The 122324-nt window shown below is 61.5% G+C and overlaps 15 protein-coding genes across 16 annotated transcripts; 6 read left to right on the plus strand and 9 right to left on the minus strand.

Moving 5' to 3' along the window:
- Positions 1-1817: 1817 nt before the first annotated feature.
- CTDNEP1 (CTD nuclear envelope phosphatase 1) lies at positions 1818-4697 on the minus strand. The gene is made up of 8 exons (XM_086481281.1): positions 4586-4697; positions 3936-4002; positions 3537-3655; positions 3207-3283; positions 2998-3109; positions 2529-2640; positions 2367-2451; positions 1818-1919 (listed from the first exon to the last, which is right to left on the minus strand). Exons 1-8 carry the CDS (start codon positions 4685-4687, stop codon positions 1859-1861), a joined length of 735 nt encoding a protein of 244 aa, XP_086337407.1. The 5' UTR covers positions 4688-4697; the 3' UTR covers positions 1818-1858.
- An 801-nt stretch (positions 4698-5498) lies between these two features.
- On the minus strand, positions 5499-6586 carry LOC147412533 (elongator complex protein 5-like). Its single transcript, XM_086481288.1, has 4 exons — positions 6574-6586; positions 6097-6278; positions 5754-5992; positions 5499-5642 (listed from the first exon to the last, which is right to left on the minus strand). Exons 1-4 carry the CDS (start codon positions 6584-6586, stop codon positions 5531-5533), a joined length of 546 nt encoding a protein of 181 aa, XP_086337414.1. The 3' UTR covers positions 5499-5530.
- A 242-nt stretch (positions 6587-6828) lies between these two features.
- Positions 6829-8085, minus strand: LOC147412534 (elongator complex protein 5-like). The gene is made up of 4 exons (XM_086481273.1): positions 8034-8085; positions 7654-7714; positions 7492-7572; positions 6829-7057 (listed from the first exon to the last, which is right to left on the minus strand). Exons 1-4 carry the CDS (start codon positions 8083-8085, stop codon positions 6829-6831), a joined length of 423 nt encoding a protein of 140 aa, XP_086337399.1.
- A 424-nt stretch (positions 8086-8509) lies between these two features.
- LOC147412535 (claudin-7-like) lies at positions 8510-10845 on the minus strand. Its single transcript, XM_086481274.1, has 4 exons — positions 10623-10845; positions 9196-9360; positions 8901-8985; positions 8510-8678 (listed from the first exon to the last, which is right to left on the minus strand). Exons 1-4 carry the CDS (start codon positions 10843-10845, stop codon positions 8510-8512), a joined length of 642 nt encoding a protein of 213 aa, XP_086337400.1.
- A 3296-nt stretch (positions 10846-14141) lies between these two features.
- On the minus strand, positions 14142-15062 carry MED11 (mediator complex subunit 11). The gene is made up of 3 exons (XM_086481285.1): positions 14978-15062; positions 14369-14499; positions 14142-14279 (listed from the first exon to the last, which is right to left on the minus strand). Exons 1-3 carry the CDS (start codon positions 15060-15062, stop codon positions 14142-14144), a joined length of 354 nt encoding a protein of 117 aa, XP_086337411.1.
- A 564-nt stretch (positions 15063-15626) lies between these two features.
- ARRB2 (arrestin beta 2) lies at positions 15627-20470 on the minus strand. The gene is given in 16 exon segments (XM_086481286.1): positions 15627-15726; positions 15930-16157; positions 16247-16330; positions 16752-16889; positions 17104-17117; positions 17119-17177; positions 17435-17519; positions 17612-17747; positions 17842-17909; positions 18266-18325; positions 18489-18593; positions 18595-18686; positions 18825-18869; positions 19134-19194; positions 19459-19489; positions 20391-20470. Coding segments are annotated over 16 exon segments (1326 nt in total). The 5' UTR covers positions 20414-20470; the 3' UTR covers positions 15627-15629.
- A 299-nt stretch (positions 20471-20769) lies between these two features.
- PELP1 (proline, glutamate and leucine rich protein 1) lies at positions 20770-29784 on the plus strand. Its single transcript, XM_086481275.1, is given in 22 exon segments — positions 20770-20895; positions 21207-21271; positions 22061-22166; positions 22540-22689; positions 23089-23160; positions 23256-23315; positions 23751-23901; positions 24367-24496; positions 24564-24651; positions 24954-24968; positions 24970-25043; positions 25412-25528; positions 25961-26111; positions 26347-26409; positions 26411-26477; positions 26710-26765; positions 27062-27202; positions 27204-27281; positions 27845-28879; positions 29012-29149; positions 29240-29277; positions 29481-29784. Coding segments are annotated over 22 exon segments (3225 nt in total).
- SNAPC2 (small nuclear RNA activating complex polypeptide 2) lies at positions 29781-31657 on the plus strand. The gene is made up of 5 exons (XM_086481276.1): positions 29781-29996; positions 30203-30322; positions 30421-30489; positions 30908-31127; positions 31413-31657. Exons 1-5 carry the CDS (start codon positions 29781-29783, stop codon positions 31655-31657), a joined length of 870 nt encoding a protein of 289 aa, XP_086337402.1.
- Positions 31658-32297: 640 nt separating this feature from the next.
- On the plus strand, positions 32298-35775 carry COPS6 (COP9 signalosome subunit 6). Its single transcript, XM_086481280.1, has 10 exons — positions 32298-32376; positions 32995-33120; positions 33407-33538; positions 33732-33820; positions 33925-33987; positions 34093-34140; positions 34559-34673; positions 34774-34866; positions 35156-35256; positions 35529-35775. The coding sequence occupies exons 1-10, from the start codon at positions 32298-32300 to the stop codon at positions 35667-35669; spliced, it is 987 nt and encodes a 328-aa protein (XP_086337406.1). The 3' UTR covers positions 35670-35775.
- A 217-nt stretch (positions 35776-35992) lies between these two features.
- On the minus strand, positions 35993-41578 carry MCM7 (minichromosome maintenance complex component 7). Of its 2 annotated transcripts, none has more exons than XM_086481278.1 (15): positions 41548-41578; positions 41388-41467; positions 40951-41115; positions 40728-40852; positions 39944-40124; positions 39718-39855; positions 39097-39246; positions 38899-39013; positions 38681-38812; positions 38335-38418; positions 37866-38259; positions 37130-37213; positions 36890-37058; positions 36290-36399; positions 35993-36197 (listed from the first exon to the last, which is right to left on the minus strand). In XM_086481278.1, exons 1-15 carry the CDS (start codon positions 41576-41578, stop codon positions 35993-35995), a joined length of 2163 nt encoding a protein of 720 aa, XP_086337404.1. The 2 variants fall into 2 exon arrangements, with proteins under 2 accessions (XP_086337404.1, XP_086337405.1); XM_086481279.1 differs by having other exon boundaries at positions 38681-38810; positions 38891-39013.
- A 218-nt stretch (positions 41579-41796) lies between these two features.
- AP4M1 (adaptor related protein complex 4 subunit mu 1) lies at positions 41797-45194 on the plus strand. Its single transcript, XM_086481272.1, has 16 exons — positions 41797-41816; positions 42216-42280; positions 42390-42484; positions 42567-42673; positions 42743-42839; positions 43026-43136; positions 43241-43321; positions 43408-43470; positions 43625-43691; positions 43799-43852; positions 43971-44077; positions 44166-44257; positions 44401-44445; positions 44512-44562; positions 44659-44776; positions 45006-45194. Exons 2-16 carry the CDS (start codon positions 42223-42225, stop codon positions 45192-45194), a joined length of 1335 nt encoding a protein of 444 aa, XP_086337398.1. The 5' UTR covers positions 41797-41816; positions 42216-42222.
- Positions 45195-45355: 161 nt separating this feature from the next.
- On the minus strand, positions 45356-54650 carry STAG3 (STAG3 cohesin complex component). The gene is made up of 32 exons (XM_086481277.1): positions 54499-54650; positions 54327-54420; positions 54128-54238; positions 53897-53993; positions 53734-53810; positions 53442-53646; positions 53202-53353; positions 53045-53118; positions 52719-52842; positions 52542-52640; positions 52388-52467; positions 52103-52210; positions 51313-51412; positions 51120-51231; positions 50491-50594; positions 50313-50402; positions 50137-50226; positions 49404-49604; positions 49050-49120; positions 48601-48688; positions 48437-48517; positions 48259-48351; positions 47995-48175; positions 47780-47907; positions 47595-47696; positions 47072-47217; positions 46869-46997; positions 46384-46577; positions 45950-46100; positions 45627-45696; positions 45482-45544; positions 45356-45364 (listed from the first exon to the last, which is right to left on the minus strand). Exons 1-32 carry the CDS (start codon positions 54648-54650, stop codon positions 45356-45358), a joined length of 3576 nt encoding a protein of 1191 aa, XP_086337403.1.
- Positions 54651-56879: 2229 nt separating this feature from the next.
- On the plus strand, positions 56880-58661 carry GAL3ST4 (galactose-3-O-sulfotransferase 4). Its single transcript, XM_086481287.1, has 3 exons — positions 56880-56989; positions 57226-57493; positions 57852-58661. Exons 1-3 carry the CDS (start codon positions 56880-56882, stop codon positions 58659-58661), a joined length of 1188 nt encoding a protein of 395 aa, XP_086337413.1.
- Positions 58662-59752: 1091 nt separating this feature from the next.
- On the plus strand, positions 59753-64168 carry TRAPPC14 (trafficking protein particle complex subunit 14). The gene is made up of 11 exons (XM_086481284.1): positions 59753-60151; positions 60354-60449; positions 61141-61273; positions 61343-61429; positions 61683-61803; positions 61916-62063; positions 62444-62526; positions 62805-62968; positions 63187-63341; positions 63426-63619; positions 63979-64168. The coding sequence occupies exons 1-11, from the start codon at positions 59753-59755 to the stop codon at positions 64130-64132; spliced, it is 1734 nt and encodes a 577-aa protein (XP_086337410.1). The 3' UTR covers positions 64133-64168.
- Positions 64169-64848: 680 nt separating this feature from the next.
- Positions 64849-66240, minus strand: LAMTOR4 (late endosomal/lysosomal adaptor, MAPK and MTOR activator 4). The gene is made up of 4 exons (XM_086481283.1): positions 66217-66240; positions 65947-66027; positions 65597-65714; positions 64849-65250 (listed from the first exon to the last, which is right to left on the minus strand). The coding sequence occupies exons 1-4, from the start codon at positions 66217-66219 to the stop codon at positions 65153-65155; spliced, it is 300 nt and encodes a 99-aa protein (XP_086337409.1). The 5' UTR covers positions 66220-66240; the 3' UTR covers positions 64849-65152.
- Positions 66241-122324: the final 56084 nt, after the last annotated feature.

Consider the following 122324-nt stretch of genomic DNA (forward strand, 5'->3'; position numbering starts at 1 on the left):
TACGATGACCTGGGGGGGGCGAGGGGGGGAGTGATGGGGGCGGGGACACCCCCCCCTGCAATATGGAGGCGGAGGGGGCAGACCCGCAGGGACACCCCCCCCCCCCCGGGTCAGTCAGCCTTTGGGGTGAGTGGGAGGAGCCCAAGGGGGTTCCCGGACGCCTGAGGGGTGGGGGGGCGGTTGTGTCGCGGGGGGGAGGGGGTGTCACCTGACAGGCGAGGGGGGGGGGGCGCGGACGCCGAGGGTCCCCGGGGAAAAGGGCGGGGGTGTTGTCACGGGAGGGGGGAGGGGGGGCGGACGCCTCGGAGCAGGGGATCTCGGAGGGTTCCTCGGAGCGGGGGATCCCGGAGGGTTCCTGTGATGGTCTTTGAGTGCCCCGGGGGTCCCCGGGGATTTCCCAGGCGGTCCCGGAGAGGGGGGTGGCGGTGTCGAGGGTGCCCCGGGGGTCCCCAAGCGGATCCAGGTGCCCGCGGCCGGCGCCGGGGGAGGGTTCCGGGGGGTGCCCCGGGGGGTGCCCCGGGGGGTGCCGGGCCCTCACCGGGACGCGGTCCGGGTACTTCTTGCGGATCTTCTCGCCCTCGCAGCGGCGCTTCTCGAACGGGTGCTCCTCCTTGTACAGGAACTTCATGGCCGGGTCGGGACCGGGACCGGGCCGGGACCGGACGGTGCGTGCGCGGCGCACGGATACGGCCCCTCCCCCCGCTTCCCGGTGCGACTCCGCCCCCCTCCCCCCCCAACCGCCACGCCAACAGCGCAGCGCGAGCCACGCAATCGGCGTAGCGGCCGCCGCCCCGGGAAAAGGCGGGGGGGGGGGGGGCGGCCGCGCCTGCGCGCTCGACCTAAAGCCCCCGCGCAGATGGCGTGGCGCGTGCGTGCGTCTGAGCAGAGCCAGCGCAGATAGCGTGGCGCATGCGCGCTCGTCGCAGGGGCCCGCCGCGCTGGACCCGGCGTCGGTACGGAAACGGCGTACGCGCCCACACCCTCCCCCCCCCCCCGCAAACGGCGGCTGCGCAATGCGGCGGGTGGCGGGAGGGAGGAAGGGCCGAGCCAGGCCCCGGTAATAGGGGGAGGCGGGGAAGCGGAAGGGACCGGGCGGTGGCGGCGCGGAGGTATCCGCGGCGGTGCTGCGGCCGTCATGTGACTGACGTCACCGCGCTGGGGGGGGGGGGGTGTGGGGGGGAAAGAAGGTGGTGAGTCACGTGGCGGGCGGGGTCGCGAGGTAAACACTGGCCCCACGTGACCGCCGGCGGCGGAGCCGAGAGGGGCGTGGCCGCGGCGAAGGGGGCGGTGCCAGCGCTGGCCGGAGGACGGAACCACCGCGGGGGGGATGGAGGGGCGGACGGAACCACCGCGGCGGGGGGACGCGGGGGGGTTAATGGGGTACCCTGGGGGAGGCGCAGGGGGGACCCAGAGGTCCGGAGGAGCCCCCCCGCCCCGCAGCAGGTTTGGGGACACAACACGCACGCAGAGACACCCCCCCACACCGTGCGGAGGGGGGGGGGACGGACCCCGAAACACAGAGAGGGCGGAGGCGGCGGGGTGGGACCGAGGTCTTTTAAAAACAAGATGGCGGCGCCGGCAGCGCCCGTCTGTCCGTGTCCGTCTGTCCGGGGGGTGGGAGGCGGCCCCCGCACCCGCCCCCCAGCGCCGACCTAGGGCACGTGGCTCCACGCTGCGACCCCCCCTCCCACCCCCCCCCCCGGTCCCCCAAAGTCCGTGTCCTCGGTGGGGGGGGTGGGGGTTCCCCCCAGCGCTGGCGCAGTCCTTCGTGAAATGGGGGGAGGGGGGGGGTGTCGCGGGGGGAGTTCCCCGTCCCTGCAGCGGGGGTGACGGTGACAGGGCGGGGGCGGGGCTGCCGTCACCACAGCCGGTGCTGGTGCAGGTTCCGGCTCAGGACCGAGCGGACATCAGCTGTGAACCTGTGGGGGCAGAGCAGGATGAGACCCTCCCCCAAAATAGCTTGCTACCTGCCCCCCAACCAGCGAGGACCCCAGCGTCAGGGTGCTCAGGGCTCTGTAGCAGACTGCCCCACCCTGCCCCCCCCAGCCCCAACCACCCCCACAGCCCTACTGTGCCCAGCAGGACCCCACTGGGACCCCCCGACCCTGCTCTAACCCCTTGGCCACTCTCCAGACCCCTCTCTGCCCCCTGCAGGACACCCCAGACCCCAGTTTTCCCTCTCCAGACCCCACTGTATTCTCTGTCCCAGTCTGAGCCAAACCAGAATCAGTTCTACTTCAGTGACCTCACTTTACAACTCAGTTTCTCCTAAATAACTGCACTTTCTGACACTGCATGGCCCCCCCACACTCTGCCCTGCTCCCCCAGACCCTGCTCTGCCCCCTGGGACCCCCCTGAGCCCTCACCTCAAGGCATCCAGCATGGGCAGCAGGTTGAGCAGGGCTGTGTCGCTGGGATCGCTGAACCAGGACTTGATGGGGATGGCGTTATCTGGGGGGGAGCAAAAAGGGGGTGAGGGGCCGGGGGGTGCCGGGGGGGCTCTGGGGCAGTCCCGGGGGGGGCCGTACCTGGGTGGCTGCGGTAGGCGCCGGGGGAGTTGTCGAGGATGACGATGCTGGAGAGGTCGCTGTGCACCACCGACAGGTCCTTGATGTAGCTGCCCAGCTCCAGCGTGCAGTGCTGGGGGCGGGGCTCGGTCAGGCCATGCCCCTTCGCTCGACCACGCCCACCCGGCGCCAGAGACTCCGCCCACACAGCAGCCACGATCAAGGAGGGGCACCACTGGCTCCACCCCCACAGTGACTCCACCCCCAGGTAACCCCCCCCGCCCTGTTAACCCCTCCCCACCATGGCTGGCTCCACCCTTGGCCCCACCCCCCAGGGGGCCAGCAACCTCCTCAGTGGGCCACGCCCCCTCCCCTTAGTCCCCCCCCTTCCACTCAAGCCACGCCCCCTGCAGCCAAGCCACGCCTCCCCCCACCAAGCCCTCTCCCACCTCCATGAAGCCCCGCCCCCTCGGCCCCAGGCCCCGCCCACCTGCCGGTAGTAGCGCCGGTTGAGGATGCTGCGGTTGTTGTCCAGCTTGTCGGCCACGGCGCAGCCGTAGATCTCCATGCTGGCCGTGAACACCACCAGCTCGTACCACTGGCTCACCTGCGGGCGGGGCAGGGGCGGGGTCTGCCGGGGGCAGCGGGGGTGGGGGGGGTCTCGGGGGTGTCCCCCCCCCGGCTGGGGGCGGGCGGCACTCACCACCTCTCAGGAAGAAATCCACGTGGGGCCGCTTGTGCACGAAGAACCGCACGGGGTGTTTGTCAATGACGACCTGCGGGGGAACAGGGGGGCTCAGCGGGACCCCCACCCCCCTGCCACAGGCGCCGGGAGCCTCGGCCGTGCCCCAGCACCCGCCACCCCCAAAATCTGCCCCTGGCGCCCCCAAACGCTTCACGCAGGGATCCCCTGCCTCGGGCAGCAGCAGCCTCAGCTGCCTGCCAGCATGTGGGACCCCCAATATACTTTGGGAACCCCCCAGGTTCTGCCCCAGCACCCCCAAACTCTGCCCCTCAGGACCCCCAAACCTTGAGAATGAAGTCCGGGGGGGTCCCGGGGCGCACGGTGGGCCGCAGGACGCCGTCGTGGTGGGAGTGGATCAGGGTCTCGTCCAGGTCCAAGACGAGAATCTTCCTCTTCACCTGGTCTGGGGGGGGGGGGGGGGGGGGGCGTAGGGAGGGGTGAAGCGGTGTCAGGAGTCACCCCCAACCCCACACACACACTCAAGGGGGTCCCCATCGCCCCCCCTGATCGTGTCTCCCTGCCTCCTCCTCCCCAGAGCTCCCCCAGTTTCAGGGCACTCCCTCCTCCACCCCACAGCCCCCCCCCGCCCCAACGGGGGGATTCACCCACTTTGAGGGCTCCCAGCTGCCTCCTCCCCACCCACCCCTAGGCCCCCCCAGTTTTGGGGCCCCCCCCGGACTCACTGAGGCGGTTGCGGGACACGGGGGAGAGGGGCAGGACGTCGTATCGCACCGTCTGGTACTGGATCACCTGCGGCGGGTGGCAGGGATGGTCACGGCCCCCGGGAACAGGCAGGACCCCCCCTAAATCCCCCCCTAACCCCCACGGGACACCCCGGCCCCCTCCCGGTACCCAGAAGAGCCCCCACCCCCTCCCGTCACCGTGTCCTGGCACGGGCCCCTCGGCCATCACCGCTGGCACCGAGCCCCGGGGGGGCTGGTATCCCCCCCCAGGCTAAATTAAACCTCTCACCTGCTGCTCCTCATCACCCCCCGGCCGCTCGTGCCCCCCCCAACCCCGGGGGGCCCGGTGTGCCCCCACTTTGGGAACACGGAGGAGCCCTCCCGCGGTGGGGACACTCCCGAAGCCAAGGGGACGGGACAGCCCCACTGGGGAAACTGAGGCACGGACGGAGCGCCCCCCCCCCCCCGCCACTGGCCCCGCCGCCCCTCGGCCGGGGGAGCCCCGAGCCCCGGAGAAAGCAGGTGCACCAGGGACCCTCCCAAAGGCGGCTCTGCCCGCGCCCCCAAAGCCCCGGTACAGCCGGTGCCCGGGCCCCCCGCCTGCTCGCCGGTACGCACGGCGCCGGTCCCCTCCGGTTCCCGGTACTCACGGTGCGGAACTGTCGGCGCAGCATGTAGAGGAGGAAGCTCCAGAGTTTGGTGGTGAAGGCCACGAAGGTGCGGAGCCCCAGCAGGCACTGGGTCCGCATCATCCCGGCACCGGCCCCGCCGCCGCCCCCCGCCGCCCGGCCCAGCTCCGCCAGCTTCGCGCCCCCCGCACCGGGGGCGGCGGCGGCCCCAGCCCCGGGCCGGCCCCGGGACCCCCGGCCCCGCTGCGGCCGCCGGCCCGGGGGAGGAAGCGGCGGCTCCGGGGGCAGCGGCGGTCCCGGGAGCAGCGGCAGGCCCGGAGACGGGAGCGGCGGCGGCGGCCCCGGAGGCGCGGGGGAGGCGGTGCCGGGTAAGGGCCCCCGGCGGTGCCGGGCCGCGGCGGGTCAGTCGAGCAGGGCCGTTACCGGCGGGCACCCCCGGCCGCCGCCATCGCGCTCCCGCCCGGCCCCTCCCGCCGCTCTCGCCGCCGCCGGGGTCACTTCCGGCCGAGAACTTCCGGGGCGCGGGCGCAGCGCCAAGGGGGCGGTGGCTCGCGCGCCTGCGCGGGCGTGGGAGGCGTGGTTACGCAATGGAGAGGCGTGGCCTCCGCGGGTGAGGGGCGTGGCGGAGGCAAAGACCTGAGGGGGCGTGGCCGCGCCGCCGCGCCATAGTGCTGGGGGCGTGGCTTTTCGCGAGGGGCGTGGCCTCCCCGTCCCAGCGCCAGCCCCGGGTCCCTGCTTCCCCCCTCCCTGTAACTGGGGTGTAACTGGGGTGACCCCCCCCGGGGGGCCCAGGCGTCCGGGCCTCCCCCCCCTCCCCTAATTGGGGTGTGTCTGTCCCCCCCCAGGAACTACACGGAGGTGGGGGAGGTGCAGCAGCTTTATTGGGGTCCCGACGCCTCTGTAGGCCCCGCTGTAACCCCCGGAGTTTATGTAGGGCCTATAATAACCGGGGGGGGAGCGGGGGCGTCACACGTCCAGGTCGTCATCGGGGTCCTCGGGGTCCTCGTCCTCGTCCTCGTCCTGGGGGGAGTCCAGGGCGCAGACGAGGGCCCCGGGTGCTTGGAGGAGGGATGATCTCCTGGGGGGGAGGGGAGGGGGGTGTTACTGGGGAGACTGGTGCTGACGGAGCCAGGACTCGGGGGGGGGGGCGGGGGTGTGTGAAAACGCCTGGGGGCTCCCCCCGCCTCACCTGGGGGGGCTGAGCTCGTACGGGGGGGGCACGGCCGCCCGCGCCGCCCGTTCAGCCGCCGACAGCCGCAGGCGGAAGGTGAGGGGGTGACAGGGGGGGGGCCGGCCCCCTCCCAAATCCCCGGGGGACCCAGACGTCCTGGCTGCCGGGGGGGGTCTCCCCTCCTCCTCCTCCTGGGGGGCGGGGGGCACCCCCAGAGAGCGCAGGGAGCCGTCGGGCAGGAGGGTGAAAGTCTCGTCCTGGGGGGGCGGGGGGGAGGTTTGGGGGGAGGGGGAGGCAGAGGGGCACCACAATTCTGGGCACCGTGACCCCATGGGTGCCCCCCCCTCCCAAACACACCCACCTTCTGCTTGACCCCCCCGCCCTTCCGGGGGCGGCTGAACACCCTGGCGAGTCGAGGGGCACCCGGGCCGGGGGGGGGCCCCCCCAGGGTGAGCTGGGTGCTGGCCAGGGCCCCCAGCGCCCCCAGCAGCGCGGGGGGGTGCAGGTCCCCGTGCAGCAGCGCCAGCACGAGGGAGGGGCAGCCTGGGGGGAGACACACACACACACACAGACGTCCGTGGGGGGCTCACCCCCCCCCCCCGATCTAGGGGACCCCCTGCACCCCACACCCCCTTGGGAGCCACTCCTGCACCCCAATCCTATGGGGACCCCAGTGTCCAGGCTCCCCCACCACCACCCCAAGCCCAAACTGGGGGACACCCCCCCACCCCAAGCCCATGGGGACTGGGGTCTAAACCCCCCCTGCCCCCCAAACCCCAACCGGTGCCCCCCCAATACCCCAAACCCCAACTGAGGCTCTCCCCTGCACCCCAAATACCCCAAACCCCCATTGGGGCCCGTCCCTGCACCCCCAAGCCCCAACTGGGGGGGTCCCACCTGGGGGGTCCCACCCCCACCCCAAACCCCTGGGGATCCCAATGTCTGAACCCCCCCACCCCCCGATCTAGGGGTGCCCCCCCCTGCATCCTAATCCCCAATTGGGGGGGTGCATGGCCCCACGCCCCCATCCCATGGGGAACCCCGGTGTCTGTGCTCTCCCCCCCCTCCCCACCCAAGGGCCCCCCCAAAGTGCTCACCGGAGCCGGGCCCCCCCCCCCAGCAGAGCCCCCAGGGCCTGGCAGAGCCGGGGGGGGGGCAGGCGCAGCAGCCCCCAACTGAGCGAGTCCAGCACCAGCGTCAGGGGCCCCTCGCCTGGGGGGAGCCCCCCCCCTGCCAGCAGCCCCCCGAAATTGCCCACCTGCACCTCGGGGTCCCCCCCGCTCCAGCCCAGGGGGTCCGTGAAGCCATCCCGGTACAGGACCCTGGGGACGGGGGGGTGGTCAAGGGGGGGCTATGGGGGTCCGGGGGGGGGGGGCTGTGGGGTCCATGGGGGGGTCTTTGGGGGTCGTGGATGTCCATAAGGTGCCCATGGGGGGGGCTCTGGGGCGATGCGGGGCTCTGGGGGGGTTGTAGGGGTCCATGGGGGGGCTGGGGGGGGTGTCTTTGGGGGTCGTGGTGTCTGGGGGGGGCTGGTGGTGTGTCTTTGGGGGTCATGGGTGTCCACAGAACCATCAGGGGAGCCATGGGGGGAGGGGCTGACAGGCCGTGGAGGTGCTACGGGGGGGCCATGGGTGCCTGTAGGGAGCTATGGGGGTCTGGGGGGGGCTGTGGGGCCATGAAGGGGATGGGGGGTCCATGGGAGCTCTGGGGGGGCTTGTGGGTGTCCATAAGGAGCCCGGGGGGGGGTCGCACCCACCGCTGCTTCACGGCAGGGCTCAGCCCGGCCTCGAACCGCTCCCGGGGGACGTCGAAGAGGACGACGAGGACACGCTCGGCCCTGGGGGGGGTGGGGGTGTGAGGGGGGGGGTGGGGCTGAGCCCCCCGGGCCCCCTCCCCGGCCCCCCCCCCGGCCCCCCACCTCTGCACGGCGGCGGTGACGAAGGCCCGGAGGAGGCTGCGGCCCTCGCAGGTGGCGCTGTCTGGGGGGGGACACACGGGTGAGCCCCACCGGGACCCCCACCCAGCCCCACAGCACCCCACGGCCCCCACAGCACCCTAAAACCAGTCCCCCCAGGACACCAAACCCATCCTCACAACTCTCCCGGAGCCCCCCCCAAATCAGACCCACGCCCCCCCCCCCCCCCCGAACCAGTCCAAATGCACCCCCCAGACCCCCCAGAGCCCCCCAACCCCCTAAAACAAGCCCCGAAGCGCCCCCGATCCCCCAAAACCCGCCCCACAGCCCCCACAACAAGCCACAGGGCCCCCCTAGAGCCCCCCACACCCCCAGACCCCCACCCCGGACGAGGACCAGCCCCTCCGCGCCGCCCGCCACCAGCGCCTCCAGCATCGCCGTCCCGGCGCCTCCCGATGACGCCACCGTACGGCAAAGGGCGCCGCCATGTTGGGATGGGGCAAGCGAGGCGCGTTTCCGGGGGGGGGCACTTCGCAAGGGGGGGGGGGCTTTTGCGGGGAGGGGCGGGGCCCAGAGACAAACTCGGCCAGAAAAAAAAAGTCAAAACACACAAAAACCTTTATTTCGTACAAAACCACTCGCGAGATGCCCGCGTAGACACCCCCCCCAGCCCCCTCCCCCCTCTTGGAGGGTACCCCGAAACTTGGGGACCCCCCAACACCAGCGGGGGGGGGGGGGCTCCTTCTGTGTGTGGGTGGCACCTCACAAGGGTTGGGGTCCCCCCGGGGGGGGGGGTTGGGGGAGGGCCCCATCCCCCGGGGGGGACCCCCGAAGCGGGTCGGGGGGCGCGGGGGGCCCCTCAGACGTACTCGCGGGTGCCGGAGGTGCGGGCCCCGGGGGTCTGGCTGCGGGGGTACCCCCGGGCGCGCCCCTCGCCGCGGGGGCAGGAGCAGGCCAGCATGGCGCCCCCCAGCAGCGCCAGCGCCGCCCCCGCCCAGCCCAGGAAGATGGCGGGGCCCAGCTCGTACCTGGGGGGGGCGGAGACACAAACGGGGGTCAGGGACCCCCAAACCCTCCCCACGACCCCCCCCACGCCTGACCCATAACTCCCACAGACCCCCCAAACCTTCACTACAGCCCCCCCAGACCTGCCCCATGGCCCTTCCTGCACCCCAAACCCTCCTCCCAGCCCCCCCAACCCGCCCCCCAGACCCTCCCAGCCCCACAGACCCCCCCAGACCCCTCCTCACTTCGCGTTGACGGGGACGGTGACGTCATAGAAGTTGGTGATGATGTGGTGGCCGTACCAGGAGCTGCCGATGAGCCCCAACAGCCCTGGGGACACACACACACACGACGCCCCATCAGCCCCACAGAGAAACCCCCCCCCCGCCAAAACACGGCAGCAGGGCCCCACAGCGGGGGCGAACCCCCCGAAACAGGGCTGTGGGGTCCCCAATTGGGACACAGAGACCCCAGTATGGGGCTGTGGGGTCCCCAATGGGGGGGGCCCAGATCCCAAAATGGGGGGGGTGTCAGGCTCACCGGAGAGGAGGAAGAGGCCGCCGCCAGCAGCCGCCATGCCGGCCTTGCGCCGGGGGTTGTCCTCCCCGCAGCGGGTGCACTTCATGCCCAGCACCGCCAGCCCCATGGCCAGGGGGCCCAGCACCCCCGAGAGCACCATCAGCGCCCGCGTCACCTGCAGGTACACTGGGGGGGCACGAGGGGGTCAGCAGGGTCACAGGGGAGGTCAGCGGGGTCACGGAGGGTCAGCGGGGTCATGGAGTACACTGGGGGGGCACGAGGGGGTCAGCAGGGTCACAGGGGAGGTCAGCGGGGTCACGGAGGGTCAGCGGGGTCATGGAGGGTCAGGCCCCCCAAAGTGCTGGACCCCCGTCCTGCTGCCCTTAAGCCCAGAAAGGGGGACCCAGGTGTCCAGGGACCCCCATTTTGGGGGGACCCAGGTGTGGGGGTGGGGACCCAGGTGTCCAGGGACCCCCATTTTGGGGGCACTCAGGCATTCGGGGGGGGGGGCGGGGCTGCGGGTTTATGGCCCCCCCCCGCCCATCCCCCATGTTGGACTTCGACCTTGGGATGGGCCCGATGGGGACCCGCCCCCCCCCCCCCTCAAATCCCCCGGATTTGGGTCCCCACCAACACTGTGGGCGACACCGGGGGGGGTCCCCGGGGGGTGAAGCTGGGGGTGTCCCCCCCCATGGCGGGGAGGGGGGGGGGCATAGGGCCCAGGGGCTCACCTGGACGCCCAGGTTCCCCCACGCCCCAGGGGGTGGGGGAGGGGTGTGGGGGGGGACTTTGTCCCTGTCCCGGGGGGGGGGGACACCCCGCCACGCCCCAACGGCTGCTCCCGCTGTGACTCAGGGCCCCCCCCGCCCCCCCCCCCCCCCCCCCCGGGAGTTTCAGCGAAACCAAAGGCGGGTCCTACGGGGGGGGAGTCCCCCAGGTTTGGGGGTGCGGAGCAAACCCCAGCACCCCCAGGGACCCCCCCCTGCCCCCCGTGTCCCCTCATGTTCTCGTGTCCCTTCATGTCCATACGTTGTCTCCCACTGCCCCCCGTGTCCCCCTGTATCCCCATGTCCCCCATCCCCCTGTGCCCCCCACGTCCCCCTGTCCCTCCATGTCCCACGTGCCCCCCACATCCCCCTGTATCCCCCCAAGCCCCGCAGCCCCCCCATGTCCCCCAGTTGCCAATGTCCCCATGTCCCCCATGTCCCTGTGTCTCTCGTGTCCCCCCATATCCCTCTGTCCCCTTCAGCCCCCCCATGTCCCCCCATATTCCCCCCTCCCCCCATGGCCCGCAGCCCCCTGTATCCCCCCCATCCCCCTGTCCCCCCATGTCCCTGCAGCCCCCCGTGCCCCCCCATATCCCTCGTCCTCCCCCACCCTTCAGCCCCCCATATCCCCCTGTCCCCCCCTGCCCCCTGTGCCCCCCATACCCCCCGTACCCCCCGTACCGGGCAGGGCGAGGAGGGAGTCGAAGCCCTTGCACTGGAGCTGCCCCGTGCTCTGGCTGGCGCAGGCGGCCCACAGCCCCTGCGAGGTGGCCACCGCCGTGATGATGGTGGCCCCGGCCAGCGAGTTGGTCTCCCACTGCGGCAGCGCCGTCGCCACCGCCAGCGCCCCCCACCCGGCCAGTGCCACCCCCAGCCCCAGCCCCTGCAGCCCCCCGTGCACCATCGCTGCCCCCCGGGTTCGGCTGCGCTACGGACCGGGCCCTGCGGACCCCCTATAGAGCCCCAGAGACCCCCTACAGAGCCCCTATAGATATTGCACGGAGCCTACAGACAGTCTGGGAGCACCCGAGAGAGACCCTATAGACGGGACCCTATAGGCGCCCCACCCAGAGCCTATAGGCGCCCCACCAGGCCCGTACAAGCTGCAGGGGCCCCGGCAGGACCCTATAGGCGGCAGCGAGACCTCACGAGCGGCGGGGACCCTATAGACACCCTACAGGAGCAGCGAGCGGAGAGACCCGGCGAGGAGCAGGGACTCCTACAGAGCCCCTGCAGCGCCCCTGTGGCCCCCTATAGAGCCCCTATAGCCCCCTGCGGAATGCCTAGAGCTCCTATAGAGCCCCAGTGTCCCCCTATGGACCCCAAATAGCCCCCTATAGAGACCCTACAATACTCCTACATCCCCCTACAGCACCTCTGTAGCCCCCTAGAGATCCCTATAGCCCCCTATAGCCCCTCTGTAGACCCTCTATGGAGCCCCTATAGCCCCCTATAGCGCCCTACAGCCCTGTATAGAGCCCCTATAGGTGCTGCAGCGGTGGGGACGGGCGGGACCCAGCACCTGTATATGGGGCCGGTGCCCGAGGGCGGGGCGGGTGACGTGGGGCGGGGCGGGGCAGGGGTGGGTGTGGCCGTGACGTCACCAGGGCAGGGACGTTGGCAAGGGCGGGGTTGGGCTGCTCTGACACACGTTTATTGTCACCCCCTCCCCCCTCCCCCCGTTAATTCATTAACGCGCCCGTTAATTGCAGTGGGTGGGGAAGTGGGCGGGGCGCTTGTGACGTCGGTGGCAGGGGGTGGGGGGGTGCGGGGCCCCTCCCCTTGTCGAGCACTCAGAAGAATCCCTGGGGTCAAAGGGCAGAGGTCAGCTGGGCGGAGCCAGTAGGCGGGGCCAAGGGTCAGGTCAAAGGTTGACTCAGGGGTCAGGGTCAGGTCAGGAGGTGGGGTCACGGTCAAAGGTCAGGCCAGGGCCGGGGGGGGGTGGGGTGGGGTGGGTCCTGGGGGATCCCTGTGGCTCCCCGGACCCCAAAGCCCCCCCGTGATGTCACGCATGTGATGTCACCGGCCGGTTCACGCGCCCTCGGTGCCCGCAGCCGCCCCTGTGACCTCACGCACGTGACATCACCGGTGAGCTATCTCATGCGTGTGACGTCACAGGGTGGGGCGGGGGAGGGGGCGGGCTCTGCCTCTCCCCTAAAATCCGGGTCCCGTAGAGCGAAAGCGAAAGCGAAAGGCAGCGGCGGGGGGAGGGGCCCGAGGAGGGGGGGGGTCGCGGTGCCGGTTCAGGGGCTCCCGGGTCCGGGGGAGGGGCGTCTCGGTGGGGGCGGGGCTCCCGGTGCCGCCCCCGCCCCATCTCCGGTTCCCCCCGCGCCATGGGGCCGGGGCTGCTGCTGCTGCTGCTGCCCTGGGGAGGTACCGGGGGGCACCGGGGGGGGCACCGGCACCGGGGGGGGGGGGGGGCGGGGAACCGGAGGGGGAGCCCTCCAGGACCAGGGGGTCCCGGGACTTTGAGGCTGGGGGGAGGGGAAGGGTGTTGTCTCTGGTTGTGGGGTGCCGGGGGCTGGGGCCACCCCCCCCCCCACTGACACCCCCCTCCCCCGCCTCTCCCCCCCTCTCCCCCAGCGCTGGGGAACGTGGGGGGAGGGGCGGGGGCCTGCGCCTGCACCCACCGGTGGCCCCGGGAGCCCCCCCCCACCGTGCGCCTGCGCCCCCTGGCGCCCCGCGTGCTGCGGGCGGAGCTCTGCCCCCGGCACGTGCTTAGGTGAGACCCCCCCCCCCCCCACCTCGACCCCCCCCCACCCCCCTCCTCCCCGGACCCCCCCCATCCCCCCCCCACCCCCCCCCTGCAGCCCCAAACCACCCCATTCCCCTCCCGGACCCCTCCATTCCCAACCCACCCACCCCCCCAGGGACCCCCCTCCAAACCCCCTGGGACCCTACCCCCACCCCCCAAACCCCACAGCCCCCCCAGCAGCTGCCCCCCCCCTTTTCCCAGAAACCAGTACAGAAACAGGAACTGGCAGGCTCTGAGTGAGCGTGAGGGGGGTGTGGGGGGGGGCCAGGCCCCACAGACGGGCTCGGCCCTGCCCCACGGATGGGCGGGGGCCCCCCCCGCGCCCCACAGCACCCCCCCAACCCCCCAGGTTCGTGCTGCCCCACCAGCGCCTCTGTGGGCTCCAGGACTCGCCGTGGGTCGTGGAGCTGCTGGAGCTCTGGCAGAGCCAAGGTGGGTCCCTGCCCCACACTTGCGTGGTGGAACGCCCCCCGGGGCTGCCCCACACTTGGGGGGAACCTAAACCCCTCCCCCCCCCACTCTTCCCTGCCTTACAGTGGCTCAGAGAGCCCTGGCCAGACCCACGGCTACGGACAGACCCATGGACAGACCCACGGACAGACCCACAGCCAGCCCCACGTCCACAACCAGCCCCCCCACCAGCCCCCTGGCCCCACTGAGCCCCCCAGCCAGCCCCATAGCGAGACGCAGTGCCCCCCTGAGCCACCCGACCCCCGGCCGCCCAGCCCCGAGGCGGGGTGAGAGGCCCCCCTGGGCCTCGCCCCCCACCCTCCCAGTCCGGCCCCACCAGGAAGCTGTGGGGCAGGACTCCCAGCTGCCCGCTGTGGGGCCAGTCCCCCTCTCCCTGGGGCTGATAGTGGGGCTGGTCCTGCTGGGTGCCAGCCTGGGGCTGGGGGGGGTCCTGGTGTACTGGGGGGGCTGCTGGGCTGCAGGGAGGTGTGGGGGGGGCGCGGGCCCTCCCCCGCCGCCTGAGGCCCTGGCGCCCCTCTCCTGCCCCACAGGTGTGGGGCTGGGGGCCGGCCCGTGGGACCCGCTCTGAGCCGGGGCGGGGGGGGGGGGTGTGTGTGTCCCTGCCGTGATTAAACAGCCGCTTTTCAGCCCAAATCTGTGTCTGGGGGGGAGACATGGACATGACACCGGAGGGGGGAGGGCACACGTGTTGGGAGCGCACACACACGTCAGCACGCATGTCAGGAGCACACACGCATGTCAGGAACACATGCGTCTGTCAGGGAGCACATGCGTGTCAGGAGCACACGTGTTGGGGAGTTCACACATGCCAGGAGCACACGTGTCAGGAGCACACACGCCCCCGCTGGGCAGCACACGCATGTGGGCAGCACACGGACGTCAGGCACAAGCAGGTGGGGGCCGCCCCGACCCCCCTTTATTCCGGCGCCCCCCAGGCCGCCCCGTCCCCCCGTTGTTCCGCCCGGTGCCCCCGGTCAGGGCTCGAGGGCGGCCTCGCAGGCCCGCGCCAGCTCGCCCAGGCGCAGGCGGGCGTAGTCGAGGCGGTTGAGGGCGAGCTGGCAGCCCTTGCGGGCCGCGTAGCTGGAGCCCTCGTGCGGCTGCCCCGTGGCCACCTGCGGGGGAGGCAGGGAGGGGGTGATGCCACTGCCCTGGCCCCCCAAACCCCCAGCCCCCCCCAACCCAGCCCCCCCACCCCCCTGACCTGGGTGAGGTACCGGATCTGGGCCGAGAGCTCGGCCTCCACCTTCTGGACGGCGGCGCTGAACTGGGCGGCCTGGCGCTCCAGCAGCCGCTCCCCGGCCTTCTCCTTCGACAGCTCCAGGATCACCGTCCCTGCGGGAGAGCCCTGACCCCTCACTCCTGACCCCAACGGCTCACCTCTGACCTCCCACCTCTGATTCCTCACCTCTGACCCCTGACCTCCCCACTTCCCAGGATCCACACAACCCCCCAGGGGCCTGGGGGTCAGGGCCAAGCCCGGAGGGTGACCCCCGACCCCTCACCCCTGACCCCAGAGGAGGCACGCCCCCTGACCCCCACCCACTCGTGTGTCTTCACGTCCTGCCCCACCCTCCAGCCCCACCCCCTGAAGCCCCACCCTCACAGACCACACCCCCCTCTCCCCAGCCCCCAATGACCCCGCCCCCCCGGAGGCCCCGCCCCCAGGAGGCCCCGCCCCGGAAGCCCGTCCCCGCAGTCCCCCTGCGGGCACCCACCCGACACAACCGCCCGCCCCCACCCCGCGAGGCCCCGCCCCCCCATCGCAGACCCCACCCCGCGAGGCCCCGCCCACTCGCGAGGCCCCACCCACCCGCGCTCTGCAGGGAGGCGCCGATCTCGCGCTCCAGCTCCTCCAGCACGCGCAGCCGCTCGTTCGCCACCCCATAGCCCGCCATGGCCCGCGCCGGCCCCCGTACCCGCCGCTTCCGGCTGCGCATGCGCCGCCCCCTTTCCTCCTCCGCACATCACGTGACCCGAAGAGCCCACACGGCGCCCCTCCACTGCGCTCTCTATGGTGCCGCGGCCCCTCTAGGAACAGTCTCTGTGGCCTGCGGTCCTCCCTCACCGCCCGAGGCCGGGCGGGGCAGCTGCAGCCCCAAACTCCCCTCTTTCACCCCAAAACCATCCTCCTCACGCCAGGCTCCAGTCAAAGGCTTTATTTACCCCGACGACCCCCCCCCGCCCCGTCCCCCAGGAGGCAGCCGGGGGGGGGGAGAGCAGGGCCAAAACATCGTTAAAAATTAATGTACATATAAACAGGAGGGGGGGGGGAGGGGGGGCGGAGGGGTAATGCCCAGTCGAGTCCCAGTGCTTAGTGGGGCGGGGGTGGGGGGGGGACGGACTGGGGTCCCTCGGAATGGCTCTGCCCAGGGCAGGGGGGGGGACGGGGAGGGACCCCTCTTACAGCAGTGAAATGGGGGGGGAGGGCAGGGGAGGATTGGGGGGGGGCCGCCGGGGGGGCCCTAGCAGAACTGGTCCTCGTCGTCCTTCTCGTCCTTCACCCCCTTCAGGCGCAGGCGGGCGAAGTCCTCAAAGACGATGTCGTCATCTGGCCCGTAGCTGGGGGGGGACCCCAAAGTCACCCGGGCACCCCCAATCCCCCCCCAGCTCCTGTCCCAGGGCCCCCCCAATCCACCCCCTCCACCCCCCCACCCTCAGGGCCCCCCAGTTCCCCTGGTGGGGAGGTGCCATCGCCCCGGGGAGGTGCCTCTGCCCCACGGGGGGGGGTTGTCCCAGTCCCTGCCCTCCCCCCGGTCACTCACTTGGTCTCGAACTCGATGAGGTTGGTGTCGACGGGGGGCGTCTGTCTCAGGGAGGGCTGGGGGGGGGGCACGGGGTAATGGGGGGGCGGTCACAAGATGCCCCCCCAACCCCTGTATGGCCGCCTCCCCCCCCTCAGTTAACCCTTACCTGACTGGGAACACGGGGGCGGGCAGGGCTCAGGGGGCTTGGGGTGCATGAGGACGAAGGGGAGCTCCACCGAGACGTCCCTGCGGGGAGGGGGGAAGTGAGTGGGGGTGAGGGGGGGCCTGGAGGGGGTCATGGGGGGGGCACACGGGGGGGACACACCCAGACGTACCCGCCGCGGGCCACCACCAGCTTCACCTTGACGCGGTAGGACACCAGGATCCCCAAAACCTCCTTGTTCGCCCCCTCCCTAATGCTGGGGGGGGGGGGTTAATGGAGGGAGGGGGCACCACACGGTGCCCCCCCCGGGCACAGAGGACCCTGAGACCCCCCCTCGGTGACCCTTACACCCCCCCAGAATCCCCCTTACCCCTTGTCAGACACCCCCTTATGCTCCCCTGCACCCTTGCCCCCCCCAGACCCCCTCTTACCCCCACCCTCACCGCTTAGACCCCCCAAACCCCTCTTTACAACCCCCCAGCGCCCCTTGCCCCTTTCCAGACCCCTCCCCAGTCCCTCAGCCCCCCAAATCCTCCCTTACCCCCCTCCAAACCCCTCATCCCCCCTCCAACACCCCCCCCAGCCCCACGCCAGGTGGGGGGGCAATGTCCCCACAGGGTGCAGGCGCTGCGGAGGGTGTCGCCCCCTGCCTCGGCCGTGCCCCCCCTGCCCCTCACATGGTGCTGGAGGCCAGGTTGGTGTCCCCGTGCCGCAGCTGCCCGTCCAGCGCCAGCCCCCGCCGGTCCCGGTTGTGGCTGAGCAGGGGGGTCAGGGTGTACACCTTGCAGAAGGTGGCGCTGGGGGGCACCTGGTCCCTGGGGGGGGACACACACACAGGGGGGCAGGGGTCACCCCGGGGGCCAGGGGTCACCCCCAGGGCACAGAGACACCCTGGGACAAAGAGCCAGGGGTCACCTCAGGGGCAAACGGGGCCGGAGTTGGGGGGGGCTCCAGCGTTCCCCGGCAAAGGGGGGGTGTCAGAGGGTCCCCCCAGGGTTTTTTTTTGGGGTGTGGGGGGGTATCACTCACTCCTGCTCTAACTGGGGCGACAGGACACTTGTACTGGGCGGTGCTGAAGAGACAGATGTCGGCGAACTGCCGCACTGCGGGGGGGACAGCGCCGGGTCACCCCTCCTGCCCCCCTATCCCCCCCCTGCCTCCTGGGTGTCCCTCTAGGTCCTCCCCCCGCCCTCGTGTCCCCCCACATCCCTCCACCCCCCTATGTGCCCCCCCCATCCTCAATACCCCACTAAGATCCCCCCCGTGTCCCCCTGGCCCCCACCTCTCCGTGTCCCCCCACCTCTCCGTGTCCCCCCACTCCCCCCCACCTCCCCGTGTCCCCCCCCCCACCCCCCCGTACCGGTGACCTTGACTCTCTTGACGCTCTTGCTGGAGTTGTTGGTGACGTGGACGTTGACGTTCAGGGGCTCCCCGTGGTAATAAAGCTGGGGGGGTGGGGGGGTCCACCAGCTCAGCACTGAGCCCCACAGCACCCCATCCCCCCCCCAACCCCTGGGACCCCCCCAAGTCCCCCCACCTCCTTGTCCAGCGAGGCCTCCAGGTGCAGGGAGCGCTCGGACATGAGGAAGTGCCGGGTGGTCTCGGCGCTGGGCTGGGGGCCCGGCTGCTCGGGGGCGAACTGCACCTTCCGGATCCCCAACCGCACCGAATTCCTGGGGGGGGCAGGGCGCAGCCTGTGGGAGGGGTCCCGGGGGGGTGGGGGGCGCAGTAGGACCCCCCCGACCCCCCCCCTGGGTCCCCCTCTACCTCTTGTGGATCTTTTCCTCCAGGGATTTGGCGCAGAATGCCCGGATCTCAAAGTCGACACCGCAGGCCTAGGGGGGCGCAGGACCCCCATAACGCTGCTGCTCCCCCCCAGCCCCCCCAAATAACCCCCATCCCTCCCCATAACCCCCATTGTTGTCCCCCCTTCTCAACAACCCCCCAAACCCGCTCCCGTTGCCCCCACACCCTCCCAACAACCCCTCAGGACTCCCCCCAGGAAAAGTCCCCAAAACTTCTCCCAACGACCCCCCAAGCCCCCCCCCCCCCCCACCTCTCCCAGCCCCCCCGGACCACCCTCAAGCCCCCCCCCCCCTCCCAGCCCCCAGGACCCCCCCAGCCCCCCCACCTCTCCCAGGACCCCTCCCACGCCCCGTCCAACCTCTCCCAGCCCCCCAGGACCCCCCACCTTGCCAGTGTCCTCAGGGCCAGGCTGCAGCGTCACGGAGCAGGGCAGGTTTTGGGGGATCTGGGGGAGGGTGGGGGGCAGCAAGGGCAGGGCCAGGGGTTAATGAGGGCGCCCGGCTCTGCCCCTGGGGGTTGGGGGGGGGGGCTCTGGGGCAGGGAAGCCCAGGCCAGCGTGGGGGCTGCTGGGGACCCCCAAACCTGGCAGCCACGGGGGAGGGTCTCACCGTGAAGGCGAAGGGGTGGGCGGTGGGGCCCAGCTTGCGGAGCAGGCGCTGCTGCAGGCGGGTGGGGGGCCGGCGCTCCTCGGGCAGGGGGGGCACAGCCTGGCGGGGTGGCGGCGAACAGGTCCTTGCGGAAGGAGAGGCCCAGGACATCCAGGTCCTCCCGGCCGTAGCGGAAGGCGCAGGTCAAGGTCACGAACACTGCGGGGAGGGGGGCGTGGGGGGGGGGAGCAGGGGTGGCCGTGGGACCCAGGAGTCCAGGGTGGGGACCCCCCAGGCACCCCCTGGGGGAGAGGGGGGACCCCCTGGCAGCACACCCCCTCCCCAGTCGTCTCTCACCTTTGCGGTCCTTCAAGTACTCGGGGTCCACCAGCACCACCCCATCTGCGAGGGGAGGGGGGGTCAGGGGGAGGCGAGGGGACCCCCCAGCCCCACAGCTGCCCCACAACAACCCAGACCCCCCAGCTCCCCTCAAATCCTCCACACAGTCAGGTCTCCCCCAACCCCTGGTGCTGTCCCCAGGCAGCCCCTCTGCCACCCCAGGTCCCCCAAACACCCCCAGCAGCTCCCCCAAACCCTCCCGGGTCCCCCCCCCCCCCCCACTCGCAGCCCCTCTGCCACCCCAGGTCCCCCCCACACCCCACTCACCCACAGGGTCCACACGGTCCAAGTGATCCACAAAGTCCCTCTTGCCCAAGTAGACGGTGAGCTGGGGAGGGGGGGGTGATATCGGGGGGGTCAGGCCATGGGGATCCCCCCTAAGGGCAGGGCCAGCAGCCCCCCAACATAAGGGGAGGTGCCCAAACCATACAGGCACACTAACACCTCCCCTGAGAAGCTGAGTACGGGCACAGCTCATGTCATGCATGCCTGAGCATAGAAACAAGGGGGTGAGAGTGGGGGGGCTGGGGGTCCCTAGGCTCTGCCGGGGAGGGGGGGGGAAGGGGTGAACCCCCTCCCCACAGCCTCTCACCTTGCAGTTGGGGCTGGATTTCTTGAACACCCTGTGGGACAGAAAATGGGTTGAAATGTGGGGTTTTGGGGGGTTTCAGAGTGGGGAGAAGGAGGGGTTTTGGTGGCACATCCCCCCCAACCACACAGCCTTTTTGACCCCCCCTTTTCGGGGCAGCCTCCTAAGCACTAAACCTGCCCCCCCCTCATGTGCCTGGATCCCCAAAATCCTTCTGCTGGGGGGCGGGGAAGGGGCCTGAGCTCCCCCTCCCCGCTAAACTGGGAGGCACTGGGGGGGCTGCCCGCAGCCACGGCCCTTCCTGTTTCCTGCCCCGTAGAACGGGGGGGGGGGCGGCCCCACAGGGCACCCCCCTCCTTTTGCGGGCGGGGGCACAGTGCCACCCCCCACCCCTAGGACCACTGGGAGCAGGGAGGAGCCAGCCCCGCTGCTGGGGGGGGGTCCCCATCAGCTTTGGGGCTGCGAAGTGCCCCCCAGCCCCTCCCCCCCGTTTGGGGTGCAGAGGCCCCCCCCCCCCCCGCCCTGCGGTCAGCGCTTCCGCCCCCTCCCGCTTCCTCCCGCGCTCCTCGGCACTTCCCCTGCCCAGCCCCCCCCGGCTGGGGGTTGGGGTGCTGCCCAAGGGTCCCAGGCACCCAAGAAAACCCCCCACCCCCCCCCCCAACAATGCCCCTAGCCCCCCCAAACCCCAAACAGCCCCTCAGCCCCCCAACAACGCCCCTAGCCCCCAAATAGCCCCAAATAACCCCCCAAACACCCCCCAACACCACCCCAGCCCCTCAACAACCCCCCAGCCCCTCAACACCCTCCCAGCCCCTCAATATACCCCCCAGCCCCCCCCCCAAACCCGAGGGACCCCCCAGGGGCGCTGTCACACGCACCCCACCCCCCCCCCCCCCCCCGCGCTGCGGGCACGAGCCAACCCGCGCCCCCCTCACCTGGTTCCCGCCTTCTCCCCCATGCTGGGGCCGGAGGGGTGGTCCCGGGGGGGAGGTCCCGGGTGGGTCCGGCCTAGGCGGGGGCAGCGGCTGCCCGGGCCCAGCTCGGGGGCACCGCGGGCCGCAGCGAGGCCATGGCCAGTCCGCGGGTCACGTGGGGGGCGGCACAGCCAATCCGGGGGCGCGCCGGGGAGGAGGGGGGATACGTCATGGCGCGGGGACAGTTAAAGAGGCAACAGGCCCCGCCCCTCTCCCCGCGGCCACGCCCCCGCGCTCGCCTGGGCGGTCCTCTCCCACCCCGAGGTCCCGCCTCCCGCCGGCGTCATCACGCGGCGCAGTTCCCTCGGCGCGGCGGCGGTGTCGACGTGAGCGGGTGGCGATGGCGGCGGTGGCGGCGGCGCGCGCCCCCGCCGCGCCGCTGCTGGAGGCGCTGAGCGCGCTCCCGCCCTCCCGGCGCGCGCTCCCGGGGCTGGTGCGGGGGCTGCGGGACAGCGCGGGCACGCAGGTGCGGGGCGGGGGGGGGGGGGGGGCGGGAAGGGAGGGGAAGGGGGCGGGGCACCGGTGCCCGCAGCGGCACCCCCCCGCCCCCCACCGGCCGGGGCCTTCCCCCCCGCCGGCATCGGGACACCCCCTCCCCCGGTGCCCCGCCCCCTCCCGGGATGCCCCCGTCCTCCCCACCCCCCTCGGGACCTTTCCCGCCCTCCTGTCAGGCCTCACGTGGTCCCCGGTGATCCTTGACCCCACCCCCCCCACCCCTCCCGTGACCCCGCGACCCGCTCCCGTGACCCCCCGTGACCCCTGACCCCCTGACCCCAGAGCGCCCAGGCCATCGGGGGCCTCGTCGGTGTCACCAGCGCCCGCCTCGGCTCCATGAAGACCCGGTGAGTGGCGGCGGCTTCGGCCAATCGGGACACGCGGCTGCGCTGCCGCCTTTTTCCTCGTTGGCTGCTGTGCTGGGTGGGTGGGGCAAAGTGTGGGGCGGGAGCCAATGAGAAAGCAGCGTTAGGGCATGCAGGGAGGTGTGGTTAAGCCGTTAGCCAATGGCAGCACATTTTGGAATCGCACCTGTGTTACCATTGGGTGTTGTGCATTTGTGGGTTGGATCAGCCAATCAAAAGAGGTCTTGTCGTTTGGGGGCGGGGCTGCACGGGCAGGCAGCCAATCAGAAGGAGCGTTGTTGCACATGGGCTGCCTGCACAGGGCTGCCCCTCATTGGTTGTTTTGTTGGGGCAGGTGTTGGGACTGGGTGAACGAGCAGCCAATCAGCAGCTAGTTCAGTGCCACACCCCGATGGCGCTGTTTCTCATTGGCTCAGCAGAGCAGCCAATCAGAGGTGGTGTGTTCTGTCTGTACCACACCCGTGATCTGTCCTTTCCTGTTGGCTCCCTGATGCGTGGTGGGCGGCACTAGGTGGGGCAACACCCAATCAGCAGGGACTCCTCTCCCTGGTGGGCGGGGCCATGCAGGCAGCCAACCAATCCGACACCGCGTGCACGCCACGCTTTTACTCCCCTCCCTCCCATTGGCTCCCCTTCTACGGCGTGGTGGGTGGGATTTGGTGGCGCGGCAGCCAATCGGAGGCGGGATCCCTTCCACACCCCCCGGGGTGTGGCGGGCGGGGCACGCGGAGGGGGCGGGCCCTCCGCGTGCGGCAGCCAATGGCGTTGCAGGTTCGAGGGGCTGTGCCTGCTGTCGCTGCTGGTGAGCGAGAGCCCGACCGAGCCCTTCCAGCAGCACTGCCTGGGCTGGCTGCGCTGCCTCCAGCACCTGCTCCAGGTCTGGGGGGTCCTGGGGGGTCCCTGGGGGGGGTCTGCAGGGGGTTTGGGGGGGCCCCAGGGGAACGCCGAGGGGCAGCACCCTCTGGGCTGGCTGCGCTGCCTCCAGCACCTCCTGCAGGTCCAGGCGGGATCCTGGGGGTGTCCCTGGGGATCGGGGGGGGGGGTCCTTGGGGGTCTGGGGAGGTCTCGGGGGGGGGTGTGTGTCTACAGGAGTTTGGGGGGGTCCGTGAGAGGGGTCGGGGGGGGCAGCCCAGTCTGGGCTGGCCCAGGGGCAGCGGGGGGACTGGTCGCCCTAGGAGGGTGTGGGGCTGACCCCAAGGAGGGGGGGAGCTGTGCTGACGCCCCGTGTCCACCCTCCCCCCCCCCCCCAGTCACAGGACCCGCCCCCCACCATGGCGCTGGGGGTGGCCGTGCTCCACGACCTGCTGCGCTTCTCGGCCCAACTGCCCGAGCTGGCGCGGGACATCGGCACCAACCACATCCCCGGGCTGCTCACCTCCCTGCTGGCCCTGCGCCCCCAGGTGGGGCGGGGGGTGCTGCCCGGGGGGGGCACCGGGGGGCTGGGGAGGTCATAGAGGGCCAGGGCAGGGCAAAGCGGGCACCTAGGGGGCTGGGGGGGGCATCCAGGGGGTCTACAGGGGGTCATAGAGGGGCTGGGGGAGGGTGGAAGTGGGCACCTAAGGGGCTGGGGGGCATCCAGGGGGTCTGCAGGGGGGTCATGGGGGGGCTGGGGGCGCGGCCAGGCGGCCCAGAGGGGTTTTGGGGGGGGTTACTGCTCTTTGGGGAGCCTTGGCTGACAGAGAGGGGGATGAGGAGGTGACCTGGGGGGGCGTGCTGTGGGGATACAAGGGTTTTGGGGGGGCACAGGGAGGGTCTCGGGGTCCGGGGGGGCCTCTCTCAGTGTGCCCCCCCGCCCCCAGTGCGAGGTGTCCACGCTGGAGGGCGTCAAGTCCTGCATGACCTTCTACCCCCGCGCCTGCGGCTCCATGCGGGTGAGACCCCCGGGGGGCTGGGGGGGGGTCCCGAGGGCCCTGGGGGGGTGTTGGGGGGAGTCTCATGCTCTGTGACCCCCCCATCGCCCCCCCAGGGGAAGCTGGCCGCCTATTTCCTCTCCCGCATCGACTCCGAGTCCCCGCAGCTGCAGCAGGTACCTGGGGCGGGGGGGGGGGGGGGGGGGAGAGGTACAGGGACCCCAAAATTGGGTGGGTGGGGGGCTCAGGGTGGGGGGAAGGTCTTGGGCGGGGCTAGGGGGGGCAGTCTCGGTGAGGGGGGGCTGTGGGGGGCAGTTGGGACCCCTGGGGTGGGGGGGCTGGGAGTGGGCACCCCGAGAGGGTCCTGAGAAGGATGTGGGGGGTCCAAGGGTGGCCAGGAGAGCCCTGGGGGGGGGGGGGCAGGGGGGGGGTCTAGGGCAGCCCTGGCGGGGGGGCTCGTGGGACAGGGGGGGTCTCTGGTGTGCAGGGCCAGACCTTGGCGGGACTCTGGGGGCCCGGGGCGGTTCTTGGGGGGTCTGGGGCAGCCCTGGGGGGCTCGTGGGGTCCCGGGGGGACACGCAGGGGGGTCCTGACGTGCGCCCCCCCCCCAGCTGGCCTGCGAGTGCTACGCGCTGCTGCCGGCGCTGGGCCGTGGCTTCTCGCAGGGGCTGCGGCACACGGAGTGCTGGAACCAGGAGGTGCAGGGGCTGCTGGCCACCCTGCACGGCCTGCTGGGGGCGCTCTTCGAGGGCAGCGAGAGCGGTGGGTGGGGGGCGGGGGGGCTCTGGGGGCACGGAGGGGCCCTCAGGGTGGGTTTGGGGGGGTATGGGGGCACAGAGGGACCCTCAGGGGTGGGTTTGGGGGGGTCTAGGGGCACGGAGGGGCCCTCAGGGGCGGGTTTGGGGGGGCTCTGGGGGCATGGAGGGGCCCTCAGGGTGGGCTTGGGGGGGCTCTGGGGGGCACAGAGATTTTCAGGGTGGGTTTGGGAACATGGAGGGACCCTCAGGGTGGGCTTGGGGGGGGCTCTGGGGGCCCAGAGAGACCTTCAGGGTGGGTTTGGGGGGTTCTGGATCCACAGAGCGACCCCGAGAGATGGTCCTGGGGGACACGGGAAGGGGGGGTGGGGGTGCGTGTGCGCTGTGAGGACCCCGAGGGGCGTTTTGGGGGTCACTGGAGCCCAGTGGGGCGTTCCCGGGGGGCGCCTGGGTGCTGACGCTGCCCCCACAGACCCGCTGCCCTACGAGGGGCCGGGGGTGGAGCTGCTGCTGCCGCCCCCCCAGGACGGGGACACCGGCTTCGTCCTCACCCTGCACAGCCGCTTCTCGGGGTTGGCCCGTGTCCTGCGCCTCCTCCTCAGGTACCCGCCCCCTCCCAACCCTCCCAGCCCCCCCACGGCCCCCCCTGACCCCCCCTGCCCCCGGCAGCAAGGACTTCGTGGCCCCCGTCACCGTCCCCGTCCAGGACGTGTTGGACCTCGTCTGCCGCGCCCTGAACGTCACCAGCAAGAACATCGTGAGTCGGGGGGGGACGGACCCCCAGCGCCCCCGGGGCAGCCTCTGTGGGACCAGAAGGGGCTCTGGGGGCACGGAGGGACACTGAGGGTGGGTTTGGGGGTGCAGGGGGACCCTCAGGGGCAGGTTTGGGGGCATGGAGGGACATTCAAGGGTGGCTCTGGGGGTGCAGAGGGACCTGAGGGTGGGTTTGGGGGGCTCTGGGGCCACGGAGGGACCCTCAGAGTGGATTTGGGGGTGCAAGGGGGGCACATCCTGGGTCCCAGCCCTGCCCTCTCGTGCCCCCCCCCCCCCCCCCCCCAGAACTGGTTTGGGGACGGGCCCCCTGAAGATGCTGCTGCTGCCCTCGGTGCACCTCGACGCACTGGACCTGCTCTCTTCCCTCATCCTGGCGTGAGTCTGGGGGCACCAGGGGCGTGGGGGTGACTGGGGATGCTGGGACCGTGCTAGAAGGGGAACTGGGGGCGCCCGGGATATTGGGGCTGTGCTGGGAGGGAGTTGGGGGGAACTGGGAAAGGCTTGGAGGTTTGTAGGGGCTGCTGGAGGCACTGGGGCTGTGCTGGGGGGGGACTGGGGGCAGCGGAGCTGTACCAGCAGGGAACTGGGACGAACTGGGAGGTAACTCTGGGTGCTGGGGGGGCCAGTGGGGTGCATGGGGAGGGCTGGGCTGCGCTGGGGGGGTGCCGGGCCGCGTGGGGGGCCAGGGCTGGGGCAGGGGGCGCGGGGCAGCGCCGGGGGGTCCCTCCCGCTGACCCCCGCAGGTGTGGGGCGCGCCTGGTGCGCTGGGGGGGCGTCCTGGGGCGCCTCTTCCCGCAGGTGCTGAGCGCCTGGAGCGGGGCCCGGGAGGGCGCGGGGCCGGGGCAGGAGAAGCCCTTCAGGTACGGGGGGGTTGGGGGGGGTGGGGGGGAGCCCCCCGGCAGGGCTGGGGGGCGGGGGGGGACCCCCTGAGGTCACTGCTGCTGCTCCTGGGGAGGGCGACCCCCCCCCCCCCCCGGGTCTGTCCTTGGGGTCTTGGGGGTGCAAGGGGGGGGGGGGGGGGTCCGTGAGGGGCTGAGGGAGGTGGGGGGGTCCCTGGGGGGTGTCTGGGGGCACAGGAGGAGGTGGGGGGGTCTCTGGGAGGTGTGGGGGGCGCTGGGGGAGGTGGGGGAGGTGTAGGGGTCCCTGGGGGGTGTGGGGGTCCCTGGGGGGGCACCCGTGGAGGCATGGGGGGACCCAGGGAGGTTTGGGGGGGCCGGGCGGGTCCCTGGGGGGAGGTGTGGGGGTCTCTGGGGAGGTGCGGGGGTCCCCCTGATGGCCCGCGCCCCCCCCAGCGCGGTGCGCACCCGCCTGTACCAGGTGCTGGAGCTGTGGGTGGAGGTCGCGGGGGCGGCCTCGGGGGTCCTGCAGGGCCCCGGCCCCCCCGGGGAGGTGCTGCTGGCCCACCTGCTGGGCGACATCGCCCCCCCGGCCGAGGGCGTCAAGGTGAGCCCCCCGCCCCGCGTACCCCCTTTTCCCCCCGGGGACCCTCCTGTTCCCCCCAGGACCCCCCTGTCCCTCCCCAGGACCCCCTTACCCACTCCTGGGACCCCCTTATTTCCCCCAGGATCCCTTTATCCCCCCCGTGGGGCCCCTTTATTCCCCCTGGGGCCCCCCATTTCCCAGCCAAGACCCCCCCCAGGAACCCCCGTACCCCCTCTCCTCTCCCTGCTCCCCGCAGCTGAAGGCGGACCCCAAACCCAGCGCCCCAAAACGGCCCAAGCTGGGGGACGGGGGGGGGGGACGCCCCCGCCCTGCACCGCAAGCTGGAGCCGGCGGCCAACAGCGACGTGTGCCTGGCGGCCCTGCGAGGTACGGGGGGGCCGGGACCCCCGTCTCGGGGGGCTGCACCCCTGCCCCGGGGGGCTCACGCTCCCCGGGGGGACCCTGGCTGGTTGGCTGATGTGGGGGGGTCAGGGGAGCTGGGACACCGCCCACCCCGATCACCCCATCGAGGCTCCCCAAGACCCTTATTGGGGTTGGGGGGGTTGCGGGGCGCCCCCACCCCACGATCGGTGACCCCCATTCCCCCCCCCCACCCCAGCGCTGCGTCGCATCATCCTGACCGGGGGGCCGCTGATCAAGGAGGAGACGCACCGGGTAGGGGGTCTCAGGGGGGCGGGGGGGGGGTTACTGGGGTGTTGGGGGGCAGGTGTGGGGCTGGGGTGGTTCTTGGGGGGGTCCCTCGGGTGGGATGGGGGGTCTCGAGGGTGGGAGCGGGGCTGTCGATGGGGTCTGGGGGGGGTGGTGATCGGGTGTTTGCGGGGCTGCGGCAGGCAATGGGGGGGCTTCTGGGGCTGGGGGCAATCTGGGACACGCACTGGGGGTCCCCCAGGGCTGGGGGGGTTTGGGGGGGCTGTGTCCCCTCCCTGAGCCTCCCCCATCTCCCCCCCCAGCGGCTGCAGGAGCTGGTGGTGCCGCTGCTGCTGCGGCTGCCGCAGAGCGAGGGCCCCCCCGGGCCGCCCCCCGGCACCCCCTACGCCAGCCCCCCCTGCCGGGCCGCCCTCTACCAGCTCCTGCTCGCCCTGGTGCTGGCCCCCGCCCCCGCCGCGCCCCCCCCCCCTCCACTGCGCCCTCCGAGCCTTCGGCCAGGGCCAGCGCGACCCGGCCCTGCAGGTGAGACCCCCCCTCGGGACCCCCCCCCAGTCCTCCTCTGGGACCCCCAGCACCCCGCCAGCCAGCACCCCTGGGGGCTCCTGTCTCCCCCCCCCCCCACCCAGAGTTGGGACCACCAGGGTATCCCCCATCCCCCACGGACCCCTTATTCCTCCTGCTCCCCCCACATTATCCTGCTGGGGTCCCCCCTTGTGCCACTTGGGTCCCCCCATTTCACGGCTGGGACACCCCAGCTAGTCACAGCCCCCCTTGGGACCCCTTTATCCCACCTCAGCACCCCCTTATTCCCCCCAGGATCCCCTTATGCCCCCCCTGGGACCCCGTTATGCCCCCTGGGATCCCTTTATCCCTCCTGTGAGACCCCTTTATTCCCCCCGGCCCCCCCATTTCCCAGCCAAGACCCCCTCCCCAGGCACCCCTCAAAGCCCCTGTCGCACAGCCGGATCTCTCACAGCCCCCCTGACCCCCCAGCCCGACCCTGCGGGACCCCCTCCACCCCCCCCAAAGCCCCCTCCCTCCCTGCCGCCGGCACCCCGCTAACCCCCCCCGCCGCCCCCCCCCAGGTCTCCTCCGTCTGCACCGAAGCTCTGGTGGTGGCGAACGCCCTGGCCCGGCCCTGGGTGCCCCCCCTGCACCCCACCGCCATCCCGGGGGCCCCCCCGGAACCCCCCGCCCCCCCGTTCCGCCCCCTGCCCCCCCCAGCCTTCCCGGGGGCCCCCCGGGTCGCTGCGGCTGCCAACCCGCTGGGGCCCCCCCGGCTGCCGCCGCTGGCAGAGGAGCCCCCCGGGGAAGCCCCCCCCGGGCAGCCCCCCGCCGCCCCCGGGGCTGAGGAGGAAGGGGGGGTCCCGGCAGGGGGGGGCCGCCCCCGGCGCCCCGTTTTCGTGCACTACGACAAGGAGGAACCCTCGGACGTGGAAATCTCCCTGGAGAGCGACTCGGACGACAGCGTCGTCATCGTCCCCAAGCGGGGGGCGCCCCCCTCGCCCCCCGCCCCTAAAAGCGGGGGGCCCCCCCCCGCCGCCGCCGCCCCGCCGCCGCCGCTGCCACCGCCGCCGCCGCTGCTGCCGCCCCCCCCGCCGGCCTCCTCCTCCTCCTCCTCGCCCCCGCTGGCGCCCCCTGAGCCCCCCGAGGAGCCAGGGCCCCCGCCAGGGCCCCCCCCGCCCCCCCCGCCGCCGCCGCCCCCCGTCGTGCCCCCCCCGGCCGCCCCCCAGGAGCCGCAGGGGATCCCCGGGGAGCCGGACCCAGCCGTGATCAACATCAACAGCAGCGAAGAAGAGGAGGAGGAGGAGGAGGAGGAAGAGGAGGAGGAGGAGGAGTTCGGGGAGGAAGAGTTCTTCGAGGAGGAGGAAGAAGAGGAGGAAGAAGAGGAGGAAGAGTTCGACGAAGAGGAAGAGCTGGGTGAGGAGGAGTACGAGGAAGATGAGGAGGAGTACGAGGAGGACGAAGGCCTCTCCGAGGAGGAGGAGGAGGAGGAAGAAGAGGAGGAAGGAGGTGCCGAGGAGGGGCAGCCCCTGACGGTGCCCGGGGAGCCCCCCCCGCCCCCGGGGGACACCGGGGCCCTGGTGATGGAGGTGGACGAAGGCCATCCGCCCCCCCGGGCTGAGGAGGAGGAGGAGGAGGAGGAGGAGGAAGAGGAGGAGGAAGAGGGGACCAAAGCCCCCCAGGAGGTGGGGGAGGAAGAGGGGGAGCCGCCCCCGGGCATCCCCGAGCCCCCACCCCCTCTCCTGGAGCCCCCCGAGGTGCCTCCCCCCGCCCTGGATGAGGCACCCCCCCTGCCGCACCCCGAACCCCCGGGGGGGGCCGGCAGCCCCCCCCCGGTGCCCCCCCAGCTGGAGGAGGAGCCCCTACCCCCCGAGGCCAAGGAGGAGGTACGGGGGGGGGGGGTGGGGGTGGTGGCAGTTTGGGGGGGTGGGGGGTAGTTCGGGGTAGGATGGGACAGGTTTGGGATGCTGGGGCAGGCTGTTGGGGGAAGAGCGGAGCAGTTTGGGGGGCTGGGGTGAGAGCTGGGGGGCAGTTCAGGGTAAAATGGGGCTGTTTGGGGATGCTGGGGTGAGGGGGGGCTGTTGGGGAGGGAGTGGGGCAGTTCGGGGGTGTCAAGGTGAGGAGGGCAGTTTTGGGGCGGGTGAAGGGTCCAGGGTGGGGAGCAGTTGTGCCCCCCTGCCCCCCCCCGAACCCCCGCTGCCCCCCCCCCCCCCCCAGGAGCTGGACGAGACGGCCACCATGCTGGCGGATTTCATCGACTGCCCCCCGGATGACGACAAGACCCCCGAGGCGGCCCCCCTGTGACTGCGCCCCCCTCCCCCCCCCGCGCCCCTCTGGGGCTGCCCCCCCCCAAAACGCCGAGACGCGGAATAAACGTACCCCCCTGCGCCGGGCTCCGTGTGTGATTCGGGAACTGCAGCTCCCAGCGTGCCCCGCGGCGCCGGGCGCGCAGCGAGTGACGCGCTCAGGCGGCGCCGGGCGCGCGGCGAGTGACGCCATCCGGGCGCGTCCGCCGCCATGAAGCCGCCGCGGCGGCCCCGCCTGGCCCCGGCGCGGTACGTGACGGCCCCGGGGCCGCCGGTGGGGCCGGGGCCGGGGCCGGGGCGGGCGGCCTGGTCGGCCCGGGAGAAGCGGGCGCTGCTGGCGGCGCTGCGGGCCCAGGCCGCCCTCGGCCTCCCCGAGCTGCAGCCGCGGCCGCTGCGGGAGCGACTGCCCCGGCGGAGCGAGGCCGAGGTGGGGGCGGCGGCGGCGGGGCGCGGGGCGGGGCGGGGCGGGGGGGGGGGGGGGGGCGGGGGCACGGGTACGGTTCATCCCAGTGCCTCCCAGTCTCTTCCCAAGGCCTCCCAGTGCATCCCAGTCCCCTCCCAGTCCCCCCTAGTCGGGCTGCCGGGGGCAGCAGCAGCCCCCCCTGACCCCCCCCCCCCCGCTCCCCCTTGCAGATCCTGGGGTTCCTGAGCCGCCTGCGGGGCCGGGCGGCGCGGGAGGCGCTGAGCACCCGGTACCGGCACTGCCTGGAGCAGCACCGCCGCCGCCGCGCCCTGCTCCCCGCCCCCATCGAGGTGAGGGGCTGGGGGGGGGGCTGGGAGGGTCCCCTGGCCCTGGGGGTGAGGGGGGGCCCGTTGTCCCACCCCCCCCCCCCTCCCCGTTCGCCCCCTAGGTGTGGCTGGAGCTGGCGCAGACGCTGGCGGAGGGGCTGGAGGAGGCGACGGCGGCCGCCTTGTCCCAGGTGAGGGGGGGTCGGGGGGGCGCAGAGGGGACAGACACCCCCCCCCCCGGCACCCTCAGCACCCCCTGAGATCAGGCAGGGAACCCCAACACCCCTGGGACCCCCAGACAGGGCCAGGACGCTCAGGTTCTGCCCCAAGATGGGGCAGGCCCCCCCAACACCCCTGGGACCCCGAGATGGGGCAAGTCCCCCCCCCCAACACCTTTGGGACACCCATATGTGCCCAGGACCCCCATAAAGACCCCCCCCCGGACCCCATTAGATGTGGCAGGCTGTGTCCCCACCCCACCTCGAGCACCCCCAAATGGGGCCAAGCCCCCCCCCCAGGACTCCCCCCCCAGGAAGGCGCAGGTCCCCCCAGCACCTCTGGGACCCCCCAGATCCCCTGGGGCTGCCCCCCTCCATGTTCTCCCCCCAGGTCCTCACCATCGCGGCCACGGAGCCCCTGACCCTCCTCCACTCTGGCCCCCCGCCCCCCGCAGTGCCCCCGGGCCAGGGGGGGGTGGCACCGGCGACACCCCCAGACTCTTCCCAGCAGCCCCCCACCCCGGGGGACTTCACCGTTGACTTCCCGAGGGTCTACGAGTACCTGGCACGGCTCTGTCGGGGCGGGAAGGGCCCCCCGCTGCCCCCCGCTGGTGAGGGGGGGGGCTCCGGTGCTGGGGGGGAGATTGGGGCTCCCCTTGGGTGGGGGGCAGGCGCTGGGGGATCCCGGCAGGGTCTGGGGAGGGAGGTTGGGGCATGAAAGTGGTGTCTCTCCCTCACCGGGGGGATCACACAATGGGGGTGTCTCAGTCCCAAAATGGGGGGGTGCGCGTGTGTGTGTCGCTGCTGTTGCTGCTGTCGTCATCACCTCATCATCACTCCCCCCGGGGGGGCTGGGGGGGGGCACGGGTGTTGGCTGATGCCGTGTCCCCCCCCAGAGTCGGCGGTGGTGCTGGCGCTGCTGGGCTCCCTCCCCCACGAGCTGGGGGTCCTCGACCTCGATGCCCTCCGCCACCACCTCCGGGGGGTCCACAGCGCCCTGATGGCCCCCCGCCCCCCGGAGACGGCCCCCGGGACCCCCCCCCCGCCCCCCCCGGCCGGCTGGGGGGGGGTCGGCCTCTGCCCCCTCAACCTCTTCCTCGTTCCCCTGCGGCTCCTGGCGCGAGTGGAGCCCTCGGGGTGAACCGGGACCCTTCGAGGAGCGACCCCCCAGATCGACCCCCCACCCCCCGATGTGGGGCTGGAGGGTGGGTGGGGAATAAAGGCAGCGATTTGCCCGAAATTGGAGGTTTTGGAGTAATTTGGTCGGTGGAATAAAGGGAGGGGAGGGGCGGAAAGAAACTACAGGTTTTGGGGTTGTAGTGAGGAGCTCCCCCCGCCATGAGGGACTGGGAGGAACTGGGATGGGCCAGAAAGGGATTGGGATGGACTGGGAGGCATTAGGAGAGAGCTGGGAGGCAGTGGGAAGGGACTGGGAAGTATCAGTAGGGAACTGGGGGCGCTGGATGGGGATGGGAAGGGACTGGGAGGCACTGGGTTGGGCTGGGAAGGGACTGGGTTGGACTGGGAAGGAACTGGGAGGGACAGGGAGGCGTTAGGAGAGAACTGGGAGGGCCTGGGAGGCATCAGCAGGGCACTGGTTTGCACTGGGAACACCGGCGACGGGATCCCGGGGGTCAGCGCTGGGGACACGCCCCCACGTGCGCATGCGCCGCCGCCCTCGACCAGAGCGCATGTGCGGTATGCGCCGCCCGCCCCCCCCCTTCTCGCGCCTGCGCAAAGCCGCCGCGTACGGCAGCCGGGCAGGGACAGGCCGAGCCAAGATGGCGGCGGCGGCGTCCGGAGCCTCTTCCTCCGCGGCGGGGAGCAACGGGGCCGGCGGGATGGAGGTGGACGTGGCAGGTACCGCCCGCGGGGCCGCTCCGGCCGGCGCCCCCGCCCTGGGGCTGCCCCGCCCCGCCCCCCCCCCCCCCCTCCCCCGGCTTGGCCACGCCCACAGCCGCCGGGGACCCGCCCCGGAGCTTTACCCCGTCCACAACCACCGGCGCCCCCCCCCCCCGCCCCTTGCTCCGCCCACAATCCTCGGGGACCCTTGCCCCACCCACAACTGCCCAGGACCCGCCCCGGGCCTTTTCCCCGCCCAGAACCACTGGAGACCCTCCCCTGAACCCTTGCCCCGCCCACAACCGCCAAGGACCCGCCCCGGGCCCTTACCCCGCCCACAACCACCAGAGACCCTCCCCTGAATACTTGCCCCGCCCACAACCGCCAAGAACCCACCCCGGAGCTTTGCCCCGCCCACAACCACCGGGGACCTGCCCCTGGCCTGTGACCACACCTCAGGCTGTAGCTCCGCCCCCCATTCCCCATGACCCTGACCCCCACCCCCCGGTGTGCCCTGTGGCACCGCCCACACACTCCTGGGCCCTGCCCCCCGACCACCATCCCCGCCCCCCCGCCCTCAGCCCCGCCCCCCTGCCCTTCAGCCCCGCCCCTCAGCTCCGCCCCCTGCCCCCGCAGCCGCCCCCTCGGTGATGGCCGGGGGGGTGACGGGCAGCGTCTCGGTGGCGCTGCACCCCCTCGTCATCCTCAACATCTCCGACCACTGGATCCGCATGCGCTCGCAGGAGGGGCGCCCCGGCCAAGGTACCCCCCGGGTCCCCAAAGGGGGGGGGGGGGTGTCTCTGTGCTCCCCGGGTCCCCGGGGGGGGGGGGGGGTGTCTCTGTGCTCCCCGGGTCCCCGGGGGGGGGGGGGGGGGGGGGGGGGCTCTGTGCCCCACCCCAGCCCCGGCTGGCGCTTGGGGCTGGTTTGGACGCCCCCGCCTACCCGCAGCACAGAGTTGGATTGGGGCTGTTCATGGTGGTCCCCAAGCCCTGGTGACAGCCCCCCGATGTCGTGTGTCCCTTCCCCCCCCCCCCCCCCCCCCCGCAGTGATCGGGGCGCTGATCGGGCGGCAGGAGGGGCGCAACATCGAGGTGATGAACTCCTTCGAGCTGCTCTCGCACCCCGTGGACGGGCACGTCGTCATCGACAAGGAGTACTACTACACCAAGGAGGAGCAGTGTGAGCGGGGGGGCGGGCACGGGGGGGTCCTGAGGGGGGTTTGGGGCTGTCCCGGGGGATACTGGGGTAGAGGGGGAGGTCCTGGGCTGCTCTGGGGACAACCCTGGGTTACAAAGTGGGGGAGGGCGGGGAGATGGGTTCCTCCCCCACCCCGCTCAGGACCCCCCCCCCCCCCGTGTCCCCCCCACCCCAGTCAAGCAGGTGTTCAAGGAACTGGAGTTTCTGGGCTGGTACACAACTGGGGGCCCCCCTGACCCCTCCGACATCCACGTCCACAAGCAGGCGAGTGGCTGGGGGGGGGGGGCACGGCGGGGGGTGTCTCAGGGGGCTGGAGGGGGGGCGGGGGTCTCAGGGGTGATCCTGACCGCCCCCCCTCCCCGCTCCAGGTGTGTGAGATCATCGAGAGCCCCCTCTTCCTCAAGCTGAACCCCATGACGAAGCACACGGATGTGAGTGGGGGGAGGGGAGTCCCTGCGTGGGGGGGGGGGCCAGGACCCCCCCCCAGTGTGGGTCTGGCACCCCCCAACCCATCTCTCCCCCCGCCCCCCCCCCAGCTGCCCGTCAGTGTCTTTGAGTCCGTCATTGACATCATCAACGGGGAGGTCAGTCGGTGCTGGGGGCGGGGGGGCACATAGGGCTGGGGGGGCTCCTGGGGGTCTGGGAAGGGGGAGTTGCATAGGGCCATGGGGGGCGGGGTTGTGCTGGGGGGACCCCAAGGGTGGTACCCTGGGGCAGGTTAGGGAGCATGGGGGGGGGGAGGGGAGGCCAAGGGAGGTTACTCAGGTCATGGGGGGCTGCAGAGGGGTCCGGGGGGGGGGGGTGTGTGTGTGGGTGCTGGGCGGGGGGAAGGTGGGGGTGTGTTGGAGGGAGTACCTTTGGGCTGGGGGTGTTGCTTGAGGCCACAGGAATTCTGGGGGTGCAGTGAGGGTCTGGGGGGGGCCCATGGGGTCCCCCCCCTCCCATGACCCCTCCCTTCCATGCCCCCCCCTCCCATGACCCCTCCCCTCCGTGCCCCCCCAGGCCACGATGCTCTTCGCGGAGCTGACCTACACCCTGGCCACCGAGGAGGCCGAGCGCATCGGGGTCGACCACGTGGCCCGAATGACGGCAACCGGCAGCGGGGAGAACTCCACGGGTGGGGGGATGGGGAAAAGGGGGGGGACACACCTGTGGGGAGGGAGGGAGGGAGGGACGTGGGGACACAGGGGGACACGCGTGGCCTTGCCCCCCCGCAGTGGCCGAGCACCTCATCGCCCAGCACAGCGCCATCAAGATGCTGCACAGCCGCGTCAAGCTGATCCTGGAGTACGTGCGGGCCTCCGAGGCGGGTGAGTCGGGGACAGGGGGGGGCCCAGTGCCCCGGATGGGGGACGGGGGGGTCCCCGCTGCCCCTGGGAGGCGGGGACAGGGGGGTCCTCACCACCCTTGGGCTTTTCCTGCCCTCCCAGAGCGGGGCTGGGGCAGGTTTGTCCCTGAGGTGCCTCCAGGAAAGACAAGACCAGCCCCTGTGCCCAGGAGAGGGGGTCGGGGGGGGGGGGAGGTGGGTGTCCCACGGCTGTGTTGTGTCCCGTCCCCCCCCCGCCCTCGCTGTCCCCGAGGCTGACGGGGTCCCCGCAGGGGAGGTGCCCTTCAACCACGAGATCCTGCGGGAGGCCTACGCCCTCTGCCACTGCCTGCCCGTCCTCAGCACCGACAAGTTCAAGACCGATTTCTACGATGTGAGTGACACCGGGGGGGTCCGTGACCGACTGGGTGGGGGGTCCTTATGGAGGGGGGGGGCGGGTCCCCATGTCCCTGTCAGGGCCCGCATTGGGGGGCAGAGCTGTGTCGCCTCCGCTGCTGGGGGGTGGCCCCGGAGCTGCTACAGCTGCAGTTTTGGGACACGCACACACACACACACACACACACACACACACTCACGCACGACGGCAGCAGCTGCATTGAGGGGGGCCCCAGCAGCCCAGTCACCCCCAATTCTCCCTCCCCCCAGCAATGCAACGACGTGGGGCTGATGGCGTACCTGGGCACCATCACCAAAACCTGCAACACCATGAACCAGTTCGTCAACAAGTTCAACATCCTCTACGACCGCCAGGGCATCGGCCGCCGCATGCGGGGGCTCTTCTTCTAGGGGGGGACACACACAACAGGGAACACCCCCTACAGCCTGGCCCCGAGGACCCCTCCTGGGTGGAACACCCCCCCCTCCCCCCAATAAATCAGTTCCAGGCTGGGAATTGCGGCTCTGGCCTCATTTGATATCCTGGGAGGGCGTGGGGGGGCGAGGGGGGCAGGGTGGGGACCAGCGTCAGGGCTTGGAGCAGGCGGGCAGCAGCACTGAAACCAGTACGAAAACCCTGTTTTACTGGTTAAAAAAAGCGCTTGACGAGATAGGGGGAGGGGGGCTGAGGCCACGGGCACCCCCAGGGAGCCCCTGGGTACATGTCCCCCCCCTCAGACGAAGGTGATGCGGGTGCGGGCAGGGTTCACCTGCAGCACGTTCAGCTCCTCGTACTCCCGGAGCGCGGCCTGGACCTGGGCCGGGGTGAAGCCCTTGGCCAGGCACCGCTGCAGGGCCTCGGCGTAGGCGACGGCGCGGCCCCGGCCCCCCGCCAGCTCCCGCACCGCCCCGAAGATGGCGTCGGCTGGGCGCTGCACCCTGTGGGGGGCACACACGGGGTCGGGGGGGGGCCCTGACACTCCGCACGGACATGGAAGAGGGTCTGGGCCCCCCCTGTACCCCACACTTACCGGCTCTGCTGCCCCTTGTCCCCCAGGAGCGAGTCCTTCGACATCTCCATCAGCCTCATGGCCTCGTTCACGTCCTCCTTCTCCACCACGTCCACCAGCCGCAGCCGGGCCTGTGGGGGGGCACCAGCAACCATTGGGGACCCTCCCCAGCACAGACCCTGGACCCCGGGGGAGGGGGCCCCCAGTGCTCCCCTCCCTGCCCCACCGAGGGCCCTGGAAGTCCCCCAGTGCACCCACGCCTGTCCTGGGGGGTGCTGCCAGCGAGGAGGACAAGAGGGGAGCAGCACCAAAGAGGGGGCGCAAGAAACGGGGGGGGTGCCAGCCCTGCACCGGTTGTGCCCCGGGGACACCGGAAGCGCCGCTGCGGCAGTAGCATCCCCACAACCTGCCCAAACAGCCCTTTAGGACCCCTGGGGCTGGCAGAGGACAAGGTGGGGGGGACAAGGACACAGGCGGCAGGGACGGGGGCACCCTCCCAGCCCAAGTCGCCCCCCCGGGTCTGGCCTGGCTCCATCCAGCCCTGCTTTGGCTCATCTCCTCCTGCCCAGTGAGGTCCCTCCAGTGCTGGGGGTCCCACCCGTGTCCCCCCTGGGGGCTCACCAGGGCGGTGGCCAGGCGCAGGATGCCCAGCAAGGTGCGGGCCGAGGTGTAGGTCGTGTCCCGGCTGGCCCAGGCCTCCTTCCGCATCTCCACGTAGGCGGCCGTGATGTAGTCGGCCAGAGCCTCCGGCACCACCGGCTGCTTCCGCTTGCAGGTGGCGATGTAGCGCCTGGGGAGGGGGGCAGGTGAGGGGACAGCGGGGGGACAGCGGGGACGGGCGACCCTCGGGGCCTCTCTCACCTCATGAGCTTCATGTCGAGCTGCTGGAAGGCGCAGGGGGGCTGGCGGCTGTGCTGGTGCACGTAGGTGATGTGCTGGGCCAGGCTGGGGGGCAGAGAGGGGCTGGCAGCAGGGCTGGGGCTGCCCCACGGCGCTCGCCCTCCCTCCAGCCCAGCCCCCCCAAACCCCACGGCGCTCGCCCTCCCTCCAGCCCAGCCCCCCCAAACCCCACGGCGCTCGCCCTCCCTCCAGCCCAGCCCCCCCAAACCCCACGGCGCTCGCCCTCCCTCCAGCCCAGCCCCCCCCAAACCCCACGGCGCTCGCCCTCCCTCCAGCCCAGCCCCCCCAAACCCCACGGCGCTCGCCCTCCCTCCAGCCCAGCCCCCCCAAACCCCACGGCGCTCGCCCTCCCTCCAGCCCAGCCCCCCCAAACCCCACGGCGCTCGCCCTCCCTCCAGCCCAGCCCCCCCAAACCCCACGGCGCTCGCCCTCCCTCCAGCCCAGCCCCCCCAAACCCCACGGCGCTCGCCCTCCCTCCAGCCCAGCCCCCCCAAACCCCACGGCGCTCGCCCTCCCTCCAGCCCAGCCCCCCCAAACCCCACGGCGCTCGCCCTCCCTCCAGCCCAGCCCCCCCAAACCCCACGGCGCTCGCCCTCCCTCCAGCCCAGCCCCCCCAAACCCCACGGCGCTCGCCCTCCCTCCAGCCCAGCCCCCTCCCAGCCCTCCATAACCCCCCCAGTCCCCCTGCCCGCCTCACCGCAGGTCGTTGTCGCGGTCGGGCCGGTCCTGGATGAGCCAGAGCAGGTCAAAGCGGGAGAGGAGGGCGGCAGGGAGCTGGATGTTGTGCTCCAGGCTGCGCTTGGGGTTGTAGCGCCCGTAGGCGGGGTTGGCGGCGGCCAGGATGGCGCAGCGGGCGTTGAGGGTGGCCAGCACGCCCGCCTTGGCGATGGAGATGCTCTGCTGCTCCATCACCTCGTGGATGGCCGTCCGGTCGGCCTCCAGCATCTTGTCGAACTCGTCGATGCAGCAGACGCCGCGGTCGGCCAGCACCAGCGCGCCCCCCTCCAGCGCCAGCTCCCCCGTCAGCGGGTCCCGCAGCACGGCCGCCGTCAGCCCCACGCCCGAGGAGCCCCGGCCCGTCGTGTACTGGCCTGGGGGAGCAGCAGGGGGTGAGGGGGGGCACGCAGGCACCCTCCACCCCCCGCCTCGAGGAGCCCGGGACTCACTGCGGGGAGCCAGGCGGTCGATGTAGGACAGGAGCTGCGACTTGGCCACGCCGGGGTCGCCCATGAGGCAGATGTTGATGTTTCCTGGGGGGCAGAAGAAGAAAGGGGGGGGGGGCGGGGTGTGAGTCCGCAGTGGGGGTGAGGGGCACAAATCCCCTCCCTCTGCTCCCCTTTGCCGTGCTCCCACCCCAAATCCCTCAGCTCCGGGTCCCGAATCCCTCCACGGCCCCACGAAGCCAACTCCATCCCCCCCAAACCTGCCGGCACACCCCAATCCCAGACCCCCAAACCTTCCCGCAGGAGGAGGAAGAGGCCGCCAAGAACCCCCCCACCCCGGTGGCCTCACCCCGGATCTTCATGCCGTGGGGGTTGCGCTCGACGCCCCCCACCAGCAGCAGCAGCAGCGCCTTCTTCACGTCCTCATGGCCGTAGATCTCGGGGGCGATGGAGGCCGCCAGCTTGTCGTAAAAATCCTCCTCTGCGAGGGGCAAAGCCGTGGGGCGGCCGCCGTGGGGCAGGTGCCGACCCCCCCCAGCCCTGCTCAACCCCCCGCCGCCGCCTCACCCGTGATCTGCCGGAGCTCTTCCTCGCTCAGCTCCCCGGCCCCCTCCTCCTCCTCCTCACTCTTGTTCATCTTCACGATGCAGTGCGCCTCCAGGTAGGTCTCGGAGAGCAAACCCTGCGGCAGGGGAGGGGGGGCGGTGGGTGGGGGGCAGCTGGGGGTCTCCGGTGCAGCCCCCCCGGGGGTCTCGGGACACTTGCCTGGGCAACCTGGCGGAAGCCGGTCCTGAGCAGGGGGAGGAAGACGCCGGTGACGCTGACGTGGTCGCCGGGCTGGGCCAGGCGCGTGTTCTCGCCATGGGCGGCCACGGTGATGGAGCGGGGGAGGTGCCCCACCGGCACCTGGTCTGTCTGCAGGGGGATGGATGGCGCTGGGGACACCCCGGCACCCACCGGGCTCCATCCCTGTCCCACCCCCACCCCACGGGGGTCACCTCCCTGTCCCTGGCGGTGACCCAGGGCAGGGCTGTCCCCCCTCCGCGCTTGCGGGGGGACGATTTGGGGCTCCCCAACCTGAGAATGAGGACACCACAGCCCCCCCCCCCCCCCCCCCCCCCCGAGTCCCTGGGGAGGGGACACAGCAGCCCCCCACTGTCACGTCCCTGCCAGAGCAGGGATGGGGAGAAGACCCAGAAGAGACAGGACCCCGCCCCCGCAAGGGGCAGCTGGGGCTCACGGGGACATCCCAAAGTCCCGGGGGACACCCCAAGGACCCAGGGGACACCCCAAGGACCTGCAGGGCTCATGGGGACACCCCAAGGTTCCGGGAAGCTCACGGGGAGACCCCAAGGACCCGGGGGTGCCGCGCCACCCCCCACTCACGTGCTCCTGCATCTTCAGCTCCTGGAACTTGACGAACTTGGAGCCGCGGCTCTGCAGGTAGAGCCGCCCGCCGGCACGGTTGGTCTGGCACTCCCGGCTCGGGCACATCAGCAGCGGCATGAAGGTGGGCGCCTGGATCTGGGGGAGCCGAGGGGGCAGGCTGGTGACACCCCTGTGCCCCAGGGAACCCCCACCCTGCCCCAGGGACCCCCCCGCCCCGGCTTACCGGCTGGTAGGTCTCAGCGCCGCACTGGTCGCAGCTGTAGGTGGCCACCACCATCATGGGCTTCACCTCGGAGACGCGGGTGACGACGCCACGGACGGTCACCAGCTTCCCAATGCAGTCGGCCTTGACCTCTCGGACCACCCGGGCCTTGGCGGTGGAGGGGGCCTTGAAGTAGAGCTCGCTGGGGGTGGGGGGGGCAGACACGGGGGAACGGGGTGAGGCAGGGGCGGCAGCGGGGGCTGCTCCCAAGGTCCAGAGCCTCAGTTCTGCAGCCAACGGCCGCTCCGGCCTCCCTCTTGTTGCCCAAAGTCTCCATTTTTGCGCCCAAAGCATCACTTCAAGGGCCCAAGGCCTCATTTTTACTCTCCAAATCCCCATTTTGAGGTACAAACTCCCCACTCAGGGCCCAAAACGCCATTTGTAGGCTCCAAATCCCCATTTTGAGGGCCCAAAGCTTGGATTCTAGCGTCAAAACCCTCATTTTTACACTCCAAATCCCCATTTTGGGGTACAGACTCCCCACTCAGGGCCCAAAGCGCCATTATTTTTGGTCCAAGCTGGTTTTTCTGCACCCACAGCCTTTTCCTGGGGCTCAAAGCCTTGTTTTTAGGGCCCTTTGAGCCCTTCATCTAAGACCTGGGGGCAGCCCGCAGGGTTCCTGGGGAGGCGGGAGAGCTGGCGAGGCAGGTGAGAGGTGCCAGGTGCTGCATGGGGACCCCGCGGGGGGCGCAGGGGAGGGACAGGGACAACCGCCCCCCCCCCCCCCCCCCCCCCGGGCACTCACAAGCGCCGCAGCAGCTCGGGCGGGTACTGGTTCTGGGGGCTGCGGGCGTCCCCCGCCTCCCGGCCCCGCTGCTCCAGCAGCAGCCGGTGCTCGATGTAGATGTCCAGCACGTCCTTGCGTGACACCTGGGGACATGGGGACAGTGGTGGCGGGGGGGACGTCGGAGGGGGTGGCCCCGCCACTGCCGCCCCCCACCCACGGAGCCCCCAAACACCCCCAGCACCTCTCGCTCCTTGTAGAGCGGCAGCAGCTCGTGGACGGCGTCGGCGAAGAGGTGGCCATAGCGCTTGGCGTTGTCACAGGCAGCCTCGGCCAGCTCCGGCTCGTCCTCCGCCACATCGTCCAGCGCCACGTACAGTGCCACGCGCTCCCGGTGCGCCAGCGCCGCCTGAAGGGCGAGGGGACCCCAAAGCAGAGGGGGTGGGTGATGAGAGGACCCCAAACCGGCGGGAGGGGGTGTAGTGGGGCATGGGTACCCCAAACCTTTGCAGGGGGAAGCGAGGGGACCCCAAACCGTCTGGGGGGGGGTAAGGGGGGCATAAGGACCCCAAACCTTTGCAGGGGGAAGCGAGGGGACCCCAAACTGGCGGGGGGGGTGGGGTGGGGAACCTCCCGGCGCTCCCCAGCGCGGCGGATCCCCCCGGCCCCGCCCCCGCTCACCAGCTGCTCCCGGTATGGGAACTCCTTCCCGCCGTCAGCGCCGTCGCGGTAGAAATCCTGCAGGAACCGCTTCGCCTTCTCTGGGGACGGCGGGGGGGGGCCCGGTCACAGCGGCCCGGTCTCCCCCCGCCATCCCCCCCCAGCCCCGGCCCCCCCAAACCTTTCTCGGCAGCATAGTCGCGCGGCGCCATGGCCGGATCGGTCCCGAGCCCGCTCAGGTGAGGTCAGTTCCGGTTCCGGTTCCGGTCCCGGTCCCGGTCGCGGTCCCGATCCAGGGCCCCGCCAAGCTCCGGTTCGCGCCACCCGCAACTAAAAGTGGCGCGAAAAGCCGGCGCCACGTGACCGCCAGCACCACCTGACCGCCGGCTTGGGTCACGCCCCCTTTTCGGCGGTGTCACGTGACCGCCACCAGCCGGGCGGGACGCGCAGGTTCGGGGGCGCCCGGAGGGTCCCTGGACACGCCCCTTCTTAAAGGCGCCGCGTCCGGGGGGAGCCGGGGGGGGACACACTTGGGGGGTGCTGGGCCCGGGGCGGGGGTTCTTGGGATGCGGGACCTAGGGGCCTCAGGGTGCTGGGGGGGGCACTGGGTCTGGGGAGGCCTGGGGGGGGCACAGGGAGCTTGGGCTGCTGAGGGGCCTGAGGGGGGCTCAGGGTTGGGGGGGGGGGCACTGGGTCTGGGGGGGCGCAGGGTGCTGGGGGCTCTCGGGCAGGGCTCAGGGGGCGGGGGGGGTCTCGGGCAGGCAGCTTTGGGGTGCGCAGAGCTTGGCAGGGGGAATGTGCAGGTCCCGGGGGGAGCCAAGCCAACCGCCCACCCCTCTGTCCCCCCAGCCCGACGATGCTGTCCCAGATCTTCATCCTCTCCTCCAAAGGTGACCGTCTCATCCACAAGGACTGTATCCTCCGCCCCCTGCACCCCTGGGGATCCCACCGCTTGGGGGGGCTCCCCAGGACCCTCCCCCACAGTGTAGCCCCCCCCTCCCGTTCTCCTTAACCCCCCCCCAGTTCGCGGGGAGACCTGCGGCACCAACACGGACCTCGCCGACACCTTCTACCGCAGGATCACCGCGCTGCCAGGGGACCAGGCCCCTGTCTTCATGGTAAGGGGGGGAACACGGGGGGACACACACACACGGTGGGGGTCCCACGGGGGTGTCACAGCTCTGATCACGCCCCCCCCAGGCACACGAAGGCCGGCACTTTGTCCACGTGCGGCATGCAGGGCTCTACTTCGTGGCCACCACCACGCTGGACGCGTCACCCTTCACGCTGGTGGAGTTCCTCAACAGGTACTGGAGGGGGGTGGGGGACTGGGGGCGGTGACGGGGACCCCCTGATGGCGGTGGGTCCTGCTGCAGGCTGGTGACGCTGCTGCGGGACTTCTGCGGGCCGCTCAGCGAGAAGAGCGTCAGCCTCAACTTTGCCCTCATCTACGAGCTGCTGGACGAGATGCTGGTGGGGACGTGGCGGGGGACATGTTGGGGGAGCTGGGGACAAGCCTGGGGGTGCTGGGGACACGTGGGGGGTGCTGGGGAAACACATGGGGGTGCTGGGGACACGCCTGGGGGTGGTGGGGACCCCCTGGGGGCTGAGGACAGCTTCGGGGGATGGGGGGATGACCCCCTCCTCGGCCCCCCCCAGGACTACGGCTACATCCAGACGACGGCGCCTGAGGTGCTGCGCAACTTCATGCACACGGAGCCTGTGGCCACCAAACCCTTCAGCCTCCTGGACCTGGGCTCCATCGGGCTGGTGAGGACCCGGGGACACCCCAAACCACCCCTCCGGCACCCCTCAGCCCGCCCGGGTTCCGCAGACCCCGTGTGTCGCGTGTGTCCCCCCCTGTGTCGCTGCAGTTCGGCGCCGAGACGCAGCAGAGCAGGGTGGCCCCCAGCTCGGCCGCCAGCCGCCCCGTGCTGCCACCCCGGGGAGAGCAGGTAGGACCGCCCCCCATCCCACGTTCCCCCCTGTCCCCCTGTTGTGTCCCCCCACCCCTGCCTGGACCCTTTGGCCCCCCCTACAGAGCACCAGGAACGAGGTCTTCGTGGACGTGGTGGAGAGGCTGACGGTGGTCATCGCCGCCAACGTGAGTGGGGACAGGGATTCCCCGCCACCCCAAAGTGTCACCCCGTGTCCCCTGGGTGCTTTGGCTCTGCCCACCCCCTCCTGGGACCTCTGTGTTCCCCCAAAGTCTCACACCCCGCCCCCCCCCCCGCTCAGCCCATGTCCCCTCTCCCCAGGGGACACCCATGAAGGTGGACGTCCAGGGGGAAATCCGCCTCAAGTGCTACCTGCCCAGCTGCGTGGGTAAGGGCGGGCTGGGTTTGGGGTCTAGGGGGCGTCAGGTTTGGGTTGCAGTCCCAGGGGGGGTCAGGGACCCTCGGGGTGACCCTGTGCCACTCCTGTCCCCGCAGAGATGCGCATCGGGCTGACAGAGGAGTTCTGCGTGGGCAAGTCAGAGCTGCGGGGTGAGGCCCCCCAAATACCCACCTCTGCCCTCCAGCACCGCCCCCCAGCACCCCCCTACCTCCTGCTGTGCCCCCCCCCACCCCGTAGCACCCTTCTCTGTCTTGCCCCCCTCTCCAGGCTACGGCACGGCCGTCCGGGTGGACGAATGCGCCTTCCACAGCTCCATCAAGCTGGACGAGTTCGAGAGTGGGAGGGTCCTGAAGGTCACCCCGAGCCAGGGGGAGGTGAGGAGGGGCACCGGGGGGATGCTGGGGACACGGGGATGGGGGGCTGCGGCGACCCCCCACCCCGGCTGAGCCCCATCTCCCCCAGCTCACGCTCATGCAGTACCAGCTGGCAGACGACATCCCCTCGCCCCTGCCCTTCCGCCTCTTCCCCACCGTGGACCAGGACCCCACGGGGAGGTGAGGGGGGGCGCGGGGGGGGTGACCCCCCTCCTGACCATTCCCTGGGGGGGGTGACCCCCATTGTTACCATTCCTGGGGGAAGTGGCCCCCCCTCCTGACCATCCCTTGGGGGGGTGACCCCCATTCTCACCATCCTCCAGGCTTCGGCTGTACCTGAAGCTCCGCTGCGACCTGCCTCCCAAAAGGTAGGTTGGGGTGGGGGGGCCGCTGCAGAGCCTGGCCCCTGACACCCCCCCCCCCCCAAATTCCAGCCAAGCCCTCAACGTCCGCCTGCAGCTTCCCGTGCCCAAGGGCGTGAGCAGGTGGGTGACAGCATTTGGGGGGGGGGGCTGGGGGCTGTCCCCCACCTTGTCACACCCTTACCGCTTACCCCCCCCATGTCATGTGTCGCCCCCCAGCCTGGCACAGGAGCTGAGCAGCCCCGAGCAGGCGGCCGAGCTGCACCCCAGCACCAAATCCATTCGCTGGGACATCCCGCGCTGCCAGGGGGGGTCACAGCTCTCCGCCCTCTTCAAGGTGAGGACTTGGGGGGGTGCCTCGAGGGGCTTGGGGACACACAGGGACCTGTCGCCCCCCCCCCCCCCCCTTACCTGGGGAGCCTTTGGGGATGTGTCTCTCTTGCTGGGGCGATGGGGGGGCCTAGGGATGGGCAGGGACCTGCGTCCCCTTTTGGGGGGGCAGCTGTGGGGCCGAGAACCGGTGTCACCGTGCCGTCCCCCCCGGTGTCACCATGCCATCCCCGCAGCTGGAGGTGCCGGGCCTGAACCGGGCGTCGCTGCTGGAGCTGGGTCCGGCCAACCTGACCTTCGAGCTGCCGGCGCACACGTGCTCGGGGCTGCACGTCCGCTTCGTGCGGCTCCCGGGGCCGGCCGGGCCCCCCCAGCGCTGGGTCCGTTACCTCACCCACAGCGACTCCTACGTCCTGCGGCTGTAAGCGGGGACCCCCCCCCCCCCGCACCCCCCCCCATTGCACCCCCCGACACTGGGGACCGTTAACCGAACATTTATTAACCATCATCAAACATGGCCTGGGGCTGCCCCAGGTTTGGGCTCATAGCAACAATAAACGGGCAACAAAACTGCTCAGCACCTCGCTCAGACATCCTGTGGGGAGAGGGGGTCCTGTGAGACCACACCCCCCCCCCAAAATCGGCAGGGGGGTAGGGTTCTCTCCTTCGGGGTCTGTCTTCCCCCGAGGAACCCCCAGCACATTCCTCTCACCTCGATGCCCAGGATGGTGGAATCAAAGAGGTCCCGGAGCTGGTCCTGGGGCACCAGTGGAGTCTGGGGATGGGGGGGGGGGCAGGTTGGGGCTGGGGGCACCCCAGGGTGGCTGGGGGGGACCCTCGGGGGGTCGTGGCCTCACCCTGTCCTGCTCTGGGCTGTCCTCACTGCTCTCCTCTTCTATCGCCGCCTCCTCCACCATCAGGCTGAGCCTGGGGAGAAAGGAGAGAGGGGGAGGACGGAGGACACCCCCCCTCCCCACCAAGACCCTCCCCGCTGCAGCCCCAGTGCCCACCCTGGTCCCCCCTAGGCCCACCCCATGCCCCCCAGTCCTCACTCACTGGTTCATCCCACTGTGCTGGGAGCTGCTGCAGGAAAAGAGGTCGATGAATTGGTGGGGAGGGGGGTGTCACCCAGGTTTGGGGGGGAGGGGGGCTGTGTCTCACCCCCAGCCCAGCTACTCACCTCCGCAGGAGGCCGGGGTCGGAGCAGGGGTCCTGCACCAGTGGCCGGGGCAAGGGGAGCCGGGGGCTGCCCCGCAGCGCGGTGGAGGTCAGGGCTGGGCTGGGGAGGGGGCTGCTGGGCCACGGGCTGGACTCGGGGTGCTCCGAGGGGGCTGCAGGAGGGGGCTGAGCACGGGGACCCCCCACATCGTCCCTGTCCCCACACCCCCTCCCCACCCTCAAGCCCCCTCCGTATCCCCGTCCCCTCCCGAGGACAGTCCCACCTCCCCTTTGCCCCACAGTGACCCTCGCTCTGTACTGGGGAGCCTCAAACTGGGCCCAGTCTGCAGCCGGGCCCCGCCCCGGCCTTCTCCTCCAGCCCCACATGGGTGCTGGGGGTGGCACGGCCCCCCCTCCAAGGACACGGGGGGTCCCCCGGGGCTCTGACCCCCTCACCGTCCACTCGGGGTCTCTTGGCAGTGGGGCCGGGGCGGGGGGCTGCGCTGTGGGGGGCTGCGCTGCGGCTGCTCTCGGAGCCCCCCAGCTCCTGCCCCTGCAGGGAGCTGCGGTAGGTGATGAGGGACGGCCACAGCGCAGCCCCCTGCGCCAGCCCCCCCTGCTCCTGGCATGTCTTCTCCAGGTAGGCCAGGCTGTGGGGGGACAGGGGGGGGGACACGGGGGGTGACAGCTCCAGGGACCGACAAGGTGCTGAGGGATGCCACGTAGCCCCCCCCAGTAGACCCCCACATGGTCCCCAAGGAACCCTCATGGACCTTGAGGACCCTACTGGGGACCCCACGTGGCCCCTGGGGACCCCATATTGCCCCCAGGGACCCCACATGGACCTTGAGGACCCCACTGGGGACCCCATATCCCCCCCCAGGGACCCCACATGGACCTTGAGGACCCCACTGGGGACCCTGCACCCCCCCCCAACTCACAGCAGGGCCTTGTCGGGGTGCAGCAGCCGGGGCGAGAACTCGCTCAGCACCTCCAGGAAGGGCAGGTTGAGGGGCGGCAGCCCCGACCTGGGGCTTGGAGGCTCCTGGAAGGCGAACTGGATCCCCTCCCTGGCCAGGGCAGAGGGGTGAGGGAGGAGGCGAGGCGCGGCGTGGCCCCCCCAGCCCCCCTGGCCCCTCAGCACCTGTGCAGCCGGAGCAGCACCTGGCGGTTGCGGAGCTGGTGGAGGCTGAAGAGGAGGGAGAAACGCCGCGCCAGGTCCCGGATCTCCAGGAAAGCCTCGGCCTCCTGGATCTCGGGGCCTTGCTGCAGCAGCAGCTCCGTCATCAGCTGCACGGGGGCAGAGGGTCAGTGCGGGACCCCTTGGAGACCCCCAGACCCACCTGGAGACACCTCCCCCAGGCCCCTCTGGAACCCCCAAGCTTCCTGGGGGGCATGCCCACCCCCTTAGAGTCCCCCAGACTCCCCCCCCAGAGCCCTTCCTGGATGCCCGCTCCCAGACTCCCCCCACAGAGCCTCCCAGACCCCCGGACTTCTCCAGAGACAGCCCCTCCCCCCCCCCCCCCCCGACCCTGTCCACATCTTCTGGAGCCTCCTAGACCTCCCTAGAGCACCCCAAAGACCCCTGACTGCCCTGGAGACCCCTCCCAGATTCCCCAGAGACACTCCTGGCGAATCCCAGGGACCCCCCCCAGCCAGCACCCCACCTGCTGCAAGCTGAGCAGGAGGGTGTGAGCCCACTCCTGCCGGTCGATCTGCCGGGTGCAGTTCAGCGTCTCTTTGATGATGTCCCCGTAGTCGCTGTAGAACTGGGTGGAGGTGACAGGGCCCCCATGTCCCCAAGCCATCGCAGGGGCCAGCGGGACAGCCCCCCCCGCCCACCTGCCCCTACCTTGGCGTAGTGCTTGAAGACGTCGGAGGCAGCGCTGAGCTCCAGCACGTTGTAGATGACCAGTTTGCAGAAGCCGGCCAGGAGCACCCGGCGCTGGTGCAGCTCCTCGATGCGGCTCTCGCTGTCCTCTGCGGGGACAGGAGAGGACGGGGCGAGTGGGGGACAGGGCGAGCGGGGACAGGGGAGATCCCCGGGGATGCGCCGAGGGGCCGCACCCGTGGCCGAGAGCTCCTCGTGGCTGCCGGGGCGGTGGAAGACGTGGTCCATGAGGAAGGCGGCCAGCTGGGACTGCAGCTCCGCGTCGGCCGGCTGCACCAGTGGGGCCAGCGCCCCCCGCCCGTCCCGCGGCAGCTGGGGCCCGAACACCAGCAGCAGGTCGCTGAGCACCATGAAGGCCTGAGGACACGAGGATGGGCTCAGTGCCAGACATGGCTGTCGCCCCCCGTGCCGCGTCCCCCCCGCTGCCGGCCCCCACGTACGCGCTCCCGGACGCCAGCGTCCATGTCGGACAGGCAGCTCTGGCACAGCGAGCAGCAGGAGGTGACTCTGGTCTTCAAGCTCCGCAGCTGCTCCTGGCCAGGGGGGACGTGGTGGCCCTTAGGGACACAAGGGCTGTCCCAAGTCGTCCTCACAGCCGTCCCGGCGCCGCCTGCTCACCTGGGGGATGTCGGTGCTCGGCAGGCGCGAGAGCTCCCAGAGGACGTGGAAGTGAAGGCAGGTGATGGCGGGGACAAGGACCTGCGGGGGCGCGGGGGCAGGCAAGGGGTGGCCGCGGTGCGGAGATGCCCCACGGTGTCCCCACCGCATCCCCAGGGCAGTACCTGCGGGGGCACCTCGCCCGTGTCCACGGCGCGCTGCAGGAGCTGGGCACAGGGCTCAAAGAGCTGCCAGGGCGTCAGGTCGTGGGCGCTGCAGGGACACAGGGGTGTCAGCAGGGCGAGAGGAGCTGTGGGGCAGGGGACAGGACGGTGTGGGATGGGGACACGGGGAACTGTGGGGCAGGGGACAGGATGGTGGGGGATGGGGACAGGGGGAGCAGATGGGGCAGAGGACAGGATGCTGGGGGACACGGGGAGCTGTGGGGCAGGGGACAGGACAGTGGGGGATGGGGTCACGGGGAGCTGTGGGGCAGGGAATGGGGTGCTAGGGACAGACAGGGCAGAGGGGCAGGATGCCACAGGACAGGGCACAGGGGAGGCATGCAAAGGGGGACAAGAACCCTGGGGGACACGGGGAGAGGGGTGGTGTGGCCCCATGGCTCCCCACTCACTTGAACAGGATGGAGATCCTCTTCAACGTGGCCGCCATGCTGTACGCCTCCTCCTCGTCCAGGGACGAGGCCTGGGCAGGGCCCAGGGTTTGGGGCCACCCCAAAGTGGGGTTGGGGACCCATGCCAGGCTGGGGACACGATGCTCCACGCAGTCCCTCGCTGGCTCCCCCCACCCAGTGCCTCCCAGACCAGCTCTTCCCTGCCAACGCCCTGGGCCACCGCGGTCCCTACCCATCCCTGTCCCCAGCTCCGGGTCCCTGCCTTGGGGTGGCCCGAGCTCCATCCCAGGCCTCCAGGGTCCCCATCCTGACCTCCAGGTCCCCGTCCTAACCCCGGGCTCGGTGTCCCTCTACCTGCAGCAGCTCAGCAACGTCCTGGTGGAACTTGTCGGCCAGCAGGTCGGCGAGGCGGCTGCGCACCAGGTCGCCGCGGCCGTGGAGGGCGAGCTCGGGGTCGCAGAGCGCGTGGAGCGCGCGGGACGCAGCCTCCAGCACCGCCGGCCCCGTGTGCTTCTCCACCACCTCCTGTAGCTGCCCCAGCACCAGCTCCAGGGGCTGCGGGGGAGAGCGGGGCTGCGGGAGGGCACGGGGCAGGGGGGGGACACACGACGCGGGGCCTCCCGTGGGGGTGGACGGGCCCCCCACCCCTGGAGTAGGAGGAGGACAGCCGTGGGTCCCGCCAGGGGTACAGGGACAGCCCCTTGATGAGGGGACAGAGGTGACCCCTTGATGGGGGGCACAGGGACAGGGACGACCCTTGATGTGGGGCACAGGGAGAGGGGGGACACGGACAACCCTTGATGGGGGCACAGGGACATGGGGGATAGGAACGACCCCTTGATGGAGGCACAGGGAGAGGGGGGACACGGACAACCCTTGATGAGGGGACAGAGGTGACCCCTTGATAGGGGTGCAGGGACAAGGGGGTACAGGGACAGCCCCTTGATGGGGGGCACAGGGTCCCCCCCGACGAGGACAGGGACACAGAGCACCCCAAAAGGGACACCGTCCCTGCAGCCCCGTTTCACAGGGGCAGAGAGGGGGCGGGGGGGACACGGATCCTGCCCAGGGGCCAAGGGGGCAGCACCTTCTCCAGCCGCCCAGTGCAGTAGATGCTGAGGTCGAAGCGGCGCAGCACCTCCAGCAGCAGAGCCGCTTTCTCAGCATCGGCCGAGAACTGGGGGGTGGGGGTTTGGGGGGAGGGTGTCAGCACTGACCCCCCCCAGGCCCTCGGAGGTGGTGGGGGGGCCCCATCCCCTTCACCTTGGCCAGCAGCTGGGGCAGGACCGGGATGAGGCAGTGGGTGAGCCGGGCTCTCTCCTCCACCTGCGCCTTGCGCTCCCGGGCCGAGGGCTAGGGGCAGAGGCAGGATGGAGGCGCTCAGGGTGGTGCAGGGGGGGCCCTGCACCCCCCTCGCCAGCCGCCTCCCCAGCCCCATTACCTTCTTGGCTGGGTCACGGCCCACCGGGGGCTGCCCCTCGGCCACCTGGACCACGCTGGCTGCCAGGATCTCCACCAGCGCCTTCTCCTGATGGTCTGCCAGGCCTGGCGGGGGTGAAACGGAGGGGCTGGGGGGCAGCCTGGCAGCCCCTCTGCTGTGCCAGGGGGTCCCAGGGCATCCTGACAAATCCCAGTATGTCCCTCACCCACGTACCAGTGTTCCAGAGATGTCGCAGCACAACCCAGTGACATACCAGCATGTCCCCATACGTTCTGGCGATGCCCCAGAGCCTCCACATCATATCCCAGCATCTCCCAACGTCTCTCAGGGATGTCCCACAGCAACCCAGTGTCTCTCAGCGATGTCCCAGTATACCCCAGTGCATTGCAGCAGTGCACCAGTGTCTCCCCATCATCTTTCAATACACTACAGTGCATCCCAGCACCTCACTGTCTGTCCCAGACGTGTCCTTGTGTACCTCAAGGGTGTCCCAGGATGTTCCAATGTATCCTACTTGGTCCCAGCAACGTCCCAGCACATCCCAGTGTCTCCCAGTGACAGCCCAACACATCCCAGTGACTCCTCTGTGACATTCCAGCACGTTCCAGTGCCTCCCGGTAGTACCATACCCTCAGTGGGCGATTCCTCCAGCAGCAGAGCGCTGATGGTCTCCCAGTCCCTCAGTCGGGGCCCAGCGCAGTCCCACAGGCTGTCCACCAAGTAGGCTGCGTGCTCATGGAGCTGGGGACAGAGGACAGGGGACTGTCACGGCAGGCAGGGTGCCCCCTGCCCCCCCCCAGGCCCCCCCGCAGCCGCCCTCACCTCGCTCTCGATGAAGAAGGCCACCAGCAGCTGGAAGAAGGTCCTGTTGTCCCCATTGCGGGATGGCTCCCTGCCCGCCTCTCGCTGGGGGTCCAGCAGCCTGGGGACAGTGCACAGGGTCACCTGGGGGGTCCTGCGTGCCCACACTGCCTGTGAGGGGGGCAAAACCCTGGGCGGGGGAGGCACAGACGTGGGGAAGCCACGTACCTGAGCAGGATGTACTGGGGACCCTGCCCCCAAGGGACACAGATGGGGGGGTCCCACTGGGGACAGAGCTGGGAGGACACGCCAGGACCAGAAATTCAAGGGACAGGGGTGGGGGTGTCCCACATACCCCCCAGCTCTGGGGCGGCCCCCAAACGCTGAGCCCCAGGGGACAGGGAGGACCCGGGCTGACGCCCCCGCACAGACACGTGGGGGGGTAAAACGGGGACGTGACACACTCGATCACTGCCGCCGCCGCCAAGGCCTGTGCCAAGATAACCGTAACCGCTGGGGCCGGCGCGAGGGCGGGAGCGCGTGAGCCGGGGCCCCGGGCAGCTGACCCAGCGCGTGCCGGGCTTGTGCTTGCCCCGCGGCCACCCCGGCCCCGGTCTCGTTAAGGATGGCGCTAACGAACGAGCCCGGGACGAAGGCAGCCAGCGAGCGGGGAGGAGACAGAGCCCGAGCCAGGGTTTGGCAGGCGGAAAGCGCTCGGTGCTTTCGCGGGGGCTGTGGCCGGGTGACGGCAGGGTCGGTGCCGGGCAGGGGGTGGGCAGGGGGCCAAACCCTGGCCCCGGCCCTCGCTCACCTGCGGTAGAGGAAAAGCCCGGCGGCGGAGGCCAGCGCCCGGCTGGACACGTAGACCACGGGGTAGACGCTCTGGCAGTCCTCCTCCGTCAGCGCCTCCTCCATGTTCCTGCGCACGAGGAACCGTGGGGGCCCCCGCTCCCCCCCCCTCCCCCCACGGCCCTGCATTCACAGCAGGACCCTGTCCCCACACCAGGCGCCCCCCACCAGCCCCATCACCTGTCCCCCTACTCCAACCAGGGGAACCCCCCTGCCTCCCTCCACCCAGCCCCGGCCCCGGGCTCACTCCAGCATCATCGTCAGCAGCTTCACCACCTCCACGGCCACGGCGGGCTCCTTGTCGAGCACCATGGCCACCAGGCGGGTCTGGCGAAGGGGACACAGTCGGTGATGCCCCGCAGGGGGCTTCGAGGACCCCTGCAGGCCCCCTCCCAGCGCACCTTGAAGCGGCTGGTGAAGAGCTCCATGTGGGTGGCCGTAGCCTGGTGGCAGTACAGCCCCTGCAGCGCCTTCACGCACCGCAGGCGCACCTCTGGCTGCTGCGGGGACACGGGGGCGCTCATCAGCGGGTCCCCCAGCCCATGCCCTCGCAGCCAGCCCGCCTGCCCCTGGCCCACCTTGTCGTGCAGGGTCCAGCCAATGTACTTGAGGTAGCCGTCGGTGAGGAAGAGGGCGGTGTAGCTCCTCATCCACGTCCCCAGCTCCTCCATGCAGATGGCCCGAATGTCGGGCACCACGTCTCTGCCGCGCACGGCACCGCCCGGGCTCACGCCGCTGTGGTCCTCAGCAGTGCCGCATCCCGACCCCCACACTGCTCCCACCCCTCCCTCCCCAGTTCCCAGACTCCCCCCACCCCTCCTCCCCAGTTCCCAGACCTCCCTACCCCTCCCTCCCCAGTTCCCAGACGCCCCCCCCGCCCCCGAACTGCTGGGCCGGCCCCGACCTGTAGCGATGCACGAAGACACCCTTGAAGATGGCGTTCATCATGTTCTCGATCTCCTTCTGCTGCTCCTGGAGCTGAAGGGGGGGACACACAGCAGGCCTCAGGGGGGGCCCAGCCACCCCCACCATCGCCGCCCGGCCCCGCCACCGCCGCTCACCTCCCGGCGCTTCTCCAGCAGCGCCTCCAGCCTCTCGGTGGCCCAGCGGCCGGGCCCCTTGCCCCGCTCGGCCTCGTACTGCCGCTGGTTGTTCTCCTGGCGCAGGCTCACGCCCAGCGCCACGTTCACCAGCGCCGTCATCAGCTTCATGGCTTGCGAGAGCAGCCACGGTGGGAGTCGGGACTCCCCCCCCCCCCCCACTGTGGGGAGCCCCCCCTGCCCCCTGCCCCCCGCACCTACCTGCCAGGGTGCTGGTGTGGCGGAAAGCCCGCACCTGGGAGTCGGCGAGCCCGGTGAGCAGCGCGATGAGGGCGTCCAGCAGGAACTCGTCGTAGAGGACACTGTACTGGCACCGCCGCACCACTGCCGTCACCAGCTCGCAGAAGCCGGCCCGGAACCGGCGCCAGGGCTGGGTGCTCAGCGAGAGCGGGTAGTCGGCCGAATCCTGCGGGAGGCGGGGGGGGGGTGTGCGTGAACTGGGCCCACCACCGCGCCCCACTGCCACCTTCCCCCGCCGCGCCCGCCCCAGCACCTCCTCGAACTTCTCTGTCAGCTGCTGGATGATCTCTGAGTTCTGCAGCTCCCTGAACATCTGTGGGGTCACCACGCCTGCCGGGGGAGCCGAGGGGTGTAACGGGGACCCACCAGCGGCACAGAGGGGACAGAGCACCCGGTGGGGGTCCATCCCCCCCCACCTCTGCAGCCGCAGGAGTGGATGACAAAGTTGACAAGCTCCAGGAACCCCATCTCGTGATCCTGCTTGTAGGTCTCCAGCCAGTCGTCCACCAGCATCTGTGGGCACAGGGCGGCCAGCGTTGAACAGCAGTTGGCTGGGGACACCAGATGCATGTGTGTCCCCCCGCCCCACGTCCCTTCATCCCCCTCTGGGGGGGCCCCCCCCGGGGGTGCTGTGTGAGCAGGGTTACCTCGACAGCGATCTTGGCCGACCTGACGGCCTCGAAGAGGGTGTTTTGGTCCGGGTCGCTCAGGCTGCTGCTGTCCCCGCTGGGTTCCCTTCTACGGGGGCGCTTCGAAGCCTGGTGGGAGGGGGATGTAGCAGAGATTTGGAGCAGTCCCGGGGCAGGGGGTAACCTGGTCGGAAGGGAGGGGGCAGGCAGGCCCTACGGTGCCGTGGCTCAGCGCCTGGTGGGGTCCCCGCTTGCCGCGAGGCCGCAGTGTCTCCTCGAAGTCGCTGCCGGAGTCGTTGCTGACGACCTCCCTGCGGGGACAGCGTGGCAGTGGGGTGCAGCCAGGGGGGGCTGGCTGGGCCACCTCCCACCCCCCCACCCCCACTTACGGGCTGTTGGGGGCCGGTGGGGATGGCGGGGAGCTGCTCCGCGCCCCGACCGACCTCGGGGCGAGGCTGGAGCCGGTGCCTGTCCCCGTCCCGGCGGAGGAGCTGGCACTGGAGGAGCCGCCCCGGCTGCGGGCCGAGCGCCGCGGGGCCATGGCGACCGCAGGGCCTGGGGGACGGGGCAGGCGGGTTGGGGGGGAGGGGCGCGACGGCGGGGGGCAGCCCCTTGCCCCCACACCCCGGCGCTGGGGGGGACACGGGGACCCACCCCCCCCACGCACCCAGGGCCACCGCAGGGGGGACGACCCCGGGCCTGCCCTGGGGGGGGCCCTGAACCCCCGGCACACGGCGGGGGGGGCGGGGAGAGAGGCCGCCACCGACCACCACAGCGCACATTTTGGGGGTGGAGCCCCCCCCCCCGAGGTCACGTGTCCCCCGCCCCGGCCTGCCTCACCCCACGCTACCGAACGACGACGTCTGGGCCCAGCACGTGCAGGCCCCAGGGCCGCACGCAGGCGCCGGGCTCACCGCGCAGGCGCAGTAGGGAAGGGTCGGCCCCGCCCTCCCCGGCCGGCAAGTGTGAGGGGCGTGGCCCAGGCGCCCCGCCCACGCCCCCCCCCCCCCCCCCCCCGGTCCCCACGGCCCCGTGTTACCGGGGGTCGCTGTAGCCCCCTGTAGCCGGGGGAGCCCCTACAGCCCCGTATGGCCCGGGAGGTCCTTCCTGCCCCTCCGTGGTCTCCCTCCGCCCCCTCCCGTGCCTCCCCCCCCCCGCTTTCCCAGTCTCCCCCAGTCTCCCCCAGCCTGGAGAGCGGGGGCGGCTCTTGCCTCCCGGGCCCGCGCTCGGGAACGGGCGCCGGTGCCCGCGGGCTCTGTCCCCGCTACGGGGAGGGAGGGGGCGAGGGCACCGGGCGGGGGGGGCCGGCCGGTGCCGGGGGGGCCGGTGCCGGGGCGTCCCGCCGTGTCCGGGCGGGGGCGCGGGGGCTGTCCCGGTACCGGGGGCCGTCCCGGTGCGGCGGGGCGGGGCGGGACAGCGGGAGACAAAGAAGAAAACTTTGTGAAGGGTGAGAGCGCGGCCGGGACACCGGGAGCCGCCGGGACACCGGCCGCCCTCCCGCCCCTACCTCGAGCCCCCGGCCCGGCCTACGAGACCGGCTCCCCCCGGGCTTCGGCTCCCCCGACAGCGGGACCGGGGCGGCCGGAGCCCCTCCCGTGCCGAGCCCCGGGACGCCCCTGACCGCCCTCGCCGCCCCCCCCCGGGCCCCCCCGGAGCGCGGCGGGATGCGGCAGGGCTGAGCGAGCGGCCCCGCGTCCGCGGTGAGTGCGGGGGTGGGCACCGGGACCGCGGGGGAACCGGGAGACCACTGGGACGGGGACGGGGACGGGGAGGGGGAGCGGGACAGGGGAGCACCGGGACCGGGTTCAGCGGCATGGCAGGGAGCCGGGGGGGCTGCGGGGGATAGGGTGGGCGCACGGCGGGGACACAGGGCCGGGCGGACCCTGGGACGGAGTGACCGTGAGGTCACGTAGGGGACAGGGGTCCTGGTGGGACCCGGGGTCCGGGGCGGGCACGTGGCTGTGCAGGACATGGGGGGGGACGGGGGTAGTGGTGGTGGGGGACCCAGGGGTTAGGTGACCCAGGGGTCTGGGGACAGGAGGGGGGGGGATGGAGGGAACCCGGGGGAAGAGGGGGTCCTGGAGGAGAGATACAGGTCTGGGGGCCAACCGGGGGGGCCCTAGGGTGGGGGGAGTGCAGGGAGACACGAGGGGGTGATGAGGACACGAGGTTTGGGGCCACAGGGATCCAAGGGGAATGGGGGGGGGGATCAAAGCAGGGGAACAAGGAGGGACGTGGGGCTGTGGTTGGGGACAGGGAGGCAGGGGACAGGAGGGTCCTGCGGGGGGTACAGGGGGGGACGTGGGGCTGCGGGAGACGGATGATATCTCGTGGAAGAAGATGGGTGGGGGGATCCTTGAAGGGACAAGAGGGGGACAGGGGGACATGGGGGTTTGCTGGAGGGATGGGGAGGGCGGGGGTCCTGGGACTGCACAGAGGGGCCTGGGGACACAGGAGGGGCCTGGGGCACGGAGAGGGCGGGGGGTGGCAGAGGTCTTGGCCAGTCCCCTTCCCGTAAGGGCCCCAGCTGTCCCCGGGTGGGGCCGGGCTGGAGGGTGCCCAACACCCCCGCAACCCCCCCCCCCCAGCACCACAACGTGGCTCTGGGCTGTCCCGGGGCTCTGCCCCCCCCCCCGCCTTGGGCAGGATGCGGCTGGCTCTGGGGGGGGGTGTTGTGGGGGGAGCATGGGGACCCCGATGTGTCAGTCCTTGCTCCCCCCCATCCCATGTCCCCCAGGGAGGTGACGCCGGGCATCTGAGCGGCAGGATGATGAAGCTGCCGCCCGCCTGCTGCCGGCTCCAGACCCTGGGGGCTGCCCTGGGGGTCTGCGTCACCATCGGCTTCACTGTGCAGCTCCTGGGGGGTCCCTTCCAGCGCAGGTGAGACGCCCCCCCCTCCCCTCCACCATGTGCTGCACACTCAGAATCCCCCGGGGGTGTCCCAGGTTGGGTGGGACACAGGTCCCTGACCCCCTTGGGCATCCCCCGGATGGATGGGATGGGAGTACCCAACCCCCTGGAGGTGTCCCCGTCCCCTGGGATGGCTGGGGCCAGGGCAGGATGGGATGGCGGGGGGTTCCCCACCAGCACCCCCTGACCCCACCGCGTGTCCTCAGGGCCCCCACAGCCCCTGCCGGCCCCCCCCCGGCCCCCTGTCAGCCCCGCACCCACCTCGTCTTCCTCAAGACCCACAAGACGGGGGGCAGCAGCGTGGTCAACCTGCTGCACCGTTTCGGGGAGGCGCGGGGGCTGCGCTTCGCCCTGCCCCACCGCTACCAGTTCGGGTACCCCAACTCCTTCCGAGCCGAGCGGGTCAAGGGGTACCGCCCGGGGGGTCCCCCCTTTGACATCATCTGCCACCACATGCGGTTCAACCTCACCGAGGTACCGGGGGGGGGGGGAGTTGGGCTGGGGTGTGGGATGGAGAGGGGTGGGGGGCAGCTGGGGTTGGGGGCATCTGGGGGAGGCAGAGGAGGTCTGGGGGGGGGATTTGGGGGGAGGACATGGGGGGGGGGGAGACAGAGGAGGTCTGGGTGGATTTGGAAAGAGAAACGATGTCTGGCAGAGCTGGGGGACACCCGGAGGGACGCGGGACATCTGGAGGAGATCGGGGACTGGCGGGGATGGGACGGAGGAGGCCGGGAGGGGGAGGGTGCACATCTGGGGGATCTGGGAGACCCCCAAGGGAGCGGGGGGGTGGCCCCGGTGGGGTGCCGAGCCGCCGCCGCGGTTCCCCACCCAGGTGCAGAAGGTGATGCCCAACGACAGCTTCTACTTCTCCATCGTGCGGGACCCGGGCACGCTGGGCGAGTCGGCCTTCGCCTACTACCGGGCTGTGGCGCCGGCCTTTCGGCGAGCCCCCTCGCTGGCTGCCTTCCTGGCGTCGCCGGGGCGTTTCTATGAAGCCGGGGCGCGGGGTAACCACTATGCCCGCAACCTGCAGTGGTTTGACTTTGGGCTGCCGGCGGCGGCGGGGAACGGGGCGGCGGTGGCGGCGGCGCTGGCAGGGCTGGAGCGAGCCTTCGCCCTGGTGCTGCTGGCCGAGCACTTCGACGAGTCGCTGGTGCTGCTGCGCGAGGCCCTGTGCTGGCCCGAGGAGGCCGTGGCCGCCTTCGCCCACAACGGCCGCCCGTCCGGGGCCACCCCCCATGTCTCGCCCGCCCAGGCCGCCCGCCTGCGGGCCTGGAACGGCCTCGACTGGGCTCTCTACGCCCACCTCAACCGCTCCTTCTGGCGCCGGGCCGAGGCCTTCGGGGCCGCCCGCCTGCGGGACGAGGTGGCCCGCCTGCGCCAACGCCGTGCCGCCCTGGCCCGACGCTGCCTGCAGGGCGGCGGGCCCCTGCCCGCCCGCGCCATCGCCGACGGCCGCCTCCGGCCCTTCCAGCCCCCCGGCCGGGCCCAGATCCTGGGGTACGCCCTGCGGGCCGGGCTGCCCCCCGCCGAGCGGGAGCTCTGCGCTCGCCTTGCCACCCCTGAGCTGCAGTACAAGGACATCCTCGACCGGCAGCAGTTCGGGGGGGCGGGCAACTCCTCTGGCCCGCCCGGGGGGTAGCCCCGATGGCAACGGGGCGGGCCCGGAATGGCGGCATGCCTCAGTTTACCTGGGGCTGGGCAACAGGCCCCCTTAAGCCTGACAGGGATCGGGGTCTGTGTCCCCCCCCTCGGAACCACTCTGTGCCTCAGTTTACCTGCTGTGGGTAATGCTGCCCCCCCGTCCCCTCCCTCCGCGGTCTAACGGGGGTTGGGGTACCCCCACGGTACAGCCCCGTGCCTCGGTTTACCCGGGCTGGCAACAGCCATCCCTACCCCCGACGGGGAGCGGGGTCCTCCCACGGTACCGCCCTGTGCCTCAGTTTACCGGGGCCGGGTAAGGGCGCCCCCCCCACCCCGGAGGGGATTCCCCGCCCCTGCCGCGGTGTACCGGGGCCGGGGAACGGGCCCCCGCCCCGGTGGGGTTCAGGCCCCGCCCACACGCACGCGGAGCCCCGTCGCTGGCGCAGGCCCCGCCTCCTCAAGGCTCGCTTTGTGGTAGCTATGGCAATAAAAACTGGAATCAGGCCGCTGATTGGGTGTTGCTGCTGCCAGTCACTCGGCGGGGCTATCCCGCCCCCCCGGGAGAAGGGCGAGGGCGATCAGCGCTTGTGTGGGAGGTGGCGCATCGATGCTCTCGGCGCTCGGCGACCCAACCCGAGCCGAGCCGGGCGCTCGGAGCTCGGTACCCCGCCCTGCGTACGCCCCGCTTAGCCGCGCCCGGTCGCTCCGGCAGCGCCGCGCGGTCCCGGTCCCGCTCCCGCCACCTCCCCCGGCCCGGCCCGGCCTCCCCGGCACCCCCCCGGCCCGGCCCCGGGATTTCCCCCCCCCCTCCCTGCCCCGGGATTTCCCCCCTCTCCCCCGCCCCGGAACGCGCTGGTGTCCCGGTATCGCCCCCAGGGACTCGTCCGCCCTATCCCCCCCGGTACGGCCAGGCCCCGGCACCCCCCCGATCCCCGGGGGCCCGCCTCGCTTCTCTGGGCCTGTCCCTTGCCCCTAGGATCACCCGGTCCTCCCTCGTTCCCCCGGTCCTCCCTCGTTCCCCCCATTCCCCCGGTCTCCCCCGGTTCCACCGGTCCTTAGCGCCCCTCGCCCCGCCCCGCCCCGGTGCCCATGGAGTCTCAGTGCGATTACTTCATGTACTTCCCGGCGGTGCCGTTTGCGGCCCGGGAGCTGCTGTCGGGGGAACCGGGCCGGTACCGGGCGCTGCCCCGCCGCAACCACCTCTACCTGGGCGAGACCGTGCGGTTCCTCCTGGTGCTCCGTTGCCGCCCCGGTAGCGGTGGTGGCACCGGGCCGGGCCGGCCGCCCTGGGCCGAGCTGGCTGCCTCGCTGGCCGCCCTGGCCAGCGTTAGCCCCGGCGGCACAGAAGCCGGTGGGGACCGGGACGGGGACCCGGATGGCGCCGGGGACAGCACCGGGAGCGGGACCTCGCTGGAGCCCACCGTCTTCCGGGACTGCCGGGCCCTGCTGACCCACAGCCAGGGCCCCCCGGGGCGCCCCGCCGCCGGGGTGGGTGACCGGGACCGGGGGTATGGGGGCGAGGGGGGGTCAAGAAGCGACACGAGGGGGACAAGGGGGACACCCGCGGGCATCCTGAGGGACGGAGGGGGACGTGGGGACGAGGACCGAGGGAGGCCGTGGCACGGGGGAGGAGGAGTGGGATGGGGCCGAAGGGCATAGTGGTGCTGAGCCCCCCCCGCGGTGTCCCCAGATCCCGGTGGAGGACCCCATCGTGTCCACGGACGAGGTCATCTTCCCCCTGACCATCTCCCTCGACAAGCTGCCGCCGGGCACCGTTAAGGCCAAGGTGAGGCCAAGGCGGGGGTAGGAGGGGACCTCGGGGACAGCGTGGGGACTTCGAGGTTGGGGGGGACCTCGGGGACAGCCTGGGGACCTTGAGGATAGGGGGGACCTTGGGGAGAGCGGGGGGACCTTGAGGACAGCGTGGGGACCTCGAGGTTGGGGGGGATCTTGGGAACAGCGTGGGGACCTTGAGGTTGGGGAGGACCTCGGGGACAGCGTGGGGACCTTGAGGATAGGGGAGGACCTCGGGGACAGCACGGGGACCTTGGGGACAGTGTGGGGACCTCAGGGATGGGAGGAGACCTTGGGGACAGCGTGGGGATTTTGGGGACAGTGTGAGGCCTTCAAGGGCAGGAGGGGACTTTGGGGACAATAGGCAGTCCTCAGGGACAGGGTCTTGGGGACAGCGTGGGACCGCAGAGCTGGCACAGAGGTGTAGCCCTTGGTCCTCCTTTCTGGGTCCATCAAGGTCCAGGTAGAATTTGGGGACAGGAGGGGGGGGCCTTGGTCACAACGTGGGCCCCTTGGGGACAGCATAGTGACATGGGAGGGGGAGCTGGATCCAGCCCTGCTCCCCCGCCCCCCTCCAGGTCCACTTGAGGCAGGCGTTTGGGACAGGAGGAGCTGTTGGGAACAGAGGGGGAGCTCGGGGCTGGACCCAGGCCAGCTGTGACCCGTGTCTCCGCTGTCCCCAGATCGTGGTGACGGTGTGGAAAAGGGACACGGAGCCAGCCGAGCTGCGGGAGGGCGGCGGATACCTCGGCCTCCTGCAGACCCGGGCGCCGGCGCACGTCTTCCGCCAGGAGCAGGGGGCCTTCAAGGCACAGGGTAGGAGTGTCCCTGCGTCCCCTCCCTGTGTCCCCACCCCATGTCCCCTCACTGCCCGTGTCCCCGCAGTGAGCACCCTGCTGACGGTGCTGCCTCCGCCCGTGGTGCGATGCCGCCAGCTCACCGTGTCTGGGAAGTACCTCACCGTGCTCAAAGGTGAGGGGTGGGGGACAGGGGTCCCAGGGGTGGCTGAGACGAGGACTGGGGTGGCAGGGGTGGCTGGGATGGGGACAGGGGTCCCAGGGGTGGCTGGGACAGGGGTCCCAGGGGTGGCTGGGAGGAGGACAGGGGCCCCAGGGATGGCCGGGACAGAGGACGCGGGGCAGGGGAGGATGCGATACGGGCTGGTGGGGTCCTCAACGGCGACATCGCCCCGCACTGCCCCCGCTGCCCCCCGCTGTCCCCGCAGTGCTCAACGGCTGGTCGCAGGAGGAGATCTCGCTGTGGGATGTGCAGATCCTGCCCAACTTCAACGCCAGCTACCTGCCCGTCATGCCTGACGGCTCCGTCCTGCTGGTCGATGACGTCTGGTGAGCGCTGGGGATACCCGGGGGGTGGTCCCTGCAGCCCGGGGGGGGCGGCACGGCCTGCCCCCCATCCCCCCAGCGTGCCTCTGAGCCGTCCCCGCGCCCCATCCCGCAGCCACCACTCGGGCGAGGTGCCGGTGGGCGCCTTCTGCCGCGTGGCCGGTGCCGGCTCGGCCTGTCCCTGCGCCCTCAGCGCCCTGGAGGAGCACAACTTCCTCTTCCAGCTCCAGGCACCTGAGAGACCCCCCGAGGATGCCAAGGAGGTGAGGGGACACCGTGGAGGACAACCCTCGGGGCTGGTGTTGGGGGGGACACTTGGCGTGACTGCCCCAAGGCCAGGCGTGAGGGGGGGCGGTATGTGCTGGGTGGGGACCGTCCCAGCTGGGAGAAGTTGTCTGGGCCCCAGGATCGGGGGCCGCCATCCCAGTCGTCGACCTGGGGTTCTGTCCTTGTCCCCCCGCCGTGGGGGCAGCGGGGACCGCCCTCGCTGGAATGGGGGGGGGGGCCACCATCCTGGCTGCAGGGGATTGTCCCCTTGCCGGGGAGCCTGGAGGGGATGTGGGGATATTTGGGATCGTCCTTGGTGGGAGCAGGGGTGACAGGGATGTCGCTGACCCCCTTCCCCCCACCCCCACCCCCCCAGGGCTTGGAGGTCCCCCTCGTGGCCGTCCTCCAGTGGTCAACGCCAAAACTGCCCTTCACCAGCAGCATCTACACACATTACCGGTGAGAGCTGCCCCGAGGGTCCTCGATGTCCCCTGGCCCCAAGCAGGGAGGGAGGGACCCCCCAAATCCTCCTGCCCCCCCAAATCCTCCTGCCCCAAGGAGGCGGGGGGACCCAGAGCTACCCCTGCCCGTGTCATGAACCTCACATCCTGGGGCTGCCACATGCTCATCACCACATCCCCGTCCCCACCTCCTCAGGGCTAATGCCACATCCCCGTGGCTCCCAGTGCCCGTCCCCACGTCACTACCCCCCCTGCCACCCCCCCGCCACCCCCCAGGCTGCCGAGCATCCGCCTGGAGCGGCCGCGCTTCGTCATGACGGCCACCTGCGAGTCCCCGGTGCGGGCCCGGCAGCGCTTCACCGTCACCTACACACTCCTCAACGACCTCCAGGACTTCCTGGCCGTTCGCCTCGTCTGGACGCCCGAAACTGCCACAGCCGGTGGGGACAAGAGGGGACGGGGACTGAGAGGGGACCGCGAGGGCGGGGAGGGGCTCTGGTTGCAGCTGAGAGGGGACAGATGGGGTGAGGGGAAGGAGGGGGGCGGCTGGGATGGGACGGAGGCAGCGGGGCACGGGAGGGCACCTCGTTGCCAGGACATGGCTGGGCAGGTGCCAGCGGTCCTGTCCGTCCCCCCCGCCCCGTGGTGGTCCCCACAGGGAAGAAGCTCTCCGGGGAGGAGCGCCGGGCCACGCAGGCGGCGCTGGACGCCATCGTCTGCCACACGCCGCTCAACAACCTGGGCTACTCGCGCAAGGGCAGCGCCCTCACCATCCGGGTGGCCTTCCAGGCGCTGCGGGCCGGCCTCTTCGAGGTGAGGCCACCCAGCCCACAGGGTGTCCCCCGCCCTGGGGCCTGTCCTGGTGTCACCACATCCCCCCACCCCATCTGTCCCTAGATGTCCCAGCACATGAAGCTGAAGCTGCAGTTCACGGCCAGCGTGGCCAACCCGCCGCCCGAGGCCCGGCCCGTGTCGCGCAAGAGCAGCCCCAGCAGCCCAGCCGTGCGGGACCTGGTGGAGCGGCACCAGGCTGGGCTGGGCCGGTCCCAGTCCTTCTCCCACCAGCAGCCGTCCCGCAGCCACCTCATGAGGTACTGGGGGGGGACGGCGGGGACAGGCAGGACCCCTGCAGTGGGCTTGGAAGGGATGCCTGGGGCGAGAGGGGCACAGCAAGGGGATCGGAGCAGGGCTGGGAGCGTGCAGGAGGGTGACGTGGTTGGTGGGGACGCCAGGCAGGACGGGGCTGGGAGGCACCTGGGACAGGGAGGGGACCCAGGACAAAGCATGGGTGCAGTGGAGGGGACAGCTGGGACTGGGGTGACACTGGGGAGGACGTGGGACAGGAGATGGCTCGGGGGGGGGGGGAAGAACATGGGGACAGGCAGCCCCATGGGGATGTGGGGAGGGGGGGATGGGACAGGCAGCCCCCTCGACCTCCCCACGCCCCCAGGTCAGGCAGCGTGATGGAGCGACGTGCCATCACCCCACCGGTGGGGTCCCCCGTGGGGCGCCCCCTCTACCTGCCCTCCGAGAAGACGGTGCTGTCCCTGGACAAGATTGCCAAGCGGGAGTGCAAGGTGCTAGTCGTGGAGCCCGTCAAGTGATGGGGACCTTGGGGACGATGGGGACCTTGGGGACGAATCCTGCTGTGTCCTGGAGACTGCACTGGAAGGGGATGAGCTTGGGGGCGGGGAGTGGGGGGTGCTGGGGACTGGGCCGTGTCCCTGCACTCGTGGGGGATGAACTTGCTGCTTCACTGGGACCGGACTGGAACGTGCCGTGGGGGTACCAAGGGGGACAGGGGGTCTGTCCCCAGCTTGGGGGGGTGACACAGAGGAAGCGGGGGGGAACACATCCTGCGGCTGGTCCCAGCGCTGTTTACACCCCTGCGGCTTCCTGCCTTGCCTTGAATTTGGCTGCTGGGGGGGTAGGGGGGATGGAGGGAGGGATATGGGGGAACAAAGGGACTGGGATCTGTCCCTGGGGGCCATGGGAGACACTAGGACCTGTCCCCAGGGCGCTGAGCCAAAGGCAGGTCCGACGCTGCCACCCCTGGAGACTGGGACATTCCCCCCACCCCCGATCTGGGGGCCACCTCCGCTCTCGGTTATTTATTTGTCCCCGTGTGCCAATAAAGCGCTGGCCTGGATGCGGGGACTCGTCTGTCACTCGGGATGCTTGGGGGGGGGGGGGCGACTTGGGGTGTTACGGGGAGCAGAGGGCCCCCCCCCCCCCCGAAGGGCTCCATGTTCCTCTCTGCAATGAGGGTCCCATCGTGCTCTGTGCTCTTCCCAACCCCCCCCCCCAAAACAACAATGGATGGGGGGGACCAGGACATAATTTATTGCCTCAACAGAGGGACAGCGTGTCTGCGGGGGTGACGCTGCGGAACCCCTGAGGCACGCAGGGGATAGCGTGTAGCCTTGGGGACCGCAGGGGATGTGGGGGACCAGTCCCCAAGGCCCTCGAGGCGACGGGGATGTGAGTGGGTGTTGCTGCAGGGCCCTGGGGACAGCAGGGGCCAGGGGGGGCTGGTCGTTGTGTCCCCCACTGCCCCGAGGCTCTGGGGACAAGGAGGGGATGAGGGAGACCATCCCCTGTCTTGGTGACAGCAGGGACGAGTCTCAGACAGCAATGGGCTCCTGGACGTGGTTCTGCCGCTTCACCACGAAGAGCTTCTGTCCAGAGACGGTGACGAGGAGGGAGTGTTCCCCAAAAACCACTGCGGGGACAGGGTGAGCACAGGGACAGGGTCACCAGCGCCCTGCCGGCACCCCGAGGACACTGGGGACACTTTCACCCTGGGGACAGGGGGAGCATGGGGCCGCTGCCACCCTGGGGAGAGCCCCCGGGACAGTGGGGACATCAGCATGAGGGTCACAGACACCCTATGGACAGCAGGGCCATCCCGACCAGGGGGGGATAACTTGGGGCTCTCCCATAACACGTGGGACACCTGGGAGGGACGACTGCAGGGCCACCGGCCCCACCCCCCTGTGGACAGTTCGAGGGGACACTGTCTCGACTCTGGGGGCAGCGCCGGGGGGTCGGGGCCAGCCCACACTCACCCGAGAGGCGCTTGAAGGGGGGGTCGTGGCCGCGCTGCAGCCGCAGCCCGCAGGCCGTGGCCACCAGCTCCGACAGGACAGTGGCCGTCTGCTCATCGTTCTCCAGGTCACCCGATGACTGGTGGGGACACACGGCGTCAGTGGCACCCGGGCATCTGAGCCCCCCCCCCGTAATATCCGGGTACCCCTTCTCCTCCGCCCCCCGATATCCGGGTACCCCTTCTTCCCCCTCCGCCAGCACCTGGGTGTCCTTCACCGTCCCCCTCCCGCCGCCCCAGCACCGAGTCCCGCCGTGCCCCTCCTGCCCCCCGCCCGCCCCGCAGGGCTCCGGGTGCCCCCCCGGCTCTCACCGCCAGCACGGCCCCGTCGCTGATGACCAGGTAGCCCAGTTGGTCCGGGATCCGCTCCAGCCCCTGTGTCAACGCCGTGGTCTGGGGGCGGGAGGCGCGTCAGCCGCCCGCCGCAGCCCCCCCTGCCCCGCGCCCCCCGGCCCGGCCCGGCCCGGCCCGCAGCGCCTCAGCGCCCCCGCCCCTCACCCCAGCGCTCCCACCCCTGCGTGTCCGCCGCCGCCGCGCACCCCCCCGGTCCCAGTTCGTTTCTCCCCCCGCCGCCCCGCTCACCATGGCGCCGCTCCGGTCAGCTGACCGCCGCGCCCCGCCCCTCCCGACGCCCCATTGGCGCAGGGTTCCGCCTGTCATTGGCCCGACCCACTTCCCCCCTCCCCCTCACCTCCGCCGCAGGCCCGCACGCCAATGGGAACCGGCTGGGAAAACACGTGGCGAGAGAAGGCGTGGTCAGAGCTCCTAATGAATAGTCATATCTGTATTTACATACGAGAGACGCTGCCGCGGGAGACGGCGGGACCCCTCCCTCCGCGGAAGTGCCTGTCAGTCCTCCGGGAGCCGCGCTCTATGGCCCGGCGGTCCTCCGGGGCAGGGCAGAAAACCACTGCCCGCCCCCCCCCCCCCCCCCCTCCCCCCCGCTGAAAGCGCTAAACCCTGACGATCCCTAAGGCCTCACTGTGATCTGTTTAGTTCCGCTTGGTCTTTGTTTTTCTGAGTGTTCCTTCCTCCACAAGGATGTTTTAGCTATTTGATGAGCAAAGTTGGTAAATAGATAACATCTGGCCTGACACCGAGGAGACAGAGCTCCAGATGTCAAGGAGACAAAGCGATCTACACGTGCCAGATGTTAAGGAGACCTCAGCAAACATCTACAGGACTGCTTGTTCCAAGAGGCAGTTGCGTCAGAAAAGGGGCCCTGGCTTGTGCTCAGGAAGATTCCACTAGTGTGAGGAAGACTATGAGCAATCACCGGAGGATGAAAAGACCCTAACCCTAAATTCACTGCGCAAGCTTGGACTATCTAAATGAATCCCGGGAACTTATCACCCTAAGACTGCCCTTCTCAGGAAATCTGATGGATATGTATGATTTTTGTTTTGCTAACCCGTTGGAGCACTCATGGTGGAACATCCCCAGTGCTGCCCAGTGCTGCAATACAGAACGCCCGCTTGATAACACCCTGTTGTTACTGCGTTTTCATCTGGGCATCCTTACCTAGCCGCACCCAGCCTCCCACCTAGGTAAGGAGTGTTAGAAAGCAAGGGGGGTTGGAAGCTCTGAATTTTGTGTCACTGTCCCCCCTGTCCCCATCCCACCCCAGCAGCTCTCCCCCCACACACACCCGCAGCTCCCACACTTGCTCTGCACTTTTGCTCCCACCACCCAGAGCCCAGCGGAGGCCTCAACGCTCTCGGGGAGGCAGCGGGGCCCTTCAGGAAAGCAGCTTTTTCTTAATTCTTTCTTCTCTGTGGCCCTTTTGTAGTTTTCCACGGCTGCCCCTCTCCAGTCCTGTGTATTGTAAGATGCACCCCCCCGCCCCTCTCTCGCTCACTCCCGCTCTGCCGTTTCTTTTGCCCTGCTCACTCTCTCCCATCTCTCCCCCCTGCTCCTTCCCACCACACTTACTGCCCCATGTCTCCACCGCCCCGCTCCATCCTCCTCCTCGCTGTGCTCCATTTCTCTCTCGACACCCTTGTGCGGTTTCCCATCCCCTCTCTCATCCCCAGTATCCCATTTTCTGGCTGCCTGTCCCACACCTCTACTGATCTGGGGAATAAAGAGTTAATTTAGCATAGCTTAGTAGAAAGTAGAAATTTGGTCTAGCACCAGATAAGTGAGCAGCAGCAGCCTTGAAATGTTTGAGATAGTAGGAACAGCTTGGATGGGAAAAGAGGACTCGATTGTCTTTGTGAAACAATCAACAGGTTCTGACTGGTTCTGCAGTTTGGAGTTAAGCCAGTCTGGGATTCTGTACCAAAGGTGAGAAGTACACGGTGAAGAAGACTATGAGCCTTCCTCTGAAAGCCCCCAAAGGACAACCAGCAGACGACAGCACGCGTGCGCCAAGAGGAGGAAACATACTATAATAACTTCCGAGAAGCAATTATAATATCTCCACCTATTCTCTGAATTAATTGTACTAACTCATGAAGATGCATGTTTTGATGTCATAAATAGAGTTTTAGAAGGTGACCCGGTGTGCAAGCGGGGAGGAGCGATCCCCCCTGCACCCAGCACTGTAATAAACACACCTGCTTTAGAACTCTCTGCGAGTTACAGAGTTTGTTTCCGCGCTTCACTACCTCCCTCCGGCCTTCCCCCTCCTTTCCTCATTCCTCGTCTCCCGCTGCCTGTGGACACGGAGCCTCGTAGCGAGCTCACCGCTGGGACCTCTGAAGGGTGCGAGGGAACAAATCTTTGCCCCCTTCTTTGCGATCCCAGATGCATTTCCAGCCTCTGGGCTTGGGGCGAGTGGCTGTGGTTGGGTCCAGGGGAGGGGGTGACGTGCCGTGGGCCTGGGGTGTTCTGTTCCCTACGGGCTCCAGGTGGGACCAGTGAGAGTGGGGCTGGGGCAGCCCCAGGGGCAGGCAGTGAGGCAGAGGATGGGTCTTGCCTTGCTAGGCAAGGGGCTCCAGCTGGCGGAGGGGGGGGGTGACTGGCTGAGGAGTCAGATAAAGGGGCTTCCACAGGCAGCCACCTCCAGCAAGGAGCAGCCGATCTCCGTGGTGAGGAAGGATCCCTGCCAGCCGTCCCCCAACAGCGCACACCTCCATCACGTGGCACCAGGACCTCGGCGACTCTGTCGACCACTCGTGTGAGCTGCCGTATCTCCAGGAATCAGAGTCACATAGTGGTGAAGGTTGGAAGGGACCTCTAGAGATCATCTAGTCCAGCCCTCCCTGTCAAAGCAGGTTCACCCAGAGCAGGTCACACAGGACTGCAGCCAGGCAGGTTTGGAATGTCTCCTCCAGAGAAGGAGACCCTACAGCCTCCCTGGGCAGCCTGTTCCAGTGCTCTGCCACCCTCAGGGTAAAGAAGTTCCTCCTCATGTTCAAGCGTAATCTCCTGTGCTCCAGTTTGTGCCTGTTGCCCCTTGTCCTGTTACTGGGCACCACTGAGAAGAACCTGGCCTCAGCCTCTTCTTACCCATCCTTTAGATATTTAGAAGCATTGATAAGGTCCCCTCTGAGTCTTCTCTTCTCCAGGCTAAAGAGCCCTGGGTCTCTCAGCCTTTCGTCGTAGGAGAGATACTCCAGCCCCCTCATCATAGTAGTCCTCTGCTGGACTCTCTCCAGCAGTTCCCTGTCCCTCTTGAACTGGGGAGCCCAGAACTGGACACAGTACTCCAGATGTGGCCTCACCAGGGGAGAGCAGAGGGGAAGAATAACCTCCCTCGACCCACAGACCACACTCTTCTTGATACGCCCCACGATGCCATTGGCCACAAGGGCACGTTGCAGGCTCATGGCCCACTTCTTGTCTACCACAACTCCCAGGTCCTTTTCTGCAGAGCTGCTCTCCAGCAGGTCGAACCCCAGCCTGGACTGGGGCGTGGAGTTGTTCCTCCCCAGGTGTGGGAGCCTACACTTGCCCTTGTTGAACCTCATTAGGTTTGGATAAGCCCAGCAGAAACCCTGGCGCACTCGGCTTCGGGAAAGCCTGGCTAAAGCCCCAGTGTACTCGCAGAGATAGTAGGGGGCTCGGTGTGATTTGGGAAAGCCCAGCGGAAGCTCTAGAGGAATTGGGAATGCCAGAAGTCCGACTGCGGCTTTTGAGAATGTTTATCAGATTCCCTGGTGCTCTTGGCAAGTCAATTCGGGCCCCATCGGGCATTTTGGAAGCCCTATTGCACTTGGGAAGGCAGCAAGTGTTTCTGCAGGGTTAGGTAATGACTAGCAGAAGCCTTGGCACTCTCAGCAAGTTATTGGGGGCCCTCTCAGGTTTTGTGAAATCCGTGTGGAAGCCCTGGGGCTCTTGGGAAGGCAGCAGGGCACCTGCTGGTCTTTTTAAAAGCCCAGCAGGATCCCTGAGGCACTTGGGGAGGCAGCAGGTCCTGTAGTGGGCTTCAGGAAAGCCTGGATTAAGATGCAGCGCACTTGGGGACTTAGTAGGGAGTTCAGTGTGCTCTGGGAAAGCCCGGCAGAAGCCGTACTGCACTTGGGAAAGCGGCAAGGGTGATAGTGGGGATTTGGAAACGACCCGCGGATGCCCTGGCACTCTTGACAAGTCAATGGGGGCCCTGTTGGGCTTTGTGGAAAAAAAAAAAAAAAAAAAGGGTGAAGTACTTTGGGGCTTTGCCAGGGCCCTGTTGCTGCTGGGCTCCAGCTTGGCAGGTGTGGCCAGTGAGGCTCAGGGTGGGGCTGGCCCAGCTGTGGGCTATGAAGGGGCTGCATGGGGGTGGTGAGGATGGGGCTGGTCCAAGGCTTTAAAAAGGCTGCAGGAGGGGCTGGGCTGGGGCAGGCAGTGAGGCTGAAGGTGGGGCTTGTCTTGCCGTGCGAGGGGTTCCGGCTGGGGAGGGGCTGCCTGAGGAGCCAAACCAAGGGGCTTCCACAGGCAGCCACCTCCAGCAAGGAAGGGCGTCTGTCTTTTTCTACTCACACCGCAGGAAAATGATGTTGACTGCCCCACCCGCTCATGCTGCTGATGCCATGGATTCAGTCAATGATCTGGGGTCGTCATTTCCAGTACAGGAGGGCTGTCTCCGCTCAGCGCTTTGCACCCCATCAGCTGAAGGCAGGTGAGAAAACTCTGCTGCTCCCATGGCTGCATCTGTGCAACTTGGCGCTTGGTCCCTCTGCCAGCCAGCTACAGGCTCAGCTGCATCTCTAGCAGACAGCACCCTTGGATGCAGCATTTTTGAGGTTAGTAATTTTGTTTGGAGTGCTCTGGGGTGGCAAGATGGCTCAGTAGTACATTTGGTATTTTTGATTCTCGGTGTGTGGCGTTTTTCTGGCATTCCTGACTTTACCAAAGAAGGAGGACCCTTGCTTTCCTCACCATTTTGCTGTACCCTGTGAAAGGTGATCGCTTAAGAGGACGGATGGTGAGATCATCACGCAGGGGTTAGGGTGCTTGGGGTGGGCTTTCCAGAGGCCTGCTGGGCACACTGATGTCTTCCAGGCAGGCCGGGGCACCCATGGGGTCCTGGGAAAGCCCAACAGAAGCCACGAGCACTCAGCAAGGCAGCAGAGGGCACAGAGGGTTCCGGAAAGCCTGCTGAAAGCCCTGGAGCAATTGGAAAGCAGTAGGACCAAGGTCAGGCTTCATGAAAGGGTGGTTGAAGCCTGATCACACACAAGAAGGATTCAGGGAAATCAACATACATTGGGAAATGGGGGTGAAAGACCCAGAGCACTTGGAAGGCAGCAGGTCCCCTGGTGGGCTTGGGGAAAGCCTGGCTAAAGCCCCAGTGTACATGCAGAGGTAGTAGGGAGCTCGGTGTGCTTTGGCAAAGCCTGGCAGAAACCCTGGCGCACTCGGTGAGGCAGGAGGTCCCCGGCAGGCTGCGGGGGACTCTCCCCCACCGCGGCAGTAACGCCAGCACTTCTGCACGGCAGTGCTGGGAGCACGGTGGGTGGCTCCTCCTGATGGGCCTCAGGGTTACATCAAAAGTCAACATTTTTTATATTTTTGCGGTTGAGTGGCCACCTGAGCCTGGGTGGCTCCGGCCACTCTGTGCTTTTGGGTTGTGTTTTCCAGGCATGAAGCACCGCGCTGAGGAGCGGCCTGGGAAGGTGAGGGGGCGGCCGTTGGTGGCTGCGGAGGCTCCCGAAGGGGTGAAAAACTCTGCGACGGGGACGATGTGAGTGTGGAAGAGCCCCGCGGGGAGCGGGGGCGGGGACCAGGGGTCTCCTGCAGCGGTCCCAGGGAGCAGCCACACGCCGTGGAGCCCACGCTGGAGCAGGAGATGAGCTCGAGGAGGAACAATGGCAGAGATGGCACGTGATTGACTGACCGCAGCCCCTGCATGGCTCGCAGGGGGAAGATGCGCCTGGGAAAAGAGAGGGCTGGGGGGCAGGTGTTTGGGTTCGTTCTGATTTCTCAATAGCCTGCTCTAAGGTTGACTGACAATAAATTCAAGCGATTTCCCTGAGTGGAGTCTGTTTTGTCTGGAGCAGCAGCTGCTGAGTGACCACCTTGCCCTTGATCCACCCGCTCTGCAGTCGCGTTCTCTCCTCCAGCCCGGCTGAGGAAGGGGAGCGCTGGGCACCCACCAGCCTGCCAAGGTCGACCCCCCACTGGTTGCTTCTCTTGAACTCCCTGTTCCTGCTGTTTCATTCTTGCTTCTCGTACCCTGTTGCTTCTGAAAGGCTCCTTCTCCCTCTCCATCCCTGGCTTTTAATTTTTTGCAGAAGTTTCATGAACACAGTCACTTTTAAAGTTTTCTTGCTGCATTCCTCCTGCTGTCCCCCTCCCTCACCTAATTTGAATTTCTTGCCTGTGTTTCTTGTATCCTGTTGCTTTTCAGATTTTTTTCCTACATCTCCCTCTGCGCAGCTCCAGACACTGATTCCCTTAGTTCCTGCCTGTGATTCCTGTATCCTGTCACATTCAATGTTTCCTTTCTAAGTTTCCCCTGTCTTGAGCTCTTCATTCTTCCCTCTGTGTCCTGTGCCCGATCGCTTCTTCAGTTTTCCTTCCTCCACCTCTGTCTCCCCGTTCCGCTGTGTTAGTTCTTGCCCATGTTTCTTGTGCCCTGTCACTCTGAAAGAATCCTTCTGTGTCTGCTGCCCTCTGGCTCCCTGATCTGTTTTTTATTTCTTGCCTGTGTTTCTTTCCCCCTGTCGCTTTGTCCCCGGCCCTCAGCTTGTCTCTGTCTTGCTGGATCCTCCCGCCTTGCTCCCTGTCCCTCCCATGTGTCCCTGCACCTCCCTGTCCCTCTCGCTCTGTGCAAGCTCACCGCTCCCCTCCCTCTGCACCGCTGCCCCTCTCCTGTTCGCAGGAACTCCTGTTCTCTCCCTCCCTCTCCCAATTTCTTAACGTTTCCTTGTGTTTCTTGTATCTTGTGACGTTTTGGGGAGGCAGTGGGGAGCCTGGGGTGCTGGGGAAAGCCCAGCAGAAGCCGTGGGAAAGCAGCGAGGGTGACGGCGGGGTTTGGGAATGACCAGCGGGAGCCCTGGTGCTTTCGGCAAATCACTGGGGGCCCTGTCGGGCTTTTGGGGGGAAAAAATAAAAATCAATAAGAAATGGGTGAAGTGCTGTGGGGCTCTGGGTGTGGCCAGTGGGGCTAATGACAGGGCTGGCCCAGCTGTGGGCTATAAAGGGGCTGCCTGAGGGAGCTGGTAGAGGGGAACTGGCTGAGGAGGGAGTGGAGGTACCTCCAGCACAGAATGATTGGTCCCTGTGGCGAGGAAGATTTCCTCTGAGCTGCCCCTGAGGGAGAAGAGTGCTGGCACATGGTGCCCGAAGCTTGGTGCCTGCATCGGCTGTGTGTCTGAGCCGCTGGCCAGCCTGGCGGTGGAGGGGAGTTGAGAGAAAAGCGTTGGGCTGGTGAAGGTCTGAGCCAGTGCTGGGGTGAGTTGAGCGTTCTCCCATGTGTGTCCTGGTCCCCATCTCTGCTGCCCTGCCTGTCGCTCCTTCTGCTGCCTGGGAAAGGGCTGCCCAGGGATGGGGAGGGCCAGCAATGGCTTTCTGTCCTGGCCCCTTTAGTGCTGGAGCACGCCAGGCACCCTGCCACCTTCCTGAGGGCGCTGGGGCTTTTGCTCGAGCCGAGGAGGGGGTGGCAGGTCTGGAAAAAAGTGGAGGCTGAGATGCGGTGCGAAGTTGAGGAAAATGTGGAATTCAAGAGGGGGTGGGAGGGTGGGAAAGTGGTGTCACTGTTTTTACATTTTCTTTCTAAGTCTCCCTCTTTCTGTCTTCCTGACCCTATGTGTTCTTGCCTCTGTTTCTTTTCCCTTATTGCTTTAGAATTTTTCTTTGTCCCTTGTCTTGTTGTCCTGCTGGTCCCTTCCATGCCTCTTTGCTGCTCCCCCTCTCTCTTATGTATTCCTCCATCTCTCCCTGTTGTTTTTTTTTTTTTTTTTCTCAATCTCTCAGCTCTCCTCTCTCTCTACTGTTGCCCCGCTCCCTGTCCCTCTCCCATCCGTGGTGTCTGGTTTCCCTGCTGCCTGTCCCCCGCCTCTTCTCTATCTTCCTCCTGCTTTTTCTCTTCTCTTGTCTCGCACTGTCCTGCTGCGTTTGGGCACCAAGCCTTGTAGCCGACTCGGTGCCAGGATTTGTTCTGAGCAGGAATGAGTAAACTTTTCCTGTGCCCCTGGATGGCTTTCAAGCCCCTGGGTGCAGAGCCTGTGGCTGTGGGCAGGTGCCAGGGAGGGGCCAGTGTGCTTTTGCCAGGCCCTTGTTCCTGATGGACTCCAGCTGGAGCTGGGGCAGGTGTGGCCAGTGAGGCTGACGGTAGGGCTGGCCCTGCTGTGGGCTATGAAGGGGACTGCCTGGGCATGCCCAGCTGCAGGAACTGGCTGAGGAGTCAAACAAAGGGGCTTCCACAAGGAGCTGCCTCCAGCAAGGAGCAGCCGGCCCCTGTGGCAAGGAAGGAGCCGTCCCCAACAGAGCACCCCACCGGTGCACGAGGTCAGGACATTGCTGCCTTCGTCGGCCGCACACGTGAACTGCTGCGTGTCCAGGAAACATCATGGGAGAGGTGCGTTGAGTCACCCCCTGCCTCCTCCTAAGGTCAGGCAGCTGGCACTGTGGAGGAGGAAGGGACAGAGACAGAGAGAAAAGCTTTGGGGTGGTGGAGGTCTGCAGGAGCTGCGTGAGGATGCTGACGTGATCAATGTGATCTAACAAGTGAACCCTTATTTCCGTGTTTCCAGTGCAATTTATAACCCTTGACCACATCCAATAAATACTAATTGGCTTCATCGCAAATAACAGCCCATAGTCCAACCTGATTGGCCACATTACGAGTCATGTTCAAGTCATGTTCACAAATGTTCACACCCATCTTCTTCAAGAAATTAAAACTGCGTCATTAATGGCGGCTGTCTCTTCTCCTGCACCTGTAAGATGTGCATGCCCCCTGCACTGGAAGTTGTTTATGCTTTCAGCAGTTCCAGTACGTCCCAGCTTGGATTCTTTGGAAAGGCTGGATTGTTCACATGTCCCTTATTTCATAAATGTCCTCCCACAGAGGTCTGCCGTTGGCGCCAGGAGCCGTGTGTCGCCTCACGTGGGTCCCGGCCCATCCTTCCCACAGTTTTCCAGATCTCTACCTGCCTCCTTGCCTGTCCTGGCCTCTGTCTGCCTTTCAGGCTTTCTGGTTCCCCAAAGCTTTTTTGTCTTCTGCTAGCATTGCTCCGTAAACTGTCACCTCATACCTTTCCTTTCTGTGCCTTTCCCTTTCTGTCTCCCCACCAGCTTATTTCATTCTTCCTCGTTGCTTGTGAAAATGGCATTTCCAGGTCTCCCTCTAAATTTTCTCTTTGTGTCTCCATTTATCCGGGTCCTTGTTGGTGTGGCTTATGTCTTCCTGCCCACCTTCACCTTCATCACCTTTAACATTTTATTTAATATCTTCACTTATTCAGTTTGCTGACCCTATTTCTCTCCCCTGTTGTGCTCTGTTCTTAACTCTTCCTTCAAAATTTCCTTTTTATCTGCCTATTTTAATTTGCTATTGCTTCCACTTTGTTTGTTTTGTAGATAAAGGAAAGCACATAATTTTTGGTAATATTGCTGTTGTATTTATTGAGCTACTTTCCTACACAGTGTCATAGAAAAATAAAGTTTTTTCTTTAGAATTCCCTATCCAGTCACATTGCTGATGCAATGAATGTAGCTGCAGTAAAAGAGCAGGAATAGTTGTTTCTGGTGCAGGTGGCTTTCTCCATTTGGCAATTTGCACCCCATAAACTGAAGGCAGCTGAGAAAACTCCCTATTGCTCCTCCAGCCACCTTTATGTGTTGTGGTGGTTGGCCCTGCCCCTTTCCCAGGTGATTGCGGGAAGGGTGGTGGGTGGGTCCTGGAGTATATGAGCCCTGGGCTCTGCTTAGGGAGCTCATTCTGCTCTGGGCCTTCAGGTAATGGCAGGTTTTGACCTCTCTAAAATATTTGGGCAGATATGTTTTGATGTTTAAAGAAGCAGAGAACTCTGAGGTAAGAGCTTCAGGATTGGTCAAGGTTCAGCTGCATTTATCTCAGAAAGTATGCTTGTATAAAGCTTTTTTTTTTTAGGTCAATAACTTTGTTTTGAGTCTTCTGGGCTGGTAAGAGGGCTTAATAGTGTGCCTTTTTTTAATTTAATCTAGGTGTATCATGCTTTTTTGAAACTCCTGACTTTATTGAAGATGGAACTATCGAGCTATACAACTACTTGTTGCACACTGTGTTAATCGCTGTAACCTTCTCTCTATAATAGGACTGATGGTGAGGTTAGCTAACAGGGGTTAGGGTGAACATCTTGTATGCATCTGTGAGATGACAAATTATGCGATTTCTCAGAAGCGCAATGGCAGTTTTCCACAAGCGATGATGGCTACAGCATCCGAGGCTGAAATTGGAGCAGATGAGAGGAAGGCCACGCTCCTTTTGAGCAGGAGAATGTTGTGGAAGAAGTCTGTGTTGATGCTTACTGCTGGTACCAGTTCTGTGCAGATGAAGAGGAACCTGGTAACTGCAGGAACATCCTGGCTGGCTGATGTGGTATTTTGTTGAGGATGGATTTGGAGCCTTGGCCCTCTGAAAGCTAAGTGGAGGGACTGGTGTTTGGGAGGGGGTTCTGGGAGGAGGGAACAAAGCTGGGAGCTGTAGGGAGGGGTTTCAAAATTAGCATAGGGGAGAGGGCTGTCCAGGAACCATCCCCTTTGGGCAGGTAAAGGGAGCGGGTTGCTCTTGGCACAATACTAGCTTGTGCCAGGCAGGGCTCTTCCAGCCTGTAGCTGCGTAGCTTGTGTAGCGTGTCTTCCGTGTATCAGACCTTTCTCGGGTCTCGATGTCCTCGTTGCTCTTTGCGCTTGAGGAGCACGTCACGTGCCTCGGGTGCCATTCCTAGGGTCTCGAATGCCCATACTTGTCGGCACGGTGGCGCTCGGGCACATCTTTTCTTGTGTAACAAGCTTAAAGCTCGGGTAGGTCTCGTGTCTTGGAAGTTTCTAGTCGGTGTGGTTTTGTGTCATTGTTCTGGGCCATGTCAGCATCTGATTTTGAGTGGTCCACTTCAGAGTAAGTAGCTGTATAGCCAGCAAGTGAGGAGAGTTATTTCTGTAGTGCTATGCAGAGACGTGGGAGATGACCAGATGTTTTTAGTGGCAGGCTGTATTTGGCCTCCAGATGGCATTCCTAAATGGAAATGAGACCTCTGGAATTGTTAAGCTTTTGACAGCACCTGGGCGATTTGTTGGATATTGCTTTTTCAGATGCAGAGGAACAAGCTGCGTGCTAAAGGGCGATGCAGGAGAGGCGAGTGGAGGGATGGAAGAAGGTGTGTCGGCGTGTATTGTCAGAGGGGAGATGTGACAGGTGGTTGTCTGACTAGCTTACAGGTTTCAAGTTTTTTTTATTTTGAAGGCACTAATGACTAGTGGGCTGAAGTAGCAGTTATTTTTTAGGCATCTCATTGTCAATGAAGTTATAAGCATCCCTTGTTTGTGTTTTACAGGTGGTACGCAAGCCTTAATGTAGCAACCAGTAAAGGGCAGAGGCAGGGCTGGTGAGTAGGTGAGGTAAAGGAGCAGGAGATGGGAATTGATGCAGCCCAGCTGTAGTTTGGGCAGTATCTTGGCATGTGTTATTTGCTTTGGGTTTTTTTTGGTTGTTTTTTTTTTTTTTTGGTTTGTGTTTTTTTTGTTTTGTTTGGTTTTTTTTTTTTTTCAGGTGATGCAGTTCTGCAGCCTTGGAGGAGTGAAGCTTCACGCTGACAGCCGGTCCGAGTGCGCAAGGTAGTTGTTGGATGAGTCGGTGTCTAAGAGCAAAGTATCCTGCAGAAACTCAGTGAAGTGTTTCTCTTTAGTTTTGCAGGCTGCTTGTGGAATCGGATGAGCATTTGAGGTGAGGTGGTGTAGTAGCGAGGAGGGTCACGAGGCCAGTGATTTCTCGCAAGCTCAACGGTAATTTTACATCTTTGGGTATCTCGGGTGCCACAAGCGATGATGGCTGCAGCATCCAACACTGCAATCGGAGCAGATGAGCAGAACACTTTGGTGCTTCCAATGAAGGGGGTGTTGTGGCAGAGGTTGGTGTGGGCTGATGTGATGACTACTGATGACAGAATTTGTGTTATTTGGTGTTTTTTTTCTGCAGATGACAGAGGAACCTGGGGCTTGCAGCAGCATCAGAGTTAGCTAATGTGGGTGGTTTTTCGGTCAAGAATGGATTTGGACACCTAGACCTCTGAAAGCTAAGTTGAGGGGCCAGGGCCGAGGACAGGGCAAGGCTGGAAGTTGCAGGGATGGAGTTCAAGTTAGCACAGGGGAGAGGACTGTCCAGGGACAGTTTCCTGTGGGCAGGTAAAGGGAGCCGCCTTAGTTTTCTGCACCAGACTAGGATGCGCCGGGCAGGGCGGTTCCAGCCTGTCTCTGTGTTATGTAGTTTGTCCAGTCGGTCTTCTGTCTTGGATGTGTCTCAGGTCTCGATGTCCTCATTCCTCTTTCTGCTCAAGGAGCAAGACAAACATCTCTGGCACCATCCCTGGGGTCTCTGCTGCCCGTACGTGCCAGCATAGTGCCTGTTTGGCACCGCTTCTCTTGCATAACAAGCTTAAAGCGCAGATGGGTCTCGCATCTCGGAAGTTACTGGGCGGTCCTCATCTGCGATGTCACTCAAGGATGCATCGGCTAGCTGTTGGTTTTTGCGAACTGAGAATTCTTCCCTGCATCGTTATGCTCATAGGTCTTGAGGCCACGTTTCTTGCGCACGCGTCATCTGTGTTTTGACCGTAACATCTTATAACAGGCCGTTATGTTCAAATCTTTTTCTAGAGGCTGCCATAGAACCTCCTTGCCTCACGGCTCTGTAGGTCTTGCTCGACAGCGCAACTCGTTCATCGGTCATCCTTCTTGCCGAGAGTTTTCTCTCCTCTTTGCGTCGCCTTTTTTGTAGAGTTCTGTGTAGTGTTGGTTTCCCTTTGTCTGTGTGTGTGTGTGTCTTAGAGCTGCTCTGCCTGGGGCTGTAGAGTCAGGGGTAGGTGCTATAGCAATAAGCATCTCTGGTTAATGTATTGATATGCCTAGACCGTTTAGTCAACGGTTGTACAGTCATCTTGGGTTGAGTAGCTGGTGGCAGACTGCACAGCCAGTCATTTCGGGAGTGTTCTACGGAGACGATGGGAGCCTTCTGGGAGGGGCTGTTGAGCGCGAGTGAGGCAGATTGTGTCTCAAAGGTGTTAAGGATTGTGCATGTAGGTGTTGAAGCTCAGTGTGTTGTTTTTAAAGGCGGGCTGCCCTTGGCCTCTGAAGCAGAGACGAGAGCTCTGGAATTATGAAGCTGTTGATCTGCACCTGGGTGACTCATGTCACTTTTTTTTCAGACCCAGAGGGATGAATTGCGCTTTGAAGAGCAACAGAGGAGGCAAGCAGAGCCCTGTAAGAAGGTGAGTCGCTGCAGGATGTCAGAAGGAAGTTGTGACCGGTGGCTATATCATTATATTTCGGTTTGGGTTTTTTTTTGTGTTTTGAAGGTGCGAATCGATGAGCAAAGGTGGATATCTGCATTGCTGGCGACTGTGGCAAGGTGAGCCGTGGCTAGTGGGCTGAAGCAGCAGTTATTTTTCAGGTGTCGTATTATCAGTAAAGTTTTTAAGGGTGCCTTGTTTTCTGACTTACAGGTGCTACCTGAGCCTCAGTGTGGCAGCCAGAGATGAAGATAGCTGGACAGTGGAGTGGGTGAGGTAAAGGAGCAAGAGCTAGGCATCGCTCCGGGCAGGCTCTTTGGTTCTCTTTGGTTTTCAGATGCTTGCGGGCCACTTCTGGAATTGGATGAGCATTTGAGGTGAGCTGAGGTAGTAGCGAGGAGGATCACAAAGCCAGAGATGTCTCGCAAGCGCAATGGTAATTTTGCATGTTTGGGTATCTCGGGTGTCCCAAGCGATGACAATGGCTGCGGCATCTGACACTAGAATTGGAGCAGGTGAGCAGAACACCACGGCGCTTTTGAGGAGCATGGTGTTGTGGCAGAGGTCAGTGTTGGCTGATGTGATGACTACTGATCACAGAATTTGTGGTGTTTGGGTTTTTTTTGCAGATGACAGTGGACCCTGGTGCCTGCAGCAACATCCCAGTTAGCTAATGTGGATGTTTGTTTTGTCAAGGATGGAAGTGAACACCTGGACGTCTGAAAGTTAAGTCGAGGGGCCAGGGTGGGGAGGGGCTGGGAGGAGAGTGGCAAGGTTGGGAGTTGCAGGGAAGGGGGTTTTAAAGTTGTCATAGGGGAGAGGGCTGTCCAGAAACAGTTCCCTGTGGGCAGGTAAAAGGAGCAGAGCACAAGACTAGTGTGTGCTGGGCAGGGCAGCTCCAGCCTGTCTGCTTTATGTAGTTTGTCTAGTCGGTCTTCTAGGTCTTAGACCTTTCTCGGGTCCCCATGTCTTCATTCCTCTTTGCGCCTGAGGAGCAAGACTGTGATCTCAGGCACTGTCCCTAGGGTCTCGACTGCCCGTACTCATCAGCATGGTGCCGATCAGGTACTTCTTTTCTCCCGTAACGAGCCTAAAGTATGACTCGGTCTTGCATCTCAGAAGTTCCCGGGCATTCCTCGTTCTCTGTGCCGGCAGGGCTGCTCACTATCTGTCCATCTTCACAGACTGAGACTTCTTCCCTGCGTAGTTATGTTCATAGGTCTTGAAGACAGGCTTCTTGCACGACTGTCATCAGTTTTGACTGTAACTCCTTGTAATGGGCCATTGCACTTGATTCTTTTTCTGGGGCTGTCATATAGCCCCCGCGCTTCAAGCTGCAACTTTGTAGGTGGTCTTGCCCAACCGCACGTCTCGTTCGGGAGTCATCCTTCCTGCCGAGAGCTTTCTCTCATCTTTGAGTCACATTGTTTGTAGAGTTCTGTGTAGCGTTGGTCTCCCTTTGTCTGTGTGCGTGTGTGGCTTGGAGCTGCTCTGCCCGGGAGCTGTAGAGTCAGGGGTAGGTGGTATAACGATAAGTGTCTCTGGTTAATGTTTGGATATGCCTAAACCATTTAGGCAAGGGTTGTACAGTCATCTCTGGTTGAGTAGCCATTGGCAGGCTGTGCGGCCAGTCATTTTGGGAGTGTTCTACAGAGATGATGGGAGCCTTCTGGGAGGGGCTGTTGAGTTGGGAGCGAAGCAGATTGCATCTCAAAGGTGTTAAGACTCGTGGGCGTGGGCCTCAAAGCTGGGTGAGTTATTTTGAAAGGCAGGCTACCGTTGGCTTCTAGGTGGTACTCCAAAACAGAGACGAGAGCTCTGGAATTGTGAAGCTCTTGATCTGCACCTGGGTAAGCTGTGTAACAATTTTTTTTTTCAGATGCAGAGGGATGAGTAGCTCTTTAAAGAGCGACAGAGGAGGCGAGTGGAGCCCTGTAAGAAGGTGGGTCGGTGCAGGGTGTCGGAAGGAAGTTGTGACTGGTGGCTATGTGGCTACATTATGATTTTCTTTTTTCTAATTTGAAGGTGCGCAGAGATGTGCAAAGCGGGATGTTGGTGCTGGTTCTGACTCTGGCAGCGTGAGCTGTGGCTAGTGGGTGAAGTAGCGGTTATTTTTCAGTTTTTGTATTGTCAGTGAAGTTTTAGGCGTCGCTTGGTTTTTGTGTTTTACAGGTGGTACCCGAGCCTCAATGTGGCCGCCCAAAATGACAGAGACCGGACCAGGGAGCAGGCGAGGTAAAGGAGGGGGAGCTAGGTGTTGCTGCAGGCAGGAGTCGGTTTTGGGCAGTAGCTCAGCACTTGTTTTTTGCAGGTGCCACACACGGGCTCGGAGGGACGAAGCCACATGCCCATGAGCCGTCCGAGCAGCTGAGGCTGTGTGCTGGGTCAGAGGCCAAGAGCCAAATATTACATGGCAAGTTGGTTAAGCACTTACCTTTCGTTTTTTTTCAGGCACTGTGCGGGCCACCTCTGGAATCGGCCGAGCATTTGAGTTGAGCTGGCTGTTAGCGAGGAGGGTCACGGGGCTGGTGCCGTCTCTCAAGCACAACAGTAATTTTGTTTCTTGGTATCCCAGGTGCCATAAGTGACGATGGCCGCAGTGTCTGGCTTTGGAACAGGTGAGGAGCAGGTGAGGAGTGGAATGACACAGTGCTTTTTGGCAGTGTGCATGTTGTGGGAGAAGTTGGTTATGACTGGTGCAACGCTGTCTGCCAGGCCTAGGTTTTTTTTGTTTTGTTTGGATTTTGCAGATGATAAAGAAGAAATGGAGACTGGGGGAGTGTCCCATTGATCTGATGTGTTTCCTTTGAGGATGGATTTGGACCCTGGCCCTTCAAATGCTAAGTTGTGGGACAGGTCCTGGGGTTGGTGGGGGTGGTTTGTGGGGCGATAAAGTTAGGACTTTTGGGGAGGGAATTTTAGAGTTAGTATAGGGGAGAGGGCTGTCCAGGAGCAGTTGCTCTTGGACAGGTAAAGGGAGCTGGGTTACTTTTCCGCACAAAAGTGGCATGTTCCGGGCAAGGTAGTTCCAGCCTGTCTCTGTGTTGTTGTGTGGTTTGTCTAGTCAATCTTCTGTGTCCTGGATATCTTTTGGTTTCGAGGTTCTCATTGCTCTTTATGCTCAAGGAGCAAGATGGACATCTCTGGTGCCATGCTTGGGGTCTCAAATGCCCGTCCTCATCGGCATAGGGTCAGTCCGGCACTTCTTTTCTTGCATAACAAGCACGAGGCGTGGATCGATCTCCTATGTCTCGAGTTTCTGGGCATTCCTCATTTGCAGTGTCCTTCCGGGCTGTGTCGAGAGCTCTGTCTGTGGACTGAGACTTCTTCCTTGAACCCTTATGTTCGTAGGTCTCGAAGCCAGGCTTCTCGTGCATCGGTCGTCTCTGTTTTGACCATAACTTCTTGTAACGGGCCGCTACATTTGACTTTTTTCTGTGATGACTGCAGAGCACTTCTTCCCGTGAGGCTCCATAGGGCTTTTCTGCCCGCAGCATCTTCCTCATTGGAGTCACATCTGATTGTGGTCTTATTGCATCTCACGATCACGTTTCTCACGGTGTCGGTGTGTATTGTTGGTCTTCATGTCAGGGTTGGAGCTGCCTTGCCTGGGAATGTAGCAATATTAAAGGCAGGGTAGCATAACTCTATTGTCGTGTGGTGATAAATTAATCCGCCCGGATTATTTTGACAAAGACCGTACAGTCCATCTCCGGGCAAGTAGCTGTAGACAGCTGCCACAGTGAATTTCAGAGAGTTTCACAGGTGTCTCAGGTTGGAGTCTCACCTTCTGGGAGCAGCAGTTTGGGGTAGTCAGCACACGTGGGGCTCAATAATTGGTGGGCTTTTAGCTGTAGTTAGAAGGCACATGTGAAAAGAAGATAGGCCTTGGGTCTTATCGAGGTATCGGTCAGCATCCAGGTGACTGCTTTAAAGGGTTTGTTTGGGTCGCTTTTTCAGATGCAGAGCGATGAAGCCTACGCCAGAGGGTGAGAGAAGAGGAGAGTCGAGCACTGGATGAAGGTAGGCAGGTGTTCTAGTTCAGAGCAGCAACATGACTGTCGGTGGTTCTGATTAGCTTACGCTGATTTCTTTTTATTTTCTAGGTGCGAATCAAAACGTCAAGTGAGGAATCCACGCTAGAGTGACTTCTGGCAATGTGAGCGATGACCACTCTGCTGTGGTAGCAGTCTGAGATGTCATATTATTGATGTAGCTAGAATCATACCCTGTTGTTTGAGTTTGACAGGGGCCAGGAGGACTAAAGAATCTGACTCTGGGCAGTCGAGCGACTGAGCAGGAGGGGAAGAGCCTCAAGCAAGCCGAGGCTTTGGGCGGTGTCTTAACGTACGCTTTCCTCACTTTCTTTGGCAGGTGCCACATTCCTTCTGGGGTGGGAGAAGTCACACGACAAAGAGCGCATTGAGAAAAGGCGAGAGACTCTAAGCAGCGTAGTTAAGCTTGAATCGCTGAGGATCATGTGGTGACTTGTTAAGCATTTGTCTTGGGCTTTGCGGGTGCCCCATGGGCTCTCCTCAAAGGGCCAAGGATTTGAGGTGAGTCGGTGGATGAGAGAGGAGCGGCAGGCTAGGAACTGCAGAGCGGATGGTAACTTCTGAGTATAACAGGTGATGTATTTCATCAGTTTTCTGGTTTCTGTGGGAGATGCTGGACACGACATCTGATTTCTTGGGAGCAGCACTTAGAAGGTGGGTGTCACTGGGTAGAGATGAATGCCGTGTGGCGTGTCTGTGACGGGTGGCGTTCTGTCTTGGAAGCTATGAAGAACCTGGTGAATGCAGGAGCGTCCCACTTGGATCGTGTGCTTCTGATGAGGAGGGATTCTGGACCCTGCCCTCTGAAAGGTAAGTCAAGGGGCAAAAAGCAGTGGGTGGCTGGGGCTAGCAGGGCATTTAAATTTGGGGTTGTGGACAAGGCTGTTAGGGGTGGCTTAAGTCTGGGAGCGGTTAGAGGGCCCGGGGTCTGTTACGTGGGATGCGAACGTGTGCGGAGTGGGGCTGTTCCAGCTTGTGTCTGTGGCTTAGCGTCACTTGTGTCATCTGAGTTCCATCTCTTAGACGGTGCCTTCCACAGGTCTCTCTTTCGCCCCCTGGGCTCTCTGAGCTTGGTATGTGTCAGTAGGGTTTCAGGTGATTCTCGGCTTTGCTATCAAGCCCCTTGAGCATTTATTTTCATCGGAGCCAAAAGCATGCCTGACATTGTGAATGTTCCTGGAGGGTCGCCCTTGTAGAGGCAATGTGGGCGGGTACAATCTGCTCTTGAAAACTCCACTTCCATAAAGCTGCCCTACAGCCTTTCATCCTGGTGTCCTTATGGGCTTAAGTCTTAAAGCCCAGCATCTCACATGTCCATTGTTCTGGTTTTGTATTGTATTGCTCTGTATTTGTACCGATAGTCACCTAGCATGGTATTGCACTGTAGCGTTCTGTTTTTGTAGGACACTATAGCATGGCATTGTATTCATCTTGCATTGCAGCACCGTGCTTGTGTGGACTGAGATCGCGTTGCACTGTACGCCTCTATTGCGCCAGGTCTTGACTAAGACTGCGTCGCACCGTATGGCTCCGTATTGTGCTGGGTCTTGTGTCACACTCTACGGCTCTGTATTGCACCAGGCCTTGACTTTGATCTAAGACTGCATTGCACTGTACGGCGCTCTGTCATACCGTAGGGCTCCGTGTCACACTTGGTCTTGCGTGGCACGGTATGGCTCCGCATTGTACTGGGTCTTGACTGTGATTTAAGACTTCATCACACCATACAGATCTGTGTCGTGCTGGGTCTTGACTGCGGTCTAAGATTGTGTTGCACCGTATGGCTGCGCATTTCATCGCACTCTATGGCTCTATTGCGCCAGGTCTTGCATCACACTCTATGGCTCTGCGTCGCACCGGATCTTGACTGTAATCTAAGACTGCATTGCACCGTACTGTGGGAGCTGCGTGAGGATGCTGACGTGATCAATGTGATCTAACAAGTGAACCCTTATTTCCGTGTTTCCAGTGCAATTTATAACCCTTGACCACATCCAATAAATACTAATTGGCTTCATCGCAAATAACAGCCCATAGTCCAACCTGATTGGCCACATTACGAGTCATGTTCAAGTCATGTTCACAAATGTTCACACCCATCTTCTTCAAGAAATTAAAACTGCGTCATTAATGGCAGCTGTCTCTTCTCCTGCACCTGTAAGATGTGCATGCCCCCTGCACTGGAAGTTGTTTATGCTTTCAGCAGTTCCAGTGCGTCCCAGCTCGGATTCTTTGGAAAGGCTGGATTGTTCACATGTCCCTTATTTCATAAATGTCCTCCCACACCGTACAGCTCCTTATGGCACTAGGTCTTGCATCACGCTCTATGGCTATGTGTCATGCCAGGTCTTGACTGTGATATAGGACTGCGTCGCACTGTACAGCTCCTTATGGCACTGGGTCTTGCATCACACACTATGGCTATGTGTCATGCCAGGTCTTGACTGTGATATAGGACTGCATCACACCGTATGGCTTTGTATTGCCTGGGGTCTTGACTGTGGTCTAGGACTGCATTGCACTGTTCGGTTCAGTGTTGCACCGGGTCTTGCGTTGCACCGTACAACTATGTATTGCGCTGGGTCTTGCATCACACTCTATGGCTCTGTATTGCGCCGGGTCTTGACTGTAGTCTAAGACTGCATCGCACTATAGGGCTCTGTGTCGCACTGGGTCTTGAATCTTACCGTACAGCTCTGAGTCTTGACTGTTGTCTAAGACTGGGTCACACCATACGGTTCTGTCGTGCTGCGTCTTGCATCGCACAATATGGCTTTGTGTTGTTCTGTGTCTTGACACTGATCTAAGACTGCATTGCACAGTATGGCTCTGTGTCACACTGGGTCTTTTTTTTTTTTTCCTTTTGTCCTGTCCCTATTGCTCTGTGTGGCACTGTTAATTGTAAATGTTTGGATTGGGGAGGGCCTTGGGCTGGGGTTTTCAAAGGCAGGGTGATTTTGGAGGCCAGCGGGAACCCTGTTCCCGATGAGAGCCGCAGACCCGTGGTGGCAGGCAGTGGGCGAAGGGCAGAGCGGAGAGGGAGGGGTGGTTTGCAGGGTAGGTGAAGTGAGCGTTGTGCATGTGTGTGGCTTTGGTTGTGTGGTAGTATGTAAGCGTTGTTAACATGTTGTAGCTAGAGTAGAGGTATTTTTCTTTTCCAGGCTGTCTTGGTTTGAAAAGACAGGTGTCTGTGGAGGAAGGCAGGAGCCTCACTTGAAATGGAAAGTGCAACCCCCTTCCCTCCAAATTATTATAATTTTGAAATTAACGGGCATTCAGGCAAAGATATGGGGAACAGGAATAACAGTTCTTTACTAATATATATATATATATATAATGCAAGGCAGGGAAAAAAAAACGAACAACCCACTGGTTTACACTGACAGAGTCAGGAATACAACCTGACACCCTGTTAGGGTGGCAGTAGCAGTCCGATAAGATGCTGGCTGCAGTCCTCCTGAAGCGATGGATGTAGTTCTGTGGAAGCAGCAATCAGGTAAGAGTCTGGTCTTCCTCCGAAGGTCCAGTGGTAGGTAGGTAGCTCTTGTCCTCTGGAACTCCAGTGGGGGGAAAAGCTCCTCTGGGAATCCAGTGGAAGAAGGCTGCTAGGGTGTTCAAAATCTCCATTTTTATTTGGCATGGACTGCTTGGCTCCTTCCACCCCCCCCACCCCCCCCCCCCCCTCCCCAGGCGGAGCATCTCACAATGGGATGGGGAGTCGTGAGGCAGTTCCTTGATGGGCCATTAACAGGAGATAGCCCAGGAGCGAGTTATCGATGGGTCAGGCAATAAGGCATTGTTGTGCCCATTAACAGGAGATAGTCCAGAGGGGGGAGGCAGGGAGCACCGCCCCACCTGGTCTCAACAGCTCCTGAAGATGGTAATAGAATATTTTTTTTTCTTTTGGCACATTTTACACTGTAACCCAGGACATAATCCACCCCTTATTCTATTACCATCTACACCATACCCAACCCAATGCCCCCTTACAGATACATATATACACAATGAAACCTTACACAGAGTTCTCACTTAAAATTAGGTCTCCTTGTGGTACACAACGGGTTTCCCCATTTTTCTGCATTACCCACCAAGTGTAACCAGGTCCTTGAGCAAAACCAACCCCACGGAGGGGTGTGCCTTTGCCTGATGTGGGATTAATCCAAACAGTCTTTCCTAACATACCTCTCGTGTGTACCACAGGGACTTTATCTCCGTCCACTGTGTGCAAGGGTCCAGACTGGGCGGGACCGGCTCAATTGATGGACCCTCGGGTATTGGCCATCCAGGTGGCCTTTGCTAAGTTCAGTTCCCAATTTTTGAAAGTCCCCCCTCCAAGTGCTTTTAGGGTAGTCTTCAGTAGCCCATTGCATCGTTCAACTTTCCCGGCAGCTGGTGCATGATAAGGGATATGATATATCCATTCGATTCCATGTTCTCTGGCCCAAGTGCTTATGAGGCTGTTCTTGAAATGTGTCCCGTTGTCTGACTCAATTCTCTCAGGGGTGCCATGTCTCCGAAGAACTTGCTTTTTCAGGCTCAAGATGGTGTTCCGGGCAGTAGCATGAGGCACAGGGTAGGTCTCCAGCCACCCAGTGGTTGCTTCCACCATGGTCAGCACGTAGCGCTTGCCTTGATGGGTTTGGGGAAGAGTGATGTAGTCAATTTGCCAGGCTTCCCCTTACCTGTACTTCGACCATCGTCCACCGTACCACAGAGGCTTCACCCGCTTGGCCTGCTTGATTGCAGTGCAGGTCTCACAGTCTTGGATAACCTGGGAGATACTGTTCATGGTTAGATCCACCCCTCGGTCCTATGCCCATTTATAAGTGGCCTCTCTGCCTTGATGGCCTGAGGCATCATGGGCCCATCGAGCTAAGAACAACTCTCCTTTATGTTGCCAATCTAAGTCTATCTGGGACACCTCTATTTTTGCAGCCTGATCTACCTGTTCATTGTTACGATGTTCTTCATTAGCCCGACTCCTGGGGACCTGAGCATCTACATGATGGACTCTCACAGGTAGCTTCTTTACTCGAGTGGCAATATCTTTCCACTCATCAGCAGCCCAGATTGGTTTTCCCCTACGCTGCCAGTTGGCCTTTTTCCACCTTTCCAGCCAGCGCCACAGAGCGTTGGCTACCATCCACGAATCAGTATAAAGGTAGAGCTTTGGCCACTTCTCTCTTTCAGCAATGTCCAGGGCCAGTTGAACGGCTTTGAGTTCAGCAAGTTGACTTGATCCACCTTCTCCTTCAGTAGCTTGTGCGACCTGTCGTGTGGGGCTCCATACGGCTGCTTTCCACTTCCGGTTCATCCCTACAATGCGACAGGAACCGTCAGTGAAAAGAGCGTGTCGTGTTTCCTCTGCTGGTAGTTGGTTGTACGGTGGAGCTTCTTCAGCCCGCGTCACTTGTTCCTGCTCCTCTTCGTCAGTGAGGCCAAAGTCTTCACCTTCCGGCCAGTTCGTAATTATCTCCAAAATCCCAGGGCGATTTGGGTTTCCAATACGGGCGCGCTGTGTGATGAGGGCAATCCATTTGCTCCATGTGGCGTCGGTGGCGTGGTGGGTGGAGGGAACCTTTCCTTTAAACATCCACCCCAGCACCGGTAGTCGGGGTGCCAGGAGGAGTTGTGCTTCGGTGCCAATCACTTCCGAGGCGGCTTGGACTCCTTCATAGGCTGCTAGGATTTCCTTCTCTGTGGGAGTGTAGTTGGCCTCAGACCCTCTATAACTTTGACTCCAGAATCCCAGTGGTCGGCCACGAGTCTCTCCAGGCACCTTCTGCCAAAGGCTCCAGGACAAATCATTGTTCCCGGCCGCAGAGTAGAGCACGTTCCTCACCTCTAGTCCCGTCCTGACTGGGCCAAGGGCTAGCGCATGAGCAATCTCCCGCTTGATTTGGGCAAAAGCTTGTTGCTGTTCAGGGCCCCAGTGGAAATCGTTCTTCTTGCGGGTAACCAGGTACAAAGGGCTCACAATCTGGCTGTACTCAGGAATGCGCATTCTCCAAAAACCTATGGCGCCTAGGAAAGCCTGTGTTTCCTTCTTGCTGGTTGGTGGAGACATTGCAGTGATCTTATTGATGACCTCGGTGGGGATCTGACGCCATCCGTCTTGCCACTTTACCCCCAGGAACTGGATCTCTCGGGCAGGTCCCTTGACTTTGCTCTTCTTGATGGCAAAACCAGCTTCCAGGAGAATCTGGATGATCTTCTCTCCTTTCCCAAATACTTCCTTTGCCGTGTTCCCCCACACAATGATGTCATCGATGTACTGCAGATGTTCCGGAGCTTCACCCTTTTCCAGTGCAGCCTGGATCAGTCCATGGCAGATGGTGGGACTGTGCTTCCACCCCTGGGGCAGTCGGTTCCAGGTGTACTGTACGCCCCTCCAGGTGAAGACAAATTGAGGCCTGCATTCTGCTGCCAGAGGAATGGAGAAAAAAGCATTGGCAATGTCAATAGTGGCATACCACTTTGCTGCCTTGGACTCCAGCTCGTGCTGGAGTTCCAGCATGTCCGGCAGGGCAGCGCTCAACGGTGGAGTCACTTCAAGCCACGATAGTCCACAGTCAATCTCCATTCTCCGTCAGACTTGCGCACAGGCCAAATGGGGCTGTTGAAGGGTGAGTGGGTCTTGCTGACCACCCCTTGACTCTCCAGCTCGCGGATCATTTTGTGGATGGGGATCACGGCATCTCGATTCATCCGATACTGCCGGCAGTGCACTGTCGAGGTGGCAATTGGCACTGGTTGCTCTTCCACCTTCAAGAGTCCTACTGCAGATGGGTTTTCTGATAGTCCAGGCAAGGTGTTCAATTGCCTAATACTCTCTGCCTCTACAGCAGCTATCCCAAATGCCCACCTGAGACCTTTTGGGTCCTTGTAATAGCCATTCCGGAGGAAGTCTATGCCCAGAATACACGGGGCCTCTGGGCCAGTCACAATTGGATGTTTCTGCCACTCCTTCCCAGTAAGGCTCACCTCGGCTTCCAACAGAGTCAATTGCTGCGATCCCCCCGTTACCCCGGCAATGGAAACAGGTTCTGCCCCCACATGTCCCAATGGCATTAGGGTACACTGCGCACCAGTATCAACTAACGCTTTGTATTTGTGTGGCTCTGACATGCCAGGCCATCGGATCCACACCGTCCAAAATATCCGGTTTTCCCGTGCCTCTCCCTGGCTAGAGGCAGGGCCCCTCTAGCACTGGTTATCATTTCCTTCCTGGACATACATACTAGAGGTTCCTTCAAGGGGATCTGTCAGATCATCCTCCCTTCTGTAATATCTGGCAGCTCAGTCCTGGGAGGTTGAGGCTACCTTCACTTTAGTGTTACTCCCCCGGTTAGTGTTTCCCTCCTTGAGTTGACGCGCCCGTGCTGCCAGGACAGAAGTGGGTTTCCCATCCCACCTTCCCATGTCTTCCCCATGGTCGCGCAGGAAGAACCATAGCTCAGCTCGTGGGGTGTACCCTCTCCCTCTAGCTGGGGGACGTTGGGCTCCGACTTTGGGGCCTGCGACTTGTACCGGTGCCAAATGGGAACTGCTCCTCCTCACCTCCTCCTTTATTTCCCTCATCTCCTCTTGTAGGCTCTTAATCACAGCAGAAACGTTAGCCTGCATTGGGCCATTGATCATGCTTTCAAAATTTCTAAGCTTGCTCATGACAGAACCCACTGTCTCTGGGTCGTTATCTGCATTAATCATTGCAATGAAGGTGGAGTATTCAGATGGCCCTAGATTTGCCAGATTCCACAACATTTGCCCCGTGCACCTGACTTTGTCAGGGTCATTACCATTCTGTCCATCCCTCCCAAAGAGTACCTCCAATACTGCCACTTCTCTCAGCTGCTGGATCCCTTCCTCAAGGGTCTTCCAGCGCATTCTGTGATGGTGCTTCTGCATTCTCTCTCTGTGGACAAACCTCTCTCTCATACTCATTAAAAGCCGCTCCCAGAGGGAAAGGGTCCCTGGCTCCCTTACAAATACCAGATTGACACCTGAGTCCTGAGTCAAAGGGTCCCAAATTCCTTGCCTCACTGCCATCCAGTTGCACACCCGTACCCATAAGATCCCAGACCCGAAGTAACCAGGTTGTAAAAGCCTCACGCCCCCGCCGTACGATGTCTTTGTGCAGATTACGGAGACTGTCGTACGTCAGGGACTCGGTGATTATCTCAACCACTGGCTCGCCTGCAGGTTCTGAGGGCCCTCCTTTCTTAACCGAGCGCTCTGATTTCATCTTAGATTTCCTCGTTTCCACAGGGGCGACTGCTGCTGGCTCTGACTGCCCTTGCGTTTCAGCTGGAACCTGGACGGTTGTAACATCTGTGGGTTCTACTGCTGCACCATTAGACTCTCCCTCTTCAAGGCAGGAGGAGGGATTCCCAGCAGCTGAGAGAATGCACTCCTTCAGCATCTGGCCCATCTCACGTATCTCCTTCACCCAATCCGGGTGGTTTATTTCTGATGTGAGCTGTGAGGCAGGGTCAGGTTCTGGAGCAGCATTCCTAGTCAGGGTGGTTATCCAAGCCAATCTCCCCTGATCTCTGAATACTGAATAAAACAGGACTATCAGCAACACCAGCCACTGTATGATATCATTAGCACTTAGGAAAGATCTGAATCCTTCGAAAACTGGTGGAGTAGACCCAAAGAGCTGGGTTAGGGGTTGGGAGAAAGTTTCTCCCAGTGTCATTTCCTCACAGTAGGTACCATTATTAAAGTAACCCCAAAAGCATACAGTTAGTGTGTGATAGCTCCGAATCCATGTGCCCGCCTTCCAGAGGAAGTTAATAAGCCATGAATTCCTCACCTTATTAATCCATAAAACAAACTGGATAACAGTCACAGTAGCCTTAGTTATAGGACCCATGTTTAGATAAGGGCCTGCAAATGGGAGAAATACAGCCACCACCACATGCCACACGAACCACGATAAGCTAGCCCACATGATGCCACCTAACAAGGAATCTATATCCAACGCACAAGAACCGTTATTCCTTTCATCTCTCGATGCCCTCGAGCCCCACGTTGGGCGCCAAAATCTGTCTTGGTTTGAAAAGACAGGTGTCTGTGGAAGAAGGCAAGAGCCTCACTTGAAATGGAAAGCGCAACCCCCTTCCCTCCAAATTATTATAATTTTGAAATTAACGGGCATTCAGGCAAAGATATGGGGAATAGGAATAACAGTTCTTTACTAATATATATATATATAACACAAGGCAGGGAAAAAAAAAAACAAACAACCCACTGGTTTACACTGACAGAGTCAGGAATACAACCTGACACCCTGTTAGGGTGGCAGTAGCAGTCCGATAAGATGCTGGCTGCAGTCCTCCTGAAGCGATGGATGTAGTTCTGTGGAAGCAGCAATCAGGTAAGAGTCTGGTCTTCCTCCGAAGGTCCAGTGGTAGGTAGGTAGTTCTTGTCCTCTGGAACTCCAGTGGGGGGGAAAAGCTCCTCTGGGAATCCAGTGGAAGAAGGCTGCTAGGGTGTTCAAAATCTCCATTTTTATTTGGCATGGACTGCTTGGCTCCTTCCACACCCCACCCCCCCCCCCCCAGGCGGAGCATCTCACAATGGGATGGGGAGTCGTGAGGCAGTTCCTTGATGGGCCATTAACAGGAGATAGTCCAGAGGGGGGAGGCAGGGAGCACCGCCCCACCTGGTCTCAACAGCTCCTGAAGATGGTAATAGAATATTTTTTTTCTTTTGGCACATTTTACACTGTAACCCAGGACACAGGCCTTGTATAAAAAAAGCAACAAACTACAACCCCAAAACAAACAGACAATCCAAACCCAACATATTCTAATAAGAGAAAAACCCAGTGAGAGGATTTTTTTTTTCCACTTGCTGTTTTGTTTGTTTGTTTGTTTTAACCTAATTGGGTCCTAATTGGTCTGCACAGAGATGATAACTGCTAAAGTTTGGATGGTGGAAGGCAGCAGGGTACTCGGTAGGCTTTTGAAAAGCCCGGCAGGATCCCTGGCACACTCAGGGAAGCGGCATGTCTCCTGGTGGGCTTCGGGAAAGCCCGGATATAGACCCAGCACAGTCAGGCAGTTAGTAGGGAGCTCGGTGTGCTTTGGGAAAGTCTGGCAGAAGCCGTAGTGCACTTGGGAATGCAGCAAGGGTGATGGCGGGGTTAAGGAAAGACCAATGGACGCTGTGGCGCTTTTGGTAAGTCAAAAGGGAGCTCATTCTGCTCTGGGGTGGGTGCTCCGCTGGTGCTGCTAGTGGTGGCAGCTCCGGAGCTGGCTGGGTGTGGGGGCGTTGGGCTTTAGTCATGGAGAGAACTGGAGTCGTCTTTTCCAGGTAAGAGCTGTGGGAAGGGCCCAGGTTCAGCACCACATAGAGTGGACACGGGGGAAATGGGGGGGAAAAAACCAGATAAAAAGGAGAAAGGAGGGGGGCCACGGAGGCAAAGATGGGGAAACTAGGGAGAACTGGGGCAAATAAGGAGAAAGAAGCGGAGAGTAGCAGTGATTATATACTTTGCTGTTTTTTTAAATATTTCTTGGTTTTTGTTATTGATGATGATCACATTTTCTTTCTACTTGTTGGTCTGCTGTCCCTATTTAATAATTTTTTTATTTCCCTACGGTATGTTTTAATATTTTTCTATGCCTACTTTTATTATTTCCTTTCTTTCCTTAGTGTTCTTTCGTTTACTTTCTTTAATCCATTTTAGTTCTCCATCACTGTGTTTAAATTTTTTGTCTTATTTTCTTTTAAAATTTTGTCTTCTTAGATCCCATTTGTTGTCTTAATTTTGACACATTTTTAAATTTTGTGCGTTCCTCTGTGCCCTCACTATTTAAATATTCTTTCTACCTCGGCATTTTCTTTTGTTGTGGCTCTTGGTTCTTTCCTTTCTTGTTACTTTGGCTATTGTTCCATTCTTTCCTGTCTTAGTCTCTTGGTTTTAAAAATTTTGTTTCTGTGTCTGCTTTTATCTAGTTTGCTGGTGGTGTCTTTAAGTTTTTTATTTGTCCTCTACCTAGTCACTTTTGAATTTTTTTTTCCTTTGACCCAGCTCTCTATCCTTATTTTTAAGAGTTTTCAGTTTCTTGAGTACCAGGTCACTTTTTGAATTTAGTTTTGACCTGCCTCTCTGTCAGCCTTTATTTTTCAGGTTTGCTTGTCTTGCCTCATGTGGCTTTTTATGTTTTCTGTGCTTAATTTTATCCCAGCTAACATGTTTGTTTGTTATTTCATTCCCGTCAGTCCTGCAGCCTGTGCTTCTTTTATGATTTTTTTTTTTTTCCACAACTCTATTAATTTAGATTCCCGTCTCTGAATTTTTTCCTCTCTCAATCTCTTGGCTTTAAAAAGTGTTGCTACACCTGTACAGGTAATCTAGTTTGACGTCCCTTATTTTCAGTTCTCTGATGACCATACCATAGCTTTTTGCATTTTCAGGTTTCCTTCTCTGTCTCCTTTTGTTAAGCTGACTATCCCTGTGTTTTAATCCTTTCTTGTCTGTTACATGCCCCGTCGCATTTGACTCTTTTGTCCTTTATTCAGTTTGCACTCCCTATTTCTTTCTCCATTTTCCTTACTCTCTGGCTATTTAACTTTTCTTTTAATGTCTCCATTTATCTAGTTCCCTTTCCCTTGTTTTAGTTTTTTACTGTCCTGTACCATGTTGCTTTAAAAATTTTATTTCTTTTATCATTTACCGAGTTTCCTGTCCCAGAAACTTTAGCCCATGGCTTTTTATGTTCTGCTTTGAATCTCCCCCTAACAAGTTCTTGAATTTCCTACCTTGTGGGAGCAGTGCCAACCCTATGGAAGATTGATTGAGACTAAAATAGAAGCATGAAGCTAATGTTCAACATGCAAGAGTAAACATGTTAAAAGACCAGGTGTTCCAAACAAGCCATACGGCAAAATGAATCTTGAGCATACAAAAAAGCCAGGCTGGAAACCGCCTGGGAGGGTGTGTGAGAGACGACATAACTGCAAACAGTCACGAGCGTGGGCGCGCCGGAGAAGAATGTTAAAACATCCCCCTTGGCTTTTTAGTTCAGGAAAGAGAGAAGCAAGAGAGCTTCCTTTGCTGTGCCGCACACCTGTGCCGATTAAAGAATATAGCTAGAAAAAGGCTACGAAGTCTGCATCTCCTTCATCGCCTCAGATGGGTGCCCCGTGTGAGGAAAACCTCCGGGCGAGTTTGCTTTTTATGGTTATACTAAGGTTTTTGTGGCTATGTTCCTTAAATAGGAGCACCTGCACCCGTTGAACAGGAAAACTACAGGATCATTGTAATGGGACAGATGGCTTTGCAAGAGTATAAATTATATTAAAAAGCGCTGCAACAGGTATTGCGTGCTGCTGGTTACCGTGTAACTAAAACCCATCTAATGTGATCGCTGCTGTTGGTAAAAGAACATTGTAATTGGTTCCCAGTAGATGGCGCACTTGATAGCGCTATGTGGGAGTGAGTAGGGGAATGCTTACAGACACCTAAAGGGCTAGGTTTTGAGATTCCTGATGCTGTTATTGTGACACGGCAGTTTTTATACTCCATGTTGGCGCAGCTCAAACCTTCAGAAGCTATTGTTAGAAAAAGGGAAAAAAACCCAATAAAGATAGAAATGAGGGCCAAAGGGCCAAAATATATATGATCGAGCTAAAGATGTCCCAAATAATTCTGAGACTGAAGACCCTTTTGACCCTGGGCCACTTAGTGCAGAGGAGGAACCAGATTTATACCCTCTATTACCATTACCTCCTCAGCCATTAGAGACACTGCCCCCCGCCCCTTGCTGAAACTTTCGCCTCCACCGCTGTTACGTTCTATATTGTCTACGGCACCTGCTAATCCCTTTCTGAAGGAGTTATCCAAGATCAAGTCGGCAACGCAGAACTGTAAAGAAGCAGCTATAAAATGGACTAATTTTACTTTTACGTTCCCTGCTATAAATAAATAAAACCGGTCCTCAACTAATGAGGGTTTGCCTTACCAGGTTTCTAAAGAGCTTAAAAAAAACCCGATTACGGAAAATGGATTACAAATTACGTTCCCCGTAGGATTAATAGAGGCGGTGCGGGTAGCATATATAATGACACCACGGGATTGGAAAATATTAATGAAAACAACATTATTTTTGGCACGACGTGAGGTTTGGCAATTAGAATATTACGACTTAGTAACAGAGCAGGCGATGGATAATTTGGGCGCAGGAATACCAATTCGTCAGGGTCTGCGTACAGGCACAGGAAAACATACAAGCACACAGGCACAAATAGCCATGGATAGATGGGCTTTTGAACAAGCCTGGCTGGGTCAGTGAGGAGCAACAACGAGAGGAGGGATGGAAAGAGTTAACAGGATTCAGGCACCTCCTGCCCTGAGCCTTGAACAAGAGTAAAGAAAGATGACAGGGAAATAAACAGGTGCAGACCATCAGGTACGAGAGGAGCATAAGCCTGCAGGATAGCAGCCAAGGGAGTTAGCAGTAGTGGCGTGTAAACCATGCCTGTACACCAATCATAGCTTACGTAGTGGTGCGTGCGCTAATAGGGAAAAGTATATAATGATGGTGTAGGAAACAGTAAAGGTCTTCGGTTCATCCCCAATCGGAGTCCATGCCCTTCATCCACCACAAGTCGGGACATCGTACGGGATCTTTTATGACAATAAGATGAGGTTCTCGGAAGCCCTCTGTGACATTTGAAGATATACTGCAGGGGGCAAAGGCAAGTAGATAATCCTGAAGCCGCTAAAGCTTTGGTATTCCAGTTGGCTTTTGAAAATGCTAACAGTGACCGTCAATCAGCGCTACTGCTATTGAAAGGAAAGGCAATGGACGTAGGGGAATATATTAAAGTACGTTAAAACATGGAAACCGAGACTCACAGAGCATCAGTTCTCGCCGCCGCATTATCTCAATTGCAAAGTTATCGGAACACTGTTAAACATTTTAATTGTGGTAAACAAGGACATACAAGCAAGGAGCGTCCTGAAAAGCTGCACATGGGCAAGGGTAAAAATTTGACAAAACCCATGAAAAGATATTGCCGGCCAGTATTAACACTGAGGCCGAGAAAACTCAATAACAACCAAGTGTTATTAAGCAGGTATTCTTTATTGCGGCGCCAGGCAGCACGGGGGATAGCTCCTTCCGTACGTGCACGCTCAAGCATTAGGATTGTTGCCTTATATTTACAGCTTTCATGTTTATTCATTACATTTCTAAGAAAAGGTTGGGTTATTCTAATTATTTCCAGGAATTCATTAACATAAGTTCCTCCCATAGTCCCACCTCAGTCCGCTCAATTTACGCCCCCCCGTCAGGGGTTGTTGGTCATCATTGGAGATGAAGGTCCGAGTCTTCTTCACAGTTGAACTTTTGAACTTGTCCTGTGGCGCATGCCCTGTACCATCCTGGGTCTTTTCCAAACTGCAGGACCAGCTCTTGCTAGCTGCTCTCCCTATCTCTCCTGCTTAGTCTTCTATGTTCCTTGAGCCCCACAGTCTGATTGGAGAATTCCACCTGGTGTCCTTCGCTTGGCAGATTCTGCTTCGTTCTTATCTTTAAAGAGTTTGTTAGTTAGTCCGCAATGGATATATGCGTAATGGCTAGTACAAATCGGCCTCCCTCCCTATCTCTAAAGGCTGGTCAGCAGCACATTCTTATCTGTGCAAAAAACCAAAGGATACTTGAAAAACATCCTGCAGCATACGCCAGATGAATTAAAGTCTCACGGATTGCAAATCGCTGATGAAAAAGTACAAACTTGGCCACCGTGGAAATAGCTGGTGTGTATTTTATCAGAACAACATCCTAAAACTTACAAGACAAAGTAGACCTTGAACGGCTTATAGAAGTTATTAGGAACCATCAATTGGTTACGCCCTTGGCCAGGTAGTTCTAATCGGGAAGTGTCATTCATTTGCACGTTTGAAAGGGGGTAGCAACTTTACCTCAGGATGCTGCTTATCAGCAGAAGCAAAGAAAGAATTGGACCCTGTAGCACAAAAATTCTGAGCTTCAAGCAGACAGAATTTGACCAGAATTACCCGTGGGTCTTTTCATCCTCGGAACCGAACGTCAACCCATCGGGTCAGTGGGTCAGTTGTCGGTAGACAATAAGCCAGTTTTTTTACCTAGAACGGTTGTTTTTTACCAAATGCCCTTAACAAAATCATAACCCCTTATTTAGAACTTGTCATATGGTTAATTATGAAAGAGCGTCATTGTATTCGGACACAGACAGGATACGATCCCAAAATCCTTTATCTGCCTTTACGAGCGCAAGAATATTGCTGGCAGAAACACGACCGCCGCAGAAAGACATTTTTCAATTTCAGAGAAACCATCGCATCGTCCAGAGGTTACATACAGGGGCCCCAGCGCAAACGACCGACAGAACCGTCCCCCCGAATCGATCACGTGGGGGAGAGGGGTACGCGCACGTTCTTCTTCCGTCAGGACCGCAACGGTTTCCGGCACGATACATCAAGCCTTATCGCAAGCTGCAAAGATGTGACCCGGAATCCAGTGCGTCAGATGGAGAAGTTGAACCCAAATGAAAATAAGAGACCACGGAAATGAAAGAGAACAACAAAAGATGATCCTGTCGCCCGGGGAAAACTGAAGCAACTACAACATAGCACAAGTACAACGACAGCATCTGCGGGTGCATCGCCTACCCCAGCAAACACCTTTTTTGGCGTACTTAGCCGTCATCGCCAGGAACAGTACGGTAAGGACGTATACTTATTCTTTACGCGATACGTCATCCTACTCGAGCTTGACATTTGTATCGGGCACGTGTGTCGGACCCCTCACCGCCATTTAAACGAAATACCTGGTGGGATCCGGAAATTCCCATTTCAGATAACGATTCAAAATGGACGGAGGGAACCCGAAGTCCCCCTTCAGGGCCTTTAATGGAAGGCAAGGACGGGGTACGAAGTAACGACACCCATCAGTATCATACCGAGTTATCACCCATTTGCACGTCAAACGAGCCAATACCTAATTGCCTTAATACAGGAGAAAAATTTCATCTATCAACATGGGAAAATAGACAAGGAGCAACTAGCCATTTAACATTCAGCTCTGCTCCCGGAATAGCCGACGCGGTCGTCAGTCAAAACGCAACCACGATTCCCCCTGTTAACTTACCTTTATGTAAGATCCCCAGAGATATGACAAAGGATGTAACAAATCTTAATCGGACACCTCATAGCCTACCAAAAACCTGTGCTACAAAACACAACCAATTTAATATTTTGGGACCTGGGTCCCCACGGACACCTCATAACTAATTCCTCGAAGGACGTAAATTTTTTATGCACTAACTAATGAGTCGAAGCGGTCAGAAGGAGGTCTTTCAGGACCCGTGCTACAGGCTCAGTTTAAGGAGAGTTTTAGTTCATATTTTGCAAAGCTTTGCCGATCGGCCTCGCCGTTTAGACTCAGACACGTAGCACGTGGAGTCTATTCAAAAAATAATAATTAATATTCTTTACAGTTGACCAATTTTCATAATGACTCTTATTATTTGTACCTCGCATCCTTACGCTTTTGTGGCCGCATCTGAGATTAATATTTCCAAAAACAAGTCATACCTTTGAACTCACCTTACAGAACTCATATCATTTCAGTTGCATTACACACACAAAAATCTCTAAATTAAATGTATCTGCCACAATACCAATGAGACGAGAAGCCGCGATACGTCTTCTCATAAATGCGACTCGACAACGGGTAGGGGATTCTGGCCTAAGTCGGTTAGCAAAGGCACTGAAACAACCTCCACAACGAAGAAAACTCTGTATAGGACGGGGTCATCGCTTTTATAATATCCGCAATCCATATCTTAGCTACCGCAGCTATTACCGCTACAGCTTTAGCAGAGTCTGTACACACCGCACGCAAAGTAGCGGGAACATTGAGTAACATAAGCCAAGAATTAACTACGCAAGCAAATATCGATCGGCAAATATTAACGCACTTAGACGCATCGGAAGCGGCAGCGATACGGTTAGGCGATAGGTAAAATGCAACGGCTAATCGAATGAAATTACAAATGCGACCGGGAATGTAAAGAAAAAAGTTATGCATTACTCCATTAGTATGGAACGATAGCGTATATACGTGGGATCATATTAAACAGCACATTCAAGATGCTTTTTCAACTAACATAGATGGCACGGTTCAAGATTTGACCCTCGCTTTGCAAGGACAAGTGGCAGCGCTTACAAGATTTAGCACATAAAAGCATATCGGATGACATCTCTGATAGCACGACGCGGCCAAAGCCCCCCAGAAAAATCGGTTTACCGGATTAAATTTACAAATTTGGGCAATTGTTGGTCTCGGCCACACTTGTGTCCTTTTTATACTTGTAGCGCTCAGAATCTTCTGGGGAACCATACAAGATCCCAGAAGAACGGAAGTCGAGGTTCCTTGCCGCTCTTGCCGTGAACCCGACGTTCCAAAACAAAGAGGGGGAGATGTGGGAGCGGTGCCATACGGACGAACGACCAAGACTAAAAGAGAAGCACGAGGCTAATACTCAATACGTAAGAATAAACATAAAAGACCAGGTGTTCTCAATAACTCTCCACACAGGAGAACGAGACTTGAGCGCATGAAAAGGCCAGGCTGGAAACCCCCCCGGGATCGCGCATGAGAAAAGACATGGCTGAAAAGAGTCACGAGCGTGGGTGTGCCAGAGAAGAATATAAAACATCCTGCTTGGCTTTATAGTTCGGGCATGAGAGACCTCTATGTAGTTGCTTGAAAAAGAGAAGCGAGAGAGCTTCCTTTGCTATGCCGCACGCCCGTGCCAATTAAAGAATATACCTAGAAAAAGGCTACAAAGTTGGAGTCTCCTTCATCGCCGCTCTGCCCCAATTCCGCTCCCTTTCTGTTTGTTACTCCAGTCATCTTACGTTCTTTAGTTTTGAACTCTTTACCAGGTTTGTCGCTTTTCAATTTGTCTATGCCGGTATGCAGCTGTCTTTTTTAAAAAGAATTCTTTCTGCTTTCTTCCTCTTTTATAGTTTTCTCTCCATCTCCCTCTATCCGGTTCCCTATTGTAGTAAAATCCACAATCCCCCCGTCCACTCTCTTCTTCTCCTGGCTGCGGGCACCTCGCTCTCTCCATCCCTCTCTATCGCACCTCTCCGTCCTCCTCCTTGCCGAGCTCCGTTTCTCTCTCGACACCCTCGTGCAGTTCCCCGTCCCCGTCTCGTTCCCGGTATCCCATTTCCCAGCTCCCCGTCCCACACCTCTACCTTTCCTCTGGCCTGCCTCCTGCTTTCCTCATTCCTCTTTTCCTGCTGCCTGCAGACATCGATCCTCGTAGCGAACTCACCGCCGGGACTTCCGAAGGGCACGAAGGCACAAACCGTCACCGCCTTGTTTGCAATCCCGGATGCGTTTCCGGCCACCGGGCCGCAGAGGAGGGGGCGATGTGCCGTGGGCCCAGGGTGTTCTGTTCCCTACGGGCTCTAGCCGGGGTCCATCCCCGCCGCAGTTCTCTAGATCTCTGCCTGCCTCCTTGCCTGTCCTTGCCTTCCTCTCCTTTTCAGGCTGTCTGTTTCCCCAAAGCTTTTTCCTCTTCTGCTAACATTGCCCTGTCAACTGTCACCTTCTACCTTTTCTTTCTATGTCTTTCCTTTTCTATCTGCCCACCGGCTCTTATTTCATTCTTCCTTGTTGATTGTGAAAACAGCATTTCTAGGTCTCTCTCTAAATTTTCTTTTCGTGTCTCTATTTATCCAAGTCCCTGCTGGGTTTTTTTTGTCTTCCTGCCTATCCTCATCTTCATCACCTTTTACATTTTGTTTCAATATCTTCATTCATGTGGTTTGATGACCCTATTTCCCTCCTTCCTTTTTAACATTTCCTTCTTATCGACCTATTTTGGTTTCCCTTTGTTACCATTATGGAATTTTTTAAACTGGTAAAGTAAAAGGACATAATTTTTGATAATAATATTGCTGTTATAATCAACGAGTGACTTCTCTCCATAGCTTAGTAAGGCATCTATGTTTTTCTACCTACACCCCAGAAAAATGAAGTTGAATTCCCTACCTGGTCACGTTGCTGATGTAATGGATATAGCCACAGTAAAAGAGCTGGAAGAGTAACTTCTAGTCCAGGTGGCTTTCTCTATTCAGTGCTTTGTATCCTGTAAACTGAAAGCAGATGAGAAAAGTCCCTGCTGCTCCTCTGGGTGCCTTTATGTGTTATGGTGGTAGACCCTGCCTCTTTCCCAGGGGATTGTGGGAAGGGTGGTGGGCGGGTCCTGGAGTATATGAGCCTCGGGCTCTGTTCAGGGAGCTCATTCTGCTCTGGGGCTTCTTTGGTGTCAGTGTTCTGCCGAGCCTTCAGTTATTAGTAGTTTTTGAACAGCCTAAGCTATTTTTGGCAGATATGCCTCGACGCTTAAAGAAACAGAGGGCTCTCTTTGAGGTAGGAGTTTCTGGAGTGGTTGAAGTTCAGCTGCATTTATCTTACAAAGTATGCTTATATACAAATTTTCTTTTTTTTAGGTCAAAAATTTTGTTCTGGGCTGGTAAAAGTAGCATGCTTTTTCTTTTAATCTATGTCTATTGTGTTTGTTCGGAACTCCTAGCTATTGAAATGGAACTAGTTTTAGTGTATACCGAGTTAATTGTTACTATTTCTCTAAATAGGACCAATGGTGAGGTTAACTAGCAGGGGCTAGGGCAAATATCTGGCACGCAGTCACAAGATCATGAATTACCTGATTTCTCACAAGAGCAACAGCAATCTTTTGTCTTTTGGTATTTTAGGTGCCGCAAGCAACGATGTCTCTGGCATCCAACGCTGGAATTGCTGCAGGGGAGCAGAAGGCCACATTCTATTTGAGTAGGAGGGTGTAGTAGAAGAGGTCTGTATCGATGCTTGCTGCTGGTACTGGTTCTGTGCAGATGAAGATGAGCCTGGCAGCTGCAGGAACATCCTGGCTAGCCGATGCGGTATTTTGTCGAGGATGGATTCAGAGCCTCGGCCGTCTGAAAGCTAAGTGGAGCGATGGGTGTTTGGGAGGGTGTTCTGGGAGGTGGGGACAAGGTTGGGAGTTGTAGGGAGGGGTTTTAAAAATAGCGTAGTGGGGAGAGGGCTGTCCGGGAATAGGTCTCCGGAGCAGCACGGGCAGGGCAGTTCTAACCTGTCTCTGTGGTGTTATGTAGTCTGTCTAGTCTGTTCACTGTGTATTGCAGATTTCTCGGGTCTCCATGTTCTCGTTCCATTTTGCGCTCGAAGAGCAAGCCAGACATCTCGGGCGCCATCCCTGTGGTCTCGAATACCTGTACCGGTTGGCGTAGCGCCGGTCAGGCGTTTTGTTGTCTTGCGTGACGAACTTGAAGCGTGGATCGGTCTTGCATCCCGAAAGTTCCGGGCGTTTACTCATTTGCGGCGTCCCTCCGGGCCGCGTCGGCGGCTCTGCTCGCTAGCTGTCCGTTTTCACGGACTGAGACTTCTTCCTTGTATCCCTATGTTCATAAGTCTTGAAGCCAGCCTTCTTGCCCATCAGTCATCTCAGTTTTGACCGTAACTTCTTGAAACAGGCCATTACATTCAAGCTTTTTTTGTGGGGCTGCCGTAGAACCTCCTCGCCTTGCGTCGCGACTCCGTAGGTCTTCTTGCCCGGCAGTTTGTCTCATTCGGGTGTCATCCTTCTCGCCAGGAGTTTTCTCTCCTCTTTGAGTCGCCTTGTTCGCAGTGTTCCGTGTAGCGCTGCTCACTGGGTGTGTGCGTGTGGCATGGAGCTGCTCTGCCCGGGGCTGTAGGGTCAGGGGTAGGTGGTATAGCGATAAGCATTTCTGGTTAATGTGTTGAGGATATGCCTAGACCATTTAGGCAACGGTCGTACAGTCTTCTCGGGTTGAGTAGCCATTGGCAGGCTGTGCGGCCAGTCGTTTTGGGAGTGTTTCATGGAGAGGATGGGAGCCTTCTGGGAGGGGCTGTTCAGCAGTAGTGAAGCAGAGTGCATCTCACAGGTGTTAAGGCCTCTAGGCGGTATTCTGAAACGGAGACAAGAGTTCTGGAATTGTAAAGCTATCGATCAGCACCTGGGTGGCTCTTGTTACTATTTTTTTTTTCAGATGCAGACGGACAAGGTGCGCTTTGAAGAGCGACAGAGGAGGCGAGCGAAGCACTAAGAAGGTGAGACGGTGCATGGTTTGGGAGGGAAGTTGTGACCAGTGGCTGTTTGACTACATTATCTTTTGGTCATTTTTTGTATTTTAAAGGCACGATACGATGAGCAAAGCGGGATACAGGCACCAGTCGTGACTCGGGCAAGGTGTTGTATTGCCGGTGAAGTTTTAAGCATCCCTTGTTTGTTTTACAGGTGGTACCTGAGTCTCAATGCAGCTATCTGAAATGACAGAAGCAGGACCGGGGAGCGGGTAAGGTAAAGCAGAAGGAGCTAGGTATTGCTGTGGGCACGAGTTGGTCTCTGGCAGTATCTCAGCAGATGTCTTTTGCCTTGCGTTTGGCAGGTGCCCCACACAGGCTCGGAGGAACGAAGCCTCATGCTGACGAGCCGTCCGAGAAGGTGAGGTGTTAGCGTGCCGGGTCAGCGTCTAAGAGCCAAGTATTCCATGGCCACTTGGTTAAGCGCTTACCTTTGTTTTTGCAGGTGCCATGCAGGCTGCCTTTGGAGTCGGACGAGCATTTGAGGTGAGCTGGGGATTAGCGAGGAGGATCCTGGGGCCGGTGACCTCTCACAAGCAGAACAGTAATTTTGTTTCTTGGTATCTCAGGTGGGGTGAGCGATGATGGCCGTAGCCCCTCGCTTTGGAACTGATGAGGAGCAGATGAGGAGGAGGATGACACGGCCCTTCTGGGGCTGTGTGTGTGTTGTGGCAGAAGCTGGCATTGACCAGTGCGTTGCTGTCTACCAACACCGTTTTCTTGTTCAGATTTTGTAGACGGTGAAGAGGAGTTTGGAGACAGTGGGAGCATCCCATTTGGCCGACGTGTTTCTTTTGCTGAGGGTGAATTTGTCCCCCCGGCCCCCTGCAAGCTAAGTTGTGGAACAGGTGTTGGAGGGAGGGGGGTGGGACTGGGGGAAGATAACTTTGGGAATTTCAGGGAGGGGATTTTAAAGTTAGCTTAGGGGAGAGGGATATCCAGGGTCAGTTCTCCTCGGGCGGGTAAAGGAGCGGGTTACTTTTTGGCACCAGTGTAGCACGGGCAGGGCAGTTCCAGCCTGTCTCTGTGGTGTTATGTAGTCTGTCTAGTCTGTTTACTGTGTCTTGGAGATTTCTCGGGTCTCGATGTCCTCATTCCTCTTTGCGCTCGAGAGCAAGGCAGATATCTCGGGCGCCATTCCTGTGGTATTGAATGCCTCTACTGGTTGGCGTAGTGCCAGTCGGGCGTTTCTTTGTCTTGCATGCCAAGCTTCAAGCGTGGATCCATCTTGCTTCTCAGAAGTTCCCAGGCAGTCCTCATTTGCGGCGTCACTCTGGGATGCGACGGTGTCTCTACTCACTAGCTGTCCGTTTTCACGGACTGAGACTTCTTCCTTGTATCCCTATGTTCATAAGTCTTGAAGCCAGCCTTCTTGCCCATCAGTCATCTCAGTTTTGACCGTAACTTCTTGAAACAGGCCATTACATTCAAGTTTTTTTTGTGGGGCTGCCGTAGAACCTCCTCGCCTTGCGTCGCGACTCCGTAGGTCTTCTTGCCCGACAGTTTGTCTCATTCGGGTGTCATTCTTCTCGCCAGGAGTTTTCTCTCCTCTTTGAGTCGCCTTGTTTGCAGTGTTCTGTGTAGCGTTGCTCACTGAGTGTGTGCGTGTGGCTTGGAGCTGCTCTGTCTGGGGCTCTAGAGTCAGGGGTAGGTGGTATAGCGATAAGCATTTCTGGTTAATGTGTTGAAGATACGCCTAGACCATTCAGGCAACGGTTGTACAGTCTTCTCTGGTTGAGTAGCTGTTGGCAGGCTGTGCGGCCAGTCATTTTGGGAGTGTTTCATGGAGAGGCTGGGAGACTTTTGGGAGGGGCTGTTCAGCAGTAGTGAAGCAGAGTGCATCTCACAGGTGTAAAGGATTGTGTCTGTGGGCCGCGAAGCTCGGTGTGTTGTTTTGAATGGCAGGCTCCCCTTGGCCTCTGGGCGGTACTCCGCAATGGAGGCGAGAGCTCTGGAATTGTGAAGCTATTGATCAGCCTCTGAGTGACTCATGTAACAAGATTTGTTTGGGCTTTTTTTTTTTTTTCAGAAGCAGAGGGACAAGATGCGCTTTGGAGAGCAACAGAGGAGGTGAGCGGAGCTCTGTAAGAAGGTCAGTGCAGGGTGGTGGACGGAAGTTGTGACTGGTGGCTACATGACTACATCATGGCTTGGTGGTTTTTTTTTTTTCTGATTTGAAGGTGCCCAGTGATGCGCAAAGCGGGATGTTGGTGCCGGTGCTGACTCTGGCAAGGTGAGCCATGGCTAGTGGGCTGAAGTAGCGGTTATTTTTCAGTTGTCGTATTGCCAATGAAGATTTAAGCATGCCTTCTTGTTTGTGTTTTACAGGTGGTATGCAAGTCTCATTGCAGCAGCCTAAAATGACAGAGGCTGGACAGGGGAGCAGGCAAGGTATAGGAGGCGGGATGTACGCATCGCTGCGGGCAGTCATTGGTTTTGGGCTCTAACTCAACATGTGTCTTCTGCTTTGTTTTTCACAGGTGCCACACACGGGCTGGGAGTGACGAAGCCTCATGTTGATGAGCAATCGGAGAAGGTGAGGCTGTTGTGGGCTGCCTCGGTGGCTATGAGCCAAGTGTTACATGGCAGCTTATGTAAGCACTTACCTTTTCTTTTGCAGGTGAAGTGCAGGCTGCTTCTGGAATAGGATGAAAGTTTGAGGTGAGCCAGGGGGAGGAGGATCACGGAGCCGGTGACTTCTCACAAGCGCAACAGTGATTTTTGTTTCTTGGTATCTCAGGTGCGGCGAGCGCTGAGGGCCACAGCACCCAAGTCTGGAACCGGTGCAGGGCAGGTGAGGAGCGGAACGCCTCGGCCCTTCTTGGGGGTGGTTGGGTGTGTGTGTTGTGGCAGAGGTTGGAACTGAGCGGTGCGATGCTGTCTGCCAGCAATATTTAGTTGTTTTCTTTGGACTTTACAGACAACAAGGAGGAGTTTGGAGACAGTGGGAGCATCCCGTTTGGCCGACGTGTTTCTTTTGCTGAGGATGGATTTGCTCCCCCGGCCCTCTGCAAGCTAAGTTTTGGGACGTGCGTTTGGAGGGAGGGGGTAGGGACTAGGGGGAGGTAAATTTGGGAATATTGGGGAGGGGATTTTAAAGTTAGCTTAGGGGAGAGGGCTGTCCAGGGTCAGTTCTCCTTGAGCGGATAAAGGAGTGGGTTACTTTTTGGCACGAGAGTAGCACGGGCAGGGCAGTTCCAGCCTGTCTCTGTGGTATGTAGTCTATCTAGTGTGTTTACTGTGTCTTGCGGATTTCTGAGGTCTGTATGTCCTCATTCCTCTTGGCACTCGAGAGGAAGCCAGATGTCTCGGGCGCCATCCCTGCAGTCTCGAACGCGCGTACTGGTGGGCGTAGTGCCAGTGGGGCGTTTCTTCTTTCTGCATGAGGAGCTTAAAGCGTGGATTGGTCTCGCATCTTGCAAGTTCTGGCCATTACTTGTTAGTGGCGTCACTCCGTGCTGTGTCAACAGCTCTGCTTGCTAGCTGTCCGCTTTCAGGGACTGAGACTTCTTCCCCACATCCTTATGTTCATAGGTCTTGAGGCCAGCCTTCTTGAGTGTTAGTCATCTTGGTTTTGACCATAACTTCTTGAAACGGGCCGTTACGTTCGAGGGTTTTTTTTTGTGGGGCTGCCCTATAGAACCTCTTCGCTTTGTGTTGCAGCTCTGTAGGTCTTTTAGCCCGACACCTTGTGTCGTTCGGGTGTCATCCTTCTCGCCGAGAGTTTTCTCTCCTTTTTGAGTCACCTTGTTTGCACAGTTATGTGTAGCGTTGCTCTCTGAGTGTGTATGTGTGGCTTGGAGCTGCTCTGCCCGGGGCTGTAGAGTCAGGGGTAGACGGTATAGCGATAAGCATCTCTGGTTAATGTCTCGATGATATGCATAGACCATTTAGGCAATGGTTTTCCAGTCATCTCTGGTCGAGTAGCCGTTGAGAGGCTGTGCAGCCAGTCGTTTTGGGAGTGTTTCATGGAGAGGCTGGGAGCCTTCTGGGAGGAGCTGTTCAGCAGTAGTGAAGCAGAATGAATCTCAACGGTCTTAAGGGATGTTTGTTTGAGCTGCAAAGCTCGGTGTGTTGTTTTGAATGGCAGGCTGCCCTTGGCCTCTAGGTTGTACTGTGAAATGGGGACGACATCTCTGGAATTGTGAAGCTACTTAAATAAGTCACCCAGGTGCTGATAATTTTTTTTTTCAGATGCAGAGGGACAAGATGTGCTTTGAAGAGCAATAGAGGAGGCGGGTGGAGCCCTGTAAGAAGGTGAGACGGTGCAGGGTGTCGGAGGGAAGTTGTGACCGGTGGCTACATGTCTACATCATGGCTTGTTTTCTTTTTTTTTTTATTTGAAGGGTCGCAGCAATGTGCAAAGTGGGATGTTGGTGCCGGTGCTGACTCTGGCAAGGCGAGCCATGGCTAGCGGGCTGAAGTAGCAGTTATTTTTTCAGTTGTCGTATTGTCGGTGAAGTTTTAAGCATCCCTTCTTTCTTGTGTTTTACAGATGGTACCTGAGCCTCACTGCGGCAGCCCAAGATGACAGAGGCCGCACTGGGCAGCGGGCAAGGTAAAGAAGTGGGGCGTAGACATCGGTGCAAGCAGTCTTTGGTTTTGGACAGTATCTCAGCACGCGTTTTTTTGCCTTGTTCTTTGCAAGTACCACACGCAGGCTTGGAGGAAAAAAGCTGCACGCTGACGAGACATCCGAAAAGGTGAAGCTGTTGAATGTTGGGTCAGTGGCTAAGAGCCAAGTATTAAATGGCAGCTTGGTTAAGCGCTTACCTTTTTGTTTCGCAGGTGACATGCAGGCTACTTCTGGAATAGGATGAAAGTTTGAGGTGAGCTGGGTGTTAGCGAGGAGGATCACGGAGCCAGTGACTTCTCACAGGCATAATAGTAACTTTGTTTCTTGGTATCTCAGGTGTGGTGAGCGATGATGGCTGCAGCGCCCAGCTTTTGAACCGGTGCAGGGCAGGTGAGGAGTGGAATGGCACAGCGCTTCTTGGGGGTGGGGGTGGTTTGGTGGGGGTGGGGATGTTGCGGCAGAGGTTGGAATTGAGCGGTGCAGTGCTGTCTGCCAGTAATATTTTGGTTTTTCTTTAGATTTTACAGACGAGTAAGAGGAATTTGGAGACCACGGGAGCGTCCCGTTTGGCCATCATGTTTCTTTTGCTGAGGATGGATTTGCACCCCTGGCCCTCTGTAAAGTAAGTTTTGGGATGTGTGTTTGAAGGGAGGGGGGTGGGACTGAGGGGGAGAGAAATTTGGGAATTTTGGGGAGGGGATTTTAAATTTAGCTTAGGGGAGAGGGCTGTCCAGGGTCAGTTCTCCTTGGGCGGATAAAGGAGCAGGTTATTTTTTGGCACCGGAGTAGCATGGGCAGGGCAGTTCCAGCCTGTCTCTGTGTTGTTCTGTAGTTTGTCTAGTCCGTTCAGTGTCTTACAGATTTCTGAGGTCTCAATGTCGTCATTCCTCTTTGCGCTTGAGAGCAAGCCAGACATCTCAGGCGCCATCCTTGTGGTCTCGAATGCCTGTACTGGTTGACGTAGTGCCACGCGGGCATTTCTTTTTTTCTTCGCGTGACGAGCTTCTAGCGTGGATCGGTCTTGCATCTCGGAAGTTTCCGGGCCGTCCTCATTTGTGGTGTGGTTCTGGGCTGCACCAGCAGCTCTGCTTGCTAGCTGTCCATTTCCATATACTGAGAATTCTTCCCTGCACCTTTGCGTTCATAGGTCTTGAAGGCAGGCTTCCTGCGCATCAGTCATCTCGGTTTTGACCGTAATTTCTCAGAATGGGCCATTAGGTTTGTCCCATTTTTTTTTTCTGGGCCTGCCATAGAACCCCTCGCCTTGCATTACAGCTTTGTATGTCATCTTGCCCGACAGCGCAACTCAATCGGGAGTCATCCTTCTTGCTGAGAGTTTTCCCTCCTCTTTGAGTCGCCTTGTTTGCCCAAACTCTCTTGGTTGCAGAGTTGTGTAGCATTGCTCTCTGAGTGTGTGTGTGTGTGTGTGTGGCTTGGAGCTGCTCTGCCCAGGGCTGTAGAGTCAGGGGTAGGTGTTATAGCGATAAGCATCTCTGGTTAATGTCTTGATGATATGCATAGACTGTTTAGGCAACGTTTGTACAGTCATCTCTGGTTGAGTAGCTGTTGGCAGGCTGTGCGGCCAGTCATTTTGGGAGTGTTTCATGGAGAGGCTGGGACCGTTCTGGGCAGGGGCTGTTGAGCGGGAGTGAAGCAGAGTGCATCTCAAAGGTGTAAAGGACTGTGTTTGCGGGCCGTGAAGCTCTGTGTGTTGTTTTGAATGGCAGGCTGCCCTTTGCCTCTAGGTGCTACTCCGCAATGGAGGCGAGAGCTCTGGAATTGTGAAGCTATTGATCAGCACCTGGGTGCCCCATGTAACAAGTTTTGGTTGGGGTTTTTGTTTTCTCAGATGCAGAGGGACAATATGCGCTTCGAAGAGCAACAGAGGAGGTGAGCAGACCATAGTGAGCCGCTGAGCAGAGCCTTGTAAGAAGGTGAGTCAGCGCAGGGTGTTGGAGAGAAGTTGTGACCGGTGGCGATGTGACTACATCATGGGTTGTGTGGGGTTTTTTTCTGATTTGAAGGTGCCCAGTGATGCGCAAAGCGGGATGTTGGTGCCGGTGCTGACTCTGGCAAGGTGAGCCATGGCTAGTGGGCTGAAGTAGCGGTTATTTTTCAGTTGTCGTATTGCCAATGAAGATTTAAGCATGCCTTCTTGTTTGTGTTTTACAGGTGGTACGCAAGCCTCATTGCAGCAGCCTAAAATGACAGAGGCTGGACAGGGGAGCAGGCAAGGTATAGGAGGCGGGATGTACGCATCGCTGCGGGCAGGCATTGGTTTTGGGCTCTAACTCAACATGTGTCTTCTGCTTTGTTTTTCACAGGTGCCACACACGGGCTGGGAGTGACGAAGCCTCATGTTGATGAGCAATCGGAGAAGGTGAGGCTGTTGTGGGCTGCCTCGGTGGCTATGAGCCAAGTGTTACATGGCAGCTTATGTAAGCACTTACCTTTTCTTTTGCAGGTGAAGTGCAGGCTGCTTCTGGAATAGGATGAAAGTTTGAGGTGAGCCGGGGGGAGGAGGAGGAGGATCACGGAGCCGGTGACTTCTCACAAGCGCAACAGTGATTTTTGTTTCTTGGTATCTCAGGTGCGGCGAGCGCTGAGGGCCACAGCACCCAAGTCTGGAACCGGTGCAGGGCAGGTGAGGAGCGGAACGCCTCGGCCCTTCTTGGGGTGATTGGGTGTGTGTGTTGTGGCAGAGGTTGGAACTGAGCGGTGCGGTGCTGTCTGCCAGCAATATTTAGTTGTTTTCTTTGGATTTTACAGACAACAAGGAGGAGTTTGGAGACAGTGGGAGCATCCCGTTTGGCCGACGTGTTTCTTTTGCTGAGGATGGATTTGCTCCCCCGGCCCTCTGCAAGCTAAGTTTTGGGACGTGCATTTGAAGGGAGGGGGGTGGGACTGAGGGGGAGGTAAATTTGGGAATATTGGGGAGGGGATTTTAAAGTTAGCTTAGGGGAGAGGGCTGTCCAGAGTCAGTTCTGCCTGGCCAGGCAAAGGAACCAGTCTCAACCATGATCTAAGATTGTGTAGTATTCTATGGCTCCGTATCACGCTGTCTTGACTGTGATTCAAGACTGCGTTGCAATGTTTGGTTCTGTATTGCGTTGAGTCTTGCGTTGCACTGTGTTGCTCCATATTGCGCTGGTTCTTGACTGTGATGTGAGACTGCGTCGCCCTCTATGGCTCTGCATTGCGCCGGTTCTCGACTGTGATGTGAGACTGCGTCGCCCTCTATGGCTCCGCGTTGCCCCGGGTCTCAAGCGTGGTGTGAGACTGCGTCACACCATACGGCTCTGCATTGTGCTGGGTCTTGTGTTGCACCATACAGCTTCATATTGTGCTGGGTCTCGAATGTGATGTAAGACTGCGTAGTATTCTGTGGCTCTGTATTGCTCTGCGTCTTGAGTGTGATTCAAGACTGCTCGCACTGTTTGACTCCTTATTGTGTTGGGTCTTGTGTCGCACTGTTGCTCCGTATTGCTCTGGGTCTGGAGTGTGATGCGAGACTGCATCGCACCGTATAGCTCTGTATTGCGCTGGGTCTTGCGTCGCACTATATGGGTCTGTATTATGCTTGGTCTCAACTGTGATCTATGACTGCCTAGTATTCTATGGCTCTGTATTGCGCTGGGTCTTGCGTCGCACTATATGGGTCTGTATTATGCTTGGTCTCAACTGTGATCTATGACTGCCTAGTATTCTATGGCTCTGTATTGCGCTGGGTCTTGCGTCGCACTATATGGGTCTGTATTATGCTTGGTCTCAACTGTGATCTATGACTGCCAAGTATTCTATGGCTCTGTATTGCACTGGGTCTTGCGTCGCACTGTATGGGTCTGTATTATGCTTGGTCTCAACTGTGATCTATGACTGCCAAGTATTCTATAGCTCTGTATTGCGCTGGGTCTTGCGTCGCACTGTATGGGTCTGTATTATGCTTGGTCTCAACTGTGATCTATGACTGCCTAGTATTCTATGGCTCTGTATTGCATTGGGTCTTGTGTCACACTGTATGGCTCTGCATTGCCCTGGGTCTGGAGCGTGATGTGAGACTGTGTCACACGATATGGCTCCACCTTGCCCCGGGTCTCAAGCGTGATGTGACATTTTCCTGTGCTTCCCATTATGAAGGCTGACATTTTGGCCTCGAGTGGAGCGGTGATGTTGTTTGGAGGATCCTAGTGACTCAATTTGTGGGCTGCTTCAGGAATTGGGGGAAATATGCTATTCTAGAAGGTCACTGGTGAAGCAGAGATGTTTGGAGGAGGAGAGCAATGAATGGGAGTTGAATGAATGAATGAATGAATGAATGGGAGTTGAATGAATGAATGAATGAATGGGAGTTGAATGAATGAATGAATGGGAGTTGAATGAATGAATGAATGAATGGGAGTTGAATGAATGAATGAATGAATGGGAGTTGAATGAATGAATGAATGAATGGGAGTTGAATGAATGAATGAATGAATGGGAGTTGAATGAATGAATGAATGAATGAATGGGAGTTGAATGAATGAATGAATGAATGAATGGGAGTTGAATGAATGAATGAATGAATGGGAGTTGAATGAATGAATGAATGAATGGGAGATGAATGAATGAATGAATGAATGGGAGTTGAATGAATGAATGAATGAATGGGAGTTGAATGAATGAATGAATGAATGAATGAATGGGAGTTGAATGAATGAATGAATGAATGGGAGTTGAATGAATGAATGAATGAATGGGAGTTGAATGAATGAATGAATGAATGAGAGTTGAATGAATGAATGAATGAATGAGAGTTGAATGAATGAATGAATGAATGGGAGTTGAATGAATGAATGAATGAATGGGAGTTGAATGAATGAATGAATGAATGGGAGTTGAATGAATGAATGAATGAATGGGAGTTGAATGAATGAATGAATGAATGAATGGGAGTTGAATGAATGAATGAATGAATGAGAGTTGAATGAATGAATGAATGAATGGGAGTTGAATGAATGAATGAATGAATGAATGAGAGTTGAATGAATGAATGAATGAATGGGAGTTGAATGAATGAATGAATGAATGAATGAGAGTTGAATGAATGAATGAATGAATGAGAGTTGAATGAATGAATGAATGAATGGGAGATGAATGAATGAATGAATGAATGGGAGTTGAATGAATGAATGAATGAATGGGAGTTGAATGAATGAATGAATGAATGGGAGTTGAATGAATGAATGAATGAATGGGAGTTGAATGAATGAATGAATGAATGGGAGTTGAATGAATGAATGAATGAATGAATGGGAGTTGAATGAATGAATGAATGAATGAATGAATGGGAGTTGAATGAATGAATGAATGAATGAATGGGAGTTGAATGAATGAATGAATGAATGAATGAATGGGAGTTGAATGAATGAATGAATGAATGAATGAATGGGAGTTGAATGAATGAATGAATGAATGAATGAATGGGAGTTGAATGAATGAATGAATGAATGGGAGTTGAATGAATGAATGAATGAATGAATGGGAGTTGAATGAATGAATGAATGAATGAATGGGAGTTGAATGAATGAATGAATGAATGAATGAATGGGAGTTGAATGAATGAATGAATGAATGAATGAATGGGAGTTATTGTGTGTAAACTTATGGGTGTGTGAATGTGGTTGGTTTGTTTTTATTTCAGGTAGGATATAATGTTGACAGTAAGGTATTGATTTGAGAGTACCGGAACATAAAAAACCAAACCAGCTGGGGGTGTTTTGTTTTGTTTTTATTTCCCTGGCTGGGTGTTTGTTTTTTTTTTTTCCCCAGGTCCTCATTGCTCTGTGGGGTGCTATCAATTGCCAAAGTTTGGGTGGCGAAGGGTCTAGGGCCAGGGTTTTCACACAAAAGGCCATTTTGTAGTCTCCTGGCAACGCCATTCTCAGTGAGCTGCAGAGACGGAGCGATGGCCCATGGTGCTGGGCGAAGGGATTAGCAGAGAGGGGCGGGTTGGTTTGTCGGGTAGGTGAGCGAGTGTTGTGCTTGTGCATGGCTTTGTATTGTTGTGTGTTAGTATGTAATAGATGTTAGCGTGTTGCATATGGAGTTGAGATTTTTTCTTTTCCAGGCATTGTATTAAAAAAAAATCAACCAACCACAACTTAGAATAAAAAAAACCCCAGTCGGGGGATTTTTTTTTTTTTCCCCCGGCTGGGTTTTTTTTTCCCCCGGTCCCGGTCGGTCCGCACGGCGACAATCATCGCCAAAGTTTGGGCGGCGGAGGGCCTAGGGCCGGGGTTTTCGCAGGCAGGGCGATTTTGGAGGCCCCCGGGAACCCCGTTCCCGAGGAGAGCCACGGAGATGGGGCGGCGGGCAGCAGAGAGATGGAGGGTTGGTTTGTTGGGTAGGCGAGCGAGTGTTGTGCCTGTGTGTGGGTTTGTATGGTTGTGTGTTAGTATGTAATAGTTGTTAGTGTGCTGCATATGGAGTTGAGATTATTTTTTTTCTTTTCCAGGCATTATTTTTTTTTTTAAATATTAACCAACCACAACTTAGAATAAAAAAAACCCCAGTCGGGGGATCTTTTTTTTTTCCCCCGGCTGGGTTTTTTTTTCCCCCGGTCCCGGTCGGTCCGCACGGCGACAATCATCGCCAAAGTTTGGGCGGCGGAGGGCCTAGGGCCGGGGTTTTCGCAGGCAGGGCGATTTTGGAGGCCCCCGGGAACCCCGTTCCCGAGGAGAGCCACGGAGATGGGGCGGCGGGCAGCAGAGAGAGGGAGGGTTGGTTTGTTGGGTAGGCGAGCGAGTGTTGTGCCTGTGTGTGGGTTTGTATGGTTGTGTGTTAGTATGTAATAGTTGTTAGTGTGCTGTATATGGAGTTGAGATTTTTTTTCTTTTCCAGGCATTAATTTTTTTTTTAAATATTAACCAACTACAACTTAGAATAAAAAAAACCCCAGTCGGGGGATTTTTTTTTTTTCCCCGGCTGGGTTTTTTTTTCCCCCGGTCCCGGTCGGTCCGCACGGCGACAATCATCGCCAAAGTTTGGGCGGCGGAGGGCCTAGGGCCGGGGTTTTCGCAGGCAGGGCGATTTTGGAGGCCCCCGGGAACGCTGTTCCTGAGGAGAGCCGGTCTGGAATGTGGCTATTTCTCTGTTATTGTAAGGTGCTATGTTTAGATGAGTGTCTAAGGAAGGCAATTGAGGATCCTGCAATAAAAAGGTACAGTGAGAGGGGCTAGATAGTCTTTTTTGAGGAAGGCAGGGTTGTGAAGTGGGCCTCTCTGTATTTTAAATGGCTATGCTTTTAACTGTGGCTGTGTGTTTTTTGCTGTAATGGTATTGTTAAAAATTGTTTGTTTGCATGCAGGTGCCAAAGGCCAGGTCCCGTCAGGAGGAGCAGAGCCGGCCGGCTCTTTGCCCGGGCATCGTAGTTTTTGGAGAAGCAGTCACTCTAAAGAGGAAAAGGGACGGACGCCAAGCGAGGGATGCGAGCCCCGTGTACGTGAGAGCGTCCGATGGGAAAGACGGTGGGTACAGTTTGTACTCAGTGTTGTAAAGCTGTGCCCTTGAGTGTGTAAACTGTAAGCTTGGTGCTCTGTCATTGAAATCTGTGCTGTTTGTGCTGTGTGGTTTAAATGTGTAAGCTCTGTGTCTTCAGCATGCTCTGGGCATGACTTAGTTGCCTACACTTTGTACCTGCTGTAGGCTCTGGGCCTGAGCTATGTACGTGTTGTAGCTGTTGTAGGCTGTGCGCCTGAGCTCTGTACACTTTGTGCCTGAGCTCTGTACACTTTGTGCCTGAGCTCTGTACACTTTGTGCCTGAGCTCTGTACACTTTGTGCCTGCTGTAGGCTCTGCGCCTGAGTTATGTATGTGTTGTAGCTGTTGTGAGCTCAGTACTTTGCAGAGCTACAGTCATTGAGTTCAAGTTTGACAGAAATAAAGAAAATAAGCAGCAAAGGAATAAAGTTTAATAAAGAGTTTTTACTCCTTGGTGTTTGTCTTTTTTGTGTGTGTCTCTTTCTTTTTTTGTAAACTGGTGCAGCAGCAGGGCTTGGCTTGCTCCTGGGGCGTAGTTGTTCCAAGTTTTAAAGAAAATTAATAAATTATTAAGGAGTGACTACGCCCCAGGAGCAAGCCAAGCCCTGCTGCTGCATGCATTTCTTATTATTTTTTTATTCTTTTTATTTACTATCCCATAGCTCATTAAATATTTCCCACCTGACACATAGAGTACCTACACAATTAATTAATTACAGAAATTAACCAATTAATTATGCAAATGAGATGCAAATTTTTCTTCCATCACCCAGATAAACAAGTACCCCAACCCAACAATTACAACCACACCTACACAACCCCAATCAGGCTAACAGACAGAAACTACAGGATCACAGCTACAACCTGCACATCACAATTTACAGCCTCACAACTAGACTCACTACAGGCACCTACACTGTCATATTGTAATGTGGCACTAACAGTTAGGGAGTTAGGGTTACAGTGTCAGCTTAGAGTGTCACATCACACTTAGGGATTAGGGTGTCGGGTTAGGGTTAGGGTGTCGGGTTAGGGTGTCGGGTTAGGGTGTCGGGTTAGGGTGTCGGGTTAGGGTGTCAGGTTAGGGTGTCAGGTTAGGGTTAGGGTCATTAGGGTTAGGGTCATTAGGGTTAGGGTCGTTAGGGTTTTAGGGTTAGGGTTAGGGTTAGGGTTAGGGCTAGGGCTAGGGTTAGGGTTAGGGCTAGGGTTAGGGTTAGGGCTAGGGTTAGGGTTAGGGCTAGGGTTAGGGTTAGGGTTAGGGTTAGGGTTAGGGTTAGGGTTAGGGTTAGGGTTAGGGTTAGGGTTAGGGTTAGGGTTAGGGTTAGGGTTAGGGTTAGGGTTAGGGTTAGGGTTAGGGTTAGGGTTAGGGTTAGGGTTAGGGTTAGGGTTAGGGTTAGGGTTAGGGTTAGGGTTAGGGTTAGGGTTAGGGTTAGGGTTAGGGTTAGGGTTAGGGTTAGGGTTAGGGTTAGGGTTAGGGTTAGGGTTAGGGTTAGGGTTAGGGTTAGGGTTAGGGTTAGGGTTAGGGTTAGGGTTAGGGTTAGGGTTAGGGTTAGGGTTAGGGTTAGGGTTAGGGTTAGGGTTAGGGTTAGGGTTAGGGTTAGGGTTAGGGTTAGGGTTAGGGTTAGGGTTAGGGTTAGGGTTAGGGTTAGGGTTAGGGTTAGGGTTAGGGTTAGGGTTAGGGTTAGGGTTAGGGTTAGGGTTAGGGTTAGGGTTAGGGTTAGGGTTAGGGTTAGGGTTAGGGTTAGGGTTAGGGTTAGGGTTAGGGTTAGGGTTAGGGTTAGGGTTAGGGTTAGGGTTAGGGTTAGGGTTAGGGTTAGGGTTAGGGTTAGGGTTAGGGTTAGGGTTAGGGTTAGGGTTAGGGTTAGGGTTAGGGTTAGGGTTAGGGTTAGGGTTAGGGTTAGGGTTAGGGTTAGGGTTAGGGTTAGGGTTAGGGTTAGGGTTAGGGTTAGGGTTAGGGTTAGGGTTAGGGTTAGGGTTAGGGTTAGGGTTAGGGTTAGGGTTAGGGTTAGGGTTAGGGTTAGGGTTAGGGTTAGGGTTAGGGTTAGGGTTAGGGTTAGGGTTAGGGTTAGGGTTAGGGTTAGGGTTAGGGTTAGGGTTAGGGTTAGGGTTAGGGTTAGGGTTAGGGTTAGGGTTAGGGTTAGGGTTAGGGTTAGGGTTAGGGTTAGGGTTAGGGTTAGGGTTAGGGTTAGGGTTAGGGTTAGGGTTAGGGTTAGGGTTAGGGTTAGGGTTAGGGTTAGGGTTAGGGTTAGGGTTAGGGTTAGGGTTAGGGTTAGGGTTAGGGTTAGGGTTAGGGTTAGGGTTAGGGTTAGGGTTAGGGTTAGGGTTAGGGTTAGGGTTAGGGTTAGGGTTAGGGTTAGGGTTAGGGTTAGGGTTAGGGTTAGGGTTAGGGTTAGGGTTAGGGTTAGGGTTAGGGTTAGGGTTAGGGTTAGGGTTAGGGTTAGGGTTAGGGTTAGGGTTAGGGTTAGGGTTAGGGTTAGGGTTAGGGTTAGGGTTAGGGTTAGGGTTAGGGTTAGGGTTAGGGTTAGGGTTAGGGTTAGGGTTAGGGTTAGGGTTAGGGTTAGGGTTAGGGTTAGGGTTAGGGTTAGGGTTAGGGTTAGGGTTAGGGTTAGGGTTAGGGTTAGGGTTAGGGTTAGGGTTAGGGTTAGGGTTAGGGGTTAGGGTTAGGGTTAGGGTTAGGGTTAGGGTTAGGGTTAGGGTTAGGGTTAGGGTTAGGGTTAGGGTTAGGGTTAGGGTTAGGGTTAGGGTTAGGGTTAGGGTTAGGGTTAGGGTTAGGGTTAGGGTTAGGGTTAGGGTTAGGGTTAGGGTTAGGGTTAGGGTTAGGGTTAGGGTTAGGGTTAGGGTTAGGGTTAGGGTTAGGGTTAGGGTTAGGGTTAGGGTTAGGGTTAGGGTTAGGGTTAGGGTTAGGGTTAGGGTTAGGGTTAGGGTTAGGGTTAGGGTTAGGGTTAGGGTTAGGGTTAGGGTTAGGGTTAGGGTTAGGGTTAGGGTTAGGGTTAGGGTTAGGGTTAGGGTTAGGGTTAGGGTTAGGGTTAGGGTTAGGGTTAGGGTTAGGGTTAGGGTTAGGGTTAGGGTTAGGGTTAGGGTTAGGGTTAGGGTTAGGGTTAGGGTTAGGGTTAGGGTTAGGGTTAGGGTTAGGGTTAGGGTTAGGGTTAGGGTTAGGGTTAGGGTTAGGGTTAGGGTTAGGGTTAGGGTTAGGGTTAGGGTTAGGGTTAGGGTTAGGGTTAGGGTTAGGGTTAGGGTTAGGGTTAGGGTTAGGGTTAGGGTTAGGGTTAGGGTTAGGGTTAGGGTTAGGGTTAGGGTTAGGGTTAGGGTTAGGGTTAGGGTTAGGGTTAGGGTTAGGGTTAGGGTTAGGGTTAGGGTTAGGGTTAGGGTTAGGGTTAGGGTTAGGGTTAGGGTTAGGGTTAGGGTTAGGGTTAGGGTTAGGGTTAGGGTTAGGGTTAGGGTTAGGGTTAGGGTTAGGGTTAGGGTTAGGGTTAGGGTTAGGGTTAGGGTTAGGGTTAGGGTTAGGGTTAGGGTTAGGGTTAGGGTTAGGGTTAGGGTTAGGGTTAGGGTTAGGGTTAGGGTTAGGGTTAGGGTTAGGGTTAGGGTTAGGGTTAGGGTTAGGGTTAGGGTTAGGGTTAGGGTTAGGGTTAGGGTTAGGGTTAGGGTTAGGGTTAGGGTTAGGGTTAGGGTTAGGGTTAGGGTTAGGGTTAGGGTTAGGGTTAGGGTTAGGGTTAGGGTTAGGGTTAGGGTTAGGGTTAGGGTTAGGGTTAGGGTTAGGGTTAGGGTTAGGGTTAGGGTTAGGGTTAGGGTTAGGGTTAGGGTTAGGGTTAGGGTTAGGGTTAGGGTTAGGGTTAGGGTTAGGGTTAGGGTTAGGGTTAGGGTTAGGGTTAGGGTTAGGGTTAGGGTTAGGGTTAGGGTTAGGGTTAGGGTTAGGGTTAGGGTTAGGGTTAGGGTTAGGGTTAGGGTTAGGGTTAGGGTTAGGGTTAGGGTTAGGGTTAGGGTTAGGGTTAGGGTTAGGGTTAGGGTTAGGGTTAGGGTTAGGGTTAGGGTTAGGGTTAGGGTTAGGGTTAGGGTTAGGGTTAGGGTTAGGGTTAGGGTTAGGGTTAGGGTTAGGGTTAGGGTTAGGGTTAGGGTTAGGGTTAGGGTTAGGGTTAGGGTTAGGGTTAGGGTTAGGGTTAGGGTTAGGGTTAGGGTTAGGGTTAGGGTTAGGGTTAGGGTTAGGGTTAGGGTTAGGGTTAGGGTTAGGGTTAGGGTTAGGGTTAGGGTTAGGGTTAGGGTTAGGGTTAGGGTTAGGGTTAGGGTTAGGGTTAGGGTTAGGGTTAGGGTTAGGGTTAGGGTTAGGGTTAGGGTTAGGGTTAGGGTTAGGGTTAGGGTTAGGGTTAGGGTTAGGGTTAGGGTTAGGGTTAGGGTTAGGGTTAGGGTTAGGGTTAGGGTTAGGGTTAGGGTTAGGGTTAGGGTTAGGGTTAGGGTTAGGGTTAGGGTTAGGGTTAGGGTTAGGGTTAGGGTTAGGGTTAGGGTTAGGGTTAGGGTTAGGGTTAGGGTTAGGGTTAGGGTTAGGGTTAGGGTTAGGGTTAGGGTTAGGGTTAGGGTTAGGGTTAGGGTTAGGGTTAGGGTTAGGGTTAGGGTTAGGGTTAGGGTTAGGTTAGGGTTAGGGTTAGGGTTAGGGTTAGGGTTAGGGTTAGGGGTTAGGGTTAGGGTTAGGGTTAGGGTTAGGGTTAGGGTTAGGGTTAGGGTTAGGGTTAGGGTTAGGGTTAGGTTAGGGTTAGGGTTAGGGTTAGGGTTAGGGTTAGGGTTAGGGTTAGGGTTAGGGTTAGGGTTAGGGTTAGGGTTAGGGTTAGGGTTAGGGTTAGGGTTAGGGTTAGGGTTAGGGTTAGGGTTAGGGTTAGGGTTAGGGTTAGGGTTAGGGTTAGGGTTAGGGTTAGGGTTAGGGTTAGGGTTAGGGTTAGGGTTAGGGTTAGGGTTAGGGTTAGGGTTAGGGTTAGGGTTAGGGTTAGGGTTAGGGTTAGGGTTAGGGTTAGGGTTAGGGTTAGGGTTAGGGTTAGGGTTAGGGTTAGGGTTAGGGTTAGGGTTAGGGTTAGGGTTAGGGTTAGGGTTAGGGTTAGGGTTAGGGTTAGGGTTAGGGTTAGGGTTAGGGTTAGGGTTAGGGTTAGGGTTAGGGTTAGGGTTAGGGTTAGGGTTAGGGTTAGGGTTAGGGTTAGGGTTAGGGGTTAGGGTTAGGGTTAGGGTTAGGGTTAGGGTTAGGGTTAGGGTTAGGGTTAGGGTTAGGGTTAGGGTTAGGGTTAGGGTTAGGGTTAGGGTTAGGGTTAGGGTTAGGGTTAGGGTTAGGGTTAGGGTTAGGGTTAGGGTTAGGGTTAGGGTTAGGGTTAGGGTTAGGGTTAGGGTTAGGGTTAGGGTTAGGGTTAGGGTTAGGGTTAGGGGTTAGGGTTAGGGTTAGGGTTAGGGTTAGGGTTAGGGTTAGGGTTAGGGTTAGGGTTAGGGTTAGGGTTAGGGTTAGGGTTAA

The sequence above is a fragment of the Leptosomus discolor genome, unplaced genomic scaffold, assembly GCF_034619465.1.
Source record: "Leptosomus discolor isolate bLepDis1 unplaced genomic scaffold, bLepDis1.hap2 HAP2_SCAFFOLD_171, whole genome shotgun sequence".
Taxonomy (NCBI): Eukaryota; Metazoa; Chordata; class Aves; order Leptosomiformes; family Leptosomidae; genus Leptosomus; species Leptosomus discolor.

Excerpts from the sequence above, each read along its gene's own strand:
- CTDNEP1 (XM_086481281.1), bottom strand. The coding sequence starts at position 4,687 with ATGATGCGGACCCAGTGCCTGCTGGGGCTCCGCACCTTCGTGGCCTTC. Across the intron at positions 3,656-3,935 it reads CGTGTCCCGCAACCGCCTCA|ACCAGGTGAAGAGGAAGATT; the intron begins GTGAGTCCGGGG and ends CCCCCCCCCCAG. Across the intron at positions 1,920-2,366 it reads CCCATGCTGGATGCCTTGAG|GTTCACAGCTGATGTCCGCT; the intron begins GTGAGGGCTCAG and ends CTGCCCCCACAG.
- LOC147412533 (XM_086481288.1), bottom strand. Across the intron at positions 5,993-6,096 it reads GCGGGGGGGTCAAGCAGAAG|GACGAGACTTTCACCCTCCT; the intron begins GTGGGTGTGTTT and ends CCGCCCCCCCAG. Across the intron at positions 5,643-5,753 it reads TACGAGCTCAGCCCCCCCAG|GAGATCATCCCTCCTCCAAG; the intron begins GTGAGGCGGGGG and ends CCTCCCCCCCAG.
- LOC147412534 (XM_086481273.1), bottom strand. The coding sequence starts at position 8,085 with ATGCTGGAGGCGCTGGTGGCGGGCGGCGCGGAGGGGCTGGTCCTCGTC. Across the intron at positions 7,715-8,033 it reads GGGGCTGGTCCTCGTCCGGG|ACAGCGCCACCTGCGAGGGC; the intron begins GTGGGGGTCTGG and ends GTCCCCCCCCAG. Across the intron at positions 7,058-7,491 it reads AGCCCTGCCGTGAAGCAGCG|GGTCCTGTACCGGGATGGCT; the intron begins GTGGGTGCGACC and ends CCCCGTCCCCAG.
- LOC147412535 (XM_086481274.1), bottom strand. The coding sequence starts at position 10,845 with ATGGTGCACGGGGGGCTGCAGGGGCTGGGGCTGGGGGTGGCACTGGCC. Across the intron at positions 9,361-10,622 it reads CTCCCTCCTCGCCCTGCCCG|TGTACCTGCAGGTGACGCGG; the intron begins GTACGGGGGGTA and ends GTGCCCCCCCAG. Across the intron at positions 8,679-8,900 it reads ACCGTCCCCGTCAACGCGAA|GTACGAGCTGGGCCCCGCCA; the intron begins GTGAGGAGGGGT and ends CGCCCCCCCCAG.
- MED11 (XM_086481285.1), bottom strand. The coding sequence starts at position 15,062 with ATGGCGGGCTATGGGGTGGCGAACGAGCGGCTGCGCGTGCTGGAGGAG. Across the intron at positions 14,500-14,977 it reads CGCCTCCCTGCAGAGCGCGG|GGACGGTGATCCTGGAGCTG; the intron begins GTGGGTGGGGCC and ends GCTCTCCCGCAG. Across the intron at positions 14,280-14,368 it reads AGATCCGGTACCTCACCCAG|GTGGCCACGGGGCAGCCGCA; the intron begins GTCAGGGGGGTG and ends CCTCCCCCGCAG.
- SNAPC2 (XM_086481276.1), top strand. The coding sequence starts at position 29,781 with ATGAAGCCGCCGCGGCGGCCCCGCCTGGCCCCGGCGCGGTACGTGACG. Across the intron at positions 29,997-30,202 it reads CCCGGCGGAGCGAGGCCGAG|ATCCTGGGGTTCCTGAGCCG; the intron begins GTGGGGGCGGCG and ends TCCCCCTTGCAG. Across the intron at positions 30,490-30,907 it reads CGGCGGCCGCCTTGTCCCAG|GTCCTCACCATCGCGGCCAC; the intron begins GTGAGGGGGGGT and ends TTCTCCCCCCAG.
- COPS6 (XM_086481280.1), top strand. The coding sequence starts at position 32,298 with ATGGCGGCGGCGGCGTCCGGAGCCTCTTCCTCCGCGGCGGGGAGCAAC. Across the intron at positions 33,821-33,924 it reads ACATCCACGTCCACAAGCAG|GTGTGTGAGATCATCGAGAG; the intron begins GCGAGTGGCTGG and ends TCCCCGCTCCAG. Across the intron at positions 35,257-35,528 it reads TCAAGACCGATTTCTACGAT|CAATGCAACGACGTGGGGCT; the intron begins GTGAGTGACACC and ends CCCTCCCCCCAG.
- MCM7 (XM_086481279.1), bottom strand. The coding sequence starts at position 41,578 with ATGGCGCCGCGCGACTATGCTGCCGAGAAAG. Across the intron at positions 40,125-40,727 it reads CCCGAGCTGCTGCGGCGCTT|CGAGCTCTACTTCAAGGCCC; the intron begins GTGAGTGCCCGG and ends CCCCACCCCCAG. Across the intron at positions 39,247-39,717 it reads AGCTGAAGATGCAGGAGCAC|ACAGACCAGGTGCCGGTGGG; the intron begins GTGAGTGGGGGG and ends ATCCCCCTGCAG.
- AP4M1 (XM_086481272.1), top strand. The coding sequence starts at position 42,223 with ATGCTGTCCCAGATCTTCATCCTCTCCTCCAAAGGTGACCGTCTCATC. Across the intron at positions 44,078-44,165 it reads TCACCCCGAGCCAGGGGGAG|CTCACGCTCATGCAGTACCA; the intron begins GTGAGGAGGGGC and ends CATCTCCCCCAG. Across the intron at positions 44,446-44,511 it reads TGCGACCTGCCTCCCAAAAG|CCAAGCCCTCAACGTCCGCC; the intron begins GTAGGTTGGGGT and ends CCCAAATTCCAG.
- STAG3 (XM_086481277.1), bottom strand. The coding sequence starts at position 54,650 with ATGGCCCCGCGGCGCTCGGCCCGCAGCCGGGGCGGCTCCTCCAGTGCC. Across the intron at positions 51,232-51,312 it reads CCTTCTTCATCGAGAGCGAG|CTCCATGAGCACGCAGCCTA; the intron begins GTGAGGGCGGCT and ends CTCTGTCCCCAG. Across the intron at positions 48,176-48,258 it reads ACGCTGGCGTCCGGGAGCGC|GCCTTCATGGTGCTCAGCGA; the intron begins GTACGTGGGGGC and ends TCGTGTCCTCAG.
- GAL3ST4 (XM_086481287.1), top strand. The coding sequence starts at position 56,880 with ATGAAGCTGCCGCCCGCCTGCTGCCGGCTCCAGACCCTGGGGGCTGCC. Across the intron at positions 56,990-57,225 it reads GGGGGTCCCTTCCAGCGCAG|GGCCCCCACAGCCCCTGCCG; the intron begins GTGAGACGCCCC and ends GCGTGTCCTCAG. Across the intron at positions 57,494-57,851 it reads TGCGGTTCAACCTCACCGAG|GTGCAGAAGGTGATGCCCAA; the intron begins GTACCGGGGGGG and ends TTCCCCACCCAG.
- TRAPPC14 (XM_086481284.1), top strand. The coding sequence starts at position 59,753 with ATGGAGTCTCAGTGCGATTACTTCATGTACTTCCCGGCGGTGCCGTTT. Across the intron at positions 61,430-61,682 it reads GTACCTCACCGTGCTCAAAG|TGCTCAACGGCTGGTCGCAG; the intron begins GTGAGGGGTGGG and ends CTGTCCCCGCAG. Across the intron at positions 62,064-62,443 it reads CCCCCGAGGATGCCAAGGAG|GGCTTGGAGGTCCCCCTCGT; the intron begins GTGAGGGGACAC and ends CCACCCCCCCAG.
- LAMTOR4 (XM_086481283.1), bottom strand. Across the intron at positions 65,715-65,946 it reads GCGACGGGGCCGTGCTGGCG|TCATCGGGTGACCTGGAGAA; the intron begins GTGAGAGCCGGG and ends TGTCCCCACCAG. Across the intron at positions 65,251-65,596 it reads CCCCTTCAAGCGCCTCTCGG|TGGTTTTTGGGGAACACTCC; the intron begins GTGAGTGTGGGC and ends CTGTCCCCGCAG.